The sequence below is a fragment of the Lytechinus pictus genome, chromosome 8 (assembly GCF_037042905.1).
Source record: "Lytechinus pictus isolate F3 Inbred chromosome 8, Lp3.0, whole genome shotgun sequence".
Lineage (NCBI taxonomy): Eukaryota > Metazoa > Echinodermata > Echinoidea > Temnopleuroida > Toxopneustidae > Lytechinus > Lytechinus pictus.
This window is the reverse complement of record NC_087252.1, coordinates 42,213,062-42,357,240: the sequence shown is the minus strand read 5'-3', so window position 1 is coordinate 42,357,240 and position 144,179 is coordinate 42,213,062. Positions and strand designations below refer to the sequence as shown.

General features: G+C 37.6%; 3 protein-coding genes across 3 annotated transcripts; all 3 read left to right on the top strand.

Annotated features, from left to right (window-relative positions):
- The first annotated feature begins 9,755 nt into the window (after positions 1–9,755).
- Positions 9,756–16,319, top strand: LOC135154956 (uncharacterized). Its single transcript, XM_064103203.1, has 5 exons — positions 9,756–9,814; positions 10,141–10,197; positions 10,846–10,902; positions 14,109–14,162; positions 15,757–16,319. Exons 1-5 carry the CDS (start codon positions 9,773–9,775, stop codon positions 15,910–15,912), a joined length of 366 nt encoding a protein of 121 aa, XP_063959273.1. The 5' UTR covers positions 9,756–9,772; the 3' UTR covers positions 15,913–16,319.
- A 277-nt stretch (positions 16,320–16,596) lies between these two features.
- Positions 16,597–22,311, top strand: LOC135155320 (uncharacterized). The gene is made up of 6 exons (XM_064104277.1): positions 16,597–17,769; positions 18,218–18,355; positions 18,793–19,140; positions 20,329–20,576; positions 21,270–21,398; positions 22,306–22,311. The coding sequence occupies exons 1-6, from the start codon at positions 16,704–16,706 to the stop codon at positions 22,309–22,311; spliced, it is 1,935 nt and encodes a 644-aa protein (XP_063960347.1). The 5' UTR covers positions 16,597–16,703.
- Positions 22,312–83,782: 61,471 nt separating this feature from the next.
- On the top strand, positions 83,783–128,533 carry LOC129266952 (uncharacterized). The gene is made up of 13 exons (XM_064104276.1): positions 83,783–83,997; positions 86,176–86,238; positions 86,538–86,594; positions 90,019–90,075; positions 91,190–91,298; positions 92,255–93,367; positions 94,113–94,250; positions 94,704–95,051; positions 101,664–101,908; positions 102,330–102,458; positions 104,439–104,625; positions 105,042–105,099; positions 128,269–128,533. The coding sequence occupies exons 2-13, from the start codon at positions 86,197–86,199 to the stop codon at positions 128,531–128,533; spliced, it is 2,748 nt and encodes a 915-aa protein (XP_063960346.1). The 5' UTR covers positions 83,783–83,997; positions 86,176–86,196.
- The last annotated feature ends 15,646 nt before the right edge of the window (positions 128,534–144,179 follow it).

The following is a 144,179-nucleotide window of genomic DNA, read 5'->3' as shown; positions in this document are numbered from 1 at the left end:
TTAGGCAAAAAAGGGGGAAAAGGCTTCGATGTCCCACAGTGGCGTACCTAGGATTTTCCACGGGGGGGGGGGGTGCAAAACCGTCCGCCAAAAAATTTGACAAGCCAAAAAAAAAAAAAAAGGTTATCAATCACAAATAAAGGATTTCGTACCAGAAATAAAATTGACAAGCAAAAAAAAAAGGTCTTCAAGCTCGTCAGGGGGGGGGGGGGCAATAGAGGTATTTAAGCTCGTCAGGGGGGGGGGGCAAAAAGGTCTTTCAAGCTCGTCAGGGAGGGGGAGGGCAGGGATACGTCCTTTGCATGGGGGTGGCTCGTTAGGGGGAACAGACTGCCCCCCTGCCCTTCCTCCCGTAGGTACGCTAGTGATGTCCCAGCACTTCATTATATGTACCTTATAGAGAAAAGCCTACTATTTCGTTGCAAAGTGATTTCATGAAAATAAAAATGCTTTACTACTTAGCAGAAATTTTCTTTTTGCCCGTCAATGGGGGCCTCAGAAAGGTAGATTTTTAATTTAAGAGATGAAATGCTGAAAATGGCTGGGTGCCTTTGGCAGCTCCCCCCCCCCCCCCCCCTCAGCGAGAAGGTTGCCAGCACCTCTTTATTTACAAAAAAGAGGGTTTACTACACAGTAGAATTGTATCTGCCTCAAAAAGAACTTAAATATGACAAATTTTCCAAGAAATGGACAAACTTCGGAAAAAGGATGCGATGACGTCGACAGGCCCCCCCCCCCCCCTGGGGGAAGCCTTTCGGCCAATGAACCCTATAAAATAATTAACAATTTAAGGAAATTAGAAGAAAAAAAATGAAATTGAAGAAAGAAAATGGAATATGGTCATGATGGTTGGGATCCGATTATATCCCCAGTGAACAAGACATGCTACTTGATTCATGCAGCGTTGGATCTCAAACTAATGGCACTTCAAGATTGTGAAAATTAGCCCATATATGGTAGTTAAAACATATCTGAAATGTTAAAAAATATTGCCAAAATCTTCATTGTGTTATGAATAACGAATATTTAGTCCTACTGTACTTATTTAGAGCGCTTCATGTTTAACAACACAAAATCACTTTATCGTATCAATTTTTTCATATGAACTTGAGATGGAAGTGGATATTGGCCATGAATGTATTCCTATTTTGAAGGTTTGATATCTAAATTTCACTTTTAAATGTTTTGTAACGTTAAAGCTGTCACCCAGCAACATTTTGATACATGAATCACGTATTTATGGCATATACAAGCGGAGATATGGCAACTTACATTTCACCTTACCCTTAAAGGTTATTGATTTTTCCGATTTTTTGCTATTTTACATCGCTCTTTAAATTCGACTGTAGAAAAAAAGTGATACCACAATTTGAGACTACTACCTACCTAGCAGTAATCTAGAGGGTCCATACTACCCCCCTATGGTGTCAAACCTTTTCTGTGGTGTGGGTTTGTACGAACTCCTTAATAAAGGTCAAGTCCACCCCAACAAAAACTTGATTTGAATAAAAAGAGAAAAATTCAACAAGCATAACACTGAAAATTTCATCAAAATCGGATGTAAAATAAGAAAGTTATGACATTTCAAAGTTTCGCTTATTTTTAACAAAATAGTCATATGAACGAGCCAGTTACATCCAAATGAGAGAGTCGATGACGTCACTCACTCACTTTTTCTTTTGTTTTTTATTGTTTGAATTATACAATATTTCAATTTTTACGAATTTGATGATTAGGACCTCCTTGCCTGAAGCACAAAATGTTAAAATAATGGAATTCCACGTGTTCAGGGAGGAATGAAACTTCATTTCACATGACAATGACAAGAAAATCAAAATATTTCATATTTCATATAATAAAATACAAAAGAAATAGTGAGTGAGTGATGTCATCGACTCTCTCATTTGGATGTAACTGGCTCGTTCATAAAACTATTTTGTTAAAAATAAGCGAAACTTTGAAATGTCAAAACTTTCTTATTTTACATCCGATTTTGATGAAATTTTTAGTGTTATGCTTGTTGAATTTTTCTCTTTTTATTCAAATCAAGTTTTTGTTGGGGTGGACTTGTCCTTTAAATAGGGCCTCTATGAGATTTTGCTCCCGGACTATAAGCCATGCAGTCTGAGCGTCTTGGGCACCTAACAAGGTTGATATGTCAGATATACAAATACCCTGCATTGGTATTATTATTGTAACAATTAGTATTATGACATGTCATATTTCTCACCGATAACCATAAATATGTTATGAAATCTTGTTACAGAGAATAGTCAGTTTTTGGTGAATTTTGCATGTTACTATTTACTGGTTACTTGTTTACGTACAACAATGGTGGTAAACAAGTGACATAATCGATGATGTTATAAACTGTTTTAGTTTTATTATATATCATTAAGACTATTTGCAGGATTTTAAATAGAGATTACTACATGAACCCGTCTTAGTGTCATCTATACCTGGAAAATCCATCAAAAAATGCCCAAAAGGGATGAGAAACTGACCAAAGTCCGCATTAGAAAAAAAAACAGATATCATTACTTTTTTCTTGATTATCTCGAAATGAACTATATTACGGAGGTGACACGACATTTGCTCTTACGACAATTTCTCCAGGTTGAATTTCGTCTAGGATGTAGGGTTAGGGTAAGGGTTGCAAATATGTTTAATGTTAGGTTTAACATATTTAGGGTAGGGTATAGTGTTAAGCCCAGAGTTGAATTTGGTCATTCGATTGGTGAGTGGAATCTATAGCGGAGCAATTGTCGGCAGAGATAATGTCATTGAAACATCACAGAACTGGATGGGCTGTTATATAGTTTAATGGATATTATGTTGTCACCATTCAAATTAATATGCTGTTTTGCATTTGATACTTCCCAGGTATATATTCCCCTTTATTGTCCACCTCTGAACATCGAACTTTTTTTAAATTTTAATTTCGGACAAATGCTCCGCAAAAACTGTCGTGTTGACCGGTGTACATAGATGAACATACCAGTCATTTGACTCCGGTGTTAAAATTTCGGTGTTAGTTAAAAATACATCTATGGGCGTTTAGTTCAACACATATAGGGTGTCATTGCAGATTCTTTCGTTGTTACTTTGATACCATTTGGTTTAAATTGTATGTCTATTTTAAAGTATAAGGTATAATTTTGACACATGTGGTCCTCTATTGGTACACCAAACTAGTGTAAGTTTTAAGGTTTATTTCCAACTGGTCTGATGCCAATTCGTCCAACTGCCAACTCGTCTACTATCACTTGGTCTACCATCAGTTCGTCCACTATCCACATAATCTAATTACCAATTCGTCCACTCAACATTTCGTCTAATAACCAGTTGGTCTAATAGCATTTTTTAAACAGATTTGTGTGTTCATTGAGCCTGATGTTGCCATCACAAAATGACGACAAGTCGCCCATGACTGCCACGTAATAAACCATAAATAAATTAAAAGTACAAGGTTATACATCAAGCTAATCAAATATGTATCAATCGGTCCATGTTGGGAGCTAAAGGGATGTGTTGGCGGGAAGTGAATTCTACAGCTAAGCTATCCTTGGTATAAATAAAGATTGATGAAGAGAAGTGTTTGGTTTTGAGACAGTGACTTTGTAGGGGTGCGCAGTTGCAGTAGAGCGCAACGGACATTTGGGGCTAAGGGAGAAGAATTCCAGACAGCTCAAGAGATGGTTTCAGGAAGAAGTGGCGATAAAAGGTACAGAGAGATGATTTCTCCGGTGCTCGAGTGGATAAAGCCCAACCTTGGAAGGGTCTGTCACTCTTCAATTTTCAGGAGACGGAGTGCTTTCCGCTCTAACCTATCAATAAGTGTGAGTACACTGGTATCTGCTACAGCCAAAATTGGACATGCATATTCCATTAAGAATCTAATATAAGCTTTGTAGATTGTGACTCTTGCCTTGGATGGAAAGAGTTCTCTTGAGAGGCTCAGGATGTACAACCTCTTTGCGACCTTTTTTACAAGACATTTGACGTAGGGAGCCAGGTCAAAGTACTGGCAATGGTGACACCAAGTAGGGTTATGCTCTTTGTTAGTTTGAGGGCTCAGTTCATCTGTTTCCCATTTCACAATTTTAAGCAAGTCACGTCGAAGACTCTCAGCACAGATGATTCTGTCGCGATAATTTTTGATAACAATATGTAGAGTTGAGTCATCAAAAAAGAGGTGAAGACCGTTTTCTACTTGGGAAGCCAGATCGTCAATGTACTTAAGAAAAAGAAGGGGCCCTACCTCATTTCCCTATTGCACACCAGCAGTGATGGTCTTGGATGTTGAAGTCAAGCCATCTACAACAACATCTTACTGCCTATTGGCTAAGAAAGAATAAATCCATCCATATATGTTGCCACAAATGCCAGAGGATGACAATTTGGACACAAGATAGAGATGCCAAACACGATCAAAGGCTTTCTTGATGTCGAGCTCGACGGTCCTAGCTTCCTGTTGAGAGTCTAATGCGTCGTTCCACCACTGAGTAATAAATAAAAGTATGTCAACGTTGGATATCAAGATATTTTCGAATTTGGTTGCCAATTATGCTCTCCATTACTTTCGAGATAATCGAAAGCAATGACATGGGGTTGTAGTTCGATGCATCATATGTGTTCGTTTTCTTGGGCACAGCTACAAAATGGGCAGTTTTCCACTCTGAAGGTATGGTTTTTCTGTTCAAAGACAACTGGTAGGTTTTTGAGAGAACTGGTGCAAGTTCAGGTGCACAGTTCTTAAGTACTGTGGCTGTTAAGTAATCTGTGCCAGTTGCCTTTATTGTGTCAATATTGCGCAGGTTCCTGAGGACAACCTTAGCCAGAATCTGATGGTAGAGATGGATTCATCAGTTTCAACTTTAGCTTAAGAGAAATTTACCCTTAACGTCGAGATGTGCATTTGCGGCAAAGATGCTGTTTAGGAGCTCTGCTTTGTCTTTTGCTTCATTGAAGATGTAGCCATTGCCATTTATAGTGGAGGGACAGCAGATGCCTTATTGCTATCAGTTACAGATTTGACCAGTTTCCACCACTGCTTACTGTTAGCATGCTTGAGTTCTTGCTCTACGTGCTGCGAGAACTTAGGACGAGCTCTGCGTATAGTACGCTGGCATTCAGATTTAGATTCCATGTATAGGATCCAAGGATCTCTTGTACGGTTCTTTTGCCACCGTGTGTAAGCCTTCTTTTATGGATTTAACAGCGTCATGGCATCTTTCATTGAACCATGGCTTATCTGAGTACTAGTGTTTGATAGCCCTGGATGGTATGAAAAGGTCCATAGCCTCACCAATGTTTTATTTCACACTGTTCCAGGCAATATCGACACTATCAGCAGTGTGTGCCTTTGAAAGGGATGACCAGTCAGCTTCAGATAGGAAAGAGCGCATACCATCCCACTCAGCCTTGTCACACAGCCAGGTTTTGCGCTTGCCAGCTTTGTTTGTAGTTGGAAGTCTGTAGTTAGCTACGTCCGCAATCATATAGTGGTCAGGAAATCCGAGGGTTCAACAACTGATACCACGTGGTTGCCAGAAGAAGTAGTCAAGAAGAGGTTCAGTTTGGAACAGCTTCCATATCGTCCAAATCTGGTTGGGTCATTTACAAGTTGACAAAGGTTGGTGAGTGTGGCAAATTTGTATTCAGATTCATCATGGGCATCTGTCTTTGTGCTTCCTAGCCACTCTTCATGGTGAGCATTAGGGTCACCCAAAATAATTATTTCAGATCTGGGGTGGAGCTCTTGGACAGTGTCAATGTAGTCTGATATGGCATCATAGACGCTGCGTCAGCAGATGCTGGTCTATACACACAGAACATGAACACCATGTGACCAAGTAGATTAATCTTCAGGCAGATTTATTCATGATGTAGTCCTTCATATTGAGGCATTCTTGTAGCAGTGAAGGCATCACTGTAGTACACTATAGTCCCACCCCAACTAGAGTCAACTGGACGATCGCGTCTGTGAAAGGGGTAACCAGGCACCGTAAGCAAATCATCATCAATCTTGCTATTCAAGAAGGTTTCCAATAAGCAGAACATATTAGGTCTGTATCCAAGCAAGGAAAGCTCAAAAGATTCCCAGTTTGTGAAACATACAGTGAATTAATTATGGTGTGGACCTCGGTTTGGATGAATGACTCCGCAGATGAGTAATAGAATCAAAAGAGATAACATAGCTAAAGCAACAATCCAATAATCTTGGTCATTTGTTCCAAAATTTATCAACATGTAATCAGTCTGTTTCGAGTCTTTATTATCTGGTAACGTGACAATATTAATGAGCTGGACTGGGCAGTCGACCCAAAACAAATATAACCAGGGACCAAAGCCACTTGCTCCTGGTACTGATACAGGGATTCTCCCTTCACGCCCATACGGGTGCAAGATAGGGTTATCATCCCCAAAGTGAGCCTGGTCAGCGAGGAGCCAAGCTAGATTAGCTAGTAACCTTGACTTTTAACATCCCCTTTTCAGTCCATGTACCAGTTGATCTAATTGGACTAAGTGTTATCAGTTCCAAATTAATGAAAACAAGTGGAATGCCTTTGAAAACTACTATAACTCGCACAAGATGTTCAGTGATACTTGACTACTCTTATGTCCAAGTTTCACGAGTCAGATCCATAAACTTTCAAAGTTATGATGGTAATTCAACAGATACCCCCATTATGGCCAAAGTTCATTGACCTTTGACCTTGGTCATGTGACCTAAAATGCGCATTGGATGTTCAGTGATACTTGATTACTCTTATGTCCAAGTTTTATGAACTAGACCAACATACTTTCAAAGTTATGATGGTAATTCAACAAATACCCCCAATTTGGCCATAGTTCATTGACCCTAAATGACCTTTGACATTGGTCATGTGACGTGAAACTCATGCAGGATCTTCAGTGATACCTGATTAACCTAATGGCCAAGTTTCATGAACTAGGTTTATTTTCTAAGTTATGATGACATTTCAAAAACTTAACCCTAGGTTAAAGTAGAAATATATTGATAATCGTAAAAATGGAGAATCATATATCAAATTAAAGGAGAACAAATAAGGAGAACACGATGGTGTACATCATTTATCATGGATACCGATGGAACTCAGTTAATTGATAGTTTAAAATTCTCTCTCTGAATCCTTCAAACACGCAGAATTACGTCCGCGAAATTGGGGATTTTTATGACGTCACTTTCTGTACGAGAGGCGTGATTGACTCTCCCACGTGAAGCTCCACTTGCATGCAAAACCTCTTGCGAGGGTACGTTTTCTCCACATTGTCACTGAATACTTCGATCCCAAAATGAAAGAAAACCCAGAATTTTATCTAGATTTGGATTTTCAAATTGATGATTTTGACGATGAAGAGAATGATGATGAAGTGAACAACAAAGTGACGTAGTTGGGGGTAAATTGGGGGAATTACGCCGATGATGATGAGTCGGACAATTCAACTTGCAATACGATCACATGCCGATTCGCTACCAACTCATGCAGCTGCTAAGTGCTAGCTACACCGCGCTGGCCAAATTTAAATCATGAAAATGAATTACCACACTGTCCAGACAGAGTCTCTTACCTCTGTGACTATGAAGAAGGAAAATAATGATAGAACTGTACTTACAAACAAGTGAATGTAATCCGAACCTGAAGGCAAATCAGCTCAACGAATAGCAGCAGACTATATGCACCGCCAATAAACTTTGTGTGGCTGGGTTAGATTGTCACTCGTTCTGTTAGATGTAATTTTTATCTCATTAATTTGACAAAATTACCTCAACGTTTTCCTTCAAAAAAGGTTTTATCGTAGTTAAAAAAATGATACGAGATGTTACTATATTTGTATATAGATAAATAATTCCCCGAGTTTCGTAATTTTGTCAAATTAATGAGATAAATTTCAGATTGTGAGATATGTGTCTCTTTCTCATGAGTCATATATATATATATATATATATGTATATATATATATATATATATATATATATATATATATATATATATATATATATATATATTGTAAAGAAATGGATGAAGAGAACAAAGGTAGGCGTAGCTTAAATCAATCCCATAGGTGTACTGTATCGAAGCAATAGCTTTGATCCAGCTGAGGCATGGCGGCTTGTCATTGTTCAAAACCCACCTTCACCCGACAAAGGAAATTATAATTGGTATGGTGTCGAAAATCTGTCTATCTGACGGTCAATCGGATCGGGGTCGCCCTAGCCACTAACCCGTCTCTGTGGTCTAGTGGTTAAGGCACCGGCGTTCAAAGCTGGGGCCCGGGTTCGATTCCCGGCAGGGACATTTTTTCGGCATCGCCAATTTTTCCAAAGGGTAGATAGCTCTGGGGAACCTTGATTTAAGCTACGCCTACCTTTGTTCTCTTCATCCATTTCTTTACAATATTTAAATAAAAGAGTTGCCAAAAGCTGTTGTACATGTATAACTTTACATATTTATATATATATATATATATATATATATATATATATATATATATATAAAATATATATTTAGGTCTATTAATATATTTGAATATATATGGACCTAATCTATATATATATACCTAAATATATATATTTAGGTCTATGTGTGTGTGTGGGTGAGTTTGTTTGTTTGTGTGATCGAGCGCCTTTGGAACGTTGAGTCATAATTTTGGCCCCCCAATCAGAAAAATGGATCGACGCCCCTGATGTATAGTGCAACGGTTGGCTAATGCTACGGTCACATTTCCCCTACGGCGATTCGAAAACGGCCGTTTTATTTTTTAAACAAACCACTCATGGTACAAAACATGTTGTAATGGTTTTTTTTCGCCTCGCCGTACGGCCGCCGTATAGCAAATTTGACTGAGGTATTAGCCTTTAATTGTTGTGCTCACTCTAAACGTAAGGACAGGGAACACCCCAACACCACATAAATCCAAAATATTTAGATAGAAGTACAGTTCATAGATCACTTTTTAATTATGTTACAACTCTGTCTAGGGACATCGTATAATTTATTTTCCTCTCTGAAGTTGAAGACGTTTTCTTGTAGATAACCACATATTCTTGGTGAGAAATTAGAACCTCGTATCTCAATTTTTTCAAGGAAATCATTAAAGCTCACAAACTTCTGTTTTAGAGTTCTAAAAATATAGGCCTTAGTGGTATACTTATTTTTATATGCATTTATATATTTTTCAAATAAATTGAACATCTATGAAAAATGTATGAAATGATAATAGTTAATTAATATATTGCTGCTGTATTATGATACATTGTTATAGACTCTAAAAACGCTGAGTAAAGCTTTACTCAATATTGGGTAGAAAGAGAAGAAGCATGTTTGATGGGTATTTCTTTCTATTTTACCCCATTTTGTGCTATTTTAACGCAACATTAGGTACAATTTACTAAATATATTTTTCGGCAACCAACATGCATGTTTCCATTTACCAAATACTGGGTAAACCATTTTTTTAGAGTGTAATTATTTGATGTTATCATCGTACATATTACGTATAAACAATGTTCCTGTCAAGTGAAAAAATATAATTACTGAATTCAAATTCACATTCGTACAGTCATGTACATGAAATATGAGACCGTCCTCAAACTAATATAATGTTTCATCGACAACAATTTCTGAGCCCTTTCAACAGAGATCAAAAGGATGTCTAGGATGTAAAATTAAGGGAATTAAAACAAAAATCATACACTACACTTCTATTTCCATTTTTTATGCAGAACACCAATTGCATAGCAGAGATGGCCGATGATCGAATAGAGGATCCTACGTTGCTAAATAAGGTATAAAGATATTAATATAACTACAATATCGTGTATCAACCCCCTTGGTTCAAACAAAGAACATTTTGAGTTTAGGATACAAAGCGTCAATTAAAATCAATAAAAAAACATATCGAGTAATCTAATTTGGGGGTTATACATGTATATTTAGCTTGTGTTCAGGCGGACATTTTTACTGTCCCCGCATGTGGAGGATAATAGTACAAATGTAAATAAAGATGTTTAGCGCTTCGATAAGTCATTACAGATTTTCTTTAGCCCTTCCTTGCTGCGTAAGATATATAACACATATCTTAATTTCTTATATTATCTAAATTCATTTTCAGTTGGAAGGGGTAAAGATATTCGACAAGCCATCGAGGGAAATGATTGGTCCATCAAAGGTATGTGTGTCAATACAATTTCAACCATGTATTCTTTGCCATCAATAAAAAAAATAGATGTGGGTAGGACGAATCCCTAAGAGTAAAAATTTCAGTTCATGCTAATGCAGGTGTATCTTAATATGCAAATAGTGCATGATTATGAACCAAAAATTAGATCTATTTACTCATTATGTTATACATACTATTCATTTGTATCTGTAGTCTATTAAGGCAACAATCATTTATCATGTATCGTGCTTGGATGAAAAGACTACTTGATAAGATGGTTTTCGTAAATACCAATTTGGTTTCATCATGGCCATAGCCACTAGAGATTTTGAAATATTTAATTATGTAACAAAATAATCAACACAAGATGTTCTGCATATACATTTGACAATTAGAAGAGAGATGGGAGACAACCATGCATAATTATGTTTAGACTGATACATAGGTCACGTATAGACACCAAATCAATTACATAGGAACTATAGTAGGGTCCCATCCAACGGTAACTAACGTGACAACTTACAGTATACATTATCCAATCAAAATCGAGCATCACATTGAAGTTATTGGATGGTAGTAATAATGTTTTATGCAAGGGGTCAAGGTATTGTTAGTGCTTCATTCACATCAATAATATGTAAGACATTTCATTTTCAGGTTAAAGAGCCGATGGGACTAAAGGCACCACAGAAAGAAATGTCTGGTTCATCCCAGGTTTGTGTTTGTTAAATATTTCATATAATTTTAATCATAGATATATTAAGTGTATATTCTTTGACATCAATTTAGACCTATGATGACATGACATACACTTATATGGGTTGGGTTAGAACTTATACATGTGGTTGGATCACCAGCACCATTCATGCAGGATCTGTAAACCAGACTATACATTTAAATAAGGAGAATATGATCGCAGTATAAGTACAATATTTTGTTTAATTGATATTGAAATACTAAATATAAAGAAACCATACACGTCATACCAGAAACAGAATGAAATCTTCGCAATGAGGTAAAGAGTAGGGGAAGGCGGGGTAAGTTGAGCCACCACCCCCAGGCCAATAATGAATGAGTCAGACATTGTGGTGGTGTCATGTATTGATGACCCATTACATAACCCTTTACCCCATCACATTGTTTTCGACTTTGAAACTAAAAGTACTTTTTTAGAGGGAAAAATACAAATTTCAGCCAAAAAAGTAAAAAAGGGTGTAAAATATATAGATAGTTCTTATTACCCACACACGTCTTTTAATATAATAAAGAAATAAGAACATATTGTTAGTCCGGGTATGGATCTTCATTCTTGTCATAGTCTTTTGCATGATGGATGCATAAGAAATGTGTGAATGTAAAAATATCGCATTAAGTTCGGACTGGGGTACTTTGAGCCAGCCAACATGGGGCAAGTTGAGCCATGGTAATTTGTAAGGTAATGTGCAGTGCGTATCAAAAAAAAACGGGACATATTTGAAAAGTCTATAAATTTTTTTTATCAAATTATGATGTCTATATTTTATAGATATATATTTATTTACATCTTGACTAAATTTATATACATGTATTAGCATTGTGTTAACATGTACAATTCAGTCTGTGACTGCCAGTTACACACTAAGAAATTCGGGTTCAATTTTACACTCCTAGGGTGCACAGGCTTGTCCCTATACGAGTGCCCCTAGGGGTGCACACATACACCCCTAAGAGGGGTGCATATTTGGGGTGTCCAACTGCACCTTAGATGGCGTACACGTCTATCCCTTAGGGTGCATAATGTACCCTCACCTAAAATAACCAACAAGGTTGTCGAGACTTCTCGTCCTTTCGCTTTCTGTATCAATTTCTTTTTAGATACCTTAGTTGGGACTCGAACTCACCTCGTTTTATCTGCAGTCAAGATTCTTCCTGCTATGCCTGCGAGAAGCGCCGAGACCGTATGAGATCTCTAGCGATATGATTCGATACTTTATTGACTTGTGCTGATAGTTGTGATTCAAGTAGCTCTATTTACTGTTTTCCAAAATTATACGTAATCAAATGTGTTTTTTAAACAATTATCATCACATAAATATTAAATATTTTAACAATTATTTCACTTCTATAAAGTGTGGCGTTAGTGCATTGTTATTTCGGGTAATCTTCGATCACAAATCAACTTTATCTATACCAGTCATTCTCAATTACTTTTGTTGAAGCTCCACATTTCTTGTCGAGAATCTGTACTGCTCCACTAGCACTAACGAACGAAATTTTGCTGAGGGGCCCCTGGTGGGCTCGAGGGGGCGGAGCCCCTTGAAGCTTTGGAATATGAGGCTTTTTAAATGGCCAAGAGGGGATCTAATTAATATCAATACAAGAAACACAAATGCAAACAAACTACACAATAATATCATTTTTCAAATGATAAGTGACTTTTCACAACATGCCAGTGATACCACTTGTTCACGAGGGCATGCACACATCACAGCAGGCAATACCTTGCAGCATGTCTCTTTCACATTCTTGGATTTTAAATAATCGCCTTCGGAAACAAAGTTTCCGATTTCTAAAACTCCTGTGAAAATTATTTGTTTAAAACTTACCCAACAAACTTTTTGTGATGCTACACTAATATGCAAATTAATAACTTTATTTTATATCTGTATATACATAATATATATGTCACCACATATTCCGATATGATGTGCTTTGCCAGGAGTCCAAGTTATTGATTAAAAGCATGGCTTGTCAAGTATAGGAGTGTTTAATCATGGATTTATTGTCATTATTTCAAATGCTGCATCTGAGCAATTCCATCAATTCTCAATTTATATTCTGGAAATGCGAAATTACGTAGAAATAGTACTTGATAGATATCCGACGAACGGGGCTATCAGATCAATTGTGATCATAGAGATAATTCCTCTACCGTGATGCACATACTATTGACAATCGCACATGAATCCATACACCATGCATATAAAAACCATAACGTTAGAGTAAATAAATATAAAATTAATAAAGACTTAAGTTTAAAATGTAACTGACTTGTTTTTCCCTTTATGTAAAATTATCATCAAACATCAATTCTACATACTTATTTTTCCATTCCGGCTCCCACACGCCACTCCTCAAGGCTCGGTGCGCCACAAGTGGATCGCGTGTTACGGTCTTAAACTGTAAACTCTTGCTATAGTGTAACTCGCTCCCTAGCTTATTGAAAATAAGTGTGTGCGCGCACTGCCTCTGTGTTGTTTGGTACCATTTGTTTGTACACCAACGCACCGGATGCACGCATAGGATCCACTGCATGCACACGTACACGATCGCCTATGATTTACTCTAAATGAAAAATATGCTGCAGTTTTTTACCAGGTTATTATATGTCTAAAATCTCTTTTATTTTGTGATGAGAAAGATGTATTTTTTCTAGAACGGACTACAACTCCCCACCCCAAAAGAACAACGTAAGTAGTTGGAAAAAAGAAACATACAGAGTGTTTGTGCGTGAATATTTCATTGAAGCGATATTCTCGCATAAACTCCCCATTCACTGTGCGCTCGTACATTATATTTGCAATAGAACACTTTTACGCGAACTTACCCGGCGAGTTACACTATAAGCACGATTCGCTTTTAAGACCGTTAGAATCGCGCGCTGCTTTTTGAGAATCCCTGATCTATACCATACGTCTATCATCGAGACTGATGGGGTGCACGTAAATAGTACATGGGTGTACAACAGACACGGAATCTCGCATATAAGAGCTAACTTGCACATCGATGGTATTAAAGGGTGTACCCACGTATCGTACACCCCATTTGAACCGGGATATCTTAGTTTGTATATATTGAATGTATTGATTACTATGATTTTGTACCAAATCAGGAATTCCCAATAATTTTCACATAAAGCATATTTGCAATTTGATTTTCAGGTCAAAAAGCTGACAGATGTAAACCTACGAGGCCAGGCACGGATAGTAAAGTTTGTACGTTTGATATTACTGATATTTAATTACATTTCTCTTAATTCAAATCATGAAAAAGTTGACAGCGATTTTTTAAAATTTCATTTTTAACACACAAGACTATGGAGAAAGAGTAGTCTGTGACCTGAAGAGGGCACCATGGGCATCAGGACACATTTCTAGAGCGCCCACTTCACCGACAAAACCAAATGCCTCCCATTTGCAAATATCCATATAAAATCACGATGCATATCTGCATGAAAAATATTACTACTGGGATATGTTCATTCCCACAGGAGACCAGTAATTTGTCCCTGGTGGATTTTTTGCGAACTTTATCAGTGGCCCAAGAAACCATGCAGTAAGCACTGTAAATGCCGCATACATTCGTAATTCCGAAGCTTCGTTATTCCGAAGGTTCGTTATTCCGAAGGTTCGTATTTCCGAAGGTTCGTAATTCCGGAGTTTCGTTAGTCCGAAAACGAAATGAGGTTCGTAATTCCGAAGGTTCGTCAGTCCGAAAACGAAATGAGGTTCGTAATTCCGAAGGTTCACTAGTCCGAAAACGAAGTGAGGTTCGTAATTCCGAAGGTTCGTTAATCCGAAAACGAAATGAGGTTCGTAATTCCGAAGGTTCGTTAGTCCGAAAACTAATGATTTACGAACCTTATTTCGTTTTCGGACTAACGAACCTTCGGAACAACGATCCTTATTTCGTTTTCGGATTAACGAACCTTCGGAACATCGAACCTTATTTCGTTTTCGGATTATCGAACCTTCGGAATAACGCCACAAATGTTCGGATTAACGAACCCTTTTACGTTTTCGGATTAACGAACATCGAGGTATAGGCAATTTACGTGTTTCGGAATTACGAACCTTCGGAATAAAGAACCTTCGGAATTACGAAGTGTAACCGTAATGCAACGTAACCAAGTTTGCCCGTAGTCTGAGTTTCAGCCCTTGTAGCGCGAAAAATGCAGAAAAACATCATGTCACATGTTTAAAAGCATATTGGGTGAGGTACCAAATGATGAAGGTTCGGATGGTTTCATTATTAACAGTTATTTTTGGTATTTTTTTCAAAATCTCGTTTTAACACGCAAGTCAATGGGGGAAATATATAGTTAGTAGTTTGTACGTGGCCTGAACCGGACACCATCGGCATGAGGGCACAATACAATGCTAGAGCGCCTATTTCATCGATGAAGCAAGAACACGGGGCAGTGGGTTTAATCTTTAACTGAATTATACCAAAGGGAATGATACCTTGACTTTTTAAGCTTGGCGCTCAGAATTTTAAGTTCAATGGTAGAACAGTTTTGTCAATTAGGTGGCTGCCAATATAAAATATAATGTCCTTATTAGGTTAAAATTAATTTCCGAAGTCAGATAACTTGGTGGATGGGCTGCATGTCTGTGAGCTTTGCCCATCAAGGGCGATCTGTTCAAAATTGTCTTTTGTGTTAGATAGAAACATGGAGGGAGGATTTCGTTCCTTCTTTAGGAATCCTGTAGGGCATATATTTCATAAAGTTTGGGTTGGATATTATTTATATTTACAGAGTAAGATTTTGTGTGTGTGATTTAAACTTTATATTATCTATTTCAACAGCCAAGTGAGTTGAATGACTCCCTTTCCGACACACAGAGACTACATCTATTTGATCGTTGTGGATGGAATAAGTATAATCGACATAGAAACATCGATCGTTACCAAAAGTATAAACATACTAGTAAGTGGATTAACATCGGACTGGATTCAAAGTAAACACACACAAAAAGTTATTATAAAGTATCATAATTATACAGCCCAACCATGTATGTTGTGAAAATTAATCCTTCTATGCGGAAAATAATTATGGATTTTGACGTTGTTCTCTAATGGCATTTATTATCTTGTGTACGGATCAGCACACAAGGTCATATGGTAATAAGTAAGCATTAGCTTCATTATGAAAATCCTCCCTGGGTTGCGATTTTCAGTCAAGCCCTGGAAATTGAATCCGGTGGAAAATGAAAATACCATTCCACTATTTAGTGAAACACTCGAAAGTGACTTTGTATTTCCATCATGCGGATCGAAAATATATTACAAACAACATATTAAGAGGCACTTTCAGGAAAAATTAAATTTGGATCGTTTGTTGAATTATGTCACCCTTTGCAGCTGACTTAGCACATAAGAAAAAAGAAACAACTTACGAACTCATTAATGAAACATTCTGCTACCGGAAGGAAGTGAAAGTTAATTGTTGAGAAGAGCTTTTATATTCTATTGAAACATGTTTCAGTCTATTTATAGTACCCTGTTTACCCGTCTGTTTGATGATATCAATACCAGAAACTAACGCATTAGCATATTTCTTAATTTCACTTAAATCATTTCGTCCTAGCTCAAATGAGATACTCCTGATGAGATAATCCTATTTCATGAATTTCTTTTCAGCCAAGTTCTCTGTTATTGTATATGGAAGAGAATATCATCAGCGTATATCTTGGAATATCGATGACGATAGAGCTTGGATAGTATATGAAGATGAATTACTAGATCTAATAAAAATGATCTCTGTACTGGCTCCATTGTGCCAAAAAGTAGAACATATTACCACTGTCTTTGGCAAGGATTGGGGTATTCATATGCATGGATCACAACCTTTCATCCCAATGAGATCTGTCCTCTCCGTTTACCTTTACCATAACGCATTTTTTGCATCACTCCATGAGTCATTACAGATCGTTAGTAGGTGTTTTCCAAATGCAAAAAGTCTTGTGCTGGATTGCGACTTCGCGTTATTTAAATCCGCTTCCAGACACCACTCTGGCATCCCGCTGTCTTCACTGAGAAGATTGGAATTACGTATCCTACATTGCCGCGATACTCTTGACAACCTCTTTCTTCTGCTTTCTTCTTCCTGTCAAAACATTGAATCCCTCACCGTCACAAGCGATGATCCCCTCAAATGTGAGAAGTCAAGGACAGCCATTACAGAATGTAAATTACCCAATCTGACTGATATCCATCTTGAATTGTGTTGGTCTGACCATGGACATGTAGTGCGGAGGTATAAAGAGCACTATGCACTCCAAATGATAACAGACTTACTATACTTAGGTCGTATGATGAGTCCTAGTTTGAAATTTGTCAAAGTAAAAAGTGTAAAGCTAGGAGATGTAGTTATGAAGAGTATTGAATGGTCCCGAACATCATCAGATTGTGTGTTGCAGATTCAAGATGTATCACTACTCGCAGAAAGGTTGGCTTTTGCATACACATTGCGAAAGTCAGCTGCTGTACCCATAACCAAGTTAATCGATATTACAACCAGTGAATTTAAAGAGGTTACTGTCCTTACACTTGTCAGTTGCAAGATTGATTTTGGGCAGTCTAAACGTAAGTCCCATCAAAGCCCGAAGGATCTTGGTACGTTGTGGGAAATAAGGTTCTTTAGTTCAGAATACCCACTTTCCGAATCTGATAGGAAAAAGCTTGTTGAGTTGTATCCTAATGTCAAAGTGACTGACGAACAGGAGAGTCATGAATCATCTGAAGAATCTCAGGAGGGTGCAGGGATACCTTCCAAGTTGAACAAAGCCTTCTCTCAATCACTCAAGACATCTGCCATAGGTGGGTTAATATTGATTGTTCTTCATCATGATAACCAGATAAATAGTGATTTATTCAAATTTACCTTCATGGATATCATTAATATTTACAAGGTCTTATAATATGTATAAAAAAGAGTTAAATGTTACAATAGGCATAATGGAGTTATTGGGAATTTACTTCTGCAGACATGGAATTTTTTGCAAGAATTTCCTCGTGCAAATTACGCAAATTTATTGAGGTAGGCTAAATTTTTTCCCGTGCACAATCTGATATTTCCTAAAAAATACCATGATTCCGATGTTTCGTTAATATCTTCCCTTGTCTAAATAGATGAACCAATGTTGAAAGACAGGTAGATATAATGATCTTTTACGGGCACCTAACGCATATCGGAAACAAATGAAATTCATAATCCAAATTTTAAAGAAAGTAATATTCCTTTAAACTACAATTTTTTGATATACAGATAAACTTTCTGAGGTAAAGGTTGAATTTCATGAAGACACAGGCTCACAGAACCCTGAAAGTGGAGAAGAAGAAACATCATGGCAAGAAAAAGAAGAGGAATTTGACGTCAACAAAGGAAGCCTGTCAAATGAATCAGGTTCTGTAGGAGTAGTAATTAGGAAATAATTTTCTTGTGGTACACAACAAGGATTTGTTTGGTATTGAAACATGTTTTCTAGATTGCATGTCATTGAGGATTTCTGGACGTACATAATGTTTACAGCGCGAAAGATAAAGAGGGAAGATAATATATAATTGTGGATTTTTCCACATTAGCATGTTACTCCAATAGAGCGGTTTTTTTTTATTTGATTGTAAGAAATACATTGCACCAATGGGGAAATAGATTTTTCAAAAATTGCCAAAGTTGGAAAAAAATCTTGTTCAAAGACTATATTCCTCTTATCATTTACAATGGATATTTCAGAATGTCCCCCAGTCGTGGCAGTGTTTAGCGACAATGATTTATTACAATTTTGAAGTAAAAGTTTTGCAACAAAGAAGTGCAATATAAATATTTTTAATAATTTTCAGTACCCGATGAAGGAGATGTCGAAACAACCAAGAAAGAGTGCTGCAAGAGAGTTGGAGCCGATGGTGGTAGACTGCGGCTAGAATCCTTTGGGATTGAACTTGAGATTCCCTCTGGTGCAATCGACAGCAAAGAGCCACATGAAATCTCTCTACGTGTCCTGACCGATACTCCTAATCTTGGTGACACCAAAAAAGAGATGTCAGTCTGCTTTGGTGTACAATGCTTAGCTCCTGATGACTTAATTCTGAGGTCACCGGTGACTTACACAATACCTCATTGCGCTGTTGCAGCACGGTACTCCAGTTTACAGGCAGTCCTATACTCAGGAGAGGGGGAATACTCGCCACGTAAGAACTTGAACGTACAAGGCTTATTTTATTATTTTGTCTATCATGGAGGCTTATAGGTGTCATCCAGATGTTAACTTCGTTATGTCTGTAACCCTCAGAAAAAATGACGATGATGACGAGATCTTGCATAATTCATTTCATTTGATTTTCATAAAAATCGCGATGTCTAATGATTAACTATCTACAAAATATTCAAAAGTTATGCAAATGAGAAGAAGATTCAAGGCCACGGCCTCATTCTTTGCCTTATCGAATGATTTTGTGTGTGTGCGCATGAGTGTTACTGTAAAACCATGTGCGAAGTTTCATTAAAGAAAACCTGTTGGCAGAAGTAACCAATATCGTCCATGAAACAAACCCTTACTTCACTTTTGTTAAAATTTTGATTTACTCTCATAATGACATTGTGTACATTGGGAGTGCATAAGTTTAATAATAAGTGAACCTTTATTCAATATGGTGGAACTTTTTTTTTCCAAAACTGTCTTTAGCAATGTCATTAGGCAGTAATGTTTATTAACCTATGGGCAGGATTCTGTCCAAACATGAAATCGATTTGCTTAGTTATGGATTAGTGAGCACGCATCAAGGAGGGGGGGGGGGGGTGGCATTTCTTATGGCACAGACTTACTTTGAGGGGTTATAAAGGAATAATGGGAACGGATTTAGTTTCAAATATGACCGAATTGATGCTGTTTTTTATCATCCATCAACCTTTGCCCAAATTTGTAGTTACACAACTTGAAAAAACTTCAAAAATTGTCACTTTTAATTCAATCTTTGATTAATCATGCATGACGCAACCCATCAATCTCATTTTTCCCACTCCCATGAGTGTAGAAAAACCAGCTAAATATAATATATCCAAATTATTCCGTTCGAAAGCTACAGTATTTTGATTTAGGGGGACTTTGTCTTTGTTTAGTATTTATCACACGACATTATGTGGAGGAGCTCCCTGTTTGTTACGTCACAAATAATAACTTCAACATTATACATTGTTATTTATGTTGATCTTTGAAGGATTTTCATCAAACCCTCACCAACATTTGTGTTTTATTGTTATTAAAACGAATTCACTATCCCTTTAAATGATATCTTGTCATTGATTCTCTTTCGCAAATATCATGCCCTTCCATCAAAAATTCCATAACAATCTTATTCTTTTTCAATATGTATTTGCAGATGCAGTTATTAAAGAACGGAAAGTACTGTCACAATCAGGAATCCCCAGCTGCAAAATCAGGAAGGACGTACTCGAACTCAAGATGGATCATTTTTCGTGGGCGAAGATTAAGATCATGATCAAGAACCTCTTCTTTCGCGGAAAAAGGATGTGCTTCGTGCCGTTTAAAGAGAAGAACTTGACCTTGACAAAGACACCTCTTATCTTACATGCCAACTTTTATGATGATGTACAAGGGAACAAGGAGGTAAGCTTCATGGTTTCCATGTTTCAATGAAAAATACTCTTTTGATGATCTATCCGGGCACGGTGGCTCAGTGGTTGAGTGTCCGCCTCGTAAACGCAGGTCGTGGGTTCGACCCTCGACCGAGTCATACCAAAGACATAAAAAATGATATCTTCTAACTTCTTGCTCATCGCTCAACATATTATGTTATGCATATGGCCCGCCAATAGAGCAGTTTCCTAACTGAAGTGACTTCCCAGGATAAATGAAATGCAATGAATGAAGCACTACATCTTTTTAAACGGTCATGAAGTGTGATTTTCGCTTCCACTACGCACAACGTATTAAACAAAGAGTAAGGGTATTGGAAACGCCCGTCACATGTTATCGAACAGCTAAGAAGTTATTGTCGAGAATTGGTGAACAAGAACAGCAGTTTCGTCGTCCAGCTTCCGCGCTGACAAACGATTTCGAATGTATCGTTTGTCCAGAGTTCAGGACTAAACTGCTATTTTGATTCACCAATTTTCGACAAAAACTTCTTGGTTGTATATTGTCATGAATGATATTTGACAAAATATTTCGTATGTTATTGAATCCGTTGTGCGTTTTGGAAGCAGGTACTGTCTAATATTGGATAACGAAGAGGGAACTCTTTGCATATTATATTATTTGATCTTTGTGCAGCAGTATGATTTTATATTTTGGTGACAGACGGTTAAGAGCGATCAAGAGGAACTAGGATACAAACCGGCTTATGATGAACAACATGTGCTTATTAAGAAGGCAGAAGTTGATCTTAAGGTGACATATTGTGTGGACGGCAACGAAGAACGAAGTGCGGTAAGGCCTATTTGTCTCGCCCACCGAGGCGAGACTTGGGGATCCAAATGTCGTCCGTCGTCCGTCCGTCACAAAAATCCCGACTTTTTGCTGTGCAACGCATACGGACTTTACGACGTATATTGATTTTGGAAGAGATCTTTGGGCCCCTCGTAAAACACTGTCCTGCAATTAAAGTTGTGTGACATAATATTATTTTTTTTTTCGTTTCGCATCTGGAACGGTAACATTCAATTTGCGTTTCGTGTGCAGAATAAGAATTCAAAAGTTGCAAAATATTGAAAGTCACTGTTCTTTTTTCCGTGGTGATGAGTGAGTTTCTCAGCGGTTTCTTTTGTTTTCATGCACCTTAACATCAACATTAACATGCAATTAAACACACCTTTACACAAGCAAACACATAAGAAACAAACAAACATGCATGGCAGAGGCGTACCTGGCATATTTCGTCAGGGGGGGGGGGGGGCAAGTGACAAGAATGAGCAACGTGGGGGGGGGGGTAGTAGGCATGGACGTATATAGGCACAATTTTTCAAGGGGGGGGGGGCTGATAATAATTGCACAAATATCAACTTCACAGTTTTTAATTTTCGAGCGAGCGAAACGAGCAAACATTTTTTAAATTAGTATTTTGCCTGTTTACATGATGTGAAACGTGCAGAAATTATACATTCGGTTATAAAATTACCAATACACGAGGATAGTTGGGCACCTCGCAGTCCTCATTGCCCTGCATTTTGCAGCCCACCCCCCATACACGTTTGGATGTGTAGGTCTGGCAGTGGCACTGAAGATGGGAAAGGTTACCCAGGGTGCTCAACAGTTTGGATCTTGCTTCTTCTGATATTTGCTATCGGGCGATTGCACTTTATTGTCGAAATTAATTCTTTTTTGTATATCATTACAGGAATGAAATGTTTTGGATCGTGATCGATATATTTCTAATCAAGTGCTAATTGTAATGCTTATGTAAACATACTTCTTTTATTCCTCTTTGAATGTGTTTACATTATGTTCCCAATTCTGCTGATTTGGAGACGTTATAAAAAAGGTATTTGACATTGAAATCAGTTAAAAATAATAATATAAAAATAATCATTGCGAGCGCGAAGCGCAAGCTGCTTTTTTTAAAATAAAGACCTAAAACTAAACATTTTGTGCCCTTAATTATTAATACGATGGGTATCTACCTTAGTAAATCATGCGAGCGCAGAAGCGCGAGCTAAAAAAATTGATATTCCTAACTGGACACTTGACATTCTAAGTAGTTTTACATGATGGGTATCTAAACAGTCGTGCGGGCGCGAAGCGTGAGCTAAATCTTTTGATATTCCGACTTAAGAACTTGATATTCTAAGCACTTTTAGAAACCATAAACAAATTGGTTTCTAACTGAATAATTAATAGATGCGAGCTGAAAATTTGAGATATTCCCCCTGAAAAGTGGGCATTCTAAGCACCTTTTTTTTTCTTTTTTTTAAACTGTGAACAAGATGGTAGTTAAAAACAATTTATTGGTGTGAGCGCGAAGCGCGAGCTGAATTTTTTTGATATTTCGACCTGAAAACTTTACATTCTGAGCACTTCATCTAAAGGTCAAGTCCACCTCGTAAAAATGTTGTTTCGAATCAATAGAGAAAAATTAGACAAGCATTATGCTGAAAATTTCATCAAAATCGGATGCAAAACAAAAAAGTTATGACATTTTAAAGTTTCGCTTATATTTCACAAAATATTTATATGCACAATTTAGTCACATGCAAACGAGAGAATCGATGATGCCCCTCACTCACTATTTCTTTTTGTTTTTCATTGTTCGAATTATACATTATTTCAATTTTTGCGAATTTGACAATAAGGACCAACTTGACTGAACCATAAATGTTAAGCAATGGTAATTCATTATGTTCAGGGAGAAATTCATATTTCATATAATAAAATACAAAAGAATTAGTGAGTGAGTGATGTCATCAGTTCCCTCATTTGCATACCGACCGGGATGTGCATATAACTTTTTTGTGAAATTAAGCGCAACTTTAAAATATCATAACTTTCATATTTTACATCCGATTTTGATGAATTTTTCATTGTTATGCTTGTTGGATTTTTCACTTTTTATTCATATCAAAATTGTGTTGGGGTAGACTTGTCCTTTAATTATGAACAGGATGGAATTTTATGCGTTTGCGAAGCTAGAGCTGATTTTTTTTATATTCCGACCTGAAAACCGGACATTCTAAACACTTCATCTAACTATGAACAGGATGGAGATACCTAAACAGTTATATGTGAGCACGTAGTGCAAGCTGAAATTTTTGATATTCCGGCATAAGAACTGGATATTATAAGCACTTTTTGTAACCGTGAACAAATTGGTTTCTAACTAATCAATTGACGCGAGCGCAAAGTGTGAGCTGAAAAGTTTGGACATTTTAACCTGAAAACCAGACATTTATTTTGAGGTGTCCAACTAAAAAGTTGATGCGAGCGCTTAGCGCGAGCGAAATTTTTACTGTTTTAATTGCATTAACTAAAAGTTGTTCTGTACCTTTTTCCTGTCCCTGGTCAACCCAGTCCGTACTCACTATCGGTACAGAGAGCTCTTAAAGTCGCATTGCGTAAAAATCACAATTTACCGATAAAAGTGTACAGTTTAATTGACATTTACCGACAAAGATGGTTGAACTAAAAAAAACGAATCAGTTGGAACAGCCCCTTGTGCCCGACAGTTTAGCACAGTCTGCAGTTCAGTTTTTGTTTTCCCCTTTCTCTTAAACTGTTTCTTTTTTCCCCTTCCCCCTTTTTTCTCTCTTTCCTTTTTCCTCTTTTCCTTTTTCTTTCCCTTTTTCGCTTCCTTTTTTTTTTGCTTGTGACTCGTCAGGGGAGGGGGGGGGGGGAGACTGCACCCCCCTTAGGTACGCTAGTGATGCATGGGTATTTCAAACAACGACTCAAACCATGTTATCTCACAGAACCATCACTACATAAACCACAACAATTGACACAGACAAAAGAATCATGTTCTGTATTAACCCTTCATGACTATTTCTGCTCGTTTTGCAAATTTTCAATTCATACCACATCCAACATTTTTTTATCCTGCTCTTTTCTTGATGGCATTATCATAACAAACATGGTATCATTTTAAAGGGAATTAAATGATCTTTTGAATAATATCAAACATGCATTGTGTAAATTGGGAGTTTGGAGAAATAAATGGCCAAACTCAGATTTTCAAACTTGTTTTGCTCGTTTTGCAGCTTTTCAATTCAGACCTCATCCTACACTTTTGAATCCGGCTCTTTTCGTGATGGCATGATCATAACAAGCATGGTATCATTTTAAACATATTAAAGAGAATTAAATGATCTTTTGAATGATGTCAAATATGCATTGTGTAAAATTGGGGGTTGGGAGAAATTAATGGCCAAACTCAGATTTCCAAACTTTTTTTGAGGGGTTTATTTCCAATACCTGTTAAGGGTAGGGTTTCACAAGCCAAATACTTGTTAAGGGATGCATTTTCATAATCTGGAAAAGACTTGCTTCCCTTGTTAAGGGTGCTTTTCGAAACCCCAAGGTCGCGCCTGGTATCCACTCGTCAATGGAAGCGGGCCCCAGGAAGTTTAATCTAATCCCCCGTTTCGGGGGAAAGTAAAACATAATGCCCATTGCATTGTGTGCTAAATGGCTTACCGTTTGTGTAGGAGGAGCAAAAGAAAAAAAAACGCAAATTCGGATGTTTTTCAGACGGATAGGCCTATTGCATATATGCTGTGAATATACCAACGCATGCGAAATGGTTTAGCTGGAGAGATGATCTGACCCATGGAATCAATTGATCTACCAATAATCCACATTAGATGCAACATCGATTCGATGGACTGTAATGATTTATATCTAAGCCTGAATTCTGTAAGTTTTTCTCCACTCAATATGTACTCGATTTGTTCATTTAGAGGTCAACATTAAAGTTTACATGCAAGACTCTTATGAGAAATGCTACTCCATCCCAGTTATTTCACAATGAAGTATTTATACAATTTTGTTGTGTGCCCTCGCAAATCACGATATTTTTTGTTATTTTTATAAGACGTCGAGACACAAAATCGCTTATGCCTTGTTTATGTTTGAAATACTGATCTAAGCTAAAGAAAACTAAACAAATTATTGTATTATTTTTATTGAACATATTTCGAGTCAAAATTGAAAATTTTGGTCTTTAATTTATGTTCAAGATTTAAAACATAACATGATATCCAAAGTCCGATGTTCTTTAACTCTGTGTACATCAAGCTTCACCCATTTCACAACTTGAAGCTAACAACTCAACTCTAGCGAAAGGGGCAGTGTGTCCTCCCCTTTTTAACTGTCTAGAGTTTGCTGACCGGAATCTCGGAATATTCTAGTGGAAAACGTATGAAATAAAAATAAATTATCATCTATAAAGAGCGTTTTAGCCACACATTAAAAACGCTTATTTTGGTCTGTATCAATTGCCTGTGCAGTATCAGAGCGTATTCCTTAAATGACCGAATTCCGACAAATAGGCCTATCCGATAGGCTCCTGTACAAAAGTTACCGGTCAGTATGAGACCATAACCGTGTTTACATGTGACGGCTTTTGGTTCAGAACCAAACGCTGATGCAGAATCGGCTTTTGGTTTATCTTGCACCGCGTTTACACCCTGTCACAGTTCGCAAGTCCAAAATGCGCGCTGTTGATTGGTTGAAAATGAAGTTGCGCATGATTTTTAGAGATGCGTTTGATTGCAACTGTTTCTGCAACGGGCCCCCAAAGGTTCGTAATTCCAAAGGTTCTTTATTCCGGAGGTTTGTAATTCCGAAACACGTAAATTGCCTATACCTCGATGTTCGTTAATCCGAAACGTAAAAGGGTTCGTTAATCCGAACATTTGTGGCGTTATTCCGACGGTTCGTTAATCCGAAAACGAAATAAGGTTCGTTGTTTCGAAGGTTCGTTAATCCGAAAACCAAATAAGGTTCGTTGTTCCGAAGGTTCGTTAGTACGAAAACGAAATAAGGTTAGTTAATCATTTAGTTTTCGGACTATCGAACCTTCGGAATTACGAACCTCATTTCTTTTTCGGATTAACGAACCTTCGAAATTACGAACCTCACTTCGTTTTCGGACTAATGAGCCTTCGGAATTACGAACCTTCGGAAATACGAACCTTCGGAATAACGAACCTTCGGAATATCCGAACCTTCGGAATAACGAAGCTTCGGAATTACGAATGTATGCGATGAACTACATGTAAATCGCATGTCAATGACCAAATTGGTCCTTAAGTGATGATGCCATAATGTGATAAGTGATATGACTTGTTAAATCATTTTTTTTTTTTTTTTTTTTTTTTTTTTGGGGGGGGGGTTGTATAGATGATAATTATATTGGATGGCTTTATTTCATAAAATACCAGAAATATTCCACTCGTTAGGACAGTGGGCCTACCTGGCATATTTCGTCAGGGGGGGGGGGGGGCAAGCGACAAGGATGAGCAAGGTGGGCGGGGGTAGTAAGCATGGACGTATAGGCACACTTTTTTTAAGGGGGGGGGGGCTGATTATCATTGCCCAACTATAAACTTCACAGTTTTTTTCGAGCGAGCGAAGCGTGCGAATGTTTTATTTTTTTCAACTATTATTCAGCCTTTTTACATGATGTGAAACGTAAAGAAATTATACATTCGGTCATAAAACTACCAATACACGATGATATTTGGGCACCTCGCAGTCCTCGTTGCTCTGCATTTTGCAGCCCACCCCCTTCCATACACGTTTGGATGTGTAGGTCTGGAAGTGGCACTGATGGTGGGAAAGGTTACCCAAGGGTGCCCAATAAAACAGTTGGGATATTGCTACTACTGATATTGCGCCTTATGCACTCTGCAGATAAGAGTGGATTTGGCGCATTACAAATCCCATTTATCATTATTATTAGGTGATATGTCAATCGACAGATCAACTATTAATTTCGTACGAATTTTCTTTTTTATTTCTTTATTATCTATTTTTATTTTTCCGCCCTTTTCTTGTTAGCGCAAAATCTCAAAATCCACATCAGCAGTTTTTTTTACAAAATCATCAGGTATGGGGACTTATCATGTCATCTGTATGAAACAAGTTCAAGGTCAAAAGGTCATCGTGACGTCATCTAGACGCCATTTTGTAAAATCACATTATCAATCATATCTTCATTATCAATTATAAAAAATTAACCATATTTACATCACATTAACTTCAGGTCAAGGGTCAACTGTCCGTGTCATCAAAGGTCGTGTAAAGGTCACGACGTGCGCGTACGCGCGTGTCAAAATTTTAAGAGGCTCAAAATCACTTTTTACCCAAGTAGAGTATAAATCAGGTCATTTTAAGCATTTCAAAAATTTGCGCGGGCGCACGGTTACGCGCGCGTTCTCACGCGTAACGGCACTATGCAACATAAGATCGCCATTTTTTTTATATCAATGCACCGATAATATAATTCTTAACAATTTGATACCTTGATCAACCTTCTACGACAAGTAATAACGGAATTAGCCTCCATCAAAGTGTACAGCACGCGCGCGCGCGCGCACTAACCATAGGCCATATACGTGCAAAAACATGCCTATACAAAATTCATTTTAGCTCTTCAGGAAGTCCGTTGACCACCAATTTTTTTCATATTCGAATAGGGTATGAATGGGAGATATGATTTCATGTCACATTTGATCCGAAATTTTATCATGACGTCATCAAAATGGCGTCGGAACGCAAAATTCCCATTTTGCTACTTATGACGTCATCATAATTATGCTTATTTGACTTTGACTCCGTAAATATGTTGTAGCTGAGGACATACTCTTTCTCATTTGATGACTGTATTTTCATTTAAAGGAACGAATCACCCCGAAAAATTGCAAGTTATAGAGACATCATTTTCGCTCATTTTGTGTGCAATCTCTATGGGAAATGACTTTTTCTCAAAACTGGATTTTACATTCCTCTATTTCGCGAGCCATATCTCCATTTATATTTGACGGTTTTCTCTGAGCTTGGAGTATGTTGTAGCTGAGACTGTAAGCTATCGCAAATGTAGTCTCAATTTTCCAATCAGATGCCAGGATCATGCTTGTATTTCACTTGCAAAATTGGATTTGAGATCCTCTTGTTTTGCTTATGTGTAAAGTCTATGGGAAGTGCGTAGCTCAATGGGTAAGGAATGAGACTTGCTTCCTGAAGGTCGAGGGTTCGAGCCCAGCGGGCAGGGGTGAAAATCAGATTTTTTTTCTTTTTTTTTTCTTCAACATTTCACAAATGGTCCTTTATGACCATTACAATGTATATAAGATAAAACATTGGACAATAAAAGAGATTAAAATCCCTTTTAATGTACAATGTTCCTGTACAATATGTGTATGACCTAAACTTTTTCACACAACTTTTTAATTTCCCTCTTTTTCAAGATTATTCAACACGTTCTTTTCATAAGAGAAGTTCAGTTTTCATCATGATGATCATCATACTGATCTCAATGAACATGCTGATTGTCTCCCTGATCATGAAATCAGAGACAGACACCTAATTCGTCCTCATGACGAAATTAAATTCTAGTTATTAATATTATTACTTTTACTATCGGGCGATTGCTCATTTGGAGACGTTATAAAAGAGGTATTTGACATTGAAATCAGTTGTATTCATTCATTGATTTGCACTTTGTTTTATTTCCACATACACAATTAAAACAAAAAATAAATGCATCCATTCACTCATGAAAAATAAATATGTGACAGTAACATGATATATCACTAGGAATGTCAGAAGGTTGAGGGATTTGAAATTGGAGAAAGATACATGGGCGGACGAAGGGATCGGGTACATAGGATAGAAAGAGAGACGGTAATAACCAGAGGAATGTGTAAGCAGGCCTTTTACAGTGGTGGGGGGAGGGGGTGGACAGATATCAGTACCGATTACCGACGTCCGACGACCAATACTCATTTATATCCAATCCAGGGGCAGATCGAGGATTTTATAGGGGGACATTATTGTTTAAAACAATTTTGACAAGCCCCACCCCCAAAAAGTCTTCACTTTCACTTGCACGTGCCTGCACTTTACATTAAAATAGTATAAAAATAATTATTGCGAGCGCGAAGCGCGAGTTGTTTTATTTTATAATCTAGACCTAAAACGATAAATTTTGTGCACTTAATTATGAATGGGATGGGTATCTTAATTAATAAATAATGCGAGCGCAAAGCGCAGGCTAAAAATTCTGATATTCTTAACTGGACACTAGACATTCTAAACAGTTTTACAGGATAGGTATTTAAACAGTCGTGCGGGCGCGAAGCGCGAGCGAAAACCTTTGATATTACGGCTTTAGAACTGGATATTCTCAGCACTTTTAGTAACCGTGAAAAAATTGGTTTCTAACTGAATAATTAATTGGTGAGTGCGAAGCGCAAGCTCAAAATGCTTGATATTTCGACCTGACAACTTTACATTACAATTATGAACAGGATGGAATTTTATGCGAGTGCGAAGCTCGAGCTGAAATTTTTGATATTCCGACCTAAGAACTTGATATTTTTAGCAAATTTGTAACCGTTAACAAATTGGTTTCTGATGATATATTTTTTATTTTTTTAATATTCCGACCTGCACACCGGACATTATAATCACTTCATTTATAACCAGGATGGATGTGCCTAAACAATTATATGCGAGCACGAAGCGCGAGCTGAAATTCTTGATATTCCGGCCTAAGAACTGGTTATTAGGTAACCGCGTACAAATTGGTTTCTAACTAATCAATTGACGCGAGCGCGAAGTGCGAGCTGAAATTTTTTGATATTTTGACGTGAAAACTAGACATTAAGTTTTATCTTATGCATCCAGCTAAAACCTTGATGAGATCACGTAGCGCGAGCGAATTTTTTATTGTTATAATTATATTACGTAAAAGTTGTTCTCTACCCTTTTTCTGTCCCTAGTCAGCCTAGTCCGTCTGTACTATCGGTACAGAGAGCTCTAAAAGTCGCTTTGCGTAAAAATCACAATTCACCGATAAAACTGTAAAGCTTAAATGACATATACGTACAAAGATGGTGGAACTAACAAAAAACCCGAATCAGTTGGAACAGCCCCTTGTGCCCGACAGTTTATCACAGTCTGCAGTTCAGTTTTTGTTTTCCCCTTTCTCTTAAACTGTTTCTTCTTTTTTCCCTTCCCTCCTTTTTTCTCTCTTTGGTTCTTCCGCTTTTCTTTTTTGCTTTCCTTTTTACGTTTCTTTTATTTTTTGCTTGTGACTCGTCAGGGGGGACTGTCTGCCCGCCCTGCCCCCCTTGGAATATTTTCCCAAACTCTTGGAATATTCTGGTATTCCATTCTGAGCCATCCAATATAATATAAATATTTGGTTTCTTAAGGCCTGTCCCACTGGCCGATGGACAGAAAACGTATGCATAAGGGAGTAAGGGACGAACTGACTGAGCAATACATGTACTTCGGGGTGGCTCTATACGTTCTCATAATAATAGGCTATTTTTATATAGTGCTTTTCCCAGAACGACCCAAACCGCTTTGCATCTTATTATTATCCCGATCATTGGATTCATTGCAATCCCGCACGAGATGTGCGCATTTTCCACTTCCCTGGGAGCATTCCTTGCATTATTCGCAGCTTCATATTGGCGCTGGCGAATTCAAACATACGGTACAATCAAGGAAGCTCCTTGGTACAATAACTTTCGCATCCTACCGGGTACCCATTTAGCACCTGGGTCGAGAGTGGCAAAGTGTGGCTTGACGCCTTGCCAAAGGTCGCTACACCGCGGTTGGATTCGAACACACGACCCTCTGTTTACAAAGCGAGAGTCAGAATCACTAAACCACGGCTCTTCATTGACCCGTGATTGTAATAACTTAGCTTGTTGATGATACCCATGCCCCTTTCTTAACCGAATAGCTTACATAAATACAAATTGAAAATAATTTAAACTATAATAATAACAGTGGTAGTGATTTTTTGTTTATGCAGATCATTTCTTTCTGTAGACTAATACACGGACCCAAGATTTGTGAACCCGTCAAATTTGATGTCCCAAAACAGCCAGATAATGTTCAAATATCCATGAGAGCCGGACAAACCAAGGAACTGGAGGTCAATTGTTCATTCAGGTTGGATTTCCCAATTCCCCGTAGAAAGGAGAACGTTCCTCCACAAGGTAATTATCTGAGTATGAATTGTTCAACCCATACCATGTCAACATGCGTACAGACCCGGTTATAGTGTATACACTACTAGTCAACATGTATCTTTTGAGGAATGGATAATGGCAACATTTCGGCTCGGTTTTTACTACTATTATGCTTGATATGAGTTTAGTGGAGCGGCGTAACAGTGGTCGGTGGCCAGGGGGCGGGGGGGGGGGGGGGGGTGTTGGGGGCAAGAGCAAAAAAATAATCCCGGTCATATCATGGTATGAACAGGCGTAATGGTGTAATGAGGCGACGATTTTGAGAGGGCCAGATATTGCGTATCGGGCAGAATTTATCTTTAAAATGTTGCGAGTGAGCGAAGCAAGCGATCAAAAATTTTGATACAAAAATTCCATGTTGTGATAGATTTAGACATGATATCCAGAGAATAATATATTTCACTCTTCTCTTTTTCCATTCCTTATTTTTTGTGGTCTGTACGCCACTGTGAACATGGTTCTTTGCGGCAGTGGCGTGAATAGTACAAAAGAAACGAGGGGCGCAGTATGGCGCATGTGCTAAAAAGCTGCTTAATATACAGTAAGATCCGCTCGACCGACAAAAAAATCACCTTTTCATGAGAATCTGACTTTGAGATATTTTTTGACATTATATTCAGTAAATAGAATTATATCCTAAACTTTTCCTTTGCTTTTCTTTCCTCCTTTTTTTTGCACTTGGTTGTAGAACTTTTGGGGCCATGGGGTTGGCGTCTTGATATCAAAGCCATTTAAACCTCGTAGATTGCCGCTATTTTTAATCAAATCGCGGGTATGTACAAAATATACATCTTTAAACAACACATTTATTCAACCCAATTGCGTACTGAACAAAATATTCTGAGGGGCCAAAACATAGCAATGTGGAAAAATTTGTAACGAGTCGCCAGCGTGCAAAGCGAGCTGCAAAAAAGTGCCTATTGAAATTAAATTCTAATTATGTGATAAATTTTCCTTTTCATTGTTTCCATTAAGTTCATCATACGTTGTCTCCTCTAATTTCTTTTATTTCATCTTAGGTGTGGAACCAATACCCCCTCCCTACAGGGGGGGGGGGGGCGTTATAGAGCCATTTGAAGGTTATAGATGAAGAGCCCCTACTGCGTGGGGTCTGTTGCGAAGCCCCGGTAGCTTATTTGCATAAAATTTAGCAAGCTTATAGCACAATGTTGTATGTTGTCTATCTTTCTTCCCGCTCTTTACTTTCGATCCTCGGCAGCCCGGTCGTGTTATTTCTTTTTTCTTGTCCCTTTTCTTTGTTTTCCAATTTAGCTTTTGACTAATTCCATATTACATTCGTTTCCTGCTATTGTTTGCCACTTTGTCATCTTTTAATTAATTTCCCACCGTGCTATTGCATGACATAGGCCTATTACATAATAAATTGTTCTTTCTCAAATGTTTAGCTTTCGTTCCTTTTCCAGCTTTCCTTCCTTTTTCATTAAATATATATTTTTCCCTCGTTTTCTATTCACTCTTCCCTTTCCTTTTCCTCCTTTCCTTTTCCCTTTCCTTCCCCTTTCCCTTTCTTTCTTTCTCCCTCCCTTTTCTCTTTTCTCCGTTTTTTTTATTCCCCAGGTGAAATCCGCCAGGGGGGGGGGGGACATCTTGCCCCTCTGCCCCCCGCCTGTTACGCCATTGGTTCAGTGTTTGACATGGTAGATCAATTGCAGATCACACTTTCATATTTCAAAGGCTGAACTTATTAGGCCCTCGATTGCTTTATTTCATGTATATCTGAATGATCTCAATATGTAGGCCATCTGATTTCCGGCTTAACTACTCGAAAGTTTGGCACACCCACGGTTCCGTAGGATGCCCACTTCTTCTTCCCATCTAAACTCCTCAAAAAAGTTTGGAAATCTGACTTTGATCGACAATCCGTCCTCGGTTTTAGTGAATATTAATTTGTGATTGATAATAATGAATAAACCATTTAATTATCTTAAAATTATAGTTACACTTCGTAATTACGAAGAATCGTTATTTCGAAGGTTCGTAATTCCGAAAAACGTAAATTGCCTATATCTCGATATTCGTTAATTCGAAAACGAAATAAGGTTCGTTGTTCCAAACGTTCGATAACCCCAAAACGAAATAAAGTTTGTTGTTCCGAAGGTTCGATAATCCGAAAACGAAATAAAGTTCGTTGTTCCGAAGGTTTGTAAATCCGAAATCGAAATAAGGTTCGTTATTACGAAGGTTCGTTCATCCGAAAACAAAATAAGGTTCATTGTTCCGAAGGTACGATAATCCGAAAACAAAATAAGGTTCTTTATTCCTAAGGTTCGTTAATCCGAAAAATGAAATAATCGGTGGCGTAGCCGGGAGAACCGGAAGGGTAAGCGTGGTAGAAGGGGGAGGGGGGTACGTTTGTACCGTTGCTGTTCAATTGTTATGAGGATGGTAAGCAAAAAGAAGGGGGCGGAGCAAAGTAGAATCAAGTAGAGCAAAACATTTTTGAAGTGATTTCTGATTATGGTAAGATATATATTTAGGCTTTATTTTTCGTGAGTAAGTGCAACGGGCGAGCGGGTCGGAAAAATTTTCAAATCTGATGTAAAACCCGTTTTTTAGGGGGGGCCAATTACTGTTAAACGGGCATGCTTGGAAGCTGTTGCGAGTGTGAATCGCAAGCTCAAAATTTTGGAGATGTCAATAAGAAATATAAAAAAATATTGAAATTGAATTGAATTGAAAATCACATTTATTTCCTTCAAACAGATATTGATATTTGAAATAGTAACGAATACAGGATATATTTCGACACAATTTTGAAGGAGGCGAAAACCCGGAAAGCAGAGCTTGAGTTGGGGTCGCCAGATACAAATAAATAACAAGTTACGAACTGTAATGACATCATGTGTAATTGCATATAAATGAGAAAGTTAAGAGTAGAAAAAGAAACATAGATGGAGAAGAGGGAAAAGAAATGTAGGCATTAGAAGATAAGTTAATTTGAATAACAGAGTAAACTGGTCGCAATTACGTAAAATTGGTACATGTCTAAAGAGCTTGAGTGACATTTGTCCAGCAGAGCAACAGGTAAGGCATGTGCATTAATTAACATTAGAAATGGAAGGTAGTTCAAGCATGTCAACATGTCAATGATCTCTGTCAGTGCGAGCATTTAAAGTTTCATTTTATAAAAGAAAGATTGCAAAGAACGAGACTTTTGTAGGCGGGCTGGTAAACTGTTCCAAAATTTTGGCCCAGAGTAGCGAATATCGTATTGAAATCTTCGGGTTCTATGTTTTGGTAAATTAATTTGGGTAGCACTTCTCGTGCAATACTTATGAATATCCGAATTGCAGTTAAAATGACAGAGATTACTAAATTGAGAGGGGAAAATGTTGTTTATGCTTTTGTACATAAAAATACTTTGCTGATGCAAATTAATATCGCTAAATTTCAATAATTTTAACTCTTTAAATACAGGATTTGTGTGAGATTGAAAATGTAATCCAGATATAATACGAACAAAATCCTCTTTTGCAGTATTATAAGCTTTAGGATGCTAGACTTACAGGAGTTGGCCCAAATGATATTACAATACAAGAAATATGGAAGTATCAAAGCACAATATAACATACGTAGAATGTGACTTGGCAAGAGATATTTAATTCTAGATATAATACCAATGTTTTGGGTACTTTACTTTCGACCTCATGTATATGATCTTTCCATGTCATAAAACTATCTAAATAAATTCCAAGGAACTTGGCCTTGTCTACCCGTGGTAATATTACGTTGTCGAGTATAACACATGCATCATTCAAATCGACATTCTGAGCAGTTTTTCCAATCATTAAACAGTTGTGCATCTAACTGAAGAATTAACACGAGCGCGAAGTATGAGCTGAAGTATATTGACCAGAAAAGGAACCATTTAAGGACTGTGTTTTGTGACTCATGAATAGGATATATGCATGTAAGCGCAAGCTAAATAGATATTGCAGCCTGAAAAATTGATATTCTAAGTCTTTTTATAACCAATAGCGGCGAGTACCTTACTAAACTAATAACAATAGCCAAACAAGTTTTGGATTTTCTAATCTAAAATATATACTTTAAAAAGGGTAACGAACCTGCGGATTAACGAACCTCATTTCGTTTCCGGACTAACGAACCTTTGGAATTACGAACCTCATTTCGTTTTCGGACTAATCAACCTTCGGAATTACGAACCCTATTTCGTTTTTGGACTAACGAACCTTCGAAATTACGGACCTGATTTTATTTTCGGACTAACGAACCTTCGGAATTACGCACCTTATTCCGTTTTCGGACTAACGAACCTTCGAAATTACGAACCTTATTCGTGTTCGGAATAACGAACCCTCGGAATATTCGAACCTTCGGAATAACGAAGCGTTGGAATTACGAATGTATGCGAAAATTATACTCCACATGATATGATTATGATTTACATGGAGTGCAGTGCCTTGGAATGTGAGGCATTCAAAAGTTGCAAAATAACACAATATTGAAAGTCACTGTTCTTTTTTCCGTGGTGATGAGTGAGTTTCTCAGCGGTTTTTTGACCTTGACCTTGACCTTGCCAAACATTTCATGGCAATGCACCTCCATGTGAACCACAATCATATCATGTAGGGTATAATTCTAAGGAGAATTAAATAATGTTTTAATGATACCAAATATGCATTGCTTAAAATTAGGAGTTCGGATAAATTAATGGCCAAACTCAGTGAATATTTCATAAATGCGGCATAGGTTACCATTGTTTTTGCTGATGAGACACATAATCTATTTGTCCTTTCAACCTAAAATGCCGTTACTGTTCTTGGCTATCACACAACTTGAAACATTGTCTACGAAACCTTAAGAATTGGTTTGTACCTAATAGCCTGAAACTGAATGATGATAAATCTAAAATCTTATTACTGTACCAAACTTTTGCTATCAAAGAAAAATTGACTATCAGTCATGTCACATCCAATTGGTAGTACTTTTATCACTCGGTCAAAAAAGTAGTATTTAATTTCTTGAAGCACGAAGGGTTAACCTGTGCGCGATATAAGTAGGCACTTTTATATAAATTTTGCGTACATTTCTATAATGTGCGCCCACTTCAAAAAGTTATACAACCACAGTGAAAAAATAAGTAATAAATCACTCATATCACATAGATATTGGTAGCACTTCTATCAATTCGTCAAAAAAACCCGTAATTTGGGAGTTATATTCGATCACGAAATGTCTAATATCACTAATCTAGTGTTAAAATCACAATACATCTGAATTGTATTGACATTTAGAAAAAAACTCTACATAAGTACATACGTTATATCGGGGCTCCAAGTTTAGCGATTATTGCTAAATGGAATGACCTATCAAGATCATCATTGCATGTGCATTTTGTTCAGTAGACTGAAGAGGAACCAATCAGAACTATTCTTTTAAAGCAACAATTAATCGCCAACCTTTGTCATGTTTGTATTACGGGGCAATGAAAACCAATTACAGATCAGAAACCTTTACGCTTCATTTTTTTTTTATTTAATCTTTCCTTAAGCTTTAAATGTTGTCGTCTGTCCATTGTTATGTATATTTTTGATAAGACAAGTGTATTTGAAATAAAAAAAAAACCCATTTATAGCATGTTTTTATTGAATGCCTTTTTGAGATTTTGTAGTACCAACATAAATTTAGATCTAAATAATTACGTCATTTGTTTATTTCATTATTATTCTTTAGATATATGAAACGAATTAGAAATTTAAAATTTATATTTTGAACTAATGCATAATGTCAACTAGTCGCGTGTTTTAATAATCCATGTTCATGTTGACTTTGAATGGTAAATAACATTTCCAATAAATCCGTTCATTAAAAGAAACAAGTAACTTATCTTAGTACTGAATAAAGAAATATGATTCAAACGATAGGAAACCTATTGTTTAAAAGGGACCCTGATAGAAAAGAATTTCTTACAATTGGTGAAGTACTCCTCATAATTTGAATGGTCATATATATATATTGTTAATCTTTCGTTTTCTTTCTATTTAATCCGTTCTTCAAATGTGAAAAATATAATCATGATTATGATAGAAGCAAAGTTATCGAAATTACCTTTGCTGATTTTTTTAGTAGGAGTAGAACATGGTGCAACAAATTTACAAGCACATCAGACATCAGAGGAAACCGTACGGTACGTTTTAATCATTTAATATACTTATAATAATTGCTAACATTGCCAATTGATTTACGCATAAAGAGTACCATTGGTATTACTTTTTAGAAATATGGATGGAAACTTTTATTATCTCAATAAATTTGTTGATAAAGAAAAAGTCTACTTGGGACATTTGGTATTGATGTGGAAAACGATGGATGGAAGCTTTTATCATCTCAATGAATTTGTTAGAAAAGGAAAAAAACTAATACAAATTAAATGATTCATAGCTTCTGAAAGATATTTGTTGGCTCGATCTTATTAAATTTGAATGAACAACAATATTGCAATACAAACACGAGCAACATCTGAAAAAACAAGATTAAAAAAAGAATTCATTTCGAGGGTAAAAAAGTAACCATGCGTGACGCACTTAAAAGACAAGTTCAGCCTAGGAAACAGTTAGTTTGATAAAAAATCGTAAAATTACTACATTCAAATTGCGCTGGATTTCAAAAAATAGTTATACGCACATCCTTGTCGGTATCCAAATGATGGGACTGATGGCGTCACCCACTTTAGTACTTTTTGTATATTGTTATATGAAATATTCAATTTTCTCCTTATCATCATGTGAAACAAAACGTTGTTCCCCCCCTGAACATGTAAAAAATATCAGTAAAATTTAAATATTGTATAATTCAAACAATGAAAATAATTAGTGAGTGAAGGGACATCATCGTCTCTCAAATTTGCATATCACTGAGTTTTGCATGTAACTTTTTAATGAAAAATAAGCGAAATTTTTAAATTGCCCAAACCTTATTTCACAGCCGATTTTTGGTAGAATTTCAGCGTTATGCTTGATTGATTTTTCTCTATTGATTCAAATCGATATTTTCAGGGGTGGACTTGATTGTTAAGAAGGGAAACAAACGCAGAATAATCTGATTAGAGATAATTTGGGAGATGAATGGCAGTAGTAGTGAAAATCAGCAGCGATCACACACTCTGTAATCATTTATCAAATTAATAATCTAGGATGAATCCAGCTCTAGAGAGGGACTTTGATGACATCCTAGAAACCGTTGCAAAAAAGGTTGCCTCACGTCAAGAAATACATGATTTGGGAAAGGCTCTTGGCTTTGGACCAGAGGATATCGACCGTTATGTTGAGGAGAACAAGAAAGAGACAGGCGTGTCGTACATGGGAACTCTTTCAATGCTCCGTAGGTGGAGAAAGAATCAAACAAATAATACAGAGCTGAAAGCCTTGCAGACTGCTCTAGAAGAGGCTGGTCAAATCCATCTCGCTGATGAATTATTTGGTTAATGATTTAATGGAACTCATGATTTTTGTGATCTATGAACTATGTTAAAAACAAGGATTAGATAGAGGAAGTCAGTTGGCAGGTCCTCAAAAAGTAGCTTCTTTTATCCTAGTAATGTTCATGATGGGAGGGTGTTTGCATTATTTTCATGAAACCTAAGTTGTTCTTTTATACTTAATTTCTGTTTGAGCCAGAATGATCTTTAGATTATGATAGAGCTGAAGATATAAGCTTTGATATGATATTGGTTTTATAATAAGAAGTATTTTAGATGGGTCACCAGCCAGCTTTTCATAGGCCAAGTACATTTAGCAGCTTATAAAACAAGACTACTTCACTCTGATTAGTCATAGAGACCACACACCCACGCAAACCCGAACATACCACACTGGGCATCTGCAAGATCACACTCACAATGTGGTTACCTCTTCGAAATACCCGCGCCTGTTGTTTTGAAAACATTATTCAGCCAATCAAAACTCTGGATTTTATACTTCTCGGAAATTCCAGAAATTTCCTCTCGTATCTTGATGGAAAAAGTTGGGTGCTGACCCATCTAAGAGGTGCCACATACAGAAGAAGAAAATTCCGTTTGAGGCATCTATTCAGGCCTGAAATTCACTTATCAAATTATTTTATTCAAAAGAAACGACAAATATAAAAGAGTAACATTTACCCTTTCCTATGGTACAAGAATAATCAATATTATTTGAATAGAAAGTGGTTAAATTTTTTCAGATTTGAAGTCTCACAATTCACGAGATTGTGCAGGAATACCTTGCTCATTTGCTTACTAGCATAGGGAAAGACACAGATAGAATGAGAGAAAGATAAACAAGATGAGTTTAATATGACGTTTGTAGCTGAGAAGGGGTGTGCGAACATGCACGGATGAGGATGTGTCTGTGTGTGTAAGATCAAATGTTATTGATTCGTTGTGTTTATGGGAGTATGTGTGTGTGAGGGTGTGTGCGGGTAAGTGTGTGTGTAATTGACGCAGCTGATTGCAAGGTTTTTATCTGCATTTTATGAATATTGTATCATAGAGTCAATGCAGTTCATTGAAATAATCTGATCTGAAGTTTTTTAATATGTATTTGGTTATGTTAACGAAATTCTTGGAAACTCATTAATTCATGATTTATGTACTGTATTTCAAAATGATGAAATACACATTTTTAATTATTTTCTTATTTGGATATGTACTAAAATTTGATACGCAGAGAGGCATTGCAGGTTGTCATAATATATATTTTGTACTGTATTTATCGATTTTCTGTACATAGTGAAATATATCACAAAGGATGCCAATCATGAAAATTGATAACAAAATAGAAAAGAGAACAAATTTGAACTTTATCAAATGGTCGAACTGCCTTTGCGAACGTACATGTACACGGATGAGCGTGTGTCTGTGTGTGTAAGATCAAATGATATTGATTCGTTGTGTTTATGGGAGTAGGGGTATGTGAAGGTATGTGAGTGTGTGTGTGTAAGGGCAGGCATGTTTTAATTGACGCAGCTGATTGAAAGGTTTTTTATTTGCATTTGATGTATTGTATCATAGGGTCAATGCAGTTCATTGATAAAATCTGAGCTTAAGTTTATTTACATGTATTTGATTATGTTAACGAAATTCTTGGAATCTCATTAATTCATGATTTATGTACTGTATTTGAATTAATAAATATAAATTTGTTATTATTATCTGATTTGGATATGTACTAAATTCGATAAAAGTAATAATATATCGTTATTGATATAAACGACTTGTTTATGTTTTATATTATGCTTATCTTTTGCCAAAGTATGCAAAATTGCTGCACAAAGAGCGTGAAATTAAAAAAAGGGATTTCGATACGTTTTAATGCATTAACTGTGTTGGTTAAGCGCTATATTCATTGTGATAATGTTTATATTAACAAGCAAAATTCGAGTTGCGAACATACTTATTGCAATTTCTTTGAAAAATTTTAAGCATGTTTTTATGGAAGGGAGTGTGACGAGATAATAATACAAGTTTAAGTCTGGAGTAGAGACTAGTGAAAGTATATATCTCTATGTGAACAACGGACCTGTGAGTCGGAATCGTCATGGGTATATTTGTAAATAAACTGTTTTTAAACGATTTGACACGGCGTGGCTTGTTTTCTAGTTCATGAGTGTCTGAATGGAGAACAGGATTCAGGAGGTTTACGTGGGAGTTTGTCCATGACAGGTAACGTAACAATAGCACAAAAGTGCAAATACTTTTTTTCCAGACCCGGTTAATTCAAAGATTATAATATTAGTCCAAAGTCTTTTTCCACACCCGGTTATTTTACAAATTATAATAAATTATAAGTCCAAACTAAGATACGATAATGATATTCCAGTGGAATAAAAATGAGAATCGAGCTTAGTCTTTTCTCCAGACCCAGTTAATTAAAACTGGTGGAATAAATGTCTTTGTTGTTGTTTTAACTTATACGGCGCGTATTGTGAATATATGCGCTAAGAGAACATTTAGAACCAAGCGTAGTCTTTTCTCCAGACCCAGTTATTTAAACTAAAAACTAAAACCCTATTGTAATGCTATCATATAGCACAAAAGTGCAAATGCTTTTTTCCAGACCCGGTTAAAGGTCAAGTCCACCCCAGGAAAATTTTGACTTGAATAAAGAGAGAAAAATCAAACTAGCATAGTGCTGAAAATTTCATCAAAATCGGATGTAAAATAAGAAAGTTATGACATTTTAAAGTTTCGCTTATTTTTCACAAAACAGTGATATGCACAATTAGGTGAGTCAGTCGATGATGTCCATCTCTCACTATTTCTTTTGTTTTTTATTGTTTGAATTATACAATATTTCATTTTTTTTAGATTTGACAATAAGGACCAACTTGACTGAACCACATAGTATTAAACAATGCTAATTCCACATGTTCAGAGAGGAATCAATCGTTGTATCACTTGACAATGAGGAGAAAATTAGAATATTTCATATTTCATATAATAAAATACAAAAGAAATATTGAGTGAGTAATGTCATCAGTTCCCTCATTTGCATACCAGCCGGGATGTGCATATTACTGTTTTGTGAAATTAAGCGAAACTTTAAAATGTCATAACTTCCTTATTTCACATCCGATTTTGATGAAATTTTCAGTGCTATGCTTGTTGGATTTTTCTCTTTTTATTCAAATCAACTTATTGTTAGGGTGGACTTGTCCTTTAATTCAAAGATTATAATATTAGTCCAAAGTCTTTTTCCAGACCCGGTTATTTTAAAAATTATAATATAAGTCCAAACTAAGATACGATAATGATATTCAAGTGGAATAAAAATGAGAATCGAGCTTAGTCTTTTCTCCAGACCCAGTTAATTAAAACTGGTGGAATAAATGTCTTTGTTGTTGTTTTAACTTATACGGCGCGTATTGTGAATATATGCGCTAAGAGAAAATTAAGAACCAAGCGTAGTCTTTTCTCCAGACCCAGTTATTTAAACTAAAAACTAAAACCCTATAGTAATGCTATCATATAGCAAAAAAGTGCAAATGCTTTTTTCCAGACCCGGTTAATTCAAAAATTATAATATTAGTCCAAAGTCTTTTTTCCAGACCCGGTTGTTTAAAAAAATCATAATATAAGTCCAAAGTCTTTTTCCAGACCTGGTTACTTAAAACTGAAAGCTAAAACCCGATAATAATGTGTTCATACAGAACAAAAGTGCAAAGTCTTTTTTCCAGACCCGGTTAATTCAAAAATTATAATATTAGTCCAAAGTCTTTTTTTCTAGACCCGGTTGTTTAAAAAATCATGATATAAGTCCAAAGTCTTTTTCCAGACCTGGTTACTTAAAACTGAAAGCTAAAACCCGATAGTAATGTGTTCATACAGAACAAAAGTGCAAAGTCTTTTTTCCAGACCCGGTTAATTCAAAAATTATAATATAAGTCCAAAGTCTTTTTTCCATACCCGGTTGTTTCAAAAATTATAATATAAGTCCAAAGTGTTTTTTCCAGACCCGGTTATTTCAAAAATTATAATATTAGTCCAAACTAAGATACCACAATGACATTACAGTGGAATGAAAATGAAAATCGAGCATAGATTTTTCTCCAAACCCTGTTTTTCCAAAGTTATAAATAACAATACAACAACAACAAAAACAGTATAAAGACCCCATAATCTTATTAACGCTGGATAACATGGACATATAGCGTAGTCTTTCAGCCAGACCCAGTTATTTATTTTCTTCAAAATAACGCTGATAGTAATAATAAAATAATGATAAAAAAGCTCCCAATCTAAGACCAAACAATATTTCAACCTAAGAACCTGTTTTAAAAAGAGGTTTAGAGCATTGTCTTTATTCCAGACCTAATCATTAAAAACAAATAATAAAAAAAATCTTCTAACGTAAGACCCTATCATGTTCTTATTCTTGTGGAATAGCACGAGTTTTAAAACGTACTCTTTCCTCCAGACCCGGTTATTCAAAAAATGAATTAAAAAACTTCAAATCTAAGACCAATCTTCAAAAGTTACACCCAGTAAAAAAAAATATGTCTTTACCCTACACCCATTTTTTAAAAATAATACTAAGACCCCTACAAACATTGTAATAATGCATGGGTAAAGCAAACATCCTTTCTCCAGACTTGGTTATTATTTGAAATAAATAAAATAGTTTTTACAAATATTCTAAAACGAATACCCAATAATCGAATTACTGTGGAATAACATAAAGATCGATTGCAGACTTTCCTCCAGACAAAGTTATTTCAAGAATAAAAAACAATAAAACCCAACAACGAACAAATATTGAGAAAAAAAAATCAAAGCTAAGACCAATCTTCAAAATTAAACCCAGTTAAAATGCCTGGGTTTAGAGTGTTGTCTTTACCCCACATCCAGTTCTCTTAAAAATACAAATTAAGCGAAACATTAATCTTAAAACTTAGACCCCAGCATCTTCCAAACTATAAGAACCCTGTGATAACGCGTACCACAAAAATCATAGGCGTAAATATTCATATCTGAATGATACGCGCCTTAAAACCCAAGATAACAACAACAACAACAACGTTATTCTACATCAATTATATTGTGGGGTCTTTGTTAATATTGCTTGTTTGTTTTTATTGTTTCTTATAATTTACTATTTTGAAATAACTGGGTCTGGAGGAAAGACTACGCTATATTTCCATGTTATTCAACATAAATAAGATTTTGGGTCTTTGCTTTTTTTTATTATTAATTTATTATTATCATTATTATTCATTTGTTATTTGAAAGATCTGGGTCTGTATTAAAGACTACGCTATATTTACATGTTATTTAACATTAATCAGATAGTGGGGGTCTTTGTTACTTGTTGACTCTTTAAAAAAATATTTGTAATTTTGAAATAAGTGGGTCTGGAGGGAAGACTACGCTATATATCAATAAGATTGTGGGGCCTTTGTTTTATTATTATTATATATTTTTGTTATGATTTGTTATTTTAAGATAACTGGGTCTTGAAGAAAGACTACGCTATATTGTCAAGTTATTCAACATCAATGAGATTGTGAGGTCTTTGTTAATATTGTTCTTTATGATTTGCTATTTTGAAATAACCGGGGCTGGAACAAAGACTACACCAAATTTCAATGCTATTCAATGTTGAAAAGATTGCGGGGTCTGTTTTTGGTTGTTGTTGTTGTTCTTGTCGTTGTTGTTTTGTTTTGGACTGATTTTTTTATAACTGGGTCTGGAGGAAAGACTATGTTATATATACATTTTGTTCAACATTAATAAGATCGTGGGGTCTTTTTTATTATTATTATTTATTATTTTTCATTTGCTTTTTTAAATATTTGGGTCTGTAGGAAACACTACGCTAAACGTCTGTTATTCAACATTAAGAAGAATTAATTTTGGGATCTTTATTTGGAAGATTGTTTAAATGTTTTATATAAACGGGTCTGGAGAAAAAAGACTGTGACTTTGCGCTATATGAACGCATTATTATAGGGTTTTAGTTTAGAACAGATCCGCCAAAAATTCCTTCGAATTTATAACATTTGTTGGTAAAGTCATTATTACATTTGTGGGTGAAATTATTACATTTGTGGTTAAAGGGTTTTAGTTTTTAGTTTTAAGTAACCGGGTCTGAAGAAAAGACTACGCTTGATTCTCAATTTACTTTTAGCGCACATATTCACAATACCCGCCGTATAAGTTAAAACAACAACAAAGATATATATTCCACCAGTTTTAATTAACTGGGTCTGGAGAAAAGACTAAGCTCGATTCTTATTTTTATTCCACTGGAATATCATTATCACATCTTAGTTAAGACTGATATTATAATTTTTGAAATAACCAGGTCTGGAAAAAAGACTTTGGACTAATATAATTTTTTAATTAACCGGGTCTGGAAAAAAGGGCTTTGCAATTTTGTGCTATATGAACGCATTACTATAGGGTTTTAGTTGGAGAAAAGACTATGCTTGATTCTCAATTTACTCTTAGCGCATATATTCACAATACGCGCCGTATAAGTTAAAACAACAACAAAGACATTAATTCCACCAGTTTTAATTAACTGGGTCTGGAGAAAAGACTAAGCCCGATTCTCATTTTTATTCCACTATATACAATAGACAAATGACCTACCATTGTAATGCTTAGAATCTCCACTTTTATCTGAAATTACTTAGATTATTTCTCATTCACGCATGAGTGAGCAAAAAAAAATTGAAGAGGGGATACCACAAATTTATTTGGCGGGCTGTATCTGGGTTTCAAAAAGAAAACCACATTTTTAAAAAGTTCAACATCTGCTCTTTAATTTGATACCTCAATTTTAGAAAATGGTCACGAAATAACAAAGTTCTAGTTATTTGAAATAAGGCTTGAATTTCATTAATTTCATAAAATAAAGAGGTTTTACAGGCTAGCGTTCAAACTCACTCGACACTCCGTTTTGTTGACGATCAGCCATGCATTAAGCCTTTTGTTAACCGTGCGATAGCTTCTGTGGGAAACCGGTGAAAACACGTTTATTTAATGAAATTATGGAAATACAAACATTGCTTCGAGAGACCATAACTTTCTTACCTCATGACCATTTTTTGTGATTAAGGTATCAAATAAAAGAGCAGATATTGAACTTTTAAGGCATGTGATTTTCTTTTTGAAATTCAGATACCCCCGCCAAATGAGTTTTTGGTAACCTTTCTTGAAATTGTTTTTTCTCACTCATGCGTGAATGAGGAATAATCTAAGTAATATCAGATGAAAGAGGAGATTCTAAGCTTTACATTGATAGGTTATTTGTCTATTGTATTTATGATTAAGTTATGATAAATCATGGCTAAATCTCGGTTTCGTTTTTTGTGGGACGCACTGTACATACTTTTTTTTTTACCTCGCATGTGAATAAGTGTATAAATAAATTCTGGTGATATTTTTACATGATTGCTTAGAAAGCATGAATGCTTGTACGGGGGAATTAGAGGGCCTAAGGTCCTCTCTGAGGGACGTGGTAATGTGGATTAATGCGTTACCAAAGGATACTATTGCACTGGTCTACAAACGAAGATCCACATCTGCAGCGTGTGTATCACGGCTGATTAAAGGAGTCTGCATAGCAGACTAGGTCTACTGTGGCTGCAGATTGTGGTAGTACGCTCTATATAAATTAAAAACACATGTTAAAATTTGAAGATGATAGTATGGCTCGCTTTGCTCGCCCTTTTGGACTGAGCAGCACGAGCCATTTAGAGTCTGCATAGCAGACTACTAGTGCACCGAGTGGGAATCGAACCTGGGTCTCCAGAATCCGGGATCCCGGTTCTACCGACTGAGCTATCGCGAACTATTTTTGTATAAATTAATAAATATATAAGATTTGTATAGGATTAATAAAATTTAGGCTGCATGCTCTATACACACACTACACGCACTTAACGTATCACTTTGTCATTTTAACATTGCAGATGCAGTAGTCAAGGAGAGAATCCTTTAAAGAAATACAGGACTTCCAAACTGCATCACCGAGAGGGGTGTACTTAAATTGCAGATAGATCACTTGTCCTGGATTTACATCAAATTCATCAAGAATTTGTTCTTCAGAGGGAAACAAATGTGTTGCTTGTCCTTTGCAGAAAAGCCACTACCAGAAGAGAGAATGTCTGTCATCGTGCGTGTACATCTCTTTGATGACCTTACGGGGGAAAGGTATCAGTTCCCAAGAACGTCAACATTTCAAATAGCTCAAACTTGATTTTGTTGCATGTTTGTTAAACATATTGAAAAAGCAATTATGATTAATGGAATGCATCTCATATTTTTCTTTTCCAGAAATTTAGTGCAATCACATTCCGGTTTCAGATATTATAAAGAATATACGTGTAATAATAGTACTTCCATACCACTTTAACAGTGTGGGGTATTTGATTGTGTTATATGAAGAACACTGCCACCATGAGATGCTTATAATAGATCCTACAAATTTCTGATAAAATTGACCAGCGCCTACTAAAATTTTCCCCAAATTTTCAATTGTTTGAAGAGAAAATGCAATGCATGTGTTAGAAGAAAAATCTGTTGAACTTTTAGTAGATCGCTTTCAGATAATAGCCAGTTCATGTTGATTTTTGTGGTCAATTTATAGATATCAGTGAATAACTTCTTCAAATTGTTCAATATTTTGATCCAGTTGTTTATGAGATGGATTCAGAGATTTCAAAGATAATTATTAAGAACAAACATATTGAGAGTGTAGGGGGCTTCACGGTACGCCATGTATTATTTTGTGTGCATGTGTTGGTCCTCAAAAGGAGCGCTGTAACTTTACGTTTTGACAATGTGTTCTTGTCGTCTTTAGAATGAGCAAAAGTTTAAGCAGGTTAATACTCTGCCGCGCTATACTCTTCCAGGGCCGCACGCACAATGCCTTGCAAGTTAACGTGTCAGTATCAAGACTGCTTTTTTTTCTCCTTTCGTTAATTCTCTTGCCCGGGTTCTCTTGATGACGACAAGAACACACTTGTCGAAAAGTCGAGTTTGGATGGCGACTTTTGCTTTTTAATTATTTACATAGAATAAACAAAACAAATAATACATCTCACGTATCAGTTCTGAGTTATTGTAAATGATTTTTATTTGTATTTATCGAAGTTGGCTGGCAAAGGTACCTTTAATTAAAGTCCACAATGCTGGCAATGATGAAATTGATGTTGAAACACGATGAATAATAAGAGTCACTGTAACGAATTCAAATGTCCGTAAAGACAAATTTGATGATGATAAGCAATCCATGGGTTGACAAATGTTCTGATTTGATATTCTGGTTGATGATCTCGATGAGAACTGAGAATTCATCTCTCAAAATATATGCAAACAGTTTATTGATGGTGTGCAAATAATTCCACAGAAGATCATAAACTATGCTCTGACATAAAGTCTAGTGCGAAAATCTGAGTTCTGATCTGATATGATGATGATGATGAAACTGCCAGCTTATACACGAATATCTAAATTCTAGAAGACTCTTGAATGACCTCAGTGAAATTAACAATATAAACAACATAGCTAATCCTAATGTCCTTTTCCACTACCGCTAGTAGGTCCTATCGTCTGCCAAGACTCATTGTTAATTGCACAAATACCAATCATTAATCTGCCCAATGCCTACATACCGAAGCTTAACTAAAACATTCTGGAATGTTCTTATTATGCAATGAACTTCCTTAGAGAAAAAAAAAATAAATTGATAAATATACATCTAATTTCTTTAACAATTCTTTATATATATAACAATATAAGGAACATGTATTTAGACCCACATGCACAGTACAATTTTAATGCTCGAGTCACATCCTTATTCCTAACACTTTCAACTATCATGTCTATAGTTTTCCAATATCTATCCTTATTTTCCTTCAGATGACAAGTTGACCTATTAAATGTAGTACTCCTTTTCGCTGTTCTTGCTGTCATGGCTGTATGATCAGCACGTCCCAAACATAAAATATAATTGTCTGTTGTGTCTGTCTTTTATAGATTGTCGAATACGACGACTTATGGAGAGGGAAAGATAGGATGGCGTCTTTCAAGTTAGACCTAACCAATCAACCCGATAGAGTTATTGTGGACCTGAAAGTCGGGCAGAATGGGCAACGGCAGAGAGACCTACTTTGCTTATTAAAGTTTGCATCACACCGCAGATCATCTAGCTGTTAACCCCACGACATGGTATCAACTGCTTCGTTAGCCTTATGTCTAATTCTAATCTATAATCTTTGCTTGATAAAACGATTTCCATTGGAAGACTTATCACTGCAGTAGGCATTCTCATCGCATCGGTTAATTGCTCTAGAAGTAATCGCCTAACTCCAGCAAGTATAAAGACATCTGTTGTGAAAAGTGCCCATTTTAGAATAGATAATACGGAAAGAGAGGGAGAGAGTGGGTGTGGAAGGACTCCGAAGGAGGACTACTTTGGTATGTACAATATCATATCTTTCAATATAAAGGGGAAATAAACCCAAAATTTCATTGAAATGTTAAGTAATAATCCACTTTTCTCCCATTTTTTGTAGGACAACTGGAAGGTGCTACAGGTCAAACGCCACTTCAACAAACGGAAGCAACTCCAGAGTAAGTTGTGATCGTTTACTTCCATTATGATAGTACCATCATAACTACACTTTTTTCATTTTTAAAATAAACATCGATACGCTCACATGAAAAACCCAAACAAGAGGGAATGAAACCACTTAAAATGATAATTTACAAGCTCGGTCAGCATAACAACACATGCTCATTTGGCATTATATCCCATTCACAATCAATCGCCACCACACCCCCAACAAAAATAAGACAATAGCCCAGCTAACACGCACAATCATCATCGCACACCCCACACACTCCATCAGCACTACATTCACACGCAATGTCAATCATCATCACATCCCACACACACTCAATAATCATCACACCCTCACACGCTCAATCATCATCACACCCACACACGCTCAATCATCATCACACCCACACATGCTCAATCATCATCACACCCTCACACTCTCAATCATCATCACACCCACACATGCTCAATCATCATCACACCCTCACACGCTCAATCATCATAACACCCACATATGCTCAATCATCATCACACGCTCAATCATCATCACACCCTCACATGCTCAATCATCATCACACCCTCACACGCTCAATCATCATCACACCCTCACACACTCAATCATCATCACACCCTCACACGCTCAATCATCATCACACCCACACACCCTCAATCATCATCACACCCACACATGCTCAATCATCATCACACCCACACATGCTCAATCATCATCACATCCTCACACGCTCAATCATCATCACACCCTGACACGCTCAATCATCATCACACCCACATATGCTCAATCATCATCACACCCTCACACGCTCAATCATCATCACACCTTCACATGCTCAATCATCATCACACCCTCACACGCTCAATCATCATTACACCCTCACACGCTCAATCATCATCACACCCTCACACGCTCAATCATCATCACACCCTCACACGCTCGATCATCATCAGTCATCACACCCTCACACGCTCAATCATCATCACACCCTCACACGCTCAATCATCATCACACCCTCACACTCTCAATCATCATCACACCCACACATGCTCAATCATCATCACACCCTCACACTCTCAATCATCATCACACCCACATATGCTCAATCATCATCACACCCTCACACGCTCAATCATCATCACACCTTCACATGCTCAATCATCATCACACCCTCACACGCTCAATCATCATCACACCCTCACACGCTCAATCATCATCACACCATCACACTCTCAATCATCATCACACCCTCACACACTCAATCATCATCACACCCTCACACTCTCAATCATCATCACACCCTCACACACTCAATCATCATCACACCCTCACACGCTCAATCATCATCACACCCACACATGCTCAATCATCATCACACCCTCACACTCTCAATCATCATCACACCCACACATGCTCAATCATCATCACACCCTCACACGCTCAATCATCATCACACCCACATATGCTCAATCATCATCACACCCTCAATCATCATCACACCCTCACATGCTCAATCATCATCACACCCTCACACGCTCAATCATCATCACACCCTCACACGCTCAATCATCATCACACCCTCACACGCTCAATCAACATCACACCCTCACACGCTCAATCATCATCACACCCTCACACGCTCAATCATCATCACACCCTCACACGCTCAATCATCATCACACCCTCACACGCTCAATCATCATCACACCCTCACACGCTCAATCATCATCACACCCTCACACGCTCAATCATCATCACACCCTCACACGCTCAATCATCATCACACCCACTCATGCTCAATCATCACATCCACACACGCGCTCAGTCATCATCACATCCACAATTATTACACACCCATACCCACTCTCCATCACCATTAAATCCCTCACCCATGTTCCATCATCATCATCACACCCCAGACAGGCTATATCAACATCACATGTACACACAAACGAATAATCAGCATTGCATCCTACACACTGTCAATAATCATCACATCAATACACGCTCAATCATCATTACATCCACACATGCTCAATCATCACACCTACGCACATACGCTTAATCATCACACCAACATACCCTCAATCACACCCAAAACATGCTCAATTATTACCACACACCTCATACGCTCATCAGTCATCATTACACCCACACACGCCCAATCATCATCATCACACCGCACATGCTGAATCATCATCACACGCACACACGGTTAATCATCGTCACACCAACATATGGTCGAGCATCACCACAGCCCGCACATGCTCAATCACAATCACACCCCACACAGGCTATATCAACATCACACCGTACACACTCAATCATCATCGCTCCCGCAAACACGCTCATTCATTATTCCACCATCACGCTCACACATGCTCAATCAGCATCACACCCCAGAATCACTCAATAAGCATCACCATCCACACACCATACATACGTCATCACACTCACTGACTCTCAATCATGTTAACCCATACACCGTCTTATCCCACTCACGGTCAATTATCACCACTCCTCATATCTGTTCCTTTGTCATTCCCTCCACACATACACATGATAACATCCCACAGACACTCAGTTTTTTCTGCCCCCAAAAAACTTCATAACCGTTTCTCTCGCAAAAAACAAAATAAAATCATGCAAAAAAAAAACACAAACAAAAACCCAGTTACGTTTATTTCTTTATCGTTAAGCAATTATTTGTATGGCCCCTCTTGTTTTGGTTTTTGCCTTAAATCAAATTAACGTATTGCTATCCTTTCTCATTAGTCATGACATCACTTGCGGGCAAGAATGCTCTGTACAATGCAGAGCTCGTAGCTTATGTGTTATTGAAAGTCCATAATTGCTCGATGCGTTAAACATTTTAAAGTGAGGTAGACAAGTTGAACAAATATCATAATGATGATTAAATGAAAGACACTGATCTATCTCCCTTTCATCTAAGGACAAAACGAAATCACAAATCTATGTTTTCATCCGTTTTTTTTAAATCAAACCTGAACATAACATTTGATATTATATCTTACATTTGTAGAACAATCGGAAGAGTAGTTACGAATGGAGAGATCACAAAGTTATCTAGGCTTCTACCTGATGGAAAATACAGCGAGTTTTGCGAAGAGTTGGGCTTTGATTATAACTACACACAAAAGATAAAGACCAAACATTTAAAGGACTCGACTGCTGCTTTCAAAGAAGTATTGCAGGAATGGAAAAATAGAGGTGGATTAATGGTGAATCTTGATACAGCTCTAAAAAACTCAGACCTTGGAGGACTCATATGTGAATATAAGAAATGAAATTTTAAAGGTCAAGTCCACCCCAGAAAATTGTTGATTTGCATGAATAGAAAAAAAAATCACACAAAATTAACGCTGCAAATTTCATCGAAATCGGATTTAAATTAAGAAGGTTATGGCATTTTTTAATTTCGCTTATTTTTTTTTTACAAAACAGTTAAATACCCAACTCAGCGATATGCAAATGACATAGTCGATGATGTCCTTCAATCACTATTTCTTTTGTTTTTTTAATTGTTTGAATTATACAATATTCCATTTTTTACAGATTTGACAATAAGGACCAACTTCACTTAACCATAAACTGTTAAAATAATGGTAATTCCTACATGTTCAGGGAATAATAACATTTTGTTTCACATGACAATGAGGAGAAAATTAGAATTTTTTTCATATTTCATAATTATGATGAAATACAACAGAAATAGTGAGTGGGTGACGTCATCAGTCTGCCAATTTGCATACCGACAAGGATGTGTATATAACTGTTTTTGTAAAATTAAGCGAAACTTAAATATCATGACATTCTTGTTTTACAACCGATTTTGACAAAATTGTCAGTGTTTTGCCTACTCGATTTTCTTCTTTTATTCAAATCAACTTTTTGGTGGGGTGGACTTGTCCTTTAAGGCCATGCAAATATCATAGATAGTGTCAACTGAATACGAATATAATTGCATCGAGAGGGAAATCAAGCATCCGACTTTACATGCGAGTTTTCTATCATGACGTCAACTCGGAAAGTGAGATGATTTTTTTAGACGGATATCCATCAAAACATAATAAAGGTATAAATTTCAATGTTAACTCACTATCAAATAAATGGCAACATATAGATTTGCACTATATGAATTATGACTGCTCGCCTATGGTTTTGAATAATGAAAACTTCAAAGAATTCATAACCCTTTTTATTCCTTTAAATCGACGATGATATTATTTCTCTTGTTTTCTGATTACATCAAACATGAACTCGATTTTAAAGACTAGAAGAGAGATTTGTGGCATAAGTTGCAATATTCCTTTCCTGTACACCTAAATATGTATCATAATTGTTAAATGACCCTATTGATAATTTCCATTCTTTACTGGTGATATTGCAGTATGATTGACATTGCATCATTGATGTTGAATAATATTAACTGGCTGTCAGCTCTAGCACTGCTTCACTTTTCCTTGTTTCAGCTTAGTAACCATGATAACAATTGACTATTATATCACTCCAAGAATGAAATTCTCGAGCTGATTTGGTTGAGGGTGGGGTTCAGCAAGTTAAAAACAATATTTTTTAAACGTAATCTCTATCAATCATTGGAAAAGGTTAATGAGTTGTACCCGGCAAAAAATCTATTTGAAAGTAAGAATTCTGGGTTGCAGAGGCCCTTTCACCCACCATGATGTGTAATAGGTAAGGTATGAAACTAAGATATTTGATATGCTTAAAGAGATAATTTAACATGAGCCGTAGCTGTATCATAATGACAATTCATATCATCTTAATATCACAATATCGACTGAAATCGGTTTTGATATCACTGGACATGTATGTATTAATTTCATCTTATATTTTTATTTGCATAATAGGATGTAAATATCATATGTAGAAATTTGTGACAATTATACTTCTCTACTTTGACAAAAGGCATCAAGTCAGAACACGATAATTTAATTTAGAATAAGACGATGTATTTGTCATTTATATAGACACGAACAATCATGATAGTCAACCATAAATACCTCAGTAGGCTACGGTTTACATGTATATAAAGAAATTTGGACTTAAAAAAATTAAATTTGTGAAAGTATACACATCTAGAAATCAGTGAAGATCAACATTTAACTTGCTACCTTGTAGTCAAAGTATGATATCACACCGATATTCATTTATGATAATTTGTATTGGCTATTATGGTAATCACATTTGAAGTATAATACTTCGCGACCATTTGTTTTAGATATAACGAATACTGGTACTGGTATTTCTTAATCATGTTAGTTTGTGGTTGTACCCGCCGCGAACGGTGGTCACTTTTCATGTATATTACTACAATGTATGAATGTGAACGTCCCCGTTATGGAAACGGTGATATGAAAGGAAATTTATGATGCTTATATTTCGAAACATTTTTATTTCCTTTGAGGGAAAATCCATTTTAAAGCATGCAATTAACTGATAATTTAAAGGTCAAGTCCACCTCAGAAAAATATTGATTTGAACCAATAAGGAAAAATCGGAGAAGCATAATGCTGAAAATTTCATCAAAATTCGGATGAAAAATAAAAAAGTTATGACATTTTAAAGTTTTGCTAATTTTTCACAAAAAAGTTATATGCTCAATTTAGTCACATGCAAATGAGAGAATCGATGATGTCCCTCACTCACTATTTCCTTTGTTTTTTATTGTTGGAATTATACAATATTTTAATTTTTACAGATTTGACAATAAGGACCAACTTGACTGAACCATAAAATGTTAAACAATAGTAGTTCCAAACGTTCAGGGCAAAATAAACTTTGTTTCACAGGACAATGAGGAGAAAATTAGAATATTTCATATTTCATATGATAAAATACAAAAGAAATAGTGAGTGAGAGATGTCATTACTTCCCTCATTTGCATACCGACTGGGATGTGCGTTTAACTAATTTATAATTCAGCGAAACTTTTAAAATGTTATAACTTTCTTATTTTACATTCGATTTTGATGAAATTTTCAGTGTTGTGCTTGTCGGATTTTCTCTTTTTATTCAAATTAACTTTTTGTTGGGATGGACTTGTCCTTTAAGGGTGTACTCTTTGTTTATTTCTTTACATGATTATGAAATCACCATTTTTGTAACATAACGGTTCAGAACGGATTTTAAAACAGAAATAAAAGTGGATGCGCTATATATTCAATTTTCTTCAAGAATAAATAAATTAAAACGGGTTAATGTTGATTTTAATCTCCATGGCACCTTTTCAAGATGGGAATATCAGATGATACTCCGAGGTAAGTAATGGTATTTAATTTTTGCGTTAGAGGTTTAGAGAGACTTTAATCCTAATTAGACTATCTCAATGATCTACATAATGGTACTACATCATCATAATTATACTTCCTGTAAATATTTATACTTCCTGTAAATTTACAAGCAGTTCATACAATGAGTTACTATGGATATATTTTCACATTGATTTTCAAAATCATTTTATCTATTTCGTTTTCAATTTATTGATTAGTATTAATGAAGATTATAGCTGTTAGCGCAAATAATTGTCAAATACAATGTAAATGAATTAACAAATAGATTTCAATTGAATGAGTGCACAGGTTATATGATGATGATGATGATGCACAGCATTTGTATAGCGCCATATATCTGTCAAAGACATTCAAAGGCGCATTGGAGGAGCCAGCCAATCTGGGTCGCCAAGAAGGGCGCGCACACAGAACTGTGACCCGCAGGTCTCTCCTCCCGGTAACTGGTTGGGGAATGCAGGTGGACCACTACCCCGGGGTTTCCCCCTACTCTTATTCGAATAGTGCAGTGGGTTCTTAACGTGCAAAGGGGTGATTCTATTACGTAACATTCGTATAAGTCTTCAGAGGATAGCATTTCCCAGGTGTTAGGCAGTGAAATTCACACAATGGGATTCAAAGCAATCAAAATTCCACATAGGACCAGTTCTCTATAAAAGGTCCTAACCAATGAATAGGAACCATCTTTTTCAAGTGTGACGGCAGTGACTACACATCTTTATCTTCATGTATTGAGGAGACGTAAGCCTACGGTCTCCTTCAGCCCTGCTCTCCGTTGGTGAGCAGGCATGGAAAGCTGCCTGGAGTTGAGTTAAAGCGGCAGCTATCATGGCAGTCTCTGATATTTTAAGGCATGCGAGTCATGCTGACTTGGGCAGGAGAGCTCCTCCACCCATAATTTTGGTATGTGAGCCATACCTTTCTACATCAGGGCGCTGCCCTACACTGTTTCTTCATTAGGGCGCTGCCCTATCTTTTCTTCTAGAAATTTCGCTGATTCAGCACACCTTCACATCATTATAATGATTTACTCTGTAAACTCTTTGGTTTATCTAATTAAGCCGTATGCTGATATGACATCGAACCATGTCACTGATTTGGATTGCGAGCCTTACCCTTATTACAGCCTTATTTTGACTCCTTTGCCATAGATTGGCATGAATCTTTCGCCATATCATAATAATGGGTGACATTCCCGGACATTATGAACATGTGTATCTATGTATAAAAATTGTTACGCCTACATTTTGAATTATCCCTCATAGGAATCTTTAACAAGAACCATTTTCGTTTAAACATGTTTAAAAAGCATCGATTTGGATTATAAACTGACATCGCTATAACATGGACTGGCGCAGGCCTCTCTTTATAACCTAGAGTACATTGTACACAAAAGGCATTTTGCACAACGCAGGGAATCTTCTTCACTGCTTATAAAACGATGATCGATATGCTCTTGTGTTAAATTTTTAAACAAATTAAACAGTTGTACCAAGAGCTTCACAACAGCGATATTATCGCTAGATATCTCTCAACTCGGTTGGACAATACTTAGACTTACTACTGTACCATTTTACATATTCGCATAACCCGATTGGTTAGTGGCAAATTCATAGTCATTTGAGTTGCTTTTAAGCTGGAAAAGCCAAGTTTTGTCACGAAATTCAACTATCATCCATTTGTTGCTTGTAATATGAAGCTTTACATTCCTCAAAGGAAAAAAGCATGATAAAAAATGCTTCATTAATACATGTTAAATGATTATGGATCTGGAAGGAACTTCATGTTGAAATGAAAATTTTAATTGCCAAGATGCAAATCACATTGTCTGAGGTTTACCAGACAACAATAGATAATACACGCAAAATTGTTCCAACTAGTAGTTCATCCGTGCAAGGCGCTTAAATGAATAGCTCATTACTATATTCTTATATTAAAAGAGGTAGCTAGTACATTTTCACCAGACTTTGTAAATAGGCTACATGCCCAAGCCTGAACATTCTTTTGCTGATAGACCTTCCCATTCATTCATGTTGTCCTTGACAACCTACATTGAAGATTTGTCAGACCATGGACCTATATACATGTACATGTATTCTTGTTATCTATTCATTAAACAGATTGAACAAGGAAGATTTAAACAGATCGGATTTCTAACTTGACAAAGCACCTAATTATCCTTTCCAACGCAAGCCGTTGATACTAAAAGTATTCCAAATTCCCGAAGTGTACAACAAGTTGGATTAAGTAACCTTTAAACCTTTCAAAAGTTTAGAATGTATGCAGACATGCATTCCGACAGTTTTGGTATTGGTAAAAACACTGGATAGAGATCCATTGTTTAATCAAAGTTGAAATTTCTTCCACCCTGTACTCATCTTGTACAAGACTATCAACCATGAACCATCAACGTTGTGCCATGCAAAATTATACAATATGCTACCAAGAAGACTTAACTATATAAAGTAACTTTATATAATACATGGATTCCCAAGAGAACTTTTCATGAATGTTAACAATCAGTCATCTGATATAAAATATTTTATAAGCCATTATGATCCCTAGAGGATGCTGCTTTAATTTGTACATTTGTATCGCTGAAATTGAGTTTTTTCATTACTAACTCCTCGATCACGAGGGAAATACACACAAAATAAATGAACTTGTGGTGATAAATAGTTTGGAAAAAAAAAATTAATAACAATAAAACTGGGATTTCTGGAAGCGAGGTCTCGAGGTCTGTTTTACAGGGGAAAGTTAAAAATACCTGACATGGCACATCTAGGACCTAACCTGGTTGGTTCTTTTACTATTTACATCATTCAATCAGACGACTATGTTATGTCATGTATCAAAAATTGGAGATCGAAGTGTCATCATTTTGGACTTGTATCTCAAATTAATTTCTGACAATTATCAACATTAAGATTCATTACTTATTTTACCAGTCAATTATGCTTATACTCCAACCGGATACTCCACAACCTATGATTGATCTCAATCACTGCTAATAATCGTTAGCATGTAAATAGGTGTCGCGATCATGTTTTGTAAGGTATCTGACCTGCTAACTACCAACATAAATGTTTAGGAATCAATTTCTTGCACGGCACCTATGCCCTATAACAATAATTTTTCAAAACACGTTTGTTTTTCACAAACAAATGAATACCAATATCATTAACTATTCAAATTGATACATATGTTTGATTAGAAGAATAAACTCAAATTTTGCAAGCTGTGCTGTAAACTACACCCTCGACCACCACTATGCTGATAATCAAGTATTATTGAATTAAGGCAATTTACTGCCTACAAATCCCTGTTGAACTCTTTGTCTCAATTACAGTATTTGACAGCAATATAACTCTTTATCAATTGTAATGATAAATTTATTAGTCGAACAAAATTTGAAAACATGAAATTTCATTTAATCTAAACCATGGTTATCAAGTTTATAAATCTTTCAGGAAGCTTTTCTTTTCAAGTATTCTTAAATCTAAATTCATTACAGCCTTTTATGGACTTCCAATTCGGGAGAATATCCTTTTACTTGGCACACCAAATTACAAGGAAGTTTGATTCAATTTCATTGTACCAAATTGTTGAATGTAAATCTTTTTTTTTGGCAATCATAAATTATATCTTCATTTTTGACGTCAATAATTCTGCTCTTCTCTGCTGACATCAATTACGTATAGCGTGCTCAAACGCTGAATGAACCATCAAAATTTCACTTTCAAGAGTTGTCATGAAAGTTATTTTGTACGATGAGAAAATTATTTGAACATCACTACTTTGTTCTCTTCAATTATGAATTCTTCTTTGTTGATTGCTTTTTCTAAACTACTCTTCTCAGGTTAAAGGTGCACAAACATGACAAAGAGTACTGTCTAGTATTCACCCATTGGAACCCCCTAAAAATATTTAGTAACCTTGTCTCAGATCAAAAACTGAATTAGTTTTTACATTTTATACCATCTGACCATGATGCCTCAGTAATTGTTCCGCGTTTCATCAATAATTAACTACCTCCTTCACCACTAAACTTTTGATTTGATCATAGAGAAATATTTTGACTTTTGATATCTGAAGCAAGATATTATTTTCATCCTATAGTACGATGAATCTTCCAACATTAGTTATTCTTATCTTAAACGTCGATTATTATATATGGCTCTTCCAGTGAGGCCATTTTCGCCTCTACTGCTGATGTAGAAAACCTTAAAATGATATAAAATTATTTGAAAATATTTCACATTATATCAATGGATTATATAGAAGTATGATATGTACTTGACTGGAGATAATTTGCAAGATGAATCGATGAGGAATATTTCACTGATAAATTTCCTCGCTTTCATTGAGAAACAATTTATTAATAATTATATAAATATAATCATTGGCTGATTCAGTGTTCCTTAATTACATTTTCATAATGTCAATTCATTCTGAAGTGTTATAAATATTTCTAGTTTGGCAAGTGGCAACATCGTATGACCACGTTGAGATAATATGATCTTTATGAGATCATTATGGGAGATAACTTTCAAATTGTTTGAAATTGACTTCTGATATGTGGCTTTGAACATGCTATCCTCTGAAGACTTATACGAATGTTACGTAATAGAATTCGTAAATTATACAAATAGTATGAAGTATAATTAGAATTCTATTAGTAATAATGAAGTATCAGTCGAGGAGGATCCCACCCTGCATGACTGCATCAAAACAATTTTATTCCCTCCCGATTATACAGAAGTCAATTTTGAGATGCAGAACTTATTTTGTGGGAATATAGCGCCATCTATCTAGAAATAATCTATTCCGAGGCACATTGTTAGTATTATTATCCCTGACTTAAGCACGAGCTGCCTCTTAGCGCTCAGTGCAATCAAGGAGTTGATCCTGTCGGTACCCATTCTCCTCACCTGGGTTGAGTGCATCACATGATGGGTATATTCATTGCAGAAGGAAAACACATCATGCCTGGAATTTGAACCCATGTCCGTCTGATTGAAAGACGAGAGTCGTAACCACTAGACCACGGCGCCCCATTCAGACACATACAACCAATTTTTGCAAACCAAATGATTATTTGGTGTGTACATCTTGAAAAATTTACTTTAAGTGGATTGGAAAGCAATCTTGTTTTTAGTTGTTTACAAGATCTTTGTGTTTTTGTATGATCTTAGCCGTCTTTGAAAAGATGGTTCCTATTCATTGGTTAGGACCTTTTATAGAGAACTGGTCCTATGTGGAATTTTGATTGCTTTGAATCCCATTGTGTGAATTTCACTGCCTAACACCTGGGAAATGCTATCCTCCTCGACTGATACTTCATTATTACTAATAGAATTCTAATTATACTTCATACTATTTGTATAATTTACGAATTCTCCTCTACACGGGGCCTCCATTTAACGTCCTTTCCGAGGGACGGAGTGTTTTCCACTGTAACATAGCCTGCATCTATGAAACAGGGGAGAGACGTTTACACACAACGCACTGGCTTCAGTCATCCGCCCGGGGTGGACTCGAACCCACGATCTTTGGTTCGACGGGCAGACGCGTTACCGACTGAGCCAACTTCGCTCTCGCGTTTCATCGCAGTTGAGCTGAAGGGTCACAATGTCATTTCACCAGGCTTTAAAGTCTTTCTTTTTTTTCATTGAACATAAATAGGGTCACATAAGAAGTTAATGAAATAAACCCCTTTTGAAAGTCTGATTGGTTAAGAGCGCATAAGTGATTAGATTTATATTGTCTTACCCGCAATATAACCTGTTAAACGACAAGGAAGATCACGAAGTCATTACTTTAGGATAATTACTGGCGATGGCTTAAGAAATGCACATCAAGGCAATACACTTGATTATTTTTTGTGTGTGAGGGTGTGTTTGTGAGTGGTAAACAAGGATTGGGAATGGTTAATGATAAATATATGGTAGCCTATTTTTCTTGTCTTTTCTTATATTGATATTGTACACAGTTTATTCATACACATACTGATATGTACACAGTTTATTTGTATGTGTTCCATGTACGTATCATACATTCGTCTATATGTTTATTAATTACATATACATCTACTTTTATTGCATCTTTGATGTGGTATTAATGTCAAATGCCTGGTTGTGGGGTTAATTGGGTTCTTCACAAGAAAATCATTATAACATGTGTAATATAAGTATAAATTGTGATTTATACTATCATGATGTATAACGTATTTCTACAACTGTTATACTTTGGAATGTTCAAGTTTTTGTACTTCTACTGTAATTTGAACCTTCTTCCAAATATGGAAATAAACAGGGTGAATGAATGCTGCATTAAATATGTTGTACTTCGAGAAAAGAATGTTGATGATGAATATGAATAATGTCCAACTGAATAGAACGGGAAAAGATGAGAGAAAGAGAGCTCACACGGATGATAGGTATGGTAACAGGAGACAGGCAGGGAGGGGTGAGAGATCTAAAAAAGAGAAAAGAAAGAGAACTTAAAAATACATAATTTTTTTCTGCGACGTCACTTCCTCACAACATCATTTGTCTAAATATATATTTTCTGTTTCTTTTTCCTGACAAGAGAGAAAAAGTGGGGAGGGAGAGAGAGAAGAAGAAAGATGACAGACAGAGAGAGAGAGGGGGGAGAGAGAGCGAGGGAGACAGAGAGAGAGCGATGGAGACAGAGAGAGAGGGGGAGAGAGGGGAAGGGAGGAGGAAGGAAAGGAAGAGAAGAAGAAAAGGGGAGAGGAAGAGGGGGAAAGAAAGAGAAAGGAAAGTGAATGAGGATAAGAGAGAGAAGAAAAAAGAAAGAAAGAATAGGAGATGGGAAACGAAGGGAGATGTTGAACGTCGATTTGATGTTCGAACTAGGCGGCGCCAAAATGACGTTAGATCTATGGGGCGCCGAACTGATGTTTGAACTGGGAGGGTGGCGCCAAATTGATGTTCGAACTATGGGAGCGCTAATTTGAATTGTGACCATAATGCGACAAATACATGTTTCAGAGGGGGCGGGGGGGGGGGGGGCAAAGTTATATTTCACATGGGGGCGCCAAGTTTATGTTCAACCGAGGGCGTCAAATTGACTTTGAACTTAGGGGGGCTTCATGCAAATTTATTTTCCATCGGGGAGGCAGCATTGCTCGTATTGCCTGTTTATAGTGAAATATATGTCCTGCCCAAAAAGCTTTACGGCTGAATTAAAATATCCCGTTTTTACGATAATAGACAAAACAATGTTTTCAAGTTTTAAGTCTGTTTAGCGAGATAGATATCCTGTTCAGGGTCACAAAAAAAGGTTATTATCAAATTCAGCTCGCGCTACGTGCTCGCAATATTTCATCAATGAGGTATGCATCCTCTGCATCAATCCCACATGTGTTAGTGTTTTTTTAAGTAAACATACATAGGCCGATCCAAGAGGCAAAGATTTTGCCCCCCCCCCCCCCTTGGTGGCGCAAAAAAGGGGTAGAAACAGAAAAAAAACCAGAAAAAGGACAAGCAATTAAAATAGGAATTATACCTTAGTCCTTCTTAAGTCAGTATATAAAAAATGAGCTCGCGCTTCGCGCTGGCATCAATAAATTGTTTAGTTATATACGCATCCCAACCTCACAGTTTTTTTTATGCGAACGAGAAGCACAAGCTGAAAATATTTGATATTCTAACCTGACAACTGAAAATGTATTTTTCATTTCATCATTATAAAAGTTTTCAGCTAGCGCTTCGCGCTCGCATTCATTTCTTAATAGATATGCATCGTGTTCATCATAACAACTCCTAACATAGGCGGATCCAGGGAGCCCGAGGGCCCCTCCCCCTATTGACCGAGCAAATAAATTGGGAAAAACGGGAAAAGAAAGAAAGAAGGGGAAAGATAGGAGAAAAAAAAAGAAGACGAAACATAAAAGGAGGAAGATGAGTGAATAAAATAAGGTCATGAGAAGACTTGGAAAATAATTTAATGTCACTATATCAAAATTTCGCTCGCGAATCACGCTCGCATTGCCTGTTCGAAGAGATATATATCTCGGTCAATATAGTCTGATATATAGTTCAAAATATCAAGTTTTGAAGTCAATATACAAAACATAATTCAGTTCGGACATCTATCTTTCATTTTTGTTGTTGTTATATTTACCAATTTATTTTTTAAGTGCTCTGGAAAATGTCCGTTTTATGGTGTGAAACAACATTTGCAACAGTTTGTGCGCTCGCACTATTTCCTAAGTAGGCCTACCTATTGTCTCTTTCAGGGGCCGCGGAACGGTTTTCAAAGTGGGGCGGGGGGGGGGGGGGGCTGACCATGCAAAAAATCACAATCGTATGGTCATTTTTGCGTTTTTGTACACGGTTTTGGAAAGAAGTGGGGGGGGGGGGGGCTGAAGCCCTCCAGCCCCCCCCCCCCCGGTTCCGCGGCCCCTTTATTTATATTTCATATAAGATTATCGAAATATTCCTTTTCAGGTGTCTCGATTCTAGAAAGAAATGATGGCCTATGCTAACACTGTGCTCTCGCATTTTGGTGAGTTATGTACACCTTTATATTAATAAAAAAAAATAATAATAAAATATCAGCTCACGCTTCGCGCTCGCATCATTTATTAAGTGCTATCCACATCGACGTCACAATTTCGCTATATACACAGTGCTGTAAATAGTGCTTAAATTGACCCTTTTCATATCGGAATTTCAAATATTATTTTCAACTCGCGCTCTGCGCTCGCATTATTGATTTTCATGATGAAAAATGAAAAGTATTCAAAATGCAGATTCTGTCTAACTCTAAAACACGCGCACGCATGTTTTTTGAGATACGCAGCTTGATCTTATTCAAAACGTACTAAAATTATCCAGTTTTAGATCAGAATATCAAAGTTTTTCTGCTCGCGCTTTCTTGCTCGCATTATGAAGATACCAAAAATTACCCATCCTTTTTCATGATTGACAAAACATGACTCGAGTGTCCCGTTGGGGGGTTTGAAATTTCATCTTTTTAGGTTGGAATATCCAAAATGTTCAGCTCGCGCTTCGCGCTCACATTATTTAATCGTTGAAATATGTATCGTCTTAATGGCCAACTGCAAAACCTCCTTAAGGGGTCCCTTTTCGACTAGGCCAGAATGCATATTTAACACTTCTGATCGCGCTTCGCGCTCATGGTAATTATCTAGCTACATAACGCTTTCTATTTAGGTGTACAAACATTGCCCAGAATTTACAATTTTCAGGACAAAATACATGAAATTTCATTTTTTATAGCTTGCATAGGGCTTATGATATTATAACACATTTATGTTGTTTATAAAGTATAGCTAGGAAATGGCTGTTAGGACATGGGCGTTTTGCCCCCCCCCAAAAAAAAAAAAAATAATAATAATAATAATAATGATAATAATAAAAGAAAAGAAAAGAAAAGAAAAGAAAAGAAAAAAAGAATCACGACCAAGAAAAAAAAAAGAAAAAAGAAAGTGATTAGGATGAAATATGATATTTTTTCCGAATATTATGTCAAAATCTATCACAACCTTGTATTTTTGTAATAAAAATGTCAGCATATTTGCTTGCTCGCTTCGCTCACTGGAAACTTCTTATCAATTTTATGCGATACGCCTTATCGAGCCCCCTCAAAATTTTTGGCTCATTACGCCACTGGAACAACCCCTTCAAAGAAACCAAACCAAAAAGAAAATCAACACTGAGCGGCCGATCGGGGAAAATATGGGTGAAAAAATTCGCCCCCCCCCTCCTTATTTGGGGAAGCTTGGTCCGCTTCGGAATTAGGCTTTCATGATAAAATACATGAAAAAAAAAGTCAGATCGTGCTTCGCGTTCTCATTATTTATTTAGGCCTTGTGAAATACCTCAATGTGTTTAAAAAAAATAAAATCTCAGATATACTTTAACTTCTTACCCCCCCCCCATTTCATTTTTTTTTTATCTTGGTGCCCTCTACAAAAGTTTAACAAGACCCCCCCCCCCCACCCCCCGTACACACATGCTGAATAAATACGCCACTAATGAGGAGAAAGAGTCGATTGCTTCGAGATTGCATTATTCCCAAGAAGTTATCATTAATATTATTGAAGGCTATTTTAAAACAACTAGTAAAGAAACAACAGCTCCCGTTCACACAATACACTAATAGGGCCTATACTCTGGAGAGAAGTTAAACCAAATTGAAACTCCCCAAAATCGCTCGCGCTTCACGCTCCCATTGATATTTCATTATATATTCATGTTTTTTTTTTCAAAAACACATTAAAAGAGTGGTCGTTAATTGCCTTTTTTTCAATGTGATTATAATTCAAAATCCATTTAAGGCACTTAAGTTAGCCTGGCTGGGAGGGAATGGGCGCCATTTTTCGAAAAGTACACATGGGTGCCAAGAATCAGGTTGAATTTAGACCCCCTTCTCACGAAATCCTGGATCCGCGCCTGGGTTCTAAAACAATAACCCAATTAGGGCAATCATCCCCTGACAACTACTTCAAGGAAAATATGATCCCATATTTTTACCGCCGGGGACTGTTACCCCCGGAAATTTACCCTCCAGACAATTACCCCGGATAATTACCCTCAGTACGAAGCCTTTAAAATGCCATGGACGTGACGACATGTCGTGATACTTTATTTTGCCATGTATAATTAATAAGCTTATTATTTCGACATGGCGATATATTCTATCTTGTCAAGTCGATATGTCGACATGGCGAGATATGAAGTGTACAAGTCCCGGCGAGAATCCCGATATATCGCCATGTTCACATATAACTTGTTACAAGTCGACTTGGCAATATAAAATATCTCACCATGTTGACGTATAACTTTTTATATGTGGACTAGGCAGGATAACGTATCTCGCCATGCGGACATAATACGCTTATTTAGTCGACATGGCAAGATAAAGTATCTCGCCATGTCGTCAAGTCAATGGCATTTGAAAGGCTCCGTACTAGGGGTAATTGGCGTCGAGAGGGTAAATATCCGGGGGGGGGGAGGGGTAACAGTCCCCGAAGATAAAATATGGGGATAATATTTTCCTTGAAGTAGTTGTCAGGGGGCGATTGTCCTTTGGGTCATCGTTATAGAACCCCATGGACTCATATCATTGACCTTTTGACCTCTTGATGACATTGGATCTCACTATGTCCTGATCATAATTTTACACACACCGCGGACAATCGGACCCGCGGACTATCGGACCCGTGGTCTATCGGACCCGCGGTCTATCGGACTGTAACCCATTAATGGCACTTTAGAATTCCGATGTTGAATAATAAGAAGTTTTGGCAATTAAAATTTTCTAATTAGTAATTAGTAAATCGACATCTGCAGTGGTCATGGTGGTAAAGCAAGTGATGTACTACATGACGTTACAAAGTCTGTATTCTATTTTGATAATAATGATAATAATGATAATATACAGTTCTCGTATAGCGCATATCACATTATTAAAACTCCATAATTACCCACCCCTCAAACATTGATCATATATTGATTGTTAATGTTGTCATGCTGACCGGTGTAAATAGAGGGTTCCATGACATTTTCTCCGGCGACAAGTGCTCCACACTAATGGAATGACCAATTTCAACCCTGGATTTAAAGGACAAGTCCACCCTCACAAAAAGTTGATTTGAATGAAAAGTGAAAAATCCAAGAAGCATAACACTGAAAATTTCATCAAAACCGGGTGTAAAATAAAAAAGCTATGACATTTTAAAGTTTTGCCTAATTTCACAAAACAGTTATATGCACGCCCTGGTCGGTATGCAAATGAGGAGACTAGTGACGTCATCCACTACTTATTTTGTTTTTTATTATATGAAAAAGGGAATATTCTATATTTCTCCTCATTGTCAAGTGAAACAACTATCAATTTCCCCCTAAACATGTGGAATTAGCATTGATTAAAACTATATGGTTCAGTCAAGTTGGTCCTTATTGTCAAATCGGTAAAAAATGAAATATTGTGTAGTTCAAACAATAAGAAACAAAATACAGTTGTGCTCAGAAGTATTCATACCCCTAGGAAAATATGTGTTTTTTGCATTTTTCATAAAAATGAAAGCTGAACTAGGATAACTTGCATAGTAGTTAATTACTAATAGACATTATCTACAAAAGTATGCTGATTTTATTTTCATCTCATTTGCATAATAATAGAGAAGATGACTTTTCTGAATTTTCTGATGTTCAAAAGTATTCGTACCCCTGTCTTTCTCAACTATAAGACACCATATTTTTCATAATTCAAATATTTTACTACCCCCAAATGGTTTCAAGCTGGACCCTATGATGTCAGGCATGGATACAAAAGAATTTAAGCCATGTTGCATGGTATCCAGGAAGAGGAAGTTCCTTAGATCTCAGAAATCTTCCCTCTTCTGAGGTTTGTCCAGACGTTAGTTGCCATGTTGATGAAAGTGATTAAAAATAATTTCAATTCAAGATTGGGGGAGGGGGGGGGGCATTTCGCCTTTTTGAAATGAAATTTTGTCGAGAAAATCAAAGTCTTTGAATTCCAGAAACATCTTTGGTTCTATAAATTGAGAATCAGTGGCAAGATCTTTGTCAGTTCATCGGAATCGGCTTAAACTTCATCAATGGTCAAGCGAAAGGAACTTATTGACGATCTGAGATCGCGAATAGTGAATGCTCACAAAGATGGTTTGGGCTACAAAGCAATATCCAAGGGTTTTGAGGTACATGTGGCTACTGTCCAGAGCATCATCATAAAGTTCAAGACTTTCAACAAAGTGGAGAACCTTAAAAGACCCGGACGGAAGCCCAAAGTCTCGGCAAGGCAAGAAAGATGTTTGGTTTGAGCTGCTGCTGTCAGCCCCAGAATCACCACAAAGGAGATGCTGAAAGATCTCAATGGCCAAGGGACCAAGATCTCGAGGTAAACCATCCAGAGGATCTTGAATAAGGCAGGATTGAATGGACTACGGCCACGGAAGACTCCACTCCTGAAACCCAACCACACAAGATCACGTTTGGACTTTGCCGCCAGAAGACATCTGGGAAAGAATGACACGTTTTGGAGGTTTGTTCTTTGGTCTGATGAAATGAAGATGGAGCTTTTCGGACACAGAGATGTCGCCTATATACGTCTGGAGGAAGAAATGGGAAGCCTTCAACCCAAAAAACACAGTGCCCACAGTAAAACATGGTGGAGGGAGCATAATGCTTTGGGGCTGTTTTTCAGGAAGTGGGACAGGGAAGGTGAGTTTTCAATATTATCAACGCATCAATTTTTTTTTATTTTTTTTTACAGGTAGTGAAATGATTTTATTGAATAAGAATAAGAAATATTTTTTATCTTCGAGTATATATTTAACTTACACCAAAATTGGAGTCAAATGAATCTGAAGTTCTCATTTTAGGTAAATTACGACATTCCTGGTTAAGTACTAACTCACGTGCCAATTACCTTGTATGCTTAGTTCTAAATTGAAATGCCCCTATGAATGTTTTGCCTAGTGTCTTTGGAGGTTTTTAAGCCATTTTGAAGTAAAATTAAAACATCTTTCCTTCTTTTAATAGGTCAATGGCATCATGACGAAGTAGCAGTACCTCGAAATCCTGCAAGAGAACATGAAAGAGTCTGCTGAAGAACTTCAACTTGGCCCCAATTGGATCTTCCAACAGGACAATGATGCAAAGCACACTGCCAAGAAGGTCAAAACATGGTCTCAGGAGCATGCAGTCAACGTTCTGGAGTGGCCGAGCCAAAGTCCTTACTTGAACCCAATCGAAAACCTTTGGAAAGAGCTCAAGGTGAAGGTCAACGCAAGGAAGCCCAGCAACCTTAAAGACTTGTAATAATGATTGCAATAATGGGTTAAAACCCCTGTAGAGACATGCAAGAACTTAGTAACAAACTATAGGAGACGTCTGGCAGCAGTCAATGCGAATAAAGGCTATTCAATTGATTATTAACGTGTGGTTCATGACAGGGGTATGAACACTTTTGGACATCAGAAAATTCAGGAAAATGATTTTGACGCCTCAGGGTATGACGTGTATATAGTACATCCAACTGGTGTCAGTTTAACACCATATCAATTGTTTTACAGTGTGTTTATTTTGACTGGTGTCCAACACAACTCACTACAGTACGGTCTCTGTTGTAAAATATTTCTCCCTCATTCACTTTAACAATATAGATTGAACTTGGAGCTGGGTTTCTTGGACAATACCTGGCCAGCGTCTCTTTGTCAGTATGATGTTTATTTTCATATGCCCTTTTCAATAAGTGCAGCAGTGCTTATAATTTATTTTCATATTTCCTTCTCACTGAGTGCAATACTAATTTATCATGAACCCGTACATGGGGTACGTGGTGACTGCGGAGTGCACTTATCATGTTCTTGCTATATTACCCAGTAATGCACCAAAAGTTAGCGGCCGCTACTTTACCGAGCGCCATTTTGATCGCAAAGTGAAACATTAAAAGGAATTGATGAGGTTCATGTCTGGTAAGACGCTGTTATAGTGCCATTTATTGGCCTTGCCACTGTTCTGCTATGGTTACATTTCCGAGTGAAGACTGTAATAGTTTTGCTGCCAATTAACTTAGGTAAGCTGACAGCATTCACTATATTGCGCTGACTTTTAACAGATTTATAACACGGAAATGAATAAAATGCAAATCCCTCAAAGTTGTCTGTTCAAATTTAAGTTTTCAATTTTGATACATTTCAAGTTCAGTTCAGGAGAGTGGGGAACGGCATTGAGCCGCAATTAAAACAATGCTTGCCTTTAAAAAGCACTGAAGATCATGATGATATAGGTGTCCATAAATAAAGCGTAGTCCCAAGTATGTGGAAGAAAGCCAATGTGAGTGCAGTATTCAAGAAGGGAGATCGTAAACTCGCGTCAAATTACAGATCTATTAGTCCTACATACTTGTATAGTATGTAAAATCTTAGAGTCTATTCTAAGGGACGAAATATATGAGCATGTGAGAAGCAACAACCTTCTCAGTGTGAACCAATTTGGATTTGAATCTGGTCGATCCACTATGTTGCAGTTGCTCAATGGTTTAGATGATTGGACAAGAATGTTGGAGGTCGGCGGTGCAGTTGACGTCATATACCTAGACTTCATGAAGGCCTTTGATATAATGATAAGGTCCCGCACCAGAGGCTTTTAGCCAAAGTAGAGGGATTTGGCATATCCAAGCCCATATGTGAGTGGTCAGATCTTTTTTGGTAGGGTAGGAAGCACCGTGTTTGTGTTAATGATGTCTTCTCTGAATTCCGCAAGGGATTGTCCTTGGACCCCTGCTTTTTGTCATGTACATTAATGATCTGCCGGATCAAATTTCATCACGTAATGTTTATTTATTTGCAAATTATACGAAGATATATAAACATGGAGAGAATGATAATGATGCTGAGTTTTTACAGGCCAACTTAGATCGTCTTGTTTCCTGGTCTGACAAGTGGCTGTTAAACTTCCACCCATATAAATGTTGTGTACTTACAATTGGAAAAAAGAATGATGGGTTTAATGGCTACACAATGGCACACGGTAATGCCACACATAATCTATTACAAGTTGAAAAAGTAAAGATTTAGGCGTGATCATTGACACAAAGCTTAGTTTTAATTGACCAACATTTTCAGGCAAAGATCAATAAAGCCAATAGGTTAATTTTGCGCTTCTGTGTCAACGACCGCGACGACATGTTTGATTAGATCCTCCAAAGATTCCTCTTTTTCTCATTTCTCATCGCCTTTTATACTTCTGATAATGTAAATATCCTGTTGAATCAACTGCCAGGAACCTCCGAAATAATTTCAGCAACAAACTGGTATGATGATATATGCTTTTTAACTGTCTATACTGTGCTTCCGTTATGTGATCTTCTTACGTGTCCCACATATTGACTTCTGTGTGTGGATTACCCACTGAGCGTAGATGTACATGTACATCGGCTGTTTGTCATTCTGCAGAGACTTATAGAAATTAGACTCTCAACTTTAATCTACGATTTTAATCTTCTGCCGATCTATCTTGCCATATATATATATAAATATTTACTGTTCTTCATGTACATTCGTTCAATATGACTAAAACAAAAAAGAAAAAGACTGGAACATCTTCGGATACCCATGAAGAGCTAGAGAGTGGGACTCCAGAAAAAGCACACATTGAGGAAAATTTATATTCACCGACGGCATCGCATAGTACAGAGTCTATAGTTACAACTGTAATGAATGATCCACTGACTAATTCCTCATTTCTAGACAGGATAAAATTGATGATACAATCAATTGCAGATGCTACGCACCAACGACTTGTAGACTACACAGAGGAAAATCGAGGTTTCATACATGTACTGGAAGTTAAGATGGGGGAGAACCAGAAGGCCATGGAGAAGCTTCAAAACATTGTGCAGTCACAACAGGAGCAGCTGGATACCCTGAAGAGAGCGAACAACGATCTTGAGCAGTATTCCCGCCGCAACTGTGTCAGGATTTTTGGAATCCCCGAGACTCGAGGAGAGAATCCTGACCAACTTGTCACTGATGTATTCCAGAAGCGATTGAAGCTCAACGTAACGTCAGCTGACATCGAAAGATGTCATCGCATAGGAAAGACGGATCCAGATCCTGGTAAACATCGCGCACTGATAGTTAAGTTCTGTAGCTATCGTGTGAGAAAGCAGGTCATTTCATCACGCAGAAAGTTGAAAGGATCACGCATATCCATACAAGAAGACCTGACTATGAAAAATCAATCGCTGTACCGTAAAGTCTACAAAAGTGTGAAGATGACTAACAACAATGTTCTTAATGCATGGACCTATGATGGAAGAATCTTTGCCCAAGTTAAAGCAAGTGGTGGCAAGACAGTAACACTTGTCATCTCTACAGAAGCAGATCTTGCCCGTCTGACACAGTGACTCTTCAAATGCCTCATCTTGCTTTCCTAGTATAAATCATACCTTTATTATTATGCAGGTATCCACTGGCAATCTTTGATTCCCTACTCAATTCATCAAAAAATCAAAACATTTTGTAATCTCTTACATGTATTCTGGACTTGTAATTTAAGAGATTGATTTTATGACTGTTCCCCCAGATACTGCAATGTATTCATATCGCTGTTGTTTTAGTCTCTACGTATGCTACCAATTCTGCATGCCATCACTATTTATTACTAAAAGATTAAGGTTTGATGTCTCTGTTATTCAATATTTGCACAGCATTTTTACATCCTTTTCCTGTTGTTTTACTCTTAGACACATAATTATAATGTCACTGTTAGATGTACTTAGCATTCTGCTCTGTCAATACCTATTGTGAACGATGAGAGTTATATATTGCAGGAAGAGGCTGATAATGACTGTATATATGTAACACCAGAAGACTTTTCAAATGAAAACTCAGGTAAAACACATGGTTTTTCACTCCTACATTTAAATTGCCGTAGCTTGCCAAAACACTATGATGATATAACATCACTACTGTCACATTTAAATAATTATTTTGGTCTTTTAGCATTTACTGAAACATGGTTGGACAATGGTAAAAAAGGTGAATTTAATATCGATGGATATAAGACTGAAAGTAAATCAAGAAATAATAGAAAAGGAGGAGGAGTTGCATTTGCCATTAGAAATGATGTAAGATACATCATGCGTAATGACATCTCAGTATTCACTTGTTATTGTGAAAGCCTTTTTATTGAAATTTTAAAACCAGGAAAGAACATTATTGTTGGTGTCATCTATAGACCACCTGATCAATCACATGCACATTTTATGGATACTTTAGGTAATATTTTGTCTACAGTTCATAATGAGAAAAAAGAATGTATATTTCTTGAAGACTTTAATATTGATTTAATGAAATTGGATGTACAGAGTTCTTGTAATGAGTTGCTTGAATTATTTTACTCATATTGCTTTTTTCCTTGTATTACAAAACCAACAAGAATAACCAACTCCACAGCTTCATTGATTGACAATTTATTTACAAATAGTATGTGCAATATTTCCACAGGAATACTAACCTGTGACATATCTGATCATTTGCCAATATTTGCCATGTTTGATTTTAAAGGTATATATGAAGATGAACCTGTTACATATAAACATAATGATATCAATATTGACTGTTTTCTGAATGTTTTATCTTCAACTGATTTTGATAATCTGCTTTGCAGATATCAGGAAGAGCCAAATTATATGTATAAACAATTTATGGAGTTTTTTCTGAGACTTATAATAAATGTTTTCCTCTCAGAAGATTAAAAATAAAGAAAAATCATAAACCATGGTTTAACAAAAAACTCAAACAGATGTGTTCTAAAAAAAAATAATTTATATAAAAGGTATATTAAAAATCCTACGTCACACAGAAAATAATGTTATACTAAATTTCGAAATTCTTATACAAAACAAATACGTGATGCAAAAAGAGATTACTACTTTTCTAAGTTTCATATGTTTAAAGGAAACATTAATAAAACATGGAAAATAATTAATGATCTGTTACAAAGAAAAAGACTCCATAAAAACACCTTTGTATTCCAATGTAACGGTTCACTTATAAGTGAATCCAAGAATATCGCTGAAGGTTTCAATGATTATTTTAAGAATAGCTGGAATGAATAATAGTAACACTTGCAACGACTTTGAATCATTCTTGGGTGAAAGTTGTCCCTATACAGCTTATTTTTTTACCTATTACAAAAAAAGAAATAATTAATATTGTTTTATCTTTCAAAAATGGAAAAGCTCCTGGTTTTGACTCTATTGATTGCACTGTTGTCAAAAGAGTTATACATGTTATTTCTAAACCACTTTGCAGTATTTTTAATTCATGTATTTGAAAAGGGTATTGTACCTCAAGGTCTGAAAGTTGCTAAAGTTATTCCTATACATAAAAAAGGACCAAAATATTTATTTACAAATTATAGACCTATTTCCTTACTACCACTATTTTCGAAATTTTTTGAAAGATGCATCTATACACGACTTTAAAACTTTCTTGATAAAAACAAAATTCTTTGTAATAAACAGTTTGGTTTCAGAGACGGACATTTCACTCATCATGCTATTTTAGATTTTTTAATGAGTGTGTCTAAAGCAATTGAAAACAAAAAATATTATTATTGGACTGTTTTTAGACTTTAGAAAAGCATTTGACTCCATAAATCATAAAATACTTTAAACAAAACTTTTTCATTATGGAATCCGTGGTGTTACTTTAAATTTATTTCACAGTTATTTGAGTAACCGTAAACAATTTACAGTGTTCAATTCTATAAACTCTAATTATCAAAACTGTTTCTTGCGGTATTCCGCAAGGATCAATCCTCGGTCCCATACTTTTTTTGATTTACATCAATGATTTAAATTCAGTATCTCCACTATTAAATTGTTTGTTATTTGCAGACGACACCAATATATTCTATAAACACAGTGGAATGTCTTACTCAAAACTTTAACTCTGAACTTTCAAATGTTAGCAAATGGGTTGAAGCAAATAAATTACAACTTAATTATGATAAGACCCATGTAATGCTGTTCAATGCTCCAAAAAATAGTGCAAAAGAAGTAAATATTGTGACGAAATGTCACTTTAAGCTAGGTAAAAACCCGCAATGCAGCTTTAAGGTAAAGAGCCCTCTCGCGGGAAGAGAGGGACAGGCAAAATTCTCTCCAGTTTAACCGTTTCACTCCCAGGCCGACCAACACCTACACGCAGTAGCACTGATTGACCGTTACCCAGGAGTGGAATAGGCTTAAACTACCTTTTTATAAATGACCAAAATCTCCAGACAATGGAAGCTCGTAAAAACCTAGCACTAACCCTTCCAATACCGCACAGCCCTACTTCCAGCTCAACTCCAGTAGTTAAGGTATAATTCGGGATGTGTTGACTTAGGTGATTAATTGTAACTCTTAGGAGTAGAGAACAAGGGAGGCTATGATCGAGGCCAGATACGATTACCCTGGCCGGGCTATTTCCAGCCCCTGTGTTTAGAGTGGGGGAGAAATAGCTGAATCTTCCGGGGTTTACAATGCTTAATGAGCAGAAGTAATGCTTATGTAACTCTCCCAGAGTCTATGCTTGAGTGGTATAGAAGGGCTCGCTCGAAGGGTATAAATAGGGAGGATTTTTCGGGTAAAACAGGCACTTCCAGAGCAGACTCGAGCAGGCAACTTCCGTATCACCAAGCGTAAATTTCATTCGAGAGACTGGGAGGCCAGGCATCAACATCATTGTAGGTTACCATCTTACATCCACCTTGGGTTGGGTGGTGGGCAGAAGGCTGGTATACAACGCCTATGGGTGAGAGGTGGTGCACAGTTACTAATGGGTAGCCTAGTAAATGCTCGAGCTAGCTTGCTCACACGAACAGCATCCATGTACTGACTGTGCATCCCCAATTGCTCTATGGGGGTTTACATACTAGACCACATCACGTTAGGTTAGTGGGGGATAGGGCTTGCTACATCCTCGGTATGGGGTTACATAATAATACATGGGTTGAGGAACTACCGTTGGGCTGCCTAGTATGTGTATTACACGAACAGCGTCCTAGCCTCCCCTGCGTATATTATGGTCATCTCATTGCCATGGCTGTTTGCATAGCCATACCAAAACAAGGGGGATTCATAGGGCTTGTTACATCCTTGGTATGTGATTACATAATAATACATGGGTTGAGGAACTACCGTTGGGCTGCCTAGTATGTGTATTACACGAACAGCGTCCAAGCCTCCCCTACGTATATTATGTTCATCTCATTGCCATGGCTGTTTGCATAGCCATACCAAAACAAGGGGGATCCATTGTTAGTATGGGGATTGCAGTGTACACTAAAACACTGGGGACCATAGGTTGACTTAGTGGGCAATTAATAGTAGAGTTAGGGATAGGCAAATTATTACATAAACTTGTTGGGGTTCCCCATCCACTGTTTACACTGGGACTTAATCATTAGGGTAGGAAAGACTCAGGCATGTGGGCAGTTGGGCTGACAGGCGCGGTTGGGAAAACAAGGGACAGCTTACTTTAATGCATGGTACATTAATGATGTACTGATATACCTGTCCCAAACCCCCTTCCTCGCAATGTTTGCCAAGCCAGCCCCACAGTGCCATGAGAAGGGATTATGCAGATAGATTAGGGACCGTTATATACTGTTATGGGTCAAGGGATATATATAGTCCAAAACATTGATGCCTGTGCCGATCCCAGTTCTCATTGGCTTGTTCTATTATTATATTTATCATGTTCACTTTTTATATGGCCATGTATAATGCATTGGTATTGGCCTTCACTGTATATACACTGCATCAGTATGATTGGTTGGAAGTAGTTTGAATAAAATGGGAGCTATAGAGCCCCAATATAGTTGCACTGCAAGATTATGCTCTCCGTGTCGTCAATGGTTTAGCACCTATGTCATACACCATGCGTGGATCTCAGCCCCACTGTTGCTTTGTGGACCGCTCGCTACCAAGAGAGGGATTGATCGAGAGAGAAGCGCCACGTACCCCATTTTCCCAGTACTACCCATAACCCCTCGAACTATAGTTGATATAAAAGAGAGAGAAGGATTGGAAAGCCCATGTGAACCACACCCCCACCTCTATTTTCGCCACACTGGGGGCAGCGGTGGGATCGAAGAGCCCCCGTGAAGCACATCTCCTTCCCCCCTTCCCTCCATTTTCGCCACAATATATATATTAATGGCAACTTAATCTAACATGTAAATACTACACAATTTTTAGGAATTAGTATAGACAAGGATTTAAAATGGAAGACACATGTTTATGAGGTTTTAAGGAAAGTTTCCAAAACAATAGGAATAATGAGTAAACTTAAAGACATTTTACCACAAAATATTCTTCTTACATTGTATGATTCATTGATTTTACCTTACATATCTTATTGCAATATTGTTTGGGGATCCTGCAAGCAAAACTTACTGAACCGCATCTTTCTTCTTCAAAAGAGAGCAGTTCGTATAATATGCCATAAACCCTATTTAAGTCATAGCAGACCTCTTTTCTTGAAATTAAATATACTCCCAATTTCTTTACTACATGATTTTCAATTATCTGTTTTTATGTATTCCTATTATAACAACCTTTTGCCTAATAATTTTGACAACATTTTTCAAACCAATAGAGATATACATACATATAATACTAGAAACTCAGCTGATACTCGTGCAATATATGGCCATTATTCTTTCTCAAACAACATATTTTTATGTAGGGGTCCCATTATTTGGAATAAGATCCCTCAAAATATCAAGCAGTGCAAAACCCTTCAAAGCTTTAAAAGACATTTAAAAATACATTTTATGCAGAAAGTCTAATACTAATAGTAATACTGATATAGATACAATTGTATACTTTTGTTATGTTTGTTGTTCTGTATTTCCTGACTGCATTTTTTTAAAATTGTGTTGTTTTGTGTTAATTTCAGGATCACTAACTTATAAGTTCCTTGTAACTTTTCAGTGATCCTTCCACTATTCTTAAATATACTAATTTTTGTTATAATGTATTTTATTGAAATATTTATACTTCTTGATTTGTATGTTTTTTATGAAGATTGTGGTAAATAAAGTTTCAATTTCAATTTCAATGTCTTTGTTGTTGTTTTAACTTATACGGCGCGTATTGTGAATATATGCGCTAAGAGTAAATTGAGAATCAAGCGTAGTCTTTTCTTCAGACCCGGTTACTTAGAGCTAAAAACTAAAACCCATTACCCACAAATGTAATAATGACTTTTCCCACAAATGTTATTAATTTGATTTTTTTTGGCGAATCTGTTCTAAACTAAAACCTTATAGTAATGCGTTCATATAGGCAGGACAAAGTCCCAGTCTTTTTTCTCCAGACCTGGTTATATAAAACATTTAAACAATCTTCCAAATAAAGATCCCAAAATGAATTCTTCTTAATGTTGAATAACATAGAAGTTTAGCACATTCTTTCCTCCAGACCCAAATATTTCAAATAGCAAATAAAAAATAATAAATTATGATTTAAAAAAATAACAAAGATCCCACGATCTTATCAATGTTGGACAAAATGTAAATATAGCATAGTCTTTCCTCCAGGCCAAGTTATAAAAAATCATAAAAAAAACAACAACAACCAAAAAGAGACCCCACAATCTTTTCAACATTGAATAGCATCGAAGCCCCGGTTATTTCAAAATAGCAAATCATAAAGAACAATATTAACAAAGACCCCAAAATCTTATTGATATTGAATAACGTTGTTGTTTTAGCTTATACCGCGCGTATCATTTAGTAGTGAATATTTGCGCCAAACATTTAAATAAAGCGTAGTCTTACCTCTAGACCCAGTTATAAAAATCATTAAAAACACAACAACAACAACAACAAACAAAGACCTTATCAACATTGAATAGCATGGAAATATGGTGTAGTCTTTGCTCCAGACCCAGTTATTTCATAGTAGGAAATTATGAGAAACAATAAAAACAAACAAACAGTATTAACAAAGACCCTATAATATCATTGATGTAGAATAACGTTGTTGTTGTTTTTATCTTGGGGTTTAAGGCGCGTATCATTCAGATATGAATATTTACGCCTATGATTAATTTGTTGTTTTTGTGGTATGCGTTATCACAGGGTTTTTATAGTTTGGAAGATGCTGGGGTCTAAGTTTTAAGATTAATGTTTTGCTTAATTTGTATCTTTAAGAGAACTTGGTGTGGGGTAAAGACAACAATCTAAACCCAAGCATTTTAACTGGGTTTAATTTTGAAGAATGGTCCTAGCTTTGATTTTTTTTTCAATATTTGTTTATCTTTTAAATAACCGGTACTAGACGAAAGACTAAGCATAATACTCGTGTTATTCATCAGGAATAAGAATATGACAAAGTCTTATGTTTTTAAGAGCGTTTGAATTATTATTTAAATGACTGGGTCTGGAAAAAAGACAAAGGTCCAAAAATGTGCATCCTAGGTTTTACTTGTATATACTAGTAGGCCTATATAACATATTTTCAGTAAAAACCCCGGTTTTACATTGTGAGACACACCTACTCGACTTTAAATCCTAGTATCCTAGTAAGGAAAAAGAAATAAATATTTGAATTTTACTTTACTTATTTACCTTTTTTTCTAAGAAAACAAACTATAATAATATAATATTTATGACGGCGAAAATAGTCAAATTTGACTGGTTGCCAAATAAAAATAAGAACCCCCTCGTTTTTCTATATGGTCTTAGTTTGGAGGATTGTTGGTTCTTAGATTCGTAGTTGGGGATTGGGTTTTATTGCTTTTTTTTCTTGAAATATCTATGTCTGGAGGAAAGTCTACAATCGATCTTCACGTTATTCCACAGTAATTAGATTATTGGGTATTCGTTTTAGAATATTTGTAAGAACTATTTTAGTTTTTTCAAACAATAACCAAGTCTGGAGGAAGGATGTTTGCGTTACCAATACATTATTACAATGTTTTGTAGGGGTCTTAGTATAAAAAAAAATGGTGTGTGTGGTAAAGACATTTTTTTTTACTGGGTGTAACTTTTGAAGATTGGTCTTAGAGTTGAAGATTTTTTAATTCATTTTTTTTTAATGGAGGAAAGAGTATGTTTTAAAACTCGTGTTATTCCACAAGAATAAGAATATGATAGGGTCTTACGTTAGATTTTTTCGAATCTTTTTAATGATTAGGTCTGGAATAAAGACAACGCTCTGAACCTCTTTTTAAAACAGGTTCTTAGGTTGAAGGATTGTTGGGTCTTATATTTGGATTTTTTTAATTACTATTAGCGTTATTTTGAAAATAAATAACTGGGTCTGACTGAAAGACTACGCTATATGTCCGTGTTATCCAGCATTAACAAGATTATGGGGTCTTTATACTGTTTTTGTTGTTGTTGTATTATTATTTATAATTTTTGAATAACCGGGTTTGGAGAAAAGACTAAGCTCGATTTTCATTTTTATTCCACTGGAATATCATTATGGTATCTTAGTTTGGACTTATATTTTAATTTTTTAAAGAACCGGTTCTGAAAAAAGACTTTGGACTTATATTATGATTTTTGAATTAACCGGGTCTGAAAAAAGATTGCACTTTTGTGCTATATGAACGCATTACTATAGGGTTTTAGTTTTTAGTAACCGGGTCTGTAGAATAGACTATGCTTGATTCTCAATTTACTCTTAGCGCATATATTCACAATACGCGCCGTATAAGTTAAAGCAACAATAAAGACATTTATTCCACCAGTTTTAATTAACTGGGTCTGGAGAAAAGAATAAGCTCGATTCTCATTTTTATTCCACTGGAATATCATTATCGTATCTTAGTTTGGACTTATATTGACATTTTAAAAATAATCGGGTCTGGAAAAAAGACTTTGGACTTATATTATAATATAATTTTTGAATTAACTGGGTCTGGAAAAGGACTTTGGACTTTTGTGCCATATGAACCAATTACTATAGGATTTTAGTTTTTAGTTTTAAATAACCGGGTCTGGAGAAAAAGACTACGCTTGATTCTCAATTGACTCTTAGCGCATGATTACAATATGCGCCGAATAAGTTAAAACAACAACAAAGACATTAAATCCACCAGTTTTAATTAACTGGGTCTGGAGAAAAGACTAAGCTCGATTCTCATTTTTATTCCACTGGAATATCATTATCGTATCTTAGTTTGGACTTATATTATAATTTTTGAAATAACTGGGTCTGGAGAAAAAGACTACGCTTGATTCTCAATTTACTCTTAGCGCATATATTCAAAATACGCGCCGTATGAGTTAAAACAACAACAAAGACATTAATTCCACCAGTTTTAATTAACTGGGTCTGGAGAAGAGACTAAGCTCGATTCTCATTTTTATCCCACTGGAATATCATTATCGTATCTTAGTTTGGACTTGTATTATAATTTTTGTAATAACCGGGTCTGGAAAAAAAGACTTTGGACTGAAATTATAATTTTTGAAACAACCAGGTCTGGAAAAAAGACTTTGGACTATATTATAATTTTTGAAACAACAGGGTCTGGAAAAAATACTTTGGACTATATTATAATTTTTGAAACAACAGGGTCTGGAAAAAAGACTTTGGACTATATTCTAATTTTTGAAACAACCGGGTCCGGAAAAAAGACTTTGCACTTTTGTGCTATATGAACGCATTACTATAGGATTTTAGTTTAGAACGGATTCGCCAAAAATCCCTTCAAATTTATTACATTTGTGGGTAAAGTCATTATTACATTTGTGGGCGATCAAAAATTATTACATTTGTGGGTAAAGTGCATTATAACATTTGTGGGTGAAATTATTACATTTGTGGGTAAAGTGTTATTACATTTGTGGGCGTTTTTACATTTGTTGGTAAAATGTTATTACATTCGTGGGCGTTATTACATTTCTGGGTGCAACAGGGGGGGGGGGGGGGTGGAACTCCCTCAATTACCCACCTCTGAAATATCGAACATATTTTGATTTTCAATCTATTCGGACGAGTGCTACGCAAAAAACTGTAATGTTGACCAGTGTACATAGAGGGTTCAATGACATTTGCTACGGCGACAATTACTCCACTGTAAATTCCACACTAATGGAATAACCCATTTCAACCCTGGATTTAACGCTATGTACCATATTCTCAACCTAAACCTAAATCTAACATAACACCCAATTGCAACCACATAACCCTAACCCTATATAATCGAAGAAATAAGCCCGTAACAATTGTCGCTGGAGCAATTGTCGTGTCACCACATAAAATAAAACACCAGTCATTTTACTCCATTGTTAAACGGTGTTAGGCAAACACGTATTCATTGACGCTTAGTTGAACACATAGAGGGTGTCATTACAGCAACTTTGGTTGCTACTTTGACACTCATTGGTATTATTGTTACGTTCTAAGTATAAGGTATAACTTTCCGCCCTTTCACACGGTACCAAAATCGTAATTTGAATGATGATTCCAGAGATAAATAATTCTAATGACGATTTTTAACAAGTGTGAAACCAAACTAGAATCACGACCGCTAATCACAACCACGAATTCAAATTCTACTCCGGAGGTAAATTCCAGTAGAGTTTCACTGAAATTACGGTACGAATTTTACGTGTGAAAGGGTTGACCTCCAAAACGTCTTTTAAGGGACGGAGCTTACATGACCTTTCAAGAACTTGGTTTCTTTTTTGCTAAAGATGAATTGCAATCATCATTACAATGACGGTTCAACATTCTCGTGTGAAAATGCCCTTAGACACTTAGCTTAGGGTATAGGGCCCTCTTTATGGACACCAACCTGGTGTCAGTCTTAACATATCAGTTTTTACAGTGTGTATAATTTATCTGGTGTCCAACACAACGCACTGCAGTACGGTCTCTGTTGTAAAATGTTTCGCACTCATTCACTGTAACAAATATATATTTACCTTGGAGCTGAGCTGATTGGATAAATACATGGCCAGGGTCCCTATATGTCAGTGCAATGTTGTATGATATTTTCATTTTCCCCTTTTTCAATGAGTGCAGCAGTGCTTGTCATTTCTTTTCATATTTCCTTCTCACTGAGTGCAATACTAATTTATCATAAACCTGTACATGGGGCGGTGGCTGCGGAGTGCACTAATTATGTTCTTGCTATTACCCAGTAATGCACCAAAACTTAGCGGTCGCTACTTTACTGAGCGCCATTTTGATCGCGAAGTGAAACATTAAATGAAATTTACGAGGTTTCTGTCTGGTAAGACGCTTTTATAGTGCCATTTCCTGGCCTTGCCACTGTTCTGCTATGGTTACATTTCCGAGTGAAGACTGTAATAGTTTTGCTGCCAATCAACTTGGGTAAGAGGACAACATTTACTATATATTGCGCTGACTTTTAACAGATTTATATAACACGGAAATCAATAAAATGCATATGTCCCAAAGTTGCCTATTCAAATTAAACTGTCAGTTTTCATACATTTCAGTTTTGCAGAGTGGGGCAGGCCATTAAGCTGGAATTTAAACATTGCTTTCCTTTAGAAAGCAAAGAAGATCACGGTGATATATGTGTCCATAATTGAGGGATGTTTGACATAATTTAAAAGACTCAATGTTTTATGAAAACTGTGTATGATTAATGATTCAATCTTGAAGATATGTATAGCAGAGGCGTCGATCCTGGGGGGCAGGGGGGCGATCGCCCCACCAATGAAAATATTGGGGGGGGGGGCAAACATATCGGTTTGCCCCCCCCAATAATTCCACATGTGCAAAAATAAAATAAGATTGTAATGTTAAACAGAAATCAGCAAGCGAGATTGAAATACACAACTCGTTCTTTATTCAAAATCATGCTCAAAATGTCCGCTTTTCAGATTAAAAAATAAAAAATTTCAGCTCGCGCTTCGCGCTCGCATCATTTCTGTAGCGAAAACCCATACTTTTCATGATTAAATAGGTTAATAGAATGTCCCGTCTTCAGTTCTAAACCTCGAAAAAACTCCCGCCTTGGGTTGCAATAATCTTTTGTTGGATATATATCTTATTCTTTATTAAAAACGTCCATTAAACTGTCAGTTTTTTTTCAGATCGAAATATCAAAATTTTCAGCTCGCGCTTCGCGCTCGCATCTATTTTTTTAAATCATTGGTACCAAAAATAGTTAGAATGACAAGCTTTCAGGTCAGAATATAAAGAAATTTCAGCTCGCTCTCGGCACTCGCATTATCTGTGTAGTGAGATATGTATCCACCTCATGAGTTACTACAAACAATCCTAAACAGGTACCTTTTTCATGTTTTTAGTTTAGTATAGCAAAAAAAATTCAGCTCGCGCTTCGCGCTCGCATTAATTTGTTGGTGAGATATGTATCTCTTTCTCATGAGTCATATATATATGTATATATATATATATATATATATATATTTAGGTTTATGTGTGTGTGTGGGTGTTTGTGTGAGTTTGTTTGTTTGTGTGATCGAGCGCCTTTGGAACGTTGAGTCATAATTTTGCCCCCCCCCATCTGAAAAATGGATCGATGCCCCTGATGTATAGTGCAAGGGTTGGCTAATGCTGCGGTCACATTTCCCCTACGGCGATTCGAAAACGGCTGTTTTATTTTTTTAAACAAACCACTCATGGTACAAAACATGTTGAAATGGGTTTTTTTTTCGCCTCGCCGTTCAGCAAATTTGACTGAGGTATAAGCCTTAAATTGTTGTGCTCACTCTAAACGTAAGGACAGGGAAAACCCCAACACCACATAAATCCAAAATATTTAGACAGAAGTACAGTTCATAGATCACTTTTTAATTATGTTACAACTCTGCCTAGGGACACAGTAAAAACTATTTTCCTCTTTGAAGTTGAAGACGTTTTCTTGTAGATAAGCACATATTTTTGGTGAGAAATTAGAACCTCGTATCTCAATTTTTTAAAGGAAATCATTAAAGCTCACAAACTTCTGTTTTAGAGTTCTAAAGATATAGGCCTTAGTGGTATACTTCTTTTTATATACATTTTTATACTTATATTTTTTTTTCAATTAATTGAAAATCTATAAAAACTGTATCAAGTGATAATAGTTAATTAATATATTGCTGCTGTATAATAATATATTGTTATAGACTCTAAAAACACTGAGTAAAAATGTACCAAATATTGGGTAGAATGAGAAGAAGCATGATTGATGGGTATTTTTTTTTACAAAATATATTTTTACCCAACCAACATGCATGTTTCCAATTTACCCAATACTGGGTAAACCCTTTTTAGAGTGAAATTATTTGATGTTATTGTATATATTATATATAAAAAAAATAATGTCAAGTGAATAAATATAATTACTAAATTCAAATTCACCTTCGTACAGTCATGTACATAAAATATGAGGCCGCCCTCAAACGAATATAATGTTTCATCGACAACAAATTCTGAGCCCTTTCAACAGACATCAAAAAGATGTCCAGGATGTAAAATTACGGGAATTAAAACCAAAATCATACACTACACTTCTATTTCTATTTTTTTATGCAGAACACTAATTGCATAGCAGAGATGGCCGACGATCGAACAGAGGATCCTACGTTGCTAACTAAGGTATAAAGATATTAATATTACTGCAATATCGTGTATCAACCCCCTTGGTTCAAACAAATAACATTTTGAGTTTAGGATACAAAGCGTCAAAATAATATCATTAAAAAACATATCAGTAATCGAATTTGGGGGTTATGGATTTAGCTTGTGTTCAGACTGATATTTTTACTGTCCCCCCAGGTGGAGGATAACAGTATAGCGCTTCGATAAGTCATTACAGATTTTCTTTAGCCCTTCCTTGCTGCGTAAGATATATAACGCATATCTTAATTTCTTATATTATTAAAATTCATTTTCAGTTGGAAGGGGTAACGATGTTCGACAAGCCATCGAGTGAAGTGATTGGTCCATCAAAGGTATGTGTGTAAATATGCCTTCAAGCATGCATTCTTTGCTATCAAGAAAAAAAAAGAGAGATGTGGGTAGGACGAATCCCTATAAGAGTTAAAATGCCAGCTTGTTAATGGAATCTCAATGATGATAAAGCAGGTGTATCTTGATTGGCAAATAGTGCATGATTTTGAACCCAAAATACAGATCCATTTACTCATTATATTATAATATTACATGAAGAGTCAATCTCTTCCAAATACATTTGCTCCTTCATTTTGTGTTTTCTCTCTTTTCATTATAACTTTGGAAACTCTTAGAAATGTCGCACCACCCGCTTATAGCTTCGCATGTGTATAAACTAAATAAAAAAGGACTGCTTTGCGCAGTATTAAAACAAATTTTCCGCATTATACGCATACGGAAAACGGTTCCATAACATTTGCTCCGGCGACGATTGCTGCTCTCTAAATTCCGCACACTAATCGAATATTGCAACCCTCACCCTAAGCATGCATCTTAGACGAAATTAAGCCTGGATCCCCTGGATCAGTTGTCGCAAGAGCAAATGTCGTGTCACCACGGAAACCACACCTGCCCTGTTGCGTATTTTCCAAGCACTTACTAATCCTTACATAAATAGATTATTTAGTCCGACTACACCTCATGAATATTCATGGAACAAAATATAGCGTAATTTCAATCCAACGCATCGATCCGCTCAACGAGTGTGGCGCGATCGGTAACACGATGTGCTAATGTGAATTTACTATACTTAGGCTTGAGCATGTTGAGTGAGGGATCCTATCCGAAGTAAGATTTCGGGCTCAGTCATATCTGAATAAACGAGCACCAAATATGGAACTTGGTGACAGAATGGACAAATGCCAACTGACTTACAAGAAAAGAATGATCATCATTATCATTGTGGCAATTTAAGAATGTGTTATATAGTCAATGAAGCTAGAGAAAAATATTTTAATAAGAATAGGTAAAACATAAGAGCAAAGGTTCTCTTTCGTCAGCCGAGGATGATCTCTGTGAAGCCAGCAAATAATACTTATTGACACGAAAAAGAGATTATATGGCAATAGGAACATTGATCATGATCAATTATCTGTGACCTCACACAATGATATAAAGATTGACCTTGCTTTTGATGGTAAGCATTTATTGTTTAGATGATCCATTCTCTGAAGATGAAGTTGTGTCTGTGATAAAGAAATTTAAAAAATGGCAAAGCTTGTTGCTGGTCCAGATAACTAAAGGGGTATTACTTTATTAAGTTGTTTGGGAACATTATTTACTTCTATATTAAATCTAAGTTTAACTGAATTTTTAATTCAAATTGTTAGATTGGGAAGGAGTAAGCAGGTATTCGTGCAAGCTACTCCACAACTGACCATGTATTCGTAATGGAGTGCATATTATATATTTATTTGTAGCAGAACACACGTATTTATCTTGTTTATTGATTATGAAAAGCCCTTTGATTTTATAGACAGGTACATATTATGGCAAAAACTGTTGAAGAACGGAGAAAGTGGTAACATTTTAAATGTGATTGAGAACATATACCAGCACGCAAAGTCAAGTGTAAATGTTATTGGATATGAGTATTTAACTTGCAACACTGGCGTAAGACAAGGAGAAATCTATCTCCGTCATTGTTTGTTGCCATTTATTAGCTGAAAGTCCCGACCAGCTCCAGCCTGCTTTGAATGCAGTTAATGATTATTGCCATAAGTGGCAATTAACGGTACATACTAGCAAGTTTAAGATCGTTAGAGACCAATTTTCAACTTGAGTGGTGGTGTTTGGAGATTTTGGATGATTTTATCTGTTTAAGAGTTAGATTAGAGTATAATGGTACTTTCAGATTTAGAGAGAAAAAAAAAGGTATCCCAGACAATGAAAACTTTGAACAATTTTAGCAAAAGCAAAAAGATTCCAACTGTCCATTGATACACAGTGTGAATTATTTGATAGAATGATTTTACCAATAATGACATAATTATGGGTGTGAAGTATGGGGCTATGAAGATATTGCTTAGACTGAAAATTTTAACAGAAAATTTGTGAGAACAATTTTACGGGTAAATATTAAAATTCACATGGCATAATGGAGAAAATGGGCGCTCCACTTCATTAAGTCATATTAATTGTAGAATGGTTGGATTTTTGGTTCAGAATTATGACGGGTGTGGAGGACAAGTACTATTTCTTGTTTTTAGCTTGGTTTTTAATATGCACCAAGATCCAACTATGTAGTTCACGTCAAAATGGATGAGTTGCATTAATATTGAAGATGTACTACAGAAAGCAGGTTTTGGTAATATAAGGGAAGGGATTGGGACTGATCGGTTTCTAAGAGCCTTGAAGTTGCGTTTGAAGGATATGTCCGAACAAGTTTGGCATGCAGCAATATGGTCAAATTGTAGTTGTTCAAATTATAAGATGAAAAGAGAATAGGGTTTTGAGACATATTTCCTAATTTTAAGTGACTCTGATGCAACTACATTGTGTAAATTTCGATGTAGTTTTCTTAGGTTGCCCGTCAGTAACAATCGTTTTTTCTCGAGAATCAGTGAATGATGATTTATGTACATTATGCTCTCTGAAGGAAGTTGGAGGCAAGTTTCATTACTTATTTGAGTGCTCTTTCTTTAGTAAAGAAAGACAGGTGTACTGTACATACCCAAATAATATTTTATAAGACCCTGTGCTTACTAATTAAGTAGGTTGTTTAGTTTGAATAAAAGGTGTCATATGACAAAAAACAAATGTTGATAAATGGCTTTTTAATAAGTGTGTTTTACAATGTAATTGTGTTAAACAGAACAATATATTACTTTATAATAGGTTTTGCTGTTGTTGTTTTATCATTTTGCATTATGTTCTTTTATTTTAGAAAATGTATATTCATCATTGTAAATATGTACATTTTTATACGCATATTCATTATTGTAAATGTGTTCATGTTGAGGCTTTCATACTCACCATCGGGGTTTGAAAGAGCGTGATAAAATCTTATCTTACCATCGACAGGAAGCCCAAATACACACACTAGATAAATAGTCATAACATATAAATAAAAATACAGGAACAATAAAGAACGTAAATGTATCCTGACAGAATCGTGGCCATGCATAAGTAATTACCGAGGCATGCCAGCCATGCATCGGTAAATACTTCTGCATGGTTTTAAAAAAAAAATGGTTCCAGTCTCACCTTGAACGATTTTTCAAAAGTTCAAGATTTTTAGCCTAATTCGAGCCTCTAAAGCCGAGTTAGCCCTTATTGTAAATGGAAGGGAAAAAAACACTGCCCGGTATCTTCATGATTTAAACTGATACGAAAACTGAATTATGGCTAGAATATTATCTGTTGTCTATATTGTCACAGTTTTTGTATATGTATTTATTCATGTATTTTTAATTTAATTTTCAGGTAAAAGAGCTGACAGAAGTAAAGCTGCGAGGCGAGTCATCGATAAAATTCAAGTTTGTACGTTTGATATTAGTGATACTTGATTACATTTCCTTTTATTCAAACCATGAAAACGCATTAACACATTCGGAGTACAAAATATCTGCTTTTTAAAAAATAAAACCTTAATTCATTTTCTCAAAAGAAGTTTAAGTATTAGTTCCTAAAGAAATTATACATGTAGTTTCATTCACATGAACCAATCATTACAATATAGATGTTTCTCCTAGACCTGTACCAAAGTTGTCATAATGGTTAGAAAAATATTTATACAAAATCAACGATGCATATCTGAACATTTGTTTTATACGTGCATAAAAAATGTCACTACTGGATCAGTTCGGACCAGTAATTTGTCCCTGGTAGATTTTATGCGAATTTTATTAGTGGCCAAAGAAACCAAATGAACACTGTGACTGCAACCAGCGTTGCATGTAGTCCGGGTTTCAGCCCACGAAGCGCGAAAATATGCATAAACACACCATGTAATATTCTTAGCATTTGAAGGATATTAGGTGAGCAGGGTAGGTGAGCTACAAAATGATAAAGGTTAGATGGTGTCATAATAAACGGTTATTTTTGGTGATTTTTCACATTTCATTTTTAACTAACGAGTCAATGGGGAAATATAAAGTAGTGCTTCGCTTGACCCGGTCACTATGGGCATGAGGGCACAATGCTAGAGTGCTCACCTTACCGACGACGCAAGAACACGAGTGGATTAATCAAGTGGGTTAATCTTCAACTGAATGAAACCGAAAAGAATGATACCTTCACCATTTGTGCTTGGCGCTCAGAATTTAAAGTGCAGCATAATGATCATAGCAGTATGTCAGGCAAAGTCCAATGGTAGAAAAGTTTAGAAAATTAGGTGGTTACCGATGTAAAATCTAAAGCTATTATCAGGTTAAACAAATCTAAGTCAAATAACGCGGTAGATGGGCTTGTTGTCTGTTGCTGCTAGCTTTGTATATCTACTTGATATCGCTGGTATTAGAAACATAGAGAGTGTATTTTTTTTTTCTTTTTTGGGGATTCCTTTTGGGCCATACGTTTGTGCCAGTAATAGTTTCGATAGTAAGAATTTCTTTTTCTAGTGATTTGAATTAATTTCTATATACACTATATACAGCCAAGAGCGTTAAACAGCACCTTTCTCGGCACACGGACACTGCATTTAATTGGTAGGCTTAGGTGTCATCGGTATCGATTTTCCGGACCAAAGCTTGAAGAAAATACTGGTAAGTGGATTAATATTAGATTGGATTCAAAGTAAGAGAAAATCATGCAACATGTTATACAGCCCAACCATGTACCACTGATGTACGTCTAACTTCATTGTGTAAATCGAGAGTTGTCCTCTGTACTCTTCGTGTCCTGACGGATACTCCTTAACTTAGTGACACCATGTCAGTCTGATTTGGTGTACAGTGCTTAGCTCCTGGTGACTTAGTCTTTAGGTTACCGGTGACTTACACAATACATTATTGCGCTGTTGCAACATGCACGGTTGTACTCTGTATCTCTTGATTATTGATTGCCAATAAAATCCATGTGGAGGGGAACAAGATTATAAAAAAAGAGTTGTCCTATTAATGCATTTTCTTTTCTTAAATGTATGTATGATCATCATAGAAGGTCATGTGGTTAAAATATACATAAGCCTAAAAAATGAAAATTATCCCATGAATTATTATTTTAGCCGTGTATTGAACTGAAACCCGGAGGAAAATGCAAATGAATATACCATTCCACTATTTTAGTTGAACATTCTAGAGTGACTGTGTATTTTGACCATGCGGGTCTTAAATATAGCAAAGATAGAATAAGAGATTCTTTCAAGAGAAATGAATTAGGGGTCGTTTGATAAATGATGTATCCCTTTGTAGATGATTTAGCCCCACAAGAACATGGTCCAGTCCTGCGTAAAGAGTTACATGATTTAAGCGAACGGCTTAATAAAACACACGGCTGGAATGGAAATTAAATCTAATTGTGTCGCAGGGTTGTTACATATTATCTTAGTAACATGTTTCAGTGTATTCTAAATAGTACCCTGTCTACCCGTCTGTGGGTTGATATCAATACCATAAACTAACGCATTATATTAGTGTAATTATTAATTTATTACTTCTTCATTAAATCCTAGCTCAAATGAATGTTCCTGATAAATACTATGTTGTGAATTTCTTTTCAGCCGAGATCTCTTTTATAAGATATGGAAAGGAAGTACCTGTGTCTGTGTCTTGGACTATCGGTGGCGGTGAAACTTGTTTAAAATTTGAAGACGTATTACTACTTAATTTCCAAGAAGTTATCTCTGCACTGGTTCCATTGTGCCAAGCAGTGCAACATATCATCATTGACTTTGAAATGCTTATGTTTGGTCGGTATATTCCTGCACATGAGATCATTCCAATGAGATCAGTCCTCACCGTTTGCATTAGCGACATCACGTCCACATATTCGAATGCACCAATCATATCGACTCTCAGTGATTGCTTTCCAAATGCAAAGAGTCTTGAGCTATCTTGTGACAGTAATGATTTTATACACGCTCGAAAATACCATTCCGACCCCCCACTGTCTTCCTGGAGACAGGTAAAATTAAAATTGTGGAACGGACACTCAAGAGACTTCGTCACTCTCGAGACCATCTTCCTCTCCCTTTCTTCTGCCTGTCAAAACATAGAATCACTCTTCATCAAAAGCACTAAAGCTTTCCAATGGGGCAAGTCAAGCACAACCATCAAAGCATGTAAATTACCTTATCTGACTGATATCCATCTTGAACTTCGTTGGTCTGAAGAGCACTATGCACTTCAATTGATAAAAGACTTGCTATATGACGTGCATCCTGGTTTGAAGTTTGTCAAAGTAAAAAGTGTACAGCTAGGAAACGTAGTATTGAAGAGTGTTGAATGGTCCCGAACATCTTCAGATTGTGGGTTGCGAATTGAAGGTGCAACGGCGGCTGTACCCATAACTGACTTAATTGATCTTACAACTAGTGACCTTAAAGATGTTACTGTTCTTACCCTTGTCAGTTGCAAGACTGATTTCGGTCCGTCTGAAAGTAAGTCCCTGCAACGCCCGAAGGAACTTGGTACACTGCGGGAAATCAGGTTCGTTTGTTCAGAAAACCCACTTTCCGAATCTGACAGGAACAAGCTTTCGGAGTTGTATCCTAATGTCAAAGTGACTGAAAAACAGGAGAGTCAGGAATCATCTGAAGAATCTCAGGAGGGTGCAGGGATACCTTCCAAGTTGGACAAAGCCTCCTCTCAATCACTCAAGACATCTGCCATAGGTGGGTTGATATTGATTGTTCTTCATCATGATCACCAGATAAATAGTGATTTATTCAAATTTACCTTCATGGAAATCATTTATATTTACAAGGCTTTATATTATGTAAAGAAAAAAGTTAGTAATCATAATAATAGTAATAACGGTGTATTTACCCAGGGTAGCCACTTCAGTTTCGAAACCTGTTCTCCCAGCGGGCCCTGCTGTTATCATTAACCCGGTTAAGCTAGGCTACCTATTCTGGTGCACACAGCTTTTTGAGGAATTACTTCATGCCGTACCGATTTACCTCACTTGGGTCGAGTGGAGCACACTGTGGATGAATTCCTTGCTGAAGGAAACTACGCCATGGCTGGGATTTGAACCCACGACCCTCTGTTACAAAGTCCGGAGACTAATCCACTGGGCCACGACGCTCCAAAATATTACAAATATTACAATAGGCATAATGGGGTTAATAGGAATTTACTTCTGCAGACATGGACATTTTGGGGAAAATTTACTCATGCAAATGACGCATATTTAATGAGATAGGCTAAACTCCCGTGCACTTTCTGACATTTCCTCATAAGTACCATGATGCCGATGTTTCGTTAACATCTTCCATTGTTTGAATAGACAATTCATTGTTGAAAGACATGTAGATATAATGATTTATAATATATCACCGAAATTTAAAAATAATATGTAACTAGTTGTAAGGAAAGAGGTGTTCCTTTTATTACTAACCTTTTTTTTATATACAGATGAACTTGCTGAGGAAAAGGTTGAATTTCATGAAGATACAGGCTCAAAGAACCCTGAAGGTGGAGAAGAAGAAACCTCATGGCAAGAAAAAGAAGAGGAATTTGACGTCAACCAAGGAAGCCTGCCCCGTGAATCAGGTTTCATAGGAGTAGAATAATTAGGAAAAATTGTCTTGTAGTACACAACAAGGATTTATTTGGTATTGAAACATGTGTACTAGTTTGCATGTCATTGAGGATTTCTGGACGTACTTAAATGTGTAATGTTTACAGCACGAAAGATAAAGAGGGAAGACAAAAGATAACTGTGGATTTTTTCCTTGTAATGCTAGCATGTTACTCAACTAGACCTTTTTTTATAATTTGATTTAAAAAAAACACACATTGACCCAATGGGGAAATAGATGTTTGAAAAATTGCCAAAGTTAGAAAAAATTATTGTTCAAATACGATATTCCTCTTATCATTTACAATGGATATTCCAGAATGTCCCCCGTCATGGCAGTGTTGAGCGACAATAATTTACTACAATTTTGAAGTTAAAGTTTTGCAATAAAGTAGTGCAATAGAAATATTTTTGATAATTTTCAGTACCCGATGAAGGAGATGTCGAAACCATCAAGAAGGAATGCTGCAAGAGAGTTGGAGCTGATGGGGGCAAACTTCAGCTAGAATCCTTTGGGATTTCACTTGAGATACCTCCTGGTGCAATTGACAGCAAAGAGCCACAGGATATCTCTCTGCGAGTCCTGACCGATACTCCTAATCTTGGTGATACCAAAGAGGAGATGTCAGTCTGCTTCAGTGTACAGACCTTAGCTCCTAGTGACTTAGTGCTGAGGTCACTGGTGACTTACACAATACCTCATTGCGCTGTTGCAACACGGCACTCCAGTTTAGAGGCAGTCCTTTACACAGGAGAGGGGGAATATACATCGGGTAGGTGGGCTGAATATTTCACAACCGCCCTGAATATTTCCATATACAGTGTGTATAAAAAAAAAATAAAAAAGAAAGCTTACACTTAGACAAAATCCTGTAAAATTATACATCTGTAATATCCTGAAGATTTTTCCACATTTTAAAATGGTACAGATCCATTTAAGCTAACGACGATATATCTGTCGAAAAATATTTCCGCTTGAGTGAGCACCATGCACTTACTTTTGATAAGGTAGTGAATAATGATTTGCGCAGAATTTTGAAATAGTTATGCGAATAAAAGTAGACCTTACTCATGAAGAACACGTGTAATCTATCTAGTAAAATTGGTTTGAAGACATCTTTTACATGTTTAAAACCTTTATTTCCTTGCCAAAAACATTTCGAAGAGAGCATTGCGCCCCACCCCACTCCGCCACACACCGAGGCCATCGTGACGATATTTGCTTTACAATGAGCTGTGATTGACATGAAATGGCTTAGGATCGAAAAATGAAATGTAAACCCATTTTAAATTATTAAAACTTAGTGAAAAATGCTGGAGATGTCTGATATAAACTTTTGTTCAGATTCAGTTATGTCCTAAGATCCAGCTGGCACAAAAGAGGTAAAGGCTGTGCTTACTAAGGGTTAACATTTCAATTTGGGTGGCAAAATTGTTACAATATGCTTGAACATGTATCCGTTTTATTTCAATTGACTAAAAGTGCAAGGAAAATGTATGAGAAATGTTTTGCAGGTTAAGATTGACTTCGCCCTTTCCCCTACACACAGCGTGAAAATGAGCATTTCTGCGCAAACAGATTTCTGCGAGCTTTACAAAAATACACAGTGCTCACTCAAGTGAACATTCGGTCAAAACTTTTACTTTCATTGGATAGATGAGACCCAAACCCAAGATTATATGTGAAAAATTTACCGCATGATGTATATCTTTTATTTCCCAGGGCTTTTTCAAAGTGTAAACTTTTTTTATACGCACTGTGTAAGGGTGTGTGTGTGTGTGTATATATATATAAAACTTTGTTGTGCTCAATGAATTCGCCTTTTGCGATGTTTTTGTATTCGCTCAAATAACTAATTTAAACTGTTTTTATTTTTGCAGAATATTTTCCCGAATGAACATTTTTAGCCGAGGTAGAGATAACCTTTAGGTTGTTTTTTAGCAGTTGAACTGAGGACATTAAAGGCAGCAAATCAATGTAAACAAAATTTTATTCCAGACATCTCCTCTCCAGTCTTTTTTTTTCACTGTTATTAAGTTTGTCATTTCAAGGGGATTAACAATTCACATTCACTCATTCCATACGATTTCTCAAAAAAAAAAAAACAACCCAGCTATTACAAAGGAAATCGACGAAAACATAAGCCTATTATTTCATGTGAATCATTGCTACACTAAAAGATATATCATCAATATTATCCAAGTGTATAGGGGAGGGGGCAATTGTGCTCGAGGGAGAGTTTTGACCAAGGAAACAGGTTGGATAGGATGTGGATATCTTCAAATCAATCTTCTCAGCTAAATTCCACAGTCTCTTCATGGTTAACTTTTCCTTTTTATATATAAATATTTCCAAGATCTGTTCAAATCATGTTTCGCAAAATTTTCAAAAGTAAGAGTTGCTCACTCAAGCGGAGAGACAGCCATATCGTCAATCGTTTAACCCTAAACAGGCCGGGGGGGGGTCGAATCAACCCCCCTCAACATTTTCTGCGATCATTCCGCCGCGCGAAATTTTTGGACCGCGCCACTCGCAGAGTTTATTGAGTCTCGCGCATCCTTTGAGATCAAATTTACGACGCCCGAAATTACGCAACATTTCGTAAGTGCATGTCAGACCAAAAATTGTTCCAAAACGTGATTTTGTGTACAAAATCAATGCAAATTGAGTTTTCTCATCTTATTCATTAATTCAAATCAATTGATTTCAGCACAATTATGCTTCAAAAAGTTTGTGCAATAAATCTGGCGAAAAAAACAAAGAAAAACAAAAGGTTTCAAAACATAGAAATACATAAGAAATTCATAAAACAATAAAATACATAAGAAAATGTTTTCCAAACCAAAGATTTTTAAATTGTGATTGTTAAGAATGCTACAAAGAATATTTTTACAAAAAATTAGCATTCTAGGAGCTTTATTTAGTGAATTAGAGCAAAAAGTATGACTTATGCATAAATTAGCATAATTAATTCATATAAAATAAAATCTCATTTTTGGGGGGAAATTTTACCATATAGCCTTGTAGATTACATCGCACACTACCATCGTGCAAATTTTTGCGGCGCTCGCGCGATCAGCGGCTGAGATCTCAGGGGGGGGGGGTTGAATCACCCCCCCCCCCCCGGCCACAGAAGAGCCCAAAAAGCCCGGCCTAGTTAGTGTTAAAGAGACCAATGCCGTGGCATTAGCACCTGACTGTACATGGAAAGTCCTGGGTTGATCCTCGGCCACGGCACATATGCCGTAAGCAAATAGACGGGTCAATATATAGTTTGACCCGGAACAAATTGCAACAAATGATTTGCAACTGTTTCGGGTAGTATTTGACCTTGGGAATAACATACTAAAAATCTACCAAAATCCGCACATGGGAAAGTAGTTATTTCTAAGATAGCGTCCAAGATGGCCGCCATTCACTGAAAATGGATATAACTCACTCATTATCCACCCTAGAATCCTATTTACATTCATATTCCATGGTCCAGTGGGTAAACGAATTTATTGATGGAAGGTAGAATGAATATTAGCACTCCAGTGTACCAGGAAAATCTAAGATGGCGCCCAAAATGGCTGCCGTAAGCAAAAAAATACAAAATTCAACTATTACTTACTTTAGTGGCTTTAATTTGGTTTTTGTTCAATGGTTTTAATGGTGAAGTAGTACATCGGGACAAGTAACAAGGACGGCCAGTGGTCTGGTGTGTCCAAAAATCCAAGATGGCTTCCAAAAATGGAGTTTAAAATCACTGTTAATATTTAAAATGGAAATAGCTCATATCATATCCACCTGAGATTTTGGTTTCTAGACCATGGTTCCAATGGTTGAATAATACATTGGGACAAGTTACAAGGACAGTCAGTGGTCCAGTATGCTTAAAAATCAAGATGGCTTCCAAAAATGAAATTTAAAAATGCTATTGTTATTTAAAGAAAAAACAACAACATAGTTTGTTCAATATCCGGGAATGCAATTTTTGTGCCTATACCATGGTTAAATGGGTCAAAATAATACATTGGGATAAGTTCCAAGGACGATGGGTGGTCAAGTATGTTCAAAAGTCCACAGCGGCTAAAAAGATAGTATAAATTAGCCGCTGGTATTTACAAATGGACATAGTTCATGTAACATCCGTCAAGAACATAGGATTTTTATGTCTACACCATAGGTTTAAAAGTCAAAAAATTAGTTACAATAAGTCAGTGGTTCATTGTGTCGAAAATCCAAGGTGGCTTCCAAAAAATCGGAGACTAAGATGACTGCTGCTCCTTTAACCCTAAGAAGACTGGGGGGGGGGGGTTGATTCAGCCCCCCTCCCCCGACGATTGTCGTGATAAATCCGCCGCTCGAAATTTTTTGACCGCCTCGCTCGCTGAATTTTTACTTTCAAGTCTCGCACAACTTTTGAGACCAAAATTGCGACCCCTGGTTACGCGGTTCCGAAATTACGCAACATTTGGTAAGAGCATGTAAACCCAAAATTACTCAAAAACGTGAATTTGTGTACAAATCCAATGCAAATAGTGTTTATAGCCAAAATTCATAAAATGTATCATTATTTTTCCTTTTACTGCTTAAAATCTATTAATTTTATCTTGTTTGTGATCAAAATATAGTCCCCGACAATTTCCATTGTAAAAACAAGGGGGAAAAAAAGTCGAAAAACAAGGAAATGCATAAGAAATTTAGAAAACAATAGAATACGTAAGAAAATAAATATGATGTTGACATTTTTGAAAAATAAACAAAAATTATCATTCTAGGGGCATTATTTTATTAATTAGAGCAAACTTATGATTTTACGCATAAATTAGCATAATTAATGAGCAATGAGATTTTTCGCAGAATTTGATAAATTATAGTTTTGTAGATAATGCCATGGGTAATGCGCGTGCCAATTTTCGTCGTGATCGCGCGATCGACGGCTGAGATCATAAGGGGGGGGGGGGGTATTTAGGGTTAAAAAATGGACATAGTTCATTTAAAATCCACCAAGATATGATTTCGGTGTCCACACTATGGTTTCATAGTAAAAAAATAATACGTTTGGACTGGTTACATATATGCAGTTGTCCAGTTTGCCATAAAAATCCAAGAGGGTTTTCAAAAGGCATCTAAAACGACTCATATCACGCAATAATGGTCAGAGTTCTACAATATCTATCTGTAAGAATAATGTTTGTGTCTAAATTTTGGTATGAAGGGTCAAATAATACATTCGGACAAGTAGCAAGAATGGTTAGTATTCCATTTTGTCAAAAAAAAAAATCCATGGCAGATTCTAACATTTCATCAAAATGGGTGTTGTTACCAACTCATGAAACGATAACTTATCCATTTGCATTTAAATGTAGGCACCAAGAATATTTCTCACAGAAGGATATTGTATGAACTATGTCCGTTTTAAGTAACAGCATTCTCTTCAGAACCCATTTTTTTAAGCCACCTTCGATTTAAAGGCAAAATGCATATTCTTCAGATCATGGTAACCAGTCCCAAAGTATTTTTTGACTCTTTAAACCCTGGTGTAGACACCAAAATATTATCCCCAAGGTGTATTTGTAATATTCTATATCCACTTATATGTAAGAACAGTAATTTAATACCCCCATTTTTAAATTCATTTTCGACTTTTGGAAATACCTGACACCTGACTGTCCTTTTAACTTAACCGAATGTATTACTTGACCCTTTAAACTCTAGTGTAGACAGCAAAATCATACCTCCAGGACGCATTTCTAATAAACTACGTATATTTTATGTAACAACAGTCAATTTGCACCCCATTTTTTTAAAAGCAATCTTGGATTTTTAAACATACTGGCTGATCTTGTAACTTACCCTAGTGTGTTACTTGACCCTTTAAACCATGATTTAGACACCAAACTCATATTCCCCAGACAGATATTGAACAAACTATGTCCGTTTATAAGTAACATCAGACATTTTTTTACTCCATTTTTGGAAGCCATCGTGGAATTTTGGACATACTAAATCACTGACTGTTATTGTAACTTATAATTATAATTATAATTTGACCCTTGAAACCATAGTTTAGTCACCGAAATCGTTTCTCACAGGCGGATATAAAATGACCTGTGCCACTTTTAAGTATCAGCGGCCATTTTAGAATCATTTTTTCGAAGCCATAATGGATTTGGGTCATGACTGGCCTTAAAACTTGTCCCAATATATCATTTTGAGCCATGGAACTACTGGTTTAGACATCAAAATCGCACCTCCCAGGCCGATATGAAATAAGCTACATGTATGTCCGCTTTAAGTAACAGCAGTCAATTTAGAATCAATTTTTGGAAGCCAACTTAGATTTTTTTAACAAATCAGGCGACTGACCGTCCTTGTAACTTGCCCTAAAGTATTAATTGACGCTTGAAACCAGTGGATTATACACCAAAATCACACTTCCCAGGCCGATATGAAATGAGCTTTGTCCGCTTTAAGTACCAGCAGCCTATTTTTAAGATCAATTTTTGGAAGCCATCTTCGATTTTTTGACATATCAGATCACTGACTGTCCTTGTAACTTGCCCCAATGTATTATTCGACCCATTTAATCATGGTATAGACACAAAACCATTATGTCCCAGGCGGATATGAAATGAACTATGTCATTTTAATTGTCAAGAACCATTTAAAACCCCATTTTTGTAATCCATCTTGGATTTTTTGACACCTAAGACCACTGGCTGTCCTTGTAACTTGTTCCAATGTACAATACTTCACCCTTAAAACCGTTGTATGAAAAACAACTTAAAGCCACTTAGATGAACTGTGGATTTCCAGCCAACGGCAGCCATTTTGGGCGCCATCTTGGATTTGCCAGATACACTACAGGGCTTATAATTCACTCTGGCCTGTATCAACGATTGTTTTACCGTATAGACCATGGAGTATGAACCAAAATAGGATTCTAGGGTGGATAATGAGTCAGTTGTATCCATTTTCAGTGAATGGCGGCCATCTTGAAAATAAACACTTTCCCGGATGCGGATTTTGGTAGATTTTTAGTATGTTATTCCTCTGGTCAAATAGTACCAAAAAAAAAAACCCGTTGAAAAATCATTTGTTGCAATTTGTTCCGGGTAAGGGTATTTTGGTCGTATATTGACCCGTCTAAAAATATTTAATCAACGTGATCGACAGTGCTCTTTTATCCCGCGTTCAAATGAATGAAAATGCTATACGCATACTTGGTAACGAAGTGTGCAATTGTTTTCAAAAAAGGAAAACAAATGTCAATGTGTAAATCCGGGAAAGAGCTTCAGGATATGATAAATGATGTATAAAATATGAATATTTCAAAGTCAAACCTTCGTTTTTGATACGCACTGCGTGATTTTAAACCATTTTGGCATTGTTTTAGATGCTGAAGTCAAGGAACGAATCCTACTTACAAGGTCGGGAATACCAAACTGTATCATCGAGAAAGATGTTCTAAGACTGCAGATGGATCATTTCTCTTGGTTTAGCTTGGGATTCATCAACAGTTTGTTCTTCAGAGGGAAACAAATGTGTTGTTTGCCATTTGCCGAGAAGGCACTACCAGTGGAAAGGGTGCCCGTCATTTTACGTGTACATCTCTTTGATGATATCCGAGGGAACGAAGAGGTATCAATCCTTTTAAAAACCGTCATTTCTAAACATTTGACGGTTGGAATGTTTGCAGAACAAACTTAAAAATAAATTATGACATCGGACAATAGATTTCGCATTTATTTTTCTTAGATCAATTTAGGGGTAATTATGACATTTTCATTCTATCTCAGACGGTCTGTCGTATTTGAGTTTAAGTTCTGTCTAAAAGATTAATCCGATTAAATATTTGGAGAAGCGCAAATTCAACCATCTCGACCAACATTTTCCATGACCTTTTTTTCAAATCTCGCGGACCTCTTGACACGAAATTTGGGAGACCAAGACCAAGAAGGCGATTTATTATTATTACCATCATTATTTCAACCTGAATTGTTATCAACGGACAATATACCCAATCTATCCCATTATTTGATTGTTTTGATTGTTATGGCAGATGATAATGAGAAAAGAAAATCGTGTAGGATTTGATGTTATTCATCCTGCAACAGAACTTCCAATCAACGTGACAGAAGAGGACGTCACAATGACCTGTTTCATTAAAGATGATCGTGTTGGAGACGCGGTAAGTTTGAAAACCAAAGGAAATGTTCACTTTATTTTCACATATGTATATATATATATAATTGTGATGAGCAAGGACCTAAACATTGCGTGGGTGCTTCAGTGAGTAATATATTGGCGAAGAAGCTCAAAAAGCATTGAAGCTAGAGACATAGCCTGGATTTCTTCAACTTTTACAATGGTAGGTCATTTGTCTATTGTATTTGTGATTAAGTTATGATAAATCATCGATAAATCTCGGTTTCGTTTTTTGTGGGACGCACTGTAATAACGTAATATCGTTATATATATATATATATATATATATATATATATATATATATATATATATATATATATATATACATACACATGTATATATACACATGTGTATATATATATATATATATACATATATATTGGCGAAGAAGCTCAAAAAGCATTGAGCTAGAGACGTAGCCTGGATTTCTTCAACTTTTATTAGTACAAGCTTTCGGCCATATATATATATATATATATATATATATATATATATATATATATATGCTGTATACACCTATGTATATTTAAGGATGATACAATTAACATAATACATGTATATTCACATCATAAGCAACATATATTTAGATCAATCATGCAGAGTACAATGAATATTTCCACAACTAATTTTGATGTTCGTATCACGTCCTTAATCTTGACGTTTTCAAGCTGATATTTATCAGAATCCCCCCCCCCCCGACAACAAGTAGAACTATTAGATAGTAGTCATTCTTGCTGTGACATGGCCATGATAGATTTAGCATCGACACATCCCAAGAGAGAGAGAGAGAAATATATATATATATAACAAAATACTGCTGAATAAAATGGTTTCATTGCCAATAAAGTTTTTTATTGTTTACTCGAATTTTCGACGGTCCTCCGTCTTCTTCAGGAGTTTAATATATATATATATATATATATATATATATATATATATATATATATATATATATTAACACCTCACACACGTTCAATCATCATCACACCTCACACTCGCTCTATCGCATCACACCCTCACACCATTAACACCTCACATACGTTCAATCATCATTACACCTCACACTCGCTCTATCACAGTCACACCCACACACCATTAACGCCTCACAAACGTTCAATCATCATTACACCCTAACACCATTAACACCTCACAAACGTTCAATCATCATTACACCTCACACTCGCTCTAATACCACCACACCCACACACCATTAACACCTGACACACGTTCAATCATCATTACACATCACACCCTCACACCATTAACACCTCACACACGTTCAATCATCATTACACCCTCACACCATTAACACCTCACATACGTTCAATCATCATTAAACCTCACACTCGCTCTATTCCATCACACCCACACACCATTAACACCTCACACACGTTCAATCATCATTACACATCACACCAACACACCATTAGCACCTCACACACGTTCAATCATCATTACACCTCACACTCGCTCTGTCCCAACACACCCACACACCATTAACACCTCACACACGTTCAATCATCATCACACCTCACACTCGCTCTATCGCATCACATCCACACACCATTAACACCTCACACACGTTCAATCATCATTACACCTCACACTCGCTCTATCGCATCACACCCACACACCATTAACACCTCACACACGTTCAATCATCATTACACCCTCACACCATTAACACCTCACATACGTTCAATCATCATTACACCTCACACTCGCTCTATCACAGTCACACCCACACACCATTAACACCTCACACACGTTCAATTATGATTACACATCACACCCACACACCATTAACACCTCACACACGTTCAATCATCATTACACCTCACACTCGCTCTGTCCCATCACACCCACACACCATTAACACCTCACACACGTTCAATCATCATTACACCCTCACATCATTAACACCTCACATATATATATATGTTGTGTGTCTGTCTTTTATAGATTGTCGAATACAACGACTTATGGAGAGGAGCAGACAGGATGAGGTCCTTTAGGTTGGACCTGACCAATCAACCCGATAGAGCACTTGTGGACTTGAAAGTCGGTCAGAAAGGACAACGACAGGAGGAACTTATTTGTATATTAAGGTTTACATCTCTCAGCAGATCGCCTCGCCCTCATGACCTAGGTATTTTCTTCGTTGGAAATATTGTAATTATGTTCCTTTTAATCCATGCTCTAAAGTTTATAACAATGGCATCCATTGGCAGGACATTTAACATATTACAGTGCAAAGCCAATCATTATGGTGGGTATTCTCAAAGCAATAATTTTAAATTAAGAGATGAATTAACATTTCATGTTTATCATAGATACCATTCATTCTGTTATTAAAATGCCATTTTCCAATAATGTACAGATATATAGATGTGGATAGATGGGGGGGGGGGGGGGAGGGATGACTTGAGTATAAAATGATCTTTACTGGCACGGCTTTGGGATGTACAATTTCATGTCTTTCATCATTGACATATATTGGGAAGAAAGCATACTTAAGCAATAATTACATTCCTGGCTGCTTCTCTCTTGACATCTTTTATGAAGGACAACTAGAAGGTGCTACAGGTCAAACACCACATCAACAAATAGAAAAAAGTCTTGAGTAAGTTGCAATCATTTACTTTCCCTTTAATTATATAATAAGCCATAGTTGATTGAGACTGAAGGTGGACAATGATTGGAGAGTTGCATTTCACTGAAAAGAAGGTATATCTAGATACACTCCTTTTTTAGTGAATCAGTTGTTTTTATGCTACCAGATTCCTTTATCGAATATTTATGTTGATATAGATGATAGGGCTATATTTTCTTAGATTAAGTAATTCCTCCTCCTAATTTTCAGATTGATTTGTAAGAATTTTGCAATATTTTCAATTTCTATGGACTATTCTATTGTAGCACCTCCTTTAATCGCATCACACCCTCACACCATTAACACCTCACACACGTTCAATCATCATCACACATCACACTCGCTCTATCACCATCACACCCACACACCATTAACACCTCACACAATTTCAATCATCATCACACCTCACACTCGCTCTATCACCATCACACCCACACACCATTAACACCGCACACACGTTCAATCATCATTACACCCTCACACCATAAACACCTCACACACGTTCAATCATCATTGCAACTCACACTCGCTCTAATACCACCACACCCACACACCATTAACACCTCACACAATTTCAATCATCATCACACCTCACACTCGCTCTATCACCATCACACCCACACACCATTAACACCGCACACACATTCAATCATCATTACACCCTCACACCATTAACACCTCACACACGTTCAATAATGATAATAATAATAATAATAATAATAATAATAATAATAATAATAATAATAATAGGCATTTATATAGCGCCATCTATCTAGAAATATTCTATTCCGAGGCGCGTTGTTATTATTATTAACCCGGCTGTAGCTCGAGCTGCCTTTCAGCGCTCATGCATTCAAGGAATACCCTGCCGGGTACCCATTCACCTCACCTGGGTCGAATCCAGGACAATGTGGATAAATTTATTGCTAAAGGAAATTACGTCATCATTACATCTGACACTGGCTCTATCGCATCACACCCACACACCATTAACACCTCACACACGTTAAATCATCATTACACCTCACACTCGCTCTATCGCATCACACCCCAACACCATTAACACCTCACACACGTTCAATCATCATCACACCCTGACATGCTCAATCATCACCACACCCTCACACGCTCAATCATCATCACACCCACACACGCTCAATCATCATCACACCCTCACATGCTCAATCATCATCACACCCACACACGCTCAATCATCATCACACCCACACATGCTCAATCATCATCACACCCACACACGCTCAATCATCACCACACCCTCACACGCTCAATCATCATCACACCCACACACGCTCAATCATCATCACAACCACACATGCTCAATCATCATCACACCCTCACATGCTCAATCATCATCACACCCACACATGCTCAATCATCATCACACCCACACACGCTCAATCATCATCACACCCTCACATGCTCAATCATCATCACACCCTCACATGCTCAATCATCATCACACCCTCACATGCTCTATCATCATCACACCCTCACATGCTCAATCATCAACACACCCACACATGCTCAATCATCATCACACCCTCACATGCTAAATCATCATCACATCCACACATGCTCAATCATCATCACACCCACACACGTTCAATCATCATCACACCCACACATGATCAATCATCATCACACCCACACATGCTCAATCACCATCACACCCACACATGCTCAATCATCATCACACATGCTCAATAATCATCACACCCAAACATGCTCAATCATCATCACACCCACACACGCTCAATCATCATCACACCCACACATGATCAATCATCATCACACCCACACATGCTCAATCATCATCACACCCACACATGCTCAATCATCATCACATCCACACATGCTCGATCATCATCACATCCACACATGCTCAATCATCATCCCACCCTGACATGCTCAATCATCACCACACCCTCACACGCTCAATCATCATCACACCCACACACGCTCAATCATCATCACACCCTCACATGCTCAATCATCATCACACCCTCACGTGCTCAATCATCATCACAACCTCACATGCTCAATCACCATCACACCCTCACATGCTCAATCATCAACACACCCACACATGCTCAATCATCATCACACCCACACATGCTCAATCATCATCACACCCTCACATGCTAAATCATCATCACACCCTCACATGCTCAATCATCATCACACCCTCACATGCTCAATCATCATCAAACCCTCGCATGCTTAATCATCATCACACCCTCACATACTCAATCATCAACACACCCACACATGCTCAATCATCATCACACCCTCACATGCTAAATCATCATCACACCGACACATGCTCAATCATCATCACACCCTCACATGCTCAATCATCATCACACCCTCACATGCTCAATCATCATCAAACCCTCACATGCTCAATCATCATCACACCCTCACATGCTAAATCATCATCACACCGACACATGCTCAATCATCATCACACCCACACATGCTCAATCATCATCACACCCACACATGCTCAATCATCATCACACCCTCACATGCTAAATCATCATCACAGCCACACATGCTCAATCATCATCACACCCACACATGCTCAATCATCATCACACCCTCACATGCTAAATCATCATCACACCCTCACATGCTAAATCATCATCACACCCACACACGCTCAATCATCATCACACCCACACATGATCAATCATCATCACACCCACACATGCTCAATCACCATCACACCCACACATGCTCAATCATCATCACACATGCTCAATAATCATCACACCCAAACATGCTCAATCATCATCACACCCACACACGCTCAATCATCATCACACCAACACATGATCAATCATCATCACACCCACACATGCTCAATCATCATCACACCCACACATGCTCAATCATCATCACACCCTCACATGCTAAATCATCATCACACCCACACATGCTCAATCATCATTACACCCACACATGCTCAATCATCATCACACCCACACACGCTCAATCATCACACCCACACACGCTCAATCATCATCACACCCTCACATGCTCAATCATCATCACACCCACACATGCTCAATCATCATCACACCCTCACATGCTCAATCATCATCACACCCACACATGCTCAATCATCATCACACCCACACACGCTCAATCATCATCACACCCTCACATGCTCAATCATCAGCACACCCTCACATGCTCAATCATCATCACACCCTCACATGCTCTATCATCATCACACCCTCACATGCTCAATCATCAACACACCCACACATGCTCAATCATCATCACACCCTCACATGCTAAATCATCATCACACCCACACATGCTCAATCATCATTACACCCACACATGCTCAATCATCATCACACCCACACACGCTCAATCATCATCACACCCACACACGCTCAATCATCATCACACCCTCACATGCTCAATCATCATCACACCCACACATGCTCAATCATCATCACACCCTCACATGCTCAATCATCATCACACCCACACATGCTCAATCATCATCACACCCACACACGCTCAATCATCATCACACCCTCACATGCTCAATCATCATCACACCCTCACATGCTCAATCATCATCACACCCTCACATGCTCTATCATCATCACACCCTCACATGCTCAATCATCAACACACCCACACATGCTCAATCATCATCACACCCTCACATGCTAAATCATCATCACATCCACACATGCTCAATCATCATCACACCCACACACGTTCAATCATCATCACACCCACACATGATCAATCATCATCACACCCACACATGCTCAATCACCATCACACCCACACATGCTCAATCATCATCACACATGCTCAATAATCATCACACCCAAACATGCTCAATCATCATCACACCCACACACGCTCAATCATCATCACACCCACACATGATCAATCATCATCACACCCACACATGCTCAATCATCATCACACCCACACATGCTCAATCATCATCACATCCACACATGCTCGATCATCATCACATCCACACATGCTCAATCATCATCCCACCCTGACATGCTCAATCATCACCACACCCTCACACGCTCAATCATCATCACACCCACACACGCTCAATCATCATCACACCCTCACATGCTCAATCATCATCACACCCTCACGTGCTCAATCATCATCACAACCTCACATGCTCAATCACCATCACACCCTCACATGCTCAATCATCAACACACCCACACATGCTCAATCATCATCACACCCACACATGCTCAATCATCATCACACCCTCACATGCTAAATCATCATCACACCCTCACATGCTCAATCATCATCACACCCTCACATGCTCAATCATCATCAAACCCTCGCATGCTTAATCATCATCACACCCTCACATACTCAATCATCAACACACCCATACATGCTCAATCATCATCACACCCTCACATGCTAAATCATCATCACACCGACACATGCTCAATCATCATCACACCCTCACATGCTCAATCATCATCACACCCTCACATGCTCAATCATCATCAAACCCTCACATGCTCAATCATCATCACACCCTCACATGCTAAATCATCATCACACCGACACATGCTCAATCATCATCACACCCACACATGCTCAATCATCATCACACCCACACATGCTCAATCATCATCACACCCTCACATGCTAAATCATCATCACAGCCACACATGCTCAATCATCATCACACCCACACATGCTCAATCATCATCACACCCTCACATGCTAAATCATCATCACACCCTCACATGCTAAATCATCATCACACCCACACACGCTCAATCATCATCACACCCACACATGATCAATCATCATCACACCCACACATGCTCAATCACCATCACACCCACACATGCTCAATCATCATCACACATGCTCAATAATCATCACACCCAAACATGCTCAATCATCATCACACCCACACACGCTCAATCATCATCACACCAACACATGATCAATCATCATCACACCCACACATGCTCAATCATCATCACACCCACACATGCTCAATCATCATCACATCCACACATGCTCGATCATCATCACATCCACACATGCTCAATCATCATCCCACCCTGACATGCTCAATCATCACCACACCCTCACACGCTCAACCATCATCACACCCACACACGCTCAATCATCATCACACCCTCACATGCTCAATCATCATCACACCCTCACATGCTCAATCATCATCACACCCTCACATGCTCAATCATCATCACACCCTCACATGCTCAATCATCAACACACCCACACATGCTCAATCATCATCACACCCTCACATGCTAAATCATCATCACACCCACACATGCTCAATCATCATTACACCCACACATGCTCAATCATCATCACACCCACACACGCTCAATCATCACACCCACACACGCTCAATCATCATCACACCCTCATACGCTCAATCATCATCACACCCTCACACGCTCAATCATTATCACACCCTGACATGCTCAATCATCACCACACCTTCACACGCTCAATCATCATCACACCCACACATGCTCAATCATCATCACACCCACACACGCTCAATCATCAAACCCACACATGCTCAATCATCATCACACCCACACATGCTCAATCATCATCACACCCACACATGCTCAATCATCATCACACCCACACATGCTCAATCATCACCACACCCTCACACGCTCAATCATCATCACACCCACACACGCTCAATCATCATCACACCCTCACATGCTCAATCATCATCACACCCTCACATGCTCAATCATCATCACACCTTCACATGCTCAATCATCATCACACCCACACATGCTCAATCATCATCACACCCACACACGCTCAATCATCATCACACCCACACACGCTCAATCATCATCACACCCACACACGCTCAATCATCATCACACCCTCACATGCTCAATCATCATCACCACACCTTCACATGCTCAATCATCATCACACCCTCACATGCTCAATCATCATCACACCCTCACTTGCTCAATCATCAACACACCCACACATGCTCAATCATCATCACACCCTCACATGCTAAATCATCATCACACCCACACATGCTCAATCATCATCACACCCACACATGCTCAATCATCATCACACCCTCACATGCTCAATCATCATCACACCCACACATGCTCAATCATCATGACACCCTCACATGCTCAATCATCATCACACCCACACATGCTCAATCATCATCACACCCACACACGCTCAATCATCAAACCCACACATGCTCAATCATCATCACACCCTCACATGCTCAATCATCATCACACCCACACACGCTCAATCATCATCACACCCACACATGCTCAATCATCATCACACCCTCACATGCTAAATCATCATCACACCCACACATGCTCAATCATCATCACACCCTCAAATGCTCAATCATCATCACACCCACACACGCTCAATCATCATGACACCCTCACATGCTCAATCATCATCACACCCTCACATGCTAAATCATCATCACACCCTCACATGCTCAATCATCATCACACCCACACACGCTCAATCATCATGACACCCTCACATGCTCAATCATCATCACACCCACACATGCTCAATCATCATCACACCCACACACGCTCAATCATCAAACCCACACATGCTCAATCATCATCACACCCACACACGCTCAATCATCATCACACCCACACATGCTCAATCATCATCACACCCACACATGCTCAATCATCACCACACCCTCACACGCTCAATCATCATCACACCCACACACGCTCAATCATCATCACACCCTCACATGCTCAATCATCATCACACCCTCACATGCTCAATCATCATCACACCTTCACATGCTCAATCATCATCACACCCTCACATGCTCAATCATCAACACACCCACACATGCTCAATCATCATCACACCCTCACATGCTCAATCATCATCACACCCACACACGCTCAATCATCATCACACCCTCACATGCTCAATCATCATCACACCCTCACATGCTCAATCATCATCACACCTTCACATGCTCAATCATCATCACACCCTCACATGCTCAATCATCAACACACCCACACATGCTCAATCATCATCACACCCTCACATGCTCAATCATCATCACACCCACACATGCTCAATCATCATCACACCCACACATGCTCAATCATCATCACACCCACACATGCTCAATCATCATCACACCCACACACGCTCAATCATCAAACCCACACATGCTCAATCATCATCACACCCTCACATGCTCAATCATCATCACACCCACACACGCTCAATCATCATCACACCCACACACGCTCAATCATCATCACACCCTCACATGCTAAATCATCATCACACCCTCACATGCTAAATCATCATCACACCCTCACATGCTCAATCATCATCACACCCTCACATGCTCAATCATCATCACACCCACACACGCTCAATCATCATGACACCCTCACATGCTCAATCATCATCACATCCACACATGCTCAATCATCATCACACCCACACACGCTCAATCATCATCACATCCACACATGCTCAATCATCATCACACCCACACACGCTCAATCATCATCACACCCACACACGCTCAATCATCATCACACCCACACATGCTCAATCATCATCACACCCACACATGCTCAATCATCATCACACCCTCACATGCTCAATCATCATCACACCCTCACATGCTAAATCATCATCACACCCACACATGCTCAATCATCATCACACCCACACATGCTCAATCATCATCACACCCTCACATGCTCAATCATCATCACACCCTCACATGCTCAATCATCATCACACCCACACATGCTCAATCATCATCACACCCACACACGCTCAATCATCATCACACCCACACATGCTCAATCATCATCACACCCACGCATGCTCAATCATCATCACACCCTCACATGCTCAATCACTATCACACCCACACACGCTCAATCATCATCACACCCACACATGCTCAATCATCATCACACTCTCACATGCTCAATCATCATCACACCCACACACGCTCAATCATCATCACACCCACACACGCTCAATCATCATCACACCCACACATGCTCAATCATCATCACACCCACACATGCTCAATCATCATCACATCCTCACATGCTCAATCATCATCACACCCTCACATGCTCAATCATTATCACACCCACACACGCTCAATCATCATCACACCCTCACATGCTCAATCATCATCACACTCTCACATGCTCAATCATCATCACAACCACACATGCTCAATCATCATCACACCCACACACGCTCAATCATCATCACACCCACACACGCTCAATCATCACCACACCCTCACACGCTCAATCATCATCACATCCTCACATGCTCAATCATCATCACACCCTCACATGCTCAATCATCATCACACCCTCACATGCTCAATCATCATCACACCCTCACTTGCTCAATCATCAACACACCCACACATGCTCAATCATCATCACACCCTCACATGCTCAATCATCATCACACCCTCACATGCTCAATCATCATCACACCCACACATGCTCAATCATCATCACACCCACACACGCTCAATCATCATCACACCCACACATGCTCAATCATCATCACACCCACACATGCTCAATCATCATCACACCCTCACATGCTCAATCATTATCACACCCACACACGCTCAATCATCATCACACCCTCACATGCTCAATCATCATCACACTCTCACATGCTCAATCATCATCACACCCACACACGCTCAATCATCATCACACCCACACACGCTCAATCATCATCACACCCACACATGCTCAATCATCACCACACCCTCACACGCTCAATCATCATCACATCCTCACATGCTCAATCATCATCACATCCTCACATGCTCAATCATCATCACACCCTCACATGCTCAATCATTATCACACCCACACACGCTCAATCATCATCACACCCTCACATGCTCAATCATCATCACACTCTCACATGCTCAATCATCATCACACCCACACACGCTCAATCATCATCACACCCACACACGCTCAATCATCATCACACCCACACATGCTCAATCATCACCACACCCTCACACGCTCAATCATCATCACATCCTCACATGCTCAATCATCATCACACCCTCACATGCTAAATCATCATCACACCCACACATGCTCAATCATCATCACACCCTCACATGCTAAATCATCATCACACCCTCACATGCTAAATCATCATCACACCCACACATGCTCAATCATCATCACACCCACACATGCTCAATCATCATCACACCCTCACATGCTCAATCATCATCACACCCTCACATGCTCAATCATCATCACACCCACACATGCTCAATCATCATCACACCCACACACGCTCAATCATCATCACACCCACACATGCTCAATCATCATCACACCCACACATGCTCAATCATCATCACACCCTCACATGCTCAATCATTATCACACCCACACACGCTCAATCATCATCACACCCTCACATGCTCAATCATCATCACACTCTCACATGCTCAATCATCATCACACCCACATACGCTCAATCATCATCACACCCACACACGCTCAATCATCATCACACCCACACATGCTCAATCATCACCACACCCTCACACGCTCAATCATCATCACATCCTCACATGCTCAATCATCATCACACCCTCACATGCTAAATCATCATCACACCCACACATGCTCAATCATCATCACACCCTCACATGCTAAATCATCATCACACCCACACATGCTCAATCATCATCACACCCACACATGCTCAATCATCATCACACCCACACATGCTCAATCATCATCACACCCTCACATGCTCAATCATCATCACACCCTCACTTGCTCAATCATCAACACACCCACACATGCTCAATCATCATCACACCCTCACATGCTAAATCATCATCACACCCTCACTTGCTCAATCATCAACACACCCACACATGCTCAATCATCATCACACCCTCACATGCTAAATCATCATCACACCCTCACTTGCTCAATCATCAACACACCCACACATGCTCAATCATCATCACACCCTCACATGCTAAATCATCATCACACCCACACATGCTCAATCATCATCACACCCACACATGCTCAATCATCATCACACCCTCACATGCTCAATCATCATCACACCCACACATGCTCAATCATCATGACACCCTCACATGCTCAATCATCATCACACCCACACATGCTCAATCATCATCACACCCACACACGCTCAATCATCAAACCCACACATGCTCAATCATCATCACACCCTCACATGCTCAATCATCATCACACCCACACACGCTCAATCATCATCACACCCACACATGCTCAATCATCATCACACCCACACATGCTCAATCATCATCACACCCACACACGCTCAATCATCAAACCCACACATGCTCAATCATCATCACATCCACACATGCTCAATCATCATCACACCCTCACATGCTCAATCATCATCACACCCACACACGCTCAATCATCAAACCCACACATGCTCAATCATCATCACACCCACACACGCTCAATCATCATCACACCCTCACATGCTAAATCATCATCACACCCACACATGCTCAATCATCATCACACCCTCACATGCTCAATCATCATCACACCCTCACTTGCTCAATCATCAACACACCCACACATGCTCAATCATCATCACACCCTCACATGCTAAATCATCATCACACCCACACATGCTCAATCATCATCACACCCACACATGCTCAATCATCATCACACCCTCACATGCTCAATCATCATCACACCCACACATGCTCAATCATCATGACACCCTCACATGTTCAATCATCATCACACCCACACATGCTCAATCATCATGACACCCTCACATGCTCAATCATCATCACACCCACACATGCTCAATCATCATCACACCCACACACGCTCAATCATCAAACCCACACATGCTCAATCATCATCACACCCACACACGCTCAATCATCATCACACCCACACATGCTCAATCATCATCACACCCACACATGCTCAATCATCACCACACCCTCACACGCTCAATCATCATCACACCCACACACGCTCAATCATCATCACACCCTCACATGCTCAATCATCATCACACCCTCACATGCTCAATCATCATCACACCTTCACATGCTCAATCATCATCACACCCTCACATGCTCAATCATCAACACACCCACACATGCTCAATCATCATCACACCCTCACATGCTCAATCATCATCACACCCACACATGCTAAATCATCATCACACCCACACATGCTCAATCATCATCACACCCTCAAATGCTCAATCATCATCACACCCACACACGCTCAATCATCATGACACCCTCACATGCTCAATCATCATCACACCCACACATGCTCAATCATCATCACACCCACACACGCTCAATCATCAAACCCACACATGCTATATCATCATCACACCCACACACGCTCAATCATCATCACACCCACACATGCTCAATCATCATCACACCCACACATGCTCAATCATCACCACACCCTCACACGCTCAATCATCATCACACCCACACACGCTCAATCATCATCACACCCTCACATGCTCAATCATCATCACACCCTCACATGCTCAATCATCATCACACCTTCACATGCTCAATCATCATCACACCCTCACATGCTCAATCATCAACACACCCACACATGCTCAATCATCATCACACCCTCACATGCTCAATCATCATCACACCCACACATGCTCAATCATCATCACACCCACACATGCTCAATCATCATCACACCCACACATGCTCAATCATCATCACACCCACACACGCTCAATCATCAAACCCACACATGCTCAATCATCATCACACCCTCACATGCTCAATCATCATCACACCCACACACGCTCAATCATCATCACACCCACACACGCTCAATCATCATCACACCCTCACATGCTAAATCATCATCACACCCTCACATGCTAAATCATCATCACACCCTCACATGCTCAATCATCATCACACCCTCACATGCTCAATCATCATCACACCCACACACGCTCAATCATCATGACACCCTCACATGCTCAATCATCATCACATCCACACATGCTCAATCATCATCACACCCACACACGCTCAATCATCATCACACCCACACACGCTCAATCATCATCACACCCACACATGCTCAATCATCATCACACCCACACATGCTCAATCATCATCACACCCTCACATGCTCAATCATCATCACACCCTCACATGCTAAATCATCATCACACCCACACATGCTCAATCATCATCACACCCACACATGCTCAATCATCATCACACCCTCACATGCTCAATCATCATCACACCCTCACATGCTCAATCATCATCACACCCACACATGCTCAATCATCATCACACCCACACACGCTCAATCATCATCACACCCACACATGCTCAATCATCATCACACCCAAACATGCTCAATCATCATCACACCCTCACATGCTCAATCATTATCACACCCACACACGCTCAATCATCATCACACCCACACATGCTCAATCATCATCACACTCTCACATGCTCAATCATCATCACACCCACACACGCTCAATCATCATCACACCCACACACGCTCAATCATCATCACACCCACACATGCTCAATCATCATCACACCCACACATGCTCAATCATCATCACATCCTCACATGCTCAATCATCATCACACCCTCACATGCTCAATCATTATCACACCCACACACGCTCAATCATCATCACACCCTCACATGCTCAATCATCATCACACTCTCACATGCTCAATCATCATCACACCCACACACGCTCAATCATCATCACACCCACACACGCTCAATCATCATCACACCCACACATGCTCAATCATCACCACACCCTCACACGCTCAATCATCATCACATCCTCACATGCTCAATCATCATCACACCCTCACACGCTAAATCATCATCACACCCACACATGCTCAATCATCATCACACCCTCACATGCTAAATCATCATCACACCCACACATGCTCAATCATCATCACACCCACACATGCTCAATCATCATCACACCCACACATGCTCAATCATCATCACACCCTCACATGCTCAATCATCATCACACCCTCACTTGCTCAATCATCAACACACCCACACATGCTCAATCATCATCACACCCTCACATGCTAAATCATCATCACACCCACACATGCTCAATCATCAACACACCCACACATGCTCAATCATCATCACACCCTCACATGCTAAATCATCATCACACCCTCACTTGCTCAATAATCAACACACCCACACATGCTCAATCATCATCACACCCTCACATGCTAAATCATCATCACACCCACACATGCTCAATCATCATCACACCCACACATGCTCAATCATCATCACACCCTCACATGCTCAATCATCATCACACCCACACATGCTCAATCATCATCACACCCACACACGCTCAATCATCAAACCCACACATGCTCAATCATCATCACACCCTCACATGCTCAATCATCATCACACCCACACACGCTCAATCATCATCACACCCACACATGCTCAATCATCATCACACCCACACATGCTCAATCATCATCACACCCACACACGCTCAATCATCAAACCCACACATGCTCAATCATCATCACATCCACACATGCTCAATCATCATCACACCCTCACATGCTCAATCATCATCACACCCACACACGCTCAATCATCAAACCCACACATGCTCAATCATCATCACACCCACACACGCTCAATCATCATGACACCCTCACATGCTCAATCATCATCACACCCACACATGCTCAATCATCATCACACCCACACACGCTCAATCATCAAACCCACACATGCTCAATCATCATCACACCCTCACATGCTCAATCATCATCACACCCACACACGCTCAATCATCATCACACCCACACATGCTCAATCATCACCACACCCTCACATGCTAAATCATCATCACACCCACACATGCTCAATCATCATCACACCCTCAAATGCTCAATCATCATCACACCCACACACGCTCAATCATCATGACACCCTCACATGCTCAATCATCATCACACCCACACATGCTCAATCATCATCACACCCACACACGCTCAATCATCAAACCCACACATGCTCAATCATCATCACACCCACACACGCTCAATCATCATCACACCCACACATGCTCAATCATCACCACACCCACACATGCTCAATCATCACCACACCCTCACACGCTCAATCATCATCACACCCACACACGCTCAATCATCACCACACCCTCACATGCTCAATCATCATCACACCCTCACATGCTCAATCATCATCACACCCTCACATGCTCAATCATCATCACACCCTCACATGCTCAATCATCATCACACCCACACACGCTCAATCATCAAACCCACACATGCTCAATCATCATCACACCCTCACATGCTCAATCATCATCACACCCACACACGCTCAATCATCATCACACCCACACATGCTCAATCATCATCACACCCTCACATGCTAAATCATCATCACACCCACACATGCTCAATCATCATCACACCCTCACATGCTCAATCATCATCACACCCACACACGCTCAATCATCATGACACCCTCACATGCTCAATCATCATCACATCCACACATGCTCAATCATCATCACACCCACACACACTCAATCATCAAACCCACACATGCTCAATCATCATCACACCCACACACGCTCAATCATCATCACACCCACACATGCTCAATCATCATCACACCCACACATGCTCAATCATCATCACACCCTCACATGCTCAATCATCATCACACTCTCACATGCTAAATCATCATCACACCCACACATGCTCAATCATCATCACACCCACACACGCTCAATCATCATCACACCCACACATGCTCAATCATCATCACACCCACACATGCTCAATCATCATCACACCCTCACATGCTCAATCATCATCACACCCTCACATGCTCAATCATCATCACACCCACACACGCTCAATCATCATCACACCCACACACGCTCAATCATTATCGCACCCACACATGATCAATCATCATCACACCCACACATGCTCAATCATCATTACACCCACACATGCTCAATTATCATCACACCCACACATGCTCAATCATCACACCCACACACGCTCAATCATCATCACACCCTCATACGCTCAATCATCATCACACCCTCACACGCTCAATCATCATCACACCCTGACATGCTCAATCATAACCACACCTTCACACGCTCAATCATCATCACACCCTCACACGCTCAATCATCATCACACCCTCACATGCTCAATCATCATCACACCCTCACATGCTCAATCATCATCACACCCACACATGCTCAATCATCATCACACCCACACATGCTCAATCATCATCACACCCTCACATGCTCAATCATCATCACACCCACACATGCTCAATCATCATCACACCCACACATGCTCAATCATCAACACACCCACACATGCTCAATCATCATCACACCCACACATGCTCAATCATCATTACACCCACACATGCTCAATCATCATCACACCCACACATGCTCAATCATCACACCCACACACGCTCAATCATCATCACACCCTCATACGCTCAATCATCATCACACCCTCACATGCTAAATCATCATCACACCCACACATGCTTAATCATCATCATCACACCCACACACGCTCAATCATCATCACACCCACACACGCTCAATCATCATCACACCCACACATGCTCAATCATCATCACACCCTCACATGCTCAATCATCATCACACCCTCACATGCTCAATCATCATCACACCCACACACGCTCAATCATCATCACACCCACACACGCTCAATCATTATCGCACCCACACATGATCAATCATCATCACACCCACACATGCTCAATCATCATTACACCCACACATGCTCAATTATCATCACACCCACACATGCTCAATCATCACACCCACACACGCTCAATCATCATCACACCCTCATACGCTCAATCATCATCACACCCTCACACGCTCAATCATCATCACACCCTGACATGCTCAATCATAACCACACCTTCACACGCTCAATCATCATCACACCCTCACACGCTCAATCATCATCACACCCTCACATGCTCAATCATCATCACACCCTCACATGCTCAATCATCATCACACCCAAACATGCTCAATCATCAACACACCCACACATGCTCAATCATCATCACACCCTCACATGCTAAATCATCATCACACCCACACATGCTCAATCATCATCACACCCACACATGCTCAATCATCAACACACCCACACATGCTCAATCATCATCACACCCACACATGCTCAATCATCATTACACCCACACATGCTCAATCATCATCACACCCACACATGCTCAATCATCACACCCACACACGCTCAATCATCATCACACCCTCATACGCTCAATCATCATCACACCCTCACACGCTCAATCATCATCACACCCTGACATGCTCAATCATAACCACACCTTCACACGCTCAATCATCATCACACCCTCACACGCTCAATCATCATCACACCCTCACATGCTCAATCATCATCACACCCTCACATGCTCAATCATCATCACACCCACACATGCTCAATCATCATCACACCCACACATGCTCAATCATCAACACACCCACACATGCTCAATCATCATCACACCCTCACATGCTAAATCATCATCACACCCACACATGCTCAATCATCATCACACCCACACATGCTCAATCATCATCACACCCTCACATGCTCAATCATCATCACACCCTCACATGCTCAATCATCATCACACCCACATATGCTCAATCATCATCACACCCACACATGCTCAATCATCATCACACCTTCACATGCTCAATCATCATCACACCCACACACGCTCAATCATCATCACACCCTCACATGCTCAATCATCATCACACCCTCACATGCTCAATCATCATCACACCCACACATGCTCAATCATCATCACACCCAAACATGCTCAATCATCAACACACCCACACATGCTCAATCATCATCACACCCTCACATGCTAAATCATCATCACACCCACACATGCTCAATCATCATCACACCCACACATGCTCAATCATCATCACACCCTCACATGCTCAATCATCATCACACCCTCACATGCTCAATCATCATCACACCCACACATGCTCAATCATCATCACACCCACACACGCTCAATCATCATCACACCCACACACGCTCAATCATCATAACACCCACACACGCTCAATCATCATCACACCCTCACATGCTCAATCATAATCACACCTTCACATGCTCAATCATCATCACACCCTCACATGCTCAATTATCATCACACCCTTACATGCTCAATCATCAACACACCCAAACATGCTCAATCATCATCACACCCTCACATGCTAAATCATCATCACACCCACACTTTTTTTTTTTCAATATGTTTTTATTAAGGATTTCATTCAAATGAATTACATAAACGGCAGATAAATACAAAACAAAATACAAATCTTCATTTCATATCAACAAGGATATGCAAAAAAGTACATATATATTTACCAAGAACTGAAGCAAATGAGGACGGAATGAAACTCCTTAAAATTATACTTTTATATCTGAAAAAGAAATAACTCAACTGAGTCCCCAACCCTCTATGTATTTCAATAATAATTAATGTTAAATGGCTATATAAATGATTTGCAGAGAACAGAAATCAACCTAAATGTATTATCATTGCACCCCATTTTAAATCAAGCTTCAACATAACTTTACATAATTATACACACATACACACACCCACCTTAACACCCATACACACATGCACATACCACGCATACGTAAACAAACATAATATATACAAATCTGCATAATGAACGTTTAACATTTTGGCGCAATAGGATACAGAAAGAAAAAAAACCTGCAAATCATATTGATACAAGAGAAGGGGAAATTGAAAAGAACTAGTAAAAAGAAAAAAAACACATCAACATACACACCAGGATTCACACTCGCACCACACTAGACACATCCCACCTGTTCACATTCAAATCCCTTTTCACCTTCAGTTCATCCCATTTCTGCAAATGTAAACTTAACTTGCCTGACTTCGTTGCCAGGCGTCTTTCTTCTTCTATACAACCCGTTATATATTTGTGTATTTTAATAAATGACGGTACCCGGCCTTCAGCTCTGGAATTAACAATTGCATATTTAATAAAAAGAATAACAGAATTGACACATTTAATTCTACAAGAATTTCCAGGTAACCCTAAGAATATTTCCCTCCAATTCAAAGTTCTTAATTCAGCTAAACAAAAATGATCAATACAAAATTGCCAAAGAGGTTTAACTTTTATGCAATCCATGAGTATATGAAAGTACGATTCAGTTTTTGTACAACCAAACGAACAATAATTATCTCCCACGAAACCAAATCTCATCAAATGCTCTTTTGTATATATTGCTCCATGTAAAAGCATAAACTGAAATTCCCTTTGTTTTCTTATAAGAGTTGTACTCCTGATATATTCAAATAATTTACAAATGTCTACATCAGTAAAATCAAAATCACTGTGACCATCCTTAAGTGTTAACATGTATAGCTCTTGTAGCTTAGTAATAAACAAGCTGTAAATTGTTTTTGATTTAATTACTTCAAGAGCTGTTTCCTGTTTTCCAATATTCATACTTATCCCAAAGTCTACCAAATCAATTTTTTTAAACTTTATTAAACTTTTATAATTTTCCCAGATTGCTGGTATAACGTGCACAATATCTATTATTTGGAGAAGTTGATTTGCGGTAATACCGAGATTTTGAAAAAAAGTCACAGGCTTCAAGTGGCCATTATCAAAGATTTGATCAACGCTAAATATTCCTTTATTAAAGAGATCATTGTCAAAAATCATTCATCATCACACCCACACACGCTCAATCATCATCACACCCACACATGATCAATCATCATCACACCCACACATGCTCAATCACCATCACACCCACACATGCTCAATCATCATCACACATGCTCAATAATCATCACACCCAAACATGCTCAATCATCATCACACCCACACACGCTCAATCATCATCACACCAACACATGCTCAATAATCATCACACCCAAACATGCTCAATCATCATCACACCCACACATGCTCAATCATCATCACATCCACACATGCTCGATCATCATCACATCCACACATGCTCAATCATCATCCCACCCTGACATGCTCAATCATCACCACACCCTCACACGCTCAATCATCATCACACCCACACACGCTCAATCATCATCACACCCTCACATGCTCAATCATCATCACACCCTCACATGCTCAATCATCATCACACCCTCACATGCTCAATCATCATCACACCCTCACATGCTCAATCATCAACACACCCACACATGCTCAATCATCATCACACCCTCACATGCTAAATCATCATCACACCCACACATGCTCAATCATCATCACACCCACACATGCTCAATCATCATCACACCCACACACGCTCAATCATCACACCCTCACATGCTCAATCATCATCACACCCTCACATGCTCAATCATCATCACACCCTCACATGCTCAATCATCAACACACCCACACATGCTCAATCATCATCACACCCTCACATGCTAAATCATCATCACACCCTCACATGCTCAATCATCAACACACCCACACATGCTCAATCATCATCACACCCTCACATGCTAAATCATCATCACACCCACACATGCTCAATCATCATCACACCCACACATGCTCAATCATCATCACACCCTCATACGCTCAATCATCATCACACCCTCACACGCTCAATCATCATCACACCCTGACATGCTCAATCATCACCACACCTTCACACGCTCAATCATCATCACACCCACACACGCTCAATCATCATCACACCCACACACGCTCAATCATCATCACACCCACACACGCTCAATCATCATCACACCCTCACATGCTCAATCATCATCACACCCTCACATGCTCAATCATCATCACACCCACACATGCTCAATCATCATCACACCCACACATGCTCAATCATCAACACACCCACACATGCTCAATCATCATCACACCCACACATGCTCAATCATCATCACACCCTCACATGCTCAATCATCATCACACCCACACATGCTCAATCATCATCACACCCACACACGCTCAATCATCATCACACCCACACACGCTCAATCATCATCACACCCACACACGCTCAATCATCATCACACCCTCACATGCTCAATCATCATCACACCTTCACACGCTCAATCATCATCACACCCTCACATGCTCAATCATCATCACACCCTCACATGCTCAATCATCAACACACCCACACATGCTCAATCATCATCACACCCTCACATGCTAAATCATCATCACACCCACACATGCTCAATCATCATCACACCCACACATGCTCAATCATCATCACACCCTCACATGCTCAATCATCATCACACCCACACATGCTCAATCATCATCACACCCACACACGCTCAATCATCAAACCCATACATGCTCAATCATCATCACACCCTCACATGCTCAATCATCATCACACCCACACACGCTCAATCATCATCACACCCACACATGCTCAATCATCATCACACCCTCACATGCTAAATCATCATCACACCCACACACGCTCAATCATCATGACACCCTCACATGCTCAATCATCATCACACCCACACATGCTCAATCATCATCACACCCACACACGCTCAATCATCAAACCCACACATGCTCAATCATCATCACACCCACACACGCTCAATCATCATCACACCCACACATGCTCAATCATCATCACACCCACACATGCTCAATCATCATCACACCCTCACATGCTCAATCATCATCACACCCACACACGCTCAATCATCATCACACCCACACACGCTCAATCATCATCACACCCACACATGCTCAATCATCATCACACCCACACATGCTCAATCATCATCAAACCCTCACATGCTCAATCATCATCACACCCACACACGCTCAATCATCATCACACCCACACACGCTTAATCATTATCGCACCCACACATGATCAATCATCATCACACCCACACATGCTCAATCATCATTACACCCACACATGCTCAATCATCATCACACCCACACATGCTCAATCATCACACCCACACACGCTCAATCATCATCACACCCTCATACGCTCAATCATCATCACACCCTCACACGCTCAATCATCATCACACCCTGACATGCTCAATCATCACCACACCTTCACACGCTCAATCATCATCACACCCACACACGCTCAATCATCATCACACCCTCACATGCTCAATCATCATCACACCCTCACATGCTCAATCATCATCACACCCTCACATGCTCAATCATCATCACACCCACACATGCTCAATCATCATCACACCCACACATGCTCAATCATCAACACACCCACACATGCTCAATCATCATCACACCCTCACATGCTAAATCATCATCACACCCACACATGCTCAATCATCATCACACCCACACATGCTCAATCATCATCACACCCCACACACTCTCAATCGTCATCACACCCACACGCGCCCAATCATCATCATCATCATCACACCGCACATGCTGAATCATCATCACACACACATATTGGCGAGCATCATCACACCCCGCACTCGGTTCTACACAGGCTATATCAGCATCACACTCATACACACTCAATCATCATCACACCCTCACACGCTCAATCATCATCACACCCTGACATGCTCAATCATCACCACACCTTCACACGCTCAATCATCATCACACCCACACACGCTCAATCATCATCACACCCTCACATGCTCAATCATCATCACACCCTCACATGCTCAATCATCATCACACCCACACATGCTCAATCATCATCACACCCACACATGCTCAATCATCAACACACCCACACATGCTCAATCATCATCACACCCTCACATGCTAAATCATCATCACACCCACACATGCTCAATCATCATCACACCCACACATGCTCAATCATCATCACACCCCACACACTCTCAATCGTCATCACACCCACACGCGCCCAATCATCATCATCATCATCACACCGCACATGCTGAATCATCATCACACACACATATTGGCGAGCATCATCACACCCCGCACTCGGTTCTACACAGGCTATATCAGCATCACACTCATACACACTCAATCATCATCGTACCCGCAAACGCGCTCAATTCATCATTCCACCATCACGCTCACACATGCTCAATCAGCATTACACCCCAGACTCACTCAATAAGCATCACTCCCACACACCATACATACTTCATCACACTAAATCACTCTCAATCATGTTACCCCATACACCGTCTTGTTCCACCCACGGTCAATTATCACCACTGCTCATATCTGTTCCTTTGTCATTCCCTCCACACATACACATGATAACATCCCACAGACACTTTTCTGCCCCCTCCCCCAAAAAACTTCATAACTATTTCACTCCCCCCAAAAAAAAATAAAAATAGAATAAAATAAAATTATGCAAACAATAAACCCAGTTACGTTTATTTCTTTATCGTTAAGCAATTATTTGTATGGCCCCTCTTGTTTTGGTTTTGCCTTAAAGCAAATTAACGTATTGCTATCCTTTCTCATTAGTCATGACATCACTTGCGGGCAAGAATGCTCTGTACAATGCAGAGCTCGTAGCTTATGTGTTATTGAAAGTCCATAATTACTCGATGCGTTAAACATTTTAAAGTGAGGTAGACAAGTTGAACAAATATCATAATAATGATTAAATGAAATAAACTGATCTCTCTCCCTTTCATCTAAGGACAAAACGAAATCACAAATTTATGTTTTTTGATCGTTTTTTTTTTTTAAATCAAACCTGAACATAACATTTGATATTATATCTTACATTTGTAGAACAACCGGAAGAGTAGTTACGAATGGAGAGATCACAAAGTTATCTAGGCTTCTACCTGATGGAGAATACAGCGAGTTTTGCGAAGAGTTGGGCTTTGATTATAACTACACACAAAAGATAAAGACCAAACATTTGCAGGACTCGACTGCTGCTTTCAAAGAAGTATTGCAGGAATGGAAAAATAGAGGTGGATTAATGGTGAATCTTGATACAGCTCTAAAGAACTCAGACCTTGGAGGACTCATATGTGAATATAAGAAATGAAATTTTATAGGTCAAGTCCACCCCAGAAAATTGTTGATTTGAATGAATAGAAACAAAAATCACACAAAATTAACGCTGCAAATTTCATCGAAATCTGATTTAAAATAAGAAGGTTATGGCATTTTTTAATTTCGCTAATTTTTTTTTTTACAAAACAGTTAAATACCCAACTCAGCGATATGCAAATGACAGAGTCGATGATATCCTTCAATCACTATTTCTTTTCTTTTTTTTTGAATTATACAATATTTCATATTTTTTTTTAAAGATTTGACAAAAAGGACCGACTTCACTTAACCATAAACTGTTAAAATAATGGTAATTCCCACATGTTCAGGGAGTAATAACATTTTGTTTCACATGACAATGAGGAGAAAATTTGATTTTTTTTTTCATATTTCATATGATGAAATACAAAAGAAATAGTGAGTGGGTGACGTCATCAGTCTGCCAATTTGCATACCGACAAGGAGGATGTGTATATAACTGTTTTTTTCAAGTTAAGCGAAACTTTTAAATATCATGACATTCTTGTTTTACATCCGATTTAGACAAAATTGTCAGTGTTTTGCCTTCTCGATTTTCTCCTTTTATTCAAATCAACTTTTTGGTGGGAAGGACTTGTCCTTTAAGGGCATGCAAATATCATAGATAGTGTCAACTGAATACGAATATAATTGCATCTAGAGGGAAATCAAGCATCCGACTTTACATGCGAGTTTTCAATCCTGGCGTTATCATGACGTCAACTCGGAAAGTGAGATGATTTTTTCAGACGGATATCCATCAAAACATTATAAACATATCAATTTCAATGTTAACTCACTATCAAATAAATGGCAACTTATAGATTTGCACTATATGAATTATGACTGCTTGCATATGGTTTTGAATAATGAAAACTTCAAAGAATTCATAATCTTTTTTATTCCTTTAAATCGACGATGATATTATTTCTCTTGTTTTCTGATTACATCAAACATGAACTCGATTTTACAGACTAGAAGAGAGATTTGTGGAATAAGTTGCAATATTCCTTTCCTGTACACCTATATATGTATCATAATTGTTACATGACCCTATTGATCATGTCCATTCTTTACTGGTGATACTCCAGTATGATTGACATTGCATCATTAATGTTGAATAATATTAACTGGCTGTCAGCTCTGGCATAGCTTCACTTTACCTTGTTTTAGCTTAGTAACCATGGTAACAATTGACTATTATATCACTCCAAGAAGGAAATTCTCGAGCTGATTTTGTAGAGGGTTGGGTTCAGCAAGTTAAAAACAATATTTTTAAAACGTTATCTCTATCACTCATTGGATTAGGTTAATGAGTTGTACCCGGCAAAAAAAATCTATTTGAAAGTAAGAATTCTGGGTTGCAGAGGCCCTTTCGCCCACCATGTGTAATAGGTAATGCATGAAACGAAGATATTTAATATGCTTAAAGAGATAATTTAACATGAACAGTAGTTGTATGTATAATAGGTAGTGTATGAAACTAAGATATTTAATATGCTTAAAGAGATAATTTAACATGAGCAGTAGCTGTATCATAATAGCAATTCATATCATCTTAATATAACAATATCGATTGAAATTGGTGTTGATGTCACTGGACATGTATGTATTAATTTCATCTAATATTTTATTGGCATAATAGGATGTACATATCATATGTAGAAATTTATGACAATTATACTTCCCTACTTTGACAAAAGGCATCAAGTAAAGAACACGATAATTCCATTTAAAATAAGAAGATGTATTTGTCATTTATATAGACACCAACAATCATGATAGTCAACCATAAATACCTCAGTAGGCTACGGTCTACATGTATATAAAGAAATTTGGACTTAAAAAATTAAATTTGTGAAAGTATACACATCTAGAAATCAGTGAAGATCAATATTTAACTTGCTACCTTGTAGTCAAAGTATGATATCATACCGATATTCATTTATGATAATTTGTATTGGCTATTATGGTAATCACATGTGAAGTATAATAATTCGCGACCATTTGTTTTAGATATAACGAATACTGGTACTGGTATTTCTTAATCATGTTAGTTTGTGGTTGTACCCGCCGCGAACGGTGGTTAATTTTCATGTATATTACTACAATGTATGAATGTGAACGTCCCCGTTATGGAAACGGTGATATGAAAGGAAATTTATGATGCTTATATTTCGAAACATTTTTATTTCCTTTGAGGGAAAATCCATTTTAAAGCATGCAATTGACTGATAATTTAAAGGTCAAGTCAACCTCAGAAAAATATTGACTTGAACAAATAAGGAAAAATCGGAGAAGCATAATGTTGAAAATTTCAACAAAATCAGATGAAAAATAAAAAAAGTTATGACATTTTAAAGTTTTGCTAATTTTTCACAAAAAAAGTTATATGCTCAATTTAGTCACATGCAAATGAGAGAATCGATGATGTCCCTCACTCACTATTTCCTTTGTTTTTTATTGTTGGAATTATACAATATTTTAATTTTTACAGATTTGACAATAAGGACCAACTTGACTGAACCATAAAATGTTAAACAATAGTAGTTCCAAACGTTCAGGGCAAAATAAACTTTGTTTCACAGGACAATGAGGAGAAAATTAGAATATTTCATATTTCATATGATAAAATACAAAAGAAATAGTGAGTGAGAGATGTCATCACTTCCCTCATTTGCATACCGACTGGGATGTGCATTTAACTAATTTTTAATTCAGCGAAACTTTAAAAATGTTATAACTTTCTCATTTTACATTCGAATTTGATGAAATTTTCAGTATTGTGCTTTTCGGATTTTCTCTTTTTATTCAAATTAACCTTTTGTTGGGATGGACTTGTCCTTTGAGGGGGTACTCTTTGTTTATTTCTTTACATGATTATGAAATCACTAATTTTGTAACATAACGGTTTAGAGCGGATTTTAAAACAGAAATAAAGTGGATGCGCTATATATTCAATTTTATTCAAGAATAAATAAATTAAAACGGGTTAATGTTGATTTTAATCTCCATGGCACCTTTTCAAGATGGGAATATCAGATGATACTACGATGTAAGTAATTGTATTTAATTTTTGCGTTAGAGGTTTAGAGAGACTTTAATCCTAATTAGACTCAATGATTTACATGATGGTACTACATCATCATAATTCCCTTTGTTACAATCACTTTTTGTATATTATACTTCCTGTAAATATTTATACTTTCTGTGAATTTACGAGCAGTTCATACAATGATTTAATATGGATATATTTTCACATTGATTTTCAAAATCATTTTATCTATTTCGTTTTCAATTTATTGATTAGTATTAATCAAGATTATAGCTGTTTGCGCAAATAATTGTCTAATACAATGTAAATGAATTAACAAATAGATTTCAATTGAATGAGTGCACAGGTTATTTGTTTCATCGCAGTTGAGCTGAAGGGTCACAATGTCATTTCACCAGGCTTTAAAGTCTTCCTTTTGTATTCATTGAACATAAATAGGGTCACTTAAGAAGTTAATGAAATAAACCCCTTTTGAAAGTTTGATTGGTTGAGATCGCACACGTTATGACATTTGTATTGCCTTGCCCGCAATATAACCTGTGAAACGACAAGGAAAATCACGAAGTCATTACTTTAGGATAATTACTGGCGATGGCTTAAGAAAGGCACATCAAGGCAATACACTTGATTATTTTTGTGTGTGTGTCAGGGTGTGTTTGTGAGTGGTAAACAAGGATTGGGAATGGTTAATGATAAATATATGGTAGCCTATTTTTTTTCTCTCTTATATTGATATTGTACACAGTTTATTTGTACCTATACTGATAATGTGCACGGTTTATTTGTATGTGTTCCATGTTGGTATCATACATTTGTCTACATGTTCATTAATTACATATACGTCTACTTTTATTGCATCTTTGATGTGGTATTAATGCCAAAAGCTTGGTTGTGGGGTTGATTGGGTTATACACACTCATATTAATATGAGTTTAAATTGTGATTTATCATGTTTATACTATCAGGATGTATAACGTATTTCTACAACTGTTATACTGAGGAATGTTCAAGTTTATTGTACTAATGTATTTTTAACCTTCTTTCAAATATGGAAATAAACAGGGTGAATGAATGCTGCTTGAAATATGTTGTGCTTGACGCTTTGTGTATGTAAAAAAAAGAATAAATGATATGATGAATATGAATAAAGTCCAACTGAATATAACGGGAGAAGACGAGTGAAAGAGAGCTCCCAAGGGTAGTGGGCCTATTGAAACAAACAACTGGAGATATATGCAAGGTGGAGACAGGCAGGGAGGAGGAAAGAAGTGAGGGGTTTCAAAGAAAACAGTACGAGATCTAAAAACAGAATAGAGAGAGGGATTAAAAATAAAAATAAAATTCTTCGACGTCACTTCCTCACAACATCATTTGTCTAAATAAATATTTTCTCTTTCGTTTTTTGACAAAAGAGAAATAAGTGTGGGACGGAGGGAGAGGGAAGAAGAAATATGACAGAGAGAGGGGGAAAGAGCTCATAGCGATGATAGGTGTGGGAAAAAAACAACAGAGATAAGGGTGAGACAGGCAGGGGAAAAGACAAAAAAGTGAGGGATTTAAACAAAGAAAAGAGTGAGAGATTTTGAAAATAAGCATTTTTCTGCGAATTTGATCCCTCACAAGCTTAATTCTTTTAAAAACAAATATATATTTTTTTTCTTTTTTCCTGGCAAGAGAACAAGGGTTTGAGGGAGAGAGAGAAGGAGGATGAGAGATAGAGAGGGTATGACCTCTATACAGTGCGTCCCAGAAAAAAACGAAACCGAGATTTATCGATGATTTATCATAACTTAATCACAAATACAATAGACAAATGACCTATCATTTTAAAGCTTAGAATCTCCTCTTTCATCTGAAATTACTTAGTTTATTTCCCATTCACGCATAAGTAAGCAAAAACAATTTGAAAAGATGATACCAAAAAGTCACTTGGCGGGCCGTATCTGGGTTTTCAAAAGAAAACCAAATTTTTAAAAATGTTCAATATCTGCTCTTTAATTTGATACCTCAATTACAGAAAATGGTCAAGAAATAACAAAGTTCTGGTTATTTGAAATAAGGCTTGAATTTCAATAATTTCATAAAATGAAGAGGTTTTAAAGGCAAGCGTCCAAATTCACTCGACACTCCGTTTTGTTGGACGATCAACCATGCATTATAAAGTCTTTTGTTACCGTGCGATAGCTTCTGTGGGAAACCGGTGAAAACACGTTTATTTAATGAAATTATTGAAAAACAAGCATTGTTTCGAGGGATCATAACTTTTTTACTTCTTGACCATTTTCTGTGATTAAGGTATCAAATAAAAGAGCAGATATTATACTTTTTAGTCATGTGATTTTCTATTTGAAATTCAGAAACCCCCGCCAAATGAGTTTTTGGCATCCTTTCTTCGAATTGTTTTTGCTCACTCATGCGTGAATGAGGAATAATCTAAGTTATACCAGATGAAAGAGGAGATTCTAAGCTTTACATTGGTAGGTCATTTGTCTATTTTATTTATGATTAAGTTATGATAAATCATCGCTAAATCTCGGTTTCGTTTTTTTCTGGGACGTGCTGTATAGTACATCAAACTGGTGTCAGTTTTAACACCCCATCAGTTTTTACAGTGTATATTTTGACTGGTGTCCAACACAACTCACTGCAGTACGGTCTTTGTTGTAAAATGTTTCTCACTCACTGTACAGATGTATATTTACCTTGGAGCTGAGTTTCTTGGATAATACCTGACCAGGGTCCCTGTGTCAGTGCGATGTTGCATGATATTTTCAGTTTTCCCCTTCTTCAATAAGTGCAACAGTGTTTGTCATCTCTTTTCATATTTCCTTCTCACTGAGTGCAATACTAATTTATCATGAACCCGTACATGGGGCGGTGGCTGCGGATTGCACTAATTATGTTCTGGCTATTACCCAGAAATGCACCAAAAGTTACCGGCCGCTACTTTACCGAGCGCCATTTTGATGGCGAAGTGAAACATTAAATTGAATCGATGAGATTTAAGTCTGGTAAGACGCTTTTATAGTGACATTTCTTGGCCTTGCTACTGTTCTATTATGGTTACATTTCCGAGTGAAGACTGTATTAAATAGTTATGCTGCCAATTAACTTTGGTCAGCTGACGGCATTCACTATATTGCGCTGACTTTTAACATATTTATAACACGGTAAATTGGTACCTGAGGTAAAAAAAAACTTCTACCCCCTCCATCTAAATTTCTGTTCCTTTTTATTTCGCCATGTTCCCTTTTGCTCTCCCCCTGCATGAAATCCCTCTCCCCCTCTGTTTCTTTATGAAACATGACTGAATGGACTCGCATAATGTACAAGAGTGTGCTCGTCCATTCGTTCATGTACAAATTGATGAAGCTATAGAACTATCGCAAAGTCCACTTCATTTTCTTAGCTCAACTTACGAATAATTCATGTACCATAGCGTTTCCATGTACAGAAAAAAATTTCGCGGCCGGTACTTCGTTAGGGTTCCGATGTCAGTGCGATGTTCATGACATTGTCATCTTTCTTTTTCAGTAAGTGCAGCAGTGCTTGTCATTTCTTTTCATATTTCCTTCTCACTGAGTGCAATTCTAATTTATCATAACCCCGTACATGGGGTACGTGGTGACTGCGGAGTGCACTTATCATGTTCTTGCTATATTACCTAGTAATGTACCAAAACTTAGCGGCCGCTACTTTACCGAGCGCCATTTTGATCGCAAAGTGAAACATTAAAAGGAATTGATGAGGTTCATGTCTGGTAAGACGCTGTTATAGTGCCATTTCTTGGCCTTGCCACTGTTCTGCTATGGTTACATTTCCGAGAGAAGACTGTAATAGTTTTGCTGCCAATTAACTTAGGTAAGCTGACAGCATTCACTATATTGCGCTGACTTTTAACAGATATTTATAACACGGAAATGAATAAAATGCAAATCCCTCAAAGTTGTCTGTTCAAATTTAAGTTTTCAATTTTGATTTTGAGTTCAGTTCAGGAGAGTGGGTAAGGGCATTGAGCCGCAATTAAAACAATGCTTGCCTTTAAAAAGCACTGAAGATCATGATGATATAGGTGTCCATAAATAAAGCGTAGTCCCAAGTATGTGGAAGAAAGCCAATGTTAGTGCAGTAGTCAAGAAGGGACCAGACCTATTAGTCTTACACACTTGTATAGTATGTAAAATCTTAGAGTCTATTCTAAGGGACGAAATATATGAGTATGTGAGAAGCAACAACCTTCTCAGTGTGAACCAATTTGGAATTTGTATCTGGTCGATCCACTATGTTGCAGTTGCTCAATGTTTTAGATGATTTGACAAGAATGTTGGAGTTCGGCGGTGCAGTTGACGTCATATACCTAGACTTCATGAAGGCCTTTGATATAATGATAAGGTCCCACACCAGAGGCTTTTAGCCAAAGTAGAGGGATTTGGCATATCCAAGCCCATATGTGAGTGGTCAGATCTTTTTTGGTAGGGTAGGTAGCACCGTGTTTGTGTTAATGGTGTCTTCTCTGACTGGGCAGATGTTACCAGCGGAATTCCGCAAGGGAGTGTCCTTGGACCCCTGCTTTTTGTCATGTACATTAATGATCTGCCGGATCAGATTTCATCAAGTAATATTTATTTATTTGCAGATTATACGAAGATATATAAACATGGAGAGAATGATAATGATGCTGAGTTTTTACAGGCAGACTTAGATCGTCTTGGTTCCTGGGGCCTATTTCATAAAGAGTTGCTATCATAGCAAGTTGCTATCATAGCAACTCTGGTAGAATAGCAGCTTTTGCTTGCTATGCTAGCAACTTGCTATGATAGCAACTTTGCATTTCATAAAAGCACATTCGCTGGAAAGTCAGCTTGACTTTCCAGCGAATTATTTGAATAGTCATGTACGAGGCTGAATAGGGGGAAATCCCCTTTCTCTCCAGTTTTTTGTTTTCAATTCAAGTCACAAGTTTTGGTAGAAAGCACTGGCGGATCGAGGGGGGGGGCACAGCCGGCCCGCCCCCCACCTTTGAGAAGCAAAATTAGAAGAAAAAAATTGAAAGAAAATATTTTTTTGGTTTTGCTTGTTAATTTTTTTTCGGGAGCGAAATTATTATTTAGCAGCTGCAAACAGGGTCTGCAGCATAAGACTAGCTGTTGAAGCAAAGCGATGGCTCTATGGTGATGGCTTGCAATTACGGAAGAAAGTAAGAAGAAAATATTAATTTCCATAGGATGACATAGCATTGTTTCTCCATTGTGTAAGTTTTCAGAGAATTTATGTATTTTAGCCCTATGTCATGGAAAAAATTATTTTGAAAAGAGTGAAAAAGGCATCATTATTGCCGGTCAAAATTTCACCTTCAACAAATTTTCTACTGTACAAGTTTAATTCCAGTCCCACACTTGACTATTTGTGTCGGTAATGCAAGGTTGTATTTGTGTCGGTAATGCAAGGTTGTATCAACAACAACTTAGGCAGGCACAGGCCACTGCTGGTGCAGTGCTGTTAAAAATCACCCTGAAGCAAGTAAATTTGTAGGCTCTAATTATGCATGAAACATCGAAAATGACCTTAAAAGATTATTTTTGTTAAAAATGGAAATGATTTTTAAGTTGTCGGTTTCAATGGTGAATAACCATTCAGTAAATGGATTCAACAATGCCATGGCGACAACTTTTTTTTTTGAGAAAGAAACAGAAAAAAGCAATCATTTTTTTATCGCATACATTCGTAATTCCGAAGCTTCATTATTCCGAAGGTTCGTTAGTCCGAAAACAAAGTGAGGTTCATTATTCCGAAGGTTTGTTATTCCGAAAATGAAATGAGCCGAGGTTTGTAATTCCGAAGGTTCCTTAGTCCGAAAACAAAATGATCAAGAACGTTATTTCGTTTTCGGACTAACAAACCTTTTTTCGTTTTCGGATTGATGAACCTTCGGAACAACAAACCTTAATTTGTTCTTGGATTAATGAACCTTCGGAACATCAAACCTTATTTTGTTTTCGGAGTGTTGAACCTTCGGAATAACGCCACAAATGTTCGGATTAACGAACCCTTTTTACGTTTTCAGATTAACGAACGTCGAGGTGTAGGCAATTTACGTGTTTCTGAGTAATAGACCTTCGGAATAAAGAACCTTCGGAATTACGAAATGTAACCTTTTTTTATGGCCAAGGGCTTTTTTAATTTAGGCCTTGAATTAAACACTTCCACATAATAGATCTACCTTCCTCTATTTTTTCCCACAAGAGAAAAAATCCTCTCCATTTTTTTTTTTTTTTAAAGTCTGTCTATAACCTCCCTTTTTTTCTCTTGCCTGCCCTGGGAAAGACTGAAAAATTTGCTGTTTCGGAGGAATTTTTAAACATTTTTTTGGGGGGAGGATAGGTAGAACAAAAAAAAGAAACGGCATTTCTACTAGAAAGCATTACCTTAATATATTCTTCATTAGCATTATCATCGACATTGCTCTAGATATCCGTTCTCTTGTAAGAGCCCTTTGGGCATGCCTGAGCACAACGTATGCCATTCTTCACAATGAAAAACCTTTTACAGTGTCAACTTGACGCTTCCCCATGACCAGCGTCAAATATTTACCCTATTTGACGCTCCAGTAACCATACTTGACGCTCCAGTAAAAAGTTGACGCTCCCACTGGAGCGTCAACTTTTTATGAAATGCGCTGCAGCGTCAAATATGAAATTTGACGCTGCAAGTGAAAATTTGACGCTGTATTGGGACTTGACGCTGACGCTGTACCTTTATGAAATGGGCCCCTGGTCTGACAAGTGGCTGTTAAAGTTCCACCCATATAAATGTTGTGTACTTACAATTGGAAAAAAGAATGAAGGGTTTAATGGCTACACAATGACACACGGTAATGCCACACATAATCTATTACAGGTTGAAACAAATAAAGATTTAGGCTTGATCATTGACACAAAGCTTAGTTTTAATTTACCAACATTTTCAGGCAAAGATAAATAAAGCCAATATGTTAATGATTCTGATTAGACGGACATTTGTTTATTTACACAAGGAGCACGTTTTACTCCTATACAGTGCGTCCCACAAAAAACGAAACCGAAATTTATCGATGATTTATCATAACTTAATCACAAATACAATAGACAAATGACCTACCATTGCAAAGCTTAGAATCTCCTCTTTCATCTGAAATTACTTAGATTATTTCTCATTCACGCATGAGTGAGCAAAAACCATTTGAAGAGGGGATACCAAAAAGTCATTTGGCGGGCTGTATCTGGGCTTCAAAAGGAAAACCAAATTTAAAAAAAAGTTCAATATCTGCCCTTTAATTTGATACCTCAATTACAGAAAATTATCAAGAAATAACAAAGTTCTGTTTATTTGAAATAAGGTTTGAATTTTAATAATTTATAAAATTAAGAGGTCCTACAGGCTAGCGTTCGAACTAACTTGACACTCCGTTTGTTGACGATCAGCCATGCATTAAGTCTTTTGTTAACCATGCAATAGCTTCTGTGGGAAACCGGTGAAAACATGTTTATGTAATGAAATTATGGAAATACAAGCATTGTTTCGAGGGAACATAAATCTTTTACTTCTTAACCATTCTTTGTGATTAAGGTATCAAATAAAAGAGCCGATATTGTTGGCATGTGATTTTCTTTTTGAAATTCAGATACCCCCGCCAAATGAGTTTTTGGTATCCTTTTTTAAAATTGTTTTAGCTCACTTATGCATGAATGGGGAATAATCTAAGTAATATCAGATGAAAAAGGAGATTCAAAGCTTTACATTGGTAGGTCATTGTCTATTGTATTTGTGATTTAGTTATGATAAATCATCGCTTAATCTCGGTTTCTTTTTTTTTCCACTTTTTCAGTGGGACGCATTGTATAAAGCTTTGATCAGACCACATTTAGAGTATGCAAGTATGTACATATCGTGTGAAGTCCTTACTTGAAGATACATATTCATGCATTAGAAATGTACAGAGAAGGGCCACTAAATTGGTACTTGAGGTAAAAAAAACTTCCATACAAACAAAGATTGATCCAACTGAAACTCCCTACATTGACATACCGCCGTGCGCGAGGGGATATGATCATTGGCGGCGGAAGCCAAAAAATTTAGGGGGGGGGACCACCAACATTTTTTGACAACAAAAAAAAGGTTATATATCTATCAACCAAAATTTTAAGGGGGGGGGGACTGACAAACAAAATTTACAAGCCCCCCCCCAAAAAAAAAAAGGTAATCAAAAAATTTAAGGGGGGGACCTGTCAACCCGTCCCCCCCCCCCTTCGCTTCCGCCGACTATGGATATGATGGAAACTTACAAGTTATTTCATAGATATGACCAGGAGGTAGTGCCAGATTTGGGTCAGCTTCTTGGGCCTACCAGAGGTCATGATAAAAAATTGTTTATTCCAAGATCAGTCACTGAGAAACTTAAGAATTTTTTTTACATGAGAATGAGAAAACCATGGAATAGTCACAGTAATGAATTAGTTAATGCACCCAGTGTCTACAGTTACGAGAACGGACTGGGCAAGTATTGGAGAAGTGAACCAGTTAAGTTCAAGTTCGACGCTGACCCACCAGGACATGATCCGGCCAACTTAAAGAGGAGAAAGAATTTGGAACTGAATACAGAGTCATATTGACTTCGTACAGTATACTCCCTAAGTATCCCTAATTATAAGGGATGTTTGCTATAATTTAAAAGACTATGTTTTATGAAAACTGTAAAGATGATTCAATGATTCAATCTTGATTCAATCTTGAAGATAAGTATAATGCAAGCGTTTGTTTAGCCTTGATTTTTTGCTCACCCTAAACATACGGGCAGGGAACAACTCAACACCACATAAATCCGAAGGATTTAGATCGAAGAACAGTTTTTTCCACGATAATTGATCACGTTCCTGTTAGAAAGTGGGCATATGTACATGTATGTTACAACTCTGCATATGTACTTACAAACGTTTTCTTGTAGATAACGACATTGTTTGGTATTAAAAAGTTATAGCATTAGAACCTAATATCTAAAACTTGAAGAAAATAAATCATTAAAGCTCACAGAGTTCTCTTTAAGAGATATTGTGAATAGGCCTTAGTGGTATACTTGTTTTTATACACATTTACGTAATTATATTTTATTTCAATTAATTGGAAATATATAAATAGTATTAATTGTTAAAACTTAATTGATATATTGTTGTTGTATATATATATATATATATAATTGTGATGAGCAAGGACCTAAACATTGCGTGGGTGGTTCAGTGAGTAATATATTGGCGAAGAAGCTCAAAAAGCATTGAAGCTAGAGACGTAGCCTGGATTTCTTCAACTTTTATTAGTACAAGCTTTCGGCCATTTAGTTCGGCCTTCTTCAGGTATCTGAAGATGTAAAAGACATAATGGCTTTACATGTACCATGCATATATTTGGATCAATTTACTAAATATAGGTATATCTTAAAAAAATGTTTTACATCGGTAATGTTCAATTGGGATTATCCAATAGTTATTAAAATCAATTAAGTTTACGCAGATTTTTATTACAAACATTTTTTGAAAGTATGTGGACATATAATACATATATCTCAAAATGTATAATAATACATATATCTCAAAATGTATATATAATAATACATATATCTCAAAATAATACATTTATGTCAAAACAATATATATCTCAAAAGAAGTTGTATTGCATTGGTAATGCTTAATTAAGATTATCCAAAACCTGAAATAGATTAAGTTTGCACATATTTTTATTACGAATATTTCATGAGAGTGTATAGACATATTGTGGTGTGTGTACTGTATAATTGATTTATATACATTCGCGTCTAAGCACGTGAACTTTGCATCAGGTTGCTCTTGTCCCACAGTCCAAATATCAAAATGCCTTGATTTCTATCTACGCCCTCTCACAGAAAAACTACCCTCCCACATTAAACACACCACTCACTTCCTGAAACACATCAAACAAATCAACAGAGACCCCAACACAATTTCCTCCAGAACAATCCTTGTAACAGCTGACGTAACATCCCTCTATACAAACATACCCCACAATGAAGGAATGGAAGCTTGTCAAAAAGCACTAAATTCAAGACAAAATCAAAACCCACCCACACACCAACTCATCAGACTACTCGAAATAATTCTCAAACTCAACAACTTTCAATTCAACGGCAAACACTACCCCTGTCGCCCCTTCATATGCCAACCTCTTTATGGGTCAAATTGAAGAAAAACTAATAAACCAAATGAATTCACCCACTCACAAAATCATGGAAACGGTGTATTGATGACATTTTCTTTATGTGGAATGGCTCGCCGCGCACACTCGAAAGGTTCCAGGGGGAAATGAACAAGCTGCATCATTCCATTAAATTCACTTTCGAGTCATCCCACCTCCAGACACACTTCCTAGACATATCACTCACAATACACAATGACAAAATAGAAACAGAACTTTATACGAAACCCACCGATTCACACGCCTATCTCCTACCCTCTTCATGCCACCCCAAACACTCCATCAACATCATACCATACAGCCAAGCGCTAAGAGTAAGACGAATTTGTTCCGAAGCTGGCCGAGAAGACCACCATCTCAGCCAGATTCGGCAACACTTTGAAGACCGGGACTACAAACCACAAATTGTAAAAAATCAAATAGAAAAGGCAAAAGAAAAACCCAAAGAACAACTCCTCACATATCAGTCCAATCAAAAACAAAACAACAACATTTACTTCCCCCATGACCTTCTCACCCGTAACAGCCAAAGTACCCAAATAATTAAAAAACATTTCCCCATCCTACAACAATCAGCAACAACAGCCAACATCTTCCCAAACCAGCCCACTACTTCCTACCGTAGAGGGCGCACCCTACACAACCTCCTTGTCAGGGCAGGACACCCGTTTCCAACACCAAACCCCACCCCCACCAACACCGCCAATGACACCCCGGGATTCTTCAAATGTAAATCACACAAATGTATACTCCATAATCACATCAAGGACACCACGAAATTCACCAGCACCGTAACAAAACAAAATTACACAATAACATCACACATCACATGCAAATCCACCTGGATAATATACCTCATTACAATTCAATTCAATTCAATTTTATTCAACCATAAAAATGTGTATATACAAATCAAACAGTGTACATAGTTATGTAACAAATGGTAAAAAATATGGCTAGGACCATAAAAAAGCAAAATGCTTGTAGAGAATGGCCCTCAAAACAATAGCATTGACATAATTCACAATCAGAAACAGAAAACTAAGAAAAACACAAATTTTATCAGCAGATATATAAATGTATTAACATACACACTTACACACACCATCACACACACACACACACACACACAAACCCTAGTAATTTTATAGATTTTCCATTACGTACGCCCTACACATTTTTTTGAAACAGGATAGAGTTGAACAATTTTTTAGTGAAATTGGGAGTTGATTCCATTTTTTAATACCGACTAAAGCTAGTGAATTTAAAGAAGAAGTAAGTCTCACTTTTGGAACATGGAAATTATCTTTTTGTCTAGTAGCATAGATATGAACATTTGAATTGAGTGAAAACATATTGCAATACTTCAATGGAAAAATGTGATTTTTAACTGAGTACATAGAGATTAGAGTATTTAAAGTAATTAGTTCATGGAGAGGTAAAATATTCATCTTTTTGAAAAGGGGTTTACTAGCACTTTGCATATGAGACTTTGCAATTTACCGGATTGATTTTTTCTGTAGGATATATGGCTTTAGAAGGCGTGACTAGTATGTATTACCCCAAATATAGTTACAATAATTCAGATGTGGCAAGATAAGGCTACTATAAAGAATATTTAAAACATTAGAAGGTAATATGAATTTCAATTTATATAAGATACCAACATATTTAGATAAAGATTTTACATGTACCAAATGCAAAAAACAATATGTTGGCAAAACTGAAACCACCCTTTACACCCGATTCAACAATACGAGATCCGAAATACGGAACTTCCATTCACCACAGCACAAGACTCTTCCATACACTGTGCACTTCAACCTTCCCTCCCATTCCCTAGAAAATGTCCAAATTACCGGGATCGAGTCAATCAGAAGTAGGTCACGTGAAGCAATACTACACAGAGAGTCCTTTTGGATATCAAAACTAAAAACATTACAACCACATGGTATCAATGCCGAACAATAGATCACTGACCACCCAAAGTTTGCCCCCCCCCCACCTACTCCTGATTGACTCTAACCCCACGACCCATTTCCGTTTCCCCTTTCAAGGGTCAATGCACTTTCACATTCACTGATATATACACACACACCCACACATCACCCATCTGGTCAAGCACTTACAGTAAAACTTGAAGGTAAGAAATCAGATATTTATAATGTATTTATATGGTATACATCACTTATTTATCGCAGTACCACATATATTATTGTTACCTTTACCTTATATAATACTCTGTGTAATTACTAGCACTACCAAGGATATTGGAGTAGGATTTGTTTGGGTATCTGCGCGTATGTGA

Bases quoted from the DNA above. Each gene is read 5' to 3' on its own strand.
- LOC135154956 (XM_064103203.1), top strand. From the start codon at position 9,773: ATGGCCGATGATCGAATAGAGGATCCTACGTTGCTAAATAAG. The intron at 10,198-10,845 runs GTATGTGTGTCA...TTTCATTTTCAG, and splicing joins AAATGATTGGTCCATCAAAG to GTTAAAGAGCCGATGGGACT. The intron at 10,903-14,108 runs GTTTGTGTTTGT...TTTGATTTTCAG, and splicing joins AAATGTCTGGTTCATCCCAG to GTCAAAAAGCTGACAGATGT.
- LOC135155320 (XM_064104277.1), top strand. From the start codon at position 16,704: ATGATCTCTGTACTGGCTCCATTGTGCCAAAAAGTAGAACATATTACC. The intron at 17,770-18,217 runs GTGGGTTAATAT...TTTGATATACAG, and splicing joins ACTCAAGACATCTGCCATAG to ATAAACTTTCTGAGGTAAAG. The intron at 20,577-21,269 runs GTAAGCTTCATG...TTTTGGTGACAG, and splicing joins ATGTACAAGGGAACAAGGAG to ACGGTTAAGAGCGATCAAGA.
- LOC129266952 (XM_064104276.1), top strand. From the start codon at position 86,197: ATGGCCGACGATCGAACAGAGGATCCTACGTTGCTAACTAAG. The intron at 86,239-86,537 runs GTATAAAGATAT...ATTCATTTTCAG, and splicing joins ATCCTACGTTGCTAACTAAG to TTGGAAGGGGTAACGATGTT. The intron at 93,368-94,112 runs GTGGGTTGATAT...TTTTATATACAG, and splicing joins ACTCAAGACATCTGCCATAG to ATGAACTTGCTGAGGAAAAG.